The sequence below is a fragment of the Dermacentor variabilis genome, chromosome 7, assembly GCF_050947875.1.
Source record: "Dermacentor variabilis isolate Ectoservices chromosome 7, ASM5094787v1, whole genome shotgun sequence".
In the NCBI taxonomy this organism is placed as follows: domain Eukaryota; kingdom Metazoa; phylum Arthropoda; class Arachnida; order Ixodida; family Ixodidae; genus Dermacentor; species Dermacentor variabilis.
The window spans coordinates 62,189,590-62,317,412 of NC_134574.1; the positions used below are offsets into that span (position 1 = coordinate 62,189,590).

General features: G+C 45.8%; 1 protein-coding gene and 1 long non-coding RNA gene across 2 annotated transcripts; one reads left to right on the forward strand and one right to left on the reverse strand.

The window, feature by feature from the left end:
* Window positions 1-625: 625 nt before the first annotated feature.
* On the reverse strand, window positions 626-97,332 carry LOC142589082 (uncharacterized). Its single transcript, XM_075700866.1, has 11 exons — window positions 97,180-97,332; window positions 65,150-65,274; window positions 55,247-55,312; window positions 52,203-52,348; window positions 52,054-52,091; window positions 47,035-47,140; window positions 43,914-44,051; window positions 33,419-33,533; window positions 13,948-13,986; window positions 11,723-11,830; window positions 626-849 (listed from the first exon to the last, which is right to left on the reverse strand). Exons 1-11 carry the CDS (start codon window positions 97,250-97,252, stop codon window positions 814-816), a joined length of 990 nt encoding a protein of 329 aa, XP_075556981.1. The 5' UTR covers window positions 97,253-97,332; the 3' UTR covers window positions 626-813.
* On the forward strand, window positions 2,504-19,862 carry LOC142589083 (uncharacterized). The gene is made up of 3 exons (XR_012829817.1): window positions 2,504-2,682; window positions 17,298-17,425; window positions 19,359-19,862. It is a non-coding gene; the product is annotated as an uncharacterized LOC142589083 (long non-coding RNA).
* Window positions 97,333-127,823: the final 30,491 nt, after the last annotated feature.

The following is a 127,823-nucleotide window of genomic DNA, read 5'->3' on the forward strand; positions in this document are numbered from 1 at the left end:
TGTCCGTGCCGATCACGACGTTTGGCTCGCGTAGATTGTTTCTCCCTCCGGGACAACGAGTTCTTTGGTTCGTTCCACTTCCTCAGGCGCACGTTGCGTCTTTGTGTAACTCAAGAGCATGCCGAGCGAATGAGTGGGTGGTGCATACGGAGTGCGGTTACGCTATCGCGTTCCAATCTTGAAGGCAAAACTTAAGCGTCCTCCAAGTTTTTTTTTCGCCAAGGCATCTGCTGCTGCTCACGGTCGATACTTTGTGTTTACCACTGTTGAGGAGGCACATAAATTAAGGTAAATTGAAAGCAAAGACTAATAATTGGTTTGTGTAATTATTGCAGTTCTTTTTGTAAGGTCAACAAAATTGTTGATCTGCCAGTTAAAGGCTTGGAAAGAGAGCTCTACAAACACGTTTGTTTTCACTTTGCAAAGTTACGCAGTAATGCCGGAGTCCATGCAGGGTTCTCGACGGACCTATGCGCCGCACGCACGTTGGTACAATGTGTCCCGAATCGTCACATGCGACAAGTCGGACACGACACACGGTATGGCTGATTGGAAGCAAAAGCGTACCATGTGACTGGCGCTTTGGGCGGCAAAAAGTACGGACGTGCGACGTACTTGCACCAGGAACTTCTATGAAGTACCTTTAATGCATTTAAAAACAAAGGGTCCATGCAAAAATAACCGTAGACCTAAGGCAAATGTGCGAATAGGTCCTTGAAACCATGTTCATAGCCTTCGTTTATGGTTCATTTTGGATCTTTAGATTTCCGTTGACATGCAAGTCCGCTTGGTAGGCCTAGAGCAAGTTTAGGCTCAACGTATTTGCATGCATGCTCCGTTTACACATCTCTGAAACAAGAAAGAAATTATGAAGCGCATTAAAAACAGCCATAGCACGGTTTATCGTAGTTATGTTGGTAAACATAGTCTGTATTGAAATACCTTCGTTATTGTACGAAAAATAATGGCAATGTGAATAAGGAGATTGGTGCCGTCTTACAGACCTTATCTGTTATGTACAAGAGTAATCTTAGCCTAATCATTTACATCACAATGCAATTTCTTATTTTTGTTGTGCAATTTATTCACCTATAGTTATCTGTGTTAACGGTGCATGGGCATCTAGGCAGGAATGGTAGCACCGTCAAAATGATTTTCTTATTGGGAAGCTTGCCTTTACGGCAATGACTAACGAACGAACAATCTCAAATTCAACGCCGGGCTAGCTCATGCATCAGCAACTACAGTGATCTCAAAGGCTTACTCATTCAGTAGATCATCCGTCAGCTGCCGAACTTTTATGCTGAAAGCGTACGCCAGTAGTGAGTGTCATTATTTTAAAACCAGTACATTTTAGGAACTTTACAGCGACAAATTTTTCGTCCCCGCTTACAGCCAAGTTAAATGCACCATCCACATCCTGATTCTCAAACCTGACATTTGTCATGTCCTACCAACAGCAGATCATATATTATGTTTTCCTTGGCAACCTTTGGTTATATCTGGCCCTTGTGCCAATAAGATACACACATCATCATTAGTGGTCTTAAAGGTAGAAACAGACCTAAATGCGCTGTCAACTTGCAAACAGCGCGGAAACGGCCTTGAATTTTTTACGGTTAGGGTATCGACACGTGTACTATTTTATCTTTCTTTTGTGGCGGCTTTTCACTGTTCAATAATTGTTAAACGTTATCGCCCGGCGCAGGACGCGCCTGCACGTATCGGAAGCATCTCGAATGTTATTGATGGTTCTATCCCTTGGCTAGTGTCACTGAATCTGATTGTATGCGCGTCGCGAATTGGGTACTATCTTCTGCAAGGGATACGGGCACCAGCCATTATGCTGGAAGCTTCGGTGAGTCATAAATAAAAAGCCGGCGCGCTTGACCCACAAATGGGATTTTGTCGATCGCTCACTGTGCTCGCCGCTTTTGCTGTGTTCTGAGTGAAACCTTGGTGCAGCTGCAGCCACTGAACAGTTCGTTTACTGAATCATAGCTTTTGCAACTGTGTTTTTCAGCGTCAGCACAACGTCACATACTCGAAGTAACTTGTGTTTCGTAAAAGCTCGTCCTGAACGCGATAACCCTGAAAAAATGTTATCTACAACACGAATCGTTGTCCACCGCTTGAGACACGAACCACAAGAAAAGGAAAGAAAATCGGAACTGTGAATATTGCGGTTACCTTGCTAGTTCTGATAGGGTATTGACCGAACTTGCGTAGAATAGACGTTATTAGAGAAAAAGAACATGAATAGTTGCCCTAGGCGTACTTTAATGACCCCTCAGCAGCAATGAGTATGTGTACTTGGGTCGTAACAAATGAGAAGCCGTTAGGCCTTCCGTTTGGGGGAAACTTGAACAGATTGCCAAGTGTAGGTGGGGCAAGGCGGGATAAAAGGAGACAAGGGGGAAAACGCGACATTTTGATTTTGCTGCCATGTATACCTAAAAAAAGGAAGTACTTTCGTTTTATGTGATTATTTTTTGACAGATAGGTGGCCGTAGCTGTCCATGCCTTTTGATGAAAAAGTTCGCGGGTGTTGTGAGAGTTCATGCGAGAAAAAATGGATGGATGTTGCCAGTGAGCACGTGGCCTTTCAAAAAGAAGGGGAATTCTGCTCGCTGAAGTTTTCGGGGCTGTGCATGAAGGTACTTCCGCGTGAGTTCCCGCAACGTAAGTAGTTATAGTGTTGCTTTGTACCACTAGCTGCATTCTGCGAAGCATTTAGTTCTGTAAGTGTCGTGCGCTAGTCAGATTTTTTTTTAATTTGAGTATTTGAAAGGGGCCAAACGCGACAAAAAGGCGCTGAATGAGCCTAAAAAAATTTTTACTAACCGAATTTTTTATTTACGTGCATCAGATATGATATTTTTTGCTTAGGACAGTGTGGCCCCTCGAGAGAAAATCATCTGGATTTCGAAAGTGTTGTGTGTGGCCATTTTGCCGTGCTGCACCCCCAATTTTGACGAGCTGCCGTCCAACAGCGTAACAGGTGAGAATAGGGAAAAAGATGGACACTAACGCTGAAACCAGGGACAACGAGAAAATTATTCGGACGGGCGTTTCTTTCCTTGACATTTCTCCAGCGCCGAAATTAGGAAAGGCCAGGGAGAGGACTCTCAAGCTAGCGCAGTTCTAACGTCATCGCCTCACAAAGCCGCGTTGACCATGATGAAAGCCGTGAAACACCTGCGCAGCTCGGCATCTAGAGCACAAGAGGAGCAGATTAAGACTGGCGATGATAGATCTAGCCTTCATTCGTTGAATGAGTCAGTAAAGCGCAGACTTCCAAGAATGTCCAACAGCGCAAAGAAAGACTTGCGGTGGTTTATCTGCAAGCACATGTCCAGCCCCACAGCGGCATGCTCTGTTTGGATGCTCTACGTGGATTGTAAAGAGTGGGTTCATGAAGGCCGGGTGGGTGCTGACAGAGTGAACCTTAAGTGCGTCTCCTGCAAGATCTGAATTACTGAAATTTTAAGGACGCCCTCTTTTGCACCTACCCGCGTCTCATTTTGTCCCGCAGGTTGGGGCAAATTTGGACAATGGGGATATTTTTCTTTCCTAAACTTTTGAACAGCGTGATGATAAGCATGTTGGTGTACCACATACCTCATTCACAAAAAATGTTGATATTTTGTGCTTTTATAATATGCAATAAAATAAAAAAATTCACAATTTCCAAATTTCTGTGGCATTTTTACCCGCTTTACCTACTGTTAAGGCATCATTACACTGAAGTTAGCGGCACTGCGAACAATTTGTGTAGTGGTTAATTCTCTAGTCGCCGGAAGCTAATATTTGTATAGTGCCGCAGTTAGTTTTTACCGCTTTGTGTGAGTTATTATGCATTTTCTAATGAGATAATTTGTTGATCCCTAGTTAGTTTCCAACTCTTACAATGGTGCATTCTGCGGCCGACAAGACGTACTGACTAGAGATAGCCGCGTATAAAAGCAGTACGTAGGATATAGAAAAGAATAAGTGTGAAATAACGTACCAACGCACCGTAGGAGAGGGAAGGAATTTGGAGGAATAAAGGATGATCGACAATTGCCTGGCAACGATATATAACCCCCGCCATTATGCTTTGTAGCGGCACGAATTTCATAGTATTACGGATGGCTCTCAGCAAGAATAGTGCATTGATTCTTCTTTCAGTAGCATCTCTGTCATCCTTTCATTTTGTTATCAAGAGCCAAGTATACCAAAATGGCAATTTTCAACCGGACTGTTTCAATCAGCAGCGTATGTCTAAGTAAGCAGATATAAGTGTGGAACGAGTCACGCGTAATGTAATAATGTCGACCGGGGAAAAGTGCTCTTTAGCGTATGGCTTACATCCACAAGAAATGTGCTGTGGTTGTTTCTGCATGTAATGTGAATTACACTGCGATGAGCATTCCTAGAGAACATTACACATTCTTCGAAATGTCTGCCCCTGCCTACCTTATCTCTTTCACTCAACTGCAGACAATGCGTAGGCGAAAGTCTATTTGACGTTTGCAAGCGGCAGTTACTGTAGTTCTGTAAACTCCTTGTTCCCATACGAATCGTTGGCAATCACTTGATCTTCTTTCTTAAATGAAATATAGAAATAATCTGGGAGACTATGCCATATTGTCTCGTCGTAACGGTGCAGAACTGTTGACAGAGCATGGCTGCTCTGGTGAGAGAACCGGGTTGGAAAGAGACCTCATTCATTGCAACTTGCGTCACTGAGAAATATTTCATTATACTGGTTAGGTTTCGAAATAATTTTTCTTAAAAGCGCAGCTCTTAAGCGCGCTTTCCTGCGTTGAGCGTTCACGTGCCTCAGCGTCGCACCTCATGCCCGAATGAACGACCACAGCAAAAGATGAAAGCGAAAGCGAAGTGCAGCGGGACATCAAAGAAGAGAGCGGGAGGAGAAAATGGGAGAAGGGAACTTCAGGGAAAGCATCGAAATAATAATTGAGAAAGCATTAGGCGGAAAGTAGAGGAGAAGCGGGGAGAAGCGGCCTTTCTAGGCGCCGAGTTGCCTGTGGCTACGGCATCTGCAGCCGCGTTGGCGATCTCATCTGCGCTTTCGAGAGGGGGCCAGGGTAGCGTGTGGTGAGGAGAGCTATGTCAGCAGATCAGGTCTGTCCGCGGTAGCAGTGCGGGTGACGGTGATCACTGCTCCCGCGAGGAGCGGTGGCGAGCGGCCACGAGTAAGGCTCAAAGTGACGCTCGCTCAGGTGTTATCGCCGCTGACACTGTTGGCACGATTTTTCCGCGACCAACTCTTGTTGTTGCTGTAACGTAAGCGTGAGAAGACGGCAGTGCCATGCAAGAAGGGCTGTGCGGCGACGATGCCTACAACATGGCGCCAGAGTAGCGCGCATCATCTGCATGGAAACGAAGCCCTATACTCACAGCGTTTTCTGCCTAATACGTATAAACTGGGTATCTATATAATCATACTAGAAAATAATGACACGCGAAATGAAAACGCGTATAGCGCTGCGCCCAAATTTCTCATGAGGGAGTACCGTAATCGTAGATTATTTTTTTCTACTACGCTCGTGGTAGTCGATGGTAGTGATAGCGTCTTACGCACTCTTTCTGATAATTTCACGGAACAAATACACATGCTCGTGACGTCTATAAATTTGTTGGTCAGTTCGTGCGCATCCATTGTTCTGTATTCTATGCAGCGAGTGAGTTCATGTGTGAAATTATCATATTCAAGCGGAATATTTTCAAGGAATACAACGCTGCTATTCTGCTCGTCAACGTTCCTGCGTAGAAGCAGCATTACTTTCGCGACAATAGGCTTGAAAACATTATCAAGGAAACACAAGACATTTCTAGTGCGACCTCCACATGGCTAGTGCGTCGTCGAATTGCTAATGACAAGGGTCTTTTCGAAATAACAGGCGACTAAGCTTATCCACGGCTGAGCAGCTCGTGTCTAGTCAACTAATCTCGACTAGAGGGCGATTCTTTAAGTATTACAATCTCTCTCTCTCCCTCCCTGTATGTGTGTGTGCTTGTGTGCGTGCGGCTGAATGTGCGCGTGTGCACGCCCAAATGTAGGCTTTATTGCGCACCAAGTCCTATGCAGCAAACAAACGTGCTGTCGTCTTTTTATTTTCTTCAAATGTGACAACGTGTATTTTGCTCCACCGGCGGTGCCCCCTGTCACTTAGATGCCTTATGTGCATGCTCGTGGCTGGTGTGCCGGTATATGACTGCCACGTGGAGCTAGAGTAGCGCTGAATTCCTTCGTTTTCGCTCCCATAGTTATGCCGAGAAATCACTCCCCGCACGCGCGGGAACGTAACTCGCGTTGATGGAGCTGTCAGCAACGCAGTTTTCTTTAGTAATCGGGTAGCTTGACCACTGACTTTTGGCCTGATTTTACGCCTGCATGTATGAATAGTGAATATTCAGCGCACTCTGGGCACATATTCCGGCGCAAAGTGGCAGCGTCTGAGGCCCTAATAGATTTATCCGCTTGCGTCAGCTACAATACCAAGCTTTAGGGGAATAGCTGTACGCTGCGCTAGGTATGCACTTGACCATGGCTAGCGGCCTCTGCAAGGCGAGTATTCCAGATTTCAAGAACGAGAAACTTTATTACTGCAAATGTGTAGCGTTTAAGTATTAAAGATTGTTTCGATGTGGATCAGACTCAGAATCGGTTTTTATTGAGATGATTGGAAAGATTACAAGTTGTCAATATACAGAAGGAGGTCCCAAGGTCAAACACTGCAATGGGACCTCTTTAAAGAGTAAACGTAATAAAACAAAAATACAGCAGTTTCAATAAATCGTTAACATGGAAGAATTACATGTTTTAGTATGAATACCATGATTGAAGAATTACAAGTGCATAAATGTCATGAAAAAAAAGCACTGCCACATAATCTCGTTGACAACTAATAAAGTAACAGCGTAGGTGACGTGACGAACAACGTATAATTTGCTAACTCGTATGTATATGTAAGGCAGAAACAGAAACCTAATGGTATGGCAAGAAAATGAAATGAAGGCACCATGAAAGAATGGGTGTGAATATGAACTAGGTTTCAGTATTGAATAGAATGTAATCTTTTAGTTGTTTCTTGAATTCGTGAATATTAAGTGTTTCTATATCTAATTTTAGTGTGTTCCAGAATGCGATGGGGCTCTGCGTGCCATAATTAGCGTGTATTTTGGGTAAGATTAAGTTCCTGTTTATTGCCAACCTGGTAATATTACTACTTAATAGAGCAGATTGTGGTATCAAGCTATCGCATCGTGTGTAATTGGTTTGACGGTACAAAAAAGACACCTAAGTTATATTTACCGAGTTGTATGAATGAAACAATGTGATTAGTTGGTAAAAGATATGAGGCGTTGTTGTAATGGGGGGGGGGCTAAATTTAGTTATCCTAATAGCCTGATTCTGTAGGATTTCCAATATGTGTAAATGGGTTACGTAAGTGTTTCCCCGACATGTGATGCTGTAGCTAATGTGGGAATGAATAAATGAGAAGAATAATGATGGTAATATTTGATGGGTAAATATGTTTCATGCTTTTAGAAGTACACTTATCCCGTAGGTAATCTTCTGTTGTGCTTTAGCTAAGATTTCAATAAATTTAAGGTTTCTGTCTACTTCTATGCCAAGATAATTACATGTAAAACTTGCAGGGAAAGGACTTGCGCCCACAAAAAAGGAAGAATGGATTTAAGTGTTCGTTGGTGGGAAGTGAATACAACAAATATTGTTTTCGGCTGGTTTAACTGTAGCTGTTTAGTATGGTATGACTCCAGCAGGCTGCGTAAATGGCCATTAAGGTTAGATACTAATGATGTCACACATTTATCGGAGATAATTATAGTAGTATCATCTGCATAAAGTATACATTTCGAAGAAGACAGGCAGTTAGGTAGATCAATGGCATAAAATAAAAATAAAGGCGGACCCAATATGGAACATTGGGGCACGCCAGTATTAGTGAACATGGTTTTACAATAAACGCCTGAAATAGTTACTACCGGCATTCTGTCTGTTAAGTGATTTTGTAGTAACAAGAGTGCTGGGCCGGTAGTTCCTAATGATTCAGGATTACGAAATAGGATGTGATGCTTTATTTTCTCAAGCGCTTTTGCTTTAATTTACAAATACTGAAGCTGCACAATTTCCTTCGTCGGCAGCGAGTTTTAGTTGATCGGTTAGAGCAACAAGAGCAAGTTCGGTAGAGTAAACCGAGTGAAAGTCATACTGGAATTGTGGGAGAATGTTAAATTTGTAAGGTAAGTAGTTAAACTTTTTTCTGTAAGCTTTTCAATTACCTTACACATGGGGCTATAATTGGAAATTAAAGGCTTGTCACCTTTCTTAAAAATTGGGATGATCTTTCCTTGCTTTAGTTCCTGTGGGAAACTGCGTGATTTAAACATGATTTTGATTATGTCGGCAAGGACATCACGTATTAAGGGTGTAATTAAATTTATATGGAAAGGGTGTAATTTATCGTTGCCGGTGCCGGTCATGTTTATGTTGTTTATATTGCTTAGAACTTCCTGGGAAATAAAAAGAAAGACTATGGCAGGTGTTGGGGCAAGGGATTGTCATGCCCAGGTCTCTGTAGTTCGCTGCTAAAAAAGATTAGCAAACGCACCAGCTATTTGTTTGGCAATCTTGTATACTTTACCCGGATAAGGAATTTCTGTTATAGCTTCGTGATTATTTGCCCTATTTAAGAAGGAGTTAACAATTCCCATTAGGAAATACACAGGCTTATTCGTTGCGCTGCACCCTAATATGGTATAACGAACTTTATTTAGGTTCTGAGGGATCATTCTAGGGACTATGCGGGCCACTCCCACGTCGAGACAGAGAGGCCCAGCCCTTCTGGCGTCACACGGGCCCTCTGAGCAGCCCTGAGTTGGTCCGCCGGCACTTCACTGTACAGAATCCGCTGCCACCACTGTTCACCTCAAGAACCATCACCGGCCAATGCCAAGTATTCTAAATCGGACAAACCCCCAAACTTATTGCAATAGACTGAAACCCCGATGTCCAGATTAATTTTATTCATGAAGACCGGGTTAGGGTACGTTTGTTTCTGCAGAAGCCTTAATGTAAGCCCTCGTGGCCTATTTAATTTAGAATGTGGCAGGGGGAATGCCCTGCGCACTAAGTAATAGTGCTTTGTGATCTCGTTGTAGGTGAACAGCTGGTCCCTGAACTCGGGAGCGGGAGAACTAGCCCCTTCATGGAGCACACGGCACGCTAATCCTCGTGCCTACCTGTGCGCCACCTCGTTCAGGTTACGCGGGGCTCCCTCCACTGACCCCATGTGCACCGACAACCAAGAAACTGTATACGAAGTGATATCCCTGTCCTGCAGCAGTCTGTCAGCCGGTTCCGCTACAGGTCCCCTTGAGAAGGTTTTAATCGCAGATCGCGAGACACTAAACACCAAAACTGTTCTTGAATCAATTAGTGCTAGAGCAATGGCCACCTGCTCAGCGATCTTCTGATCTTTTGTTTAAATGCAAGCGGCATTGCGAATGCTCTCTTTGCCATGTACCACCACCACCACCGAATAAGCATTTTGCCCATTAATCCATGCCGCATCAACAAACGCAGATTCCTCCTCCTGATCCTTTGCCTCTCGCCACCTGCCTCCCTACACTGTGCACAAGATGCACATTCCGCAGAAACGGATGCACCATGATATTGTCCCTATGGTTCACGTTCAACTCGTCTAGCCATGCACCTTCGCGCGATACAGCCACCTATTCTCCAAATGACTCTAAAATATGTACTTAGCTGATGTACTTAGCAACTGCTCTCTCTATGCCCGTACGCTGAGCCTCGGAAATGTCATCTAAAGTATTATGCAAACCGACTCGTAATAATACATCGTTTCACGTACTCACAGGCAGGTGCTGCCCTAACGGAATGCCTGATTAAAGCTTCCGATTTATGTTTCTCCCCCCTATTCCAATTTAGCATAGCTGTCGCATACGACAAATGACACAGAATAAATCCGTGAAATAACTGCGTCCCACCTTCTTCTCCTAAGCCCTTTTGCCTATTAGAAATACTTCTGTTAAGTCTTATGGCCTCCTTCGTCTTCTTTGTAATACGCTGAATGGTTCTAATATTTGAACCATTCGCTTCAACTAATTCACCCTAATGTCGGCACTAATTATGAAAGACTCCGCCGTAGCTCTTTTGTTTGCAGCTGGTGTAGCCGCTATCCACGTTGAGGCCCTCATGATTCATTTTGCATAGATCGTAAATCATTTACATATATGCAAATGGCTGTGGAAGTAGTTACAAGGCATTCCCTTATTCAAGTTTGCATGCTCGCGTAACCAATCGTTAGCACAGCGGCCTGTTACAAACTTGTGCTTACTTTAATGTTACATGCTTTGCTAGTTTTTCTTTCTACATGAACGATTTTCCTTTCATGTTCTATTTGCGGTATCAGGTAGACACTTTTTAAGAGTAAGTAGTCAGGCGTGTACATAGTTAAACTTTTTCAGGAGATCGTTTTTAACCGGTTAAACCCTGTTCCGTAATTGTCACTCCGTGCATGACGCACCTACATGTATCTGAACTTTCTCGAATATTGTCGCTGATAATATTGCAAGAGCGTCTTGTCTAATCAGATGGTGTAGTTGGCGCAAATAGTAGTGCCCATTCTGTAATGTGCACGAGCGCCAGTGATTTCACTAGACTATATGCCCAATTGTCATGCATAAATAGTCTACGCGTTTGGCCGGTGGTTCAGACTTTTGTCAACAGATTAGTGTGCTTGCCGCTGTCGTTGTGCTTTGATCACTGCATTTTTTTTCTACGCCGAGGTATTCGATAAAACAGTTCAACTTGTGACCCATTGTTTTTACGCCGATTGGTTCTTCACCGTTACGACAACGTGACAATATGGCATAGTCTCCCAGATTATTTCTATATTTCGTTTGAGCTCGGCTGCATGCGCACAGTGCTTGTCTTACTTTGTGATTGCTTTTCGTTTTTGTGTAGGTGAGTGTTTTTATCATCGCCTCCTAGAGAAGTGCCTTTATTAAGTCTGCAAGCGGCAGTTACGGGAGCTGCGTAAATTTCTTGTTCTAATACGAATTGTTGACAGTGAGTTCATCTTCTGTCTTAAACTTTTAAATGAAGATCAAGACACATCAGAAATCTAATGATGTATTGCCCTTAATCAATCAGTGTACTTGATGAATCTGTTTGAAGGTCAGATATAGTTGTATCTTGTTATCACCCATATTTCCACAATTGATTGCCGAATTATATTTACCAACTGAACAAATAAGCACAAACACATAATGTATATCATGTGCCGTCGGAACGTATGAAAAGGTAAAGAGTTTGTCACACTGGAAAGGCACCTAACATATCTTGCACGAAAAACGAGCAGCCGAAAATCAGAGGGAAGGTAAAGAAAACGATTGAATGCACAAAAATAAAGCTTACTAGATTACAGTGCGAAAAGTGTTGGTCTACAAAAATGTAATACCTATCAAGGAATATCAGGCGCGAATGTAGCCACTGTGATTTTATTCAATATCTCCGAGCAATAGATTTAAAGTTTTACAATACGATTGAAGTGAGAGGAACTTTTTGAGGAACTTTTGTCCTGGGCGCTCCCTCCGAAAGACAGATTTCTGCGCCACGAAAATGGTAGTTCGACGTATTCAATTCCGAAGCTGCAACACTTACTTTATCGTAAGCCTTGAAAGAATTGTCCCCGCATTCAAGCCCATCAGGCGCAACATTTACATTCATTGATGTGAGGCCCTTGCAGCAGTAAACAAGGCATTCATACCTCTGCAGCAGACAGAAATGAATAGTTAGTGCATAATCAGAACAGTGTCAAAACCTTTATTCTTTGCGATCAAATATGTTCTTTTTTAAGTGGAAATAAAGATATTTCTACTGTTGTTTTTATGCAAAATTCGAGCTCCCACCTTTTTTACTTTGTAGGAAAGCATATCGCGCAGCAAGGTAAATATTATTGAACAATTTTAATATTTTTTCCAATAATTCAGATCCTGAAAAAATTTTGCCTTTATACGATGACTTAATTTGAAATATTTATGGTATTTCGACTTAATAAAATGCATTTAATAGGGTTCACACACGCAGCTACATCGCGAGCATTTTTCTTACATTGTAATATAATTTCTGGAAAGCTGTCACATGGTAGCAAAGGGAAGGCTTGGCCGAATTTATTAACGTTCTTGTATGAGTCCGCGAACACGGGACGAAAGGGACTAGATGAAGCACACAGGAAAGCTCCTATCCTGTGTACTTGTTGTAGTGTTCTTGATCTCATTGCTTCTTTTTCAAATATAAGTCCCATCGCGTGCCCTTTCCTACTAGATGTAAGAAAACTGTCAATAGAGCGTGATATGATACGTTACCAGATATATGTGTGCTGGGTTATCTTTTCTTGTTTCTAAAAATGACCAAATTCCGTTTAAGGAACATACTGTAGCGAAAGAAATGTTGCCCCAGGCATGAAAGTGCGCCGTCCGTGTGTTGGGACACGGAGCCGAACTGCCCAAACACCGAATGCGTGCGGGCCCACTTGCCCCCGTTACAGCCTCAAGTTCCTCTTGCTACAGAGTTGCCGCCCATGCTCTTTGGTGCTTCATTCCGGCGGTTTCACTACGCATGTTTCAACTCATTTCCGCAGGGCTTCTTTCAAGCTCTTTCACAAAAAGCGAAGTGGGGAGTTGCCAAGTTATGAATATGAAACAGTAGGGTGCTTCCAGATGAGCACGTAATAGCGGCGTATATATTTCTTTATTTAATGTTATTGTAGCTCAATAGGTGTGCCACGATTGCGGCATCTGCAGTGTTTCGAGAATAGCTCCTTATGTACAAGAATTATATGGCGAACCATGCTTTCCTTTAGGTGGTTGTGCTTTCAAAGCAAAGGAATATGCGCCTTCGTTATAAACGCATCGTGGAAGCACGATCGTAAAGCAAAAACGTTATTGTGATAGCAAATTTATGGACACTCCAGACGGATTTTTCGCGTGGCAGTTGCCGTCGCCATGGCGTTCCATATAAGGTCCCAGTACGATAAGATCGCGGCCACACGCCATCTACTGTAGGTTCGACCGAAAGGTTCTAAGGGTGAGCCGAGAAGCACACTAACTCGATACAGTGTTGTCATCTCGCTCTCCCAAGGGAGAGTTGGTGGGGAGAGTGCACACCGTCCTCCCACGCCCGAAAAGGCAGGCTGTTGCGAATTAGCTATTCTACTCCTGGTGCGTCAGCTTGGCGCGTCCTGTGATGGAGGCAATCTGCGTTGGGTACGAATGCTAACCGGGCGTACATAGCTGATGGCTTCCTGTGCGCCGTGCTCTTGTGCGTCTCGTTCGCGTTGAAGCGAGGCACCACGAAGGATAATTCGCTCGCCGCTGTTGCCGCTATTTGTTTCGTTAGCGTTCTAACAGGTAGCATCCGCAATAATCGAGTGAAATGTGCTTATGTTTGCTAGTGCGCGCGTGACAAGTGCTAGTTCATTTTTTAGTAAGCGAATTTTTAAAGCCATTCAAGCAACTGATAAAACGAGCAGCCTAACATCATACAGCTGGTTAATAATTTGCCATCGCAATAGATGTTGCTCCTGTCGGGCGAAACTGTCACTTTTTATTTAACCATCAAAGTGATTTCATGAGGCTGCAGTTGTAAGTCGTTCTCAGCCGTTGTGCGCATAAGGTGTAGTCTCATTCACTTGTAAAACTAGAGTACGAAGGTATATAATACTAAAAATTGTATATGCGACGTAAATACTAGAATTGTAATCATGTGTGTTACCCACTTCCATACTGTTTCTACCGGGCATGCTTTGTTTACCGCAGTATATCCTTAGCCCAAAAAGCCGCGCTAACAGAGCCCATTTAACTGTCGAGAGGTGGTGTTGCACTTACTTTGGGCTGCTTGTGAGCGAGGCTCCCGGCTCCCTCATCCTGCAAGTAAAAAATTGAGTCGTGCCATGCAAACGTAGCAATAAATACAAATGCTTCAGGTGAACGCGGATATACACGTTACGAAGGTTTGATTGTCCCGAACGATATGTTTGGACACCTCACAATCATTTGATGTGCGTTTCTCTCTGACTATTGTGGTGTTCAAAATACAGACGCATCCGCAATAAGACACACACACACACACACACACACACACACACACACACACACACACACACACACACACACACACACACACACACACACACACACACACACACACACACACACACACACACACACACACAAACACACACACACACACACACACACACACACACACACACACACACACACACACACACACACACACACACACACACACACACACACACACACACACACACACACACACACACGCACACACACACAAATCTTATTTACTTAATTTTGCTGTATGAACCAATTCTTTATACTACTTTAGCTGCAACTTCAGTAAGGTTGTAGCTTCCCATCTAAGTAAAATGATTTTATATTTATCTACGTATCGTCTCATATCCGACTTATGCGCTAGGTTGTCATGTGATAAAGTATAAATTTGGACTGAACTAAGAACCGACATGAGCGGCTGATCATTGTAGCTTAAATATTCAAGGTACTACTTTCAAGCACAATATTGCATATCAATAGGCAAGTTAATTTCTCAACAATCCATCAGAAACAAGAGTCGGTGCATTTCTGTTTTTCTGGTTTAGCCAGACAACCTTGAAAGTCAGGCAAAGATTTTGCGCGACCTCAACACAAAGATCTTCCGAAATACATATGGCGTTATCATGACTGAATATTCGTTGCGAACAGTAGCACAGGTGACCCACATTTTTATGTCCATGATAGTGAGTTCCCTGCAAGTTCGAGAGCCACGTTCTGCGTCTTCACGAAAATTTTATTGAACTTTTTCCTATTGCAAAACCCAGTACCCAGTGTCCAGTGCAGCGCCGGATTAAGGGCCCAGTGGCGCACACTGGATGCTGGAGCGCTGTAAAGGCGCGGCCTACTTGGAGGCGCTGGCTACTGGTGCGAAAAACAGCTCTAGCCCGTTAAATACGCGGTGCCTGGACACTGTATAGAATTTTTGAATACAGAAAGCAACAGATAGCGTTTTAGTGCAATAAGAAGAGGGAAAGAAACGTAAAAATAAAAATGATCCGACCAGGATTCGACTATCGGACGAACAGATCCCAAGCCCGGTACGTCGACGCTACGGCACACCAGCTTTTCCTTTTAGTTATTTTCAGCTTGGTTACAAGCCTTAAAAGAGCTTGTGATCATAGATCACACACGTTTCATATGGGTTAAAGTATCAAGCATTGACACTACAGTGATGGCCGAAGTATGGGGTGGCCACGAATTGTCGACTTTTGCACGTGCCACTATTTGTAATGTTTTTCCCGCTGCGAAAAATATGTGTCTTCTGCAGGCACTGTATTGTACACGTAAACGCATTCAAAAATTTCACCTAATCTTTGCCACGTTTATCTGGTGTTCTACTTGCGAGCGAACATCAAGGACAAATTTCGTCCGTCGAGTAAAGAAAGGTGGTCTGTCGGTGTGCCATTTGTTTCTTCAGCAAGTGGTATCACGTTTCATATTGATAAGGGAAGAAAGAGATGCGTTTCTGTGTTTTTTTTTTCAAACCATGTTAAAAGATTTCATGCCTGATTTTTTTGTTTCTTCAGGCATTGGCCCTCATTACACAATTTCAAGGTTCTTGCGTGAAGTTGTAACGTCCTATCATTTCCTTAGGGCAAAATGTTCCGCTTGCGTACCTCTCCAATGTAAAAAGAAAGCGTCTAATGAAGGATCGCATTGAGAGTGTGTTCCCTGTTCCATTGTATCGGTTTATGTTTCATGAAGGGCCTGGGCAAGACGTACTTAAAAGGGTTAAAAATATGTGGATACCGGCAAACGTTAAAACACTTTGCTTTAAGCTTCACACGGGAGCCTTGCCTGTTAAAACGAGGTTAGAGGAAAGAGGGATTTATATGCCGTGGGGACGCAGATGCTTTCTGTGCAACAAAGCTGAAACGATCGAACATGTTTTTATTGATTGTGATAATGTAATATTCTATTGGGATAGATTACAGAGGATTTTAAAGATATATCTACCCCTAAATCCACGTGGCATTTGTTTTTACCACATGAACGCGATTTTGAATAGATGGATGTTATCTTTTTACTTGGGCTTCACGCAATCTAGCATAGTCTGTTGGCATATAGACGTTGTGATGTTAAAGGCTACGCCAGCTACGTCATAAGAGCAGTGGCTTATGAAATAAGGCAAAAATGAAGAGTGCGCGAGGAGGAAAGCGAAGGAGGAGGGTACAGCGGAAGCATGAGGAGGAAAGCGGATGAAGCCAGCTTGAAGCACAACCATATGCCGCTCATGTCCTCCCAGCGCCTAGAGCGGCCATGCGGGGCAAAGAAAAACCACAAAGCTCACCTTACATACAGCGTTGGCCACGCCCGTTTTCCGTTAGAGACTACGGTTGCATTCACTGCGATTGCCAGGAAGTGATAACTGTGTGGCTAGTCTATATAAAGCGCCGCAGGTCGCGATTCTGCCAGTCGGTGCGGTGATGGGTGCCATACCTAAATGTGTCACTAAAAACCCGTATAAAGCTGCGCTCAAATTTCTCGTTAGGGGCTATCGTAATTATCGGCGACTTCTGAAATCACACTGTCAGCTCGACACGAGTTGCGTAATACTTACTGGAACGTACTTTTTGGAGCTCGGTTTAGCGTAGGCAAGTAATACACGTTTTGACCGATTGAGAACGGATAGAATACTGGCTTTATTCAAATGTAAATGCAAGGCTGTCCACTGGCCGTGGTGGCGCGCCAGTCAAACAGCTGCTTTGGTTCCAGTTTGGGGCAATGACGCTTACGACGAGGCAAACTGGATGACTGGAGCAAGGGGTAGTGATCCCCACGACAGGCACCAAGAATTGACGGATGGTCGTTACAAGGGCTTGCGCCCTAGAATGCCAAAGGCTTACGTGTGAATGCCTGAAGGAAAGACAAGGTAATGTTCAAGATAGGCTGGTTTGATGCGGTCACCCGACACAGTCTCTTCTTTGCCGCGAACGCGAAACATCAAGGTTTTCTTTAACACGAAACTACACGAAAGGGGCCGTCATAGAAAGCAGTCAATGGTGGGCTCATAGAGTTGTGCCGCAGAAAGACATGCATGGTTGTATCTATCGTCAGTAAACTAAACACATGGTGCCCGCGGGCGACACGTGGGGGTGCAGGTCGAAGCTGGTCAAGCCAGGAATGTAGCCGCTCTAAATGCTGCGCAGCTGTTGGCGGAGTGCCTTGCTGTATGCCGAAAAACTGGCCTGGAACGCGAATTGCTGACCCAAAGAGCATCTCAGCTGCGGTGAGTCCGATATCCTTCTTCATTGTTGTTCGCAGCCGCAGTAGCACTAGGGGTAGCCTTTACAGCCTGTGCATGCTCGTTGAGCACGGCTCTAAATGACGCCTTTAGTTGTCGGTGGAGGTACTAGACCATGCAATTGATCAGCGGGATGTAAGCCGGGGTGTTAAGATGGCGCGTGCCGAGCAGTCTCAGCAGGGCAAAAAAAAGGAGAGCTTTTGAATTGTGGGCGTCGGTCAGTAGCTATGCGCAAAGGGAAACCGTACCGCGACACCCAAGTAGCAAGTAATGTTTCCGCCACTGTGTTGGCAGGGATGTCTTGTAGAGGCGACACCGTAGGCATCCTTGGCGTCCGGTTAACACATGTAAGGAGGTACCTGAAATTTTGGCAGGGTGGAAGAGGCTCCACCAAGTCTAAATGCACGTGATCGAAACGGCTCTCTGGTGGTCGAAACTGCTGCACCGCTGAACGCGTGTGCCGGGTGACGTTCACGACTTGACAGGTTTTGCAGCTTCTTTTCCAGCTTCGAACATCTTTGTTGATCCCTGGCCAGACGAAGCGGTGTGTGATAAGCCTCCGTGTCGCTGCGGTGTCGGGATGGCTTAGCCTGTGTTGTAAATCGAATGCTGCCCGCCGAAACAGAGGGGCACGATTGGGCGAGCAGCTGCCTGCGATGTGTCTCACGTGACCTATGTTCTTCTTTAATAATGGGCGACGAGCCTTTTTCTCGCAATTTTCGAAGTCGAGGTTGTTTTTCTGGGTTGAGGTTAGGGCTTGCAAATCCACTGGGCCAGCAGAAAGAGCGCCGATTTCGGACAGTGCTGAGCTGCCTGATTTTTGGTCCGAGAGATAATGCGGATGTCAGTAGATAATTCAGAGATAGAGGAAACTTGCCGAAGCTCACGTTCTGAGTACCAGGAACTGTTATTCTTGAAAACTAAGGTTAAGGGATTGTGGTTGGCTAGAATGTAAAAGCTACAGCCTTTACGATAAAACTAAAATGCTTGACAGCGCAATAGGTTGCCAACATCTCCCTCCCGTAGCTGTTGTACCCAGCTTCTGTAGGTTACAGGAAGTTTGAGAAGAATCCCTGTGGCCTCGAGTAGGCTCCGCCCTGCTGCTGCAGTACTGGACGAAATGTCATGATTGATGCGTCAACCGTAAGGTGAGCTGGCGCGTTTGGCAACGGATAATTCAGCAACAGTGCAGAAGCCGATCGCGTTTTGGCTACCGGGAAGCAGTATTCCTGCTTCGAGGACCAGTGAAATGTCGGTATTTTCGGAGCCGCGAGACAGCCGGTCAGTAAGCGGCTGAAAAACTTGCTCACAAGATGGTTTGAAGTGCCTGTGAAAATTTAAGAGCCTCACAAATTCTAGCAACTTTCGGAAAAAATGTTGGAGAGAGGAAGTACTTCATTTCCCGCAACCATGATTCCAATGGCCTGGTGCCTTGGGGTGGCCAAGAAAATCTTGGGCTTCCACTCCCAAAATGCATTTTTGTGCCTTTAGGACCAGGTCGTGTTCATCCAGTTGATCAAGTCGAAGGCGAAGGTGCTCTTTGTGCTCTTCGTTTGTGCGACTTGAAACGAGAATGTCGTCAAGGTAGACGAGCATGAATCGGGAGGCTGCCCGTAAACTCCTTCGTGAACCTTTGAAAAGTTTGCGCCACGTTATTCAAACCGTAAGGCATACGGACAAGCTCAAGCAGGTATATTGAGTTGTGATTGCTTATTTCGGAATGTCGCTCAGTTCGACAAAAATTTGAATGTACCCGCTAATGAAATGGTCTTGCTGTATATTTTGGTTTCTGCGAGACAGGTGCCGAAGTCATACATGTGGGGAGGGGACATTGATCCGGAGTAGTGGAGCTATTAAAACCTCCGTAAACACCAGAAAGCCGCAACTCAGCACTGTCATTTTTTGTAACCTGATGCAGAGGTGAAGACCAATTGCTGGAGGAAGGACGAATGACGTCCAGCTGAAGGATGTGTTCGAACTCACAGCGGGAGAATTCCAACCTCCATCTTGCGAGCCTCTGTGGCAGCGCGGCGACAGGTGGGCCGGTGGTCGTGATATGATGCGTAACCTTGTGTTTCCCGGGCAGCTCATCGTTTCAAGGCTTCGCGAGTTGCAGGTACTCAGCAAGTGTCTTGTCGTACGCTGAGATGACAGAAACGTACGGATGCCAGATGAGGTGAGGTTGGACTGCAGACGAAGTACATCGACGGATGTGACGTTATCCTTTAGGCGCCGATCGAGAACACTCATATCTAGGTTAAAATGGCTGACGATGCCTGCTCCTTGTATGGCAAAGCTGAAGTCGGCGATCACAAACAGCCCTCTGTGCATGCGCTGGAGTTCGATGTCTAACGTTATTCACCGGAGTCCATACGATGCGATGACCGTGCTGTTCACTGCGTGGAGCGTAGTTGATTACATGCAGCATTAGCGATCTACGCCGCAGAAAAGTTACCATACCGAATTTCTGACTTTCTTAACAAACACCCCACCTTAATGTGATTTATTGAATAAAGTTCTTTCAGTCATACCTTTAAAAAAGTGCATGTCTACCTATTAAAATTCAAAGCTTAGATTATAGGCTTTTACGTGCCAAAAGCACTTTCTGATTATGAGGCACGGCATAGTGGAGGTCTCCGGGAAAATCGACCACCTGGGGTTCTTTAACGTGCACCTAAATATATGTACACGGGTGTTTTCGCATTTCGCCCCATCGAAATGTGGCCGCCGTGACCGGGATTCGATTACGCGACCTCGTGCTCAGCAGCCCAACACCATAGCCACTGTGGAACCACGGCGGGTTAGCATTCAAAGCTAACTTTGCGTTACGTTCAATGTTTTCCTTTATCCTATGTAATTTGCATATGCCACACTTGTCTTTTTTTCTTAGCAATAGCTGTGTATAAGTGTCTATTATTTCGTGTACAAATTGTCTCAATATACATGTCTAGTGCCTAATGGCATGCCTTCCTTAAAAATCACGATGTGTTTTCTTCTCCCACCTATGTTCATAATCATGTGTGACTCGTCATTCATACGTGTGTGAGCGGTTGATCGGCTCTCTGTTAGGCTCGCTGTGCCTTTACGTCGATCCCCTAGGCAACTATCTATACTGGTTGTGTGAAATAAAACGCGTCTCACAAAACGGGTTCCTTCCGCGAGGGCCGATGTCGCATGCCGCCGTTAGCGACTGGCCGGTGCTTTTGCCCTCCGCGAACGGGGCTGGGTCCAGCTACTTGCTTGATCGCGAAAGCGACAGTCGTACCAGCACAACTGCTACGCCGAGTATCTAGGTGCGCTGCAAGACTGTGAAGGCGAATGGTTGCGCCAGAGTTGGTCACCAATGCTGGCACCATTCGTCAACTTCTCCAGTGCACTTGTAAGGCGGTCGACTGCTTCCTCCAGTGCAAGAGTCGGTCTCTTGGCTTATGAGACTCTGGCAGTGACGATAGGTGACTGTGCGGCAGACGACCACTCACATATGCGGTCAGCGAGTGTAGCTAGCAGACCGAGACTCGTCACGTCGGAAGCCTTCAGCACCATGCGTGCGGGCTGTGGGAGGCGCTGCAAGAACAGCTCTCGCAAAATCAGAAGCTGAATTCCCTTTTAGGAGTGGTTACCGAGCAAGTGACGCAACCGGCGCAGGAATTTTGATGGTTGTTGGTAGCCGAGCTCCTCGAAGAGGAGCTGTTGCAGCCTACCCTGTTGCGTTACCCGCCGAGGTCGCTTAATGGCTACGGTGTTCGGCTGCTAAGGACGAGATTTAGGGACGAAATCGAGGCCCCAGCGGACGCATTTTGACGGGGGCGAAATGCGAAAACACCCGTGTACTTAGATTTAGGTGCATGTTAAAGACCTCCAGGTGGTCCAAATTGCCGGAGCCCTCCACTACGGCGTGCCTCATAACCAGATCGTGGTTGTGGTGCGTAAAACCTCATACTTTAATTTTAGTCTGTTGTGATGGCGCGATCCTCCGCAGGAGTTTCCGTTTCAAGTCGTTTTAGTCTGTGGGGGCATGCGTACCCGCTAGCAAGTTGTTTATGACATTGGCGATGTCGGAAGGAAGCGCGGCGACGACGTTCATGTACGTAAGTTGCTGTCTGTGAAGGGATCGCCGGAGTTGAAAATGGACCTATACTTGCATAAACTAAACTCGGGGATTCTTGGACCAAATCTGGCAAGCTGAAGGTCTGCAGTCATGGCAGGAGACGTAATCGAGACGTCGTCTCTGTTAGCAGTAGTAGGAGCACACATCGTCCCTGGCTAGTACTCAAAAAAAAAAAAAAAACTTAAATGTGCTGGGTTTCCATTTTTTGGGTGGTCGGTTTAGGGGAGGAAAGTAATACTCATTTTGATAGGTTGAGAACGGAAAGTCGACTGGCTTTATTGAAAAGTAAAAGCTGGTTGGGCCCAGTGGCGGTGGTGGCACCGGGGTCGGACAGCCGATTCGGATTGAGCAGAGGGCAATGTCCCCCACGGCGAGGACAACGAGATGTGATGGTCACTAAGGCGCGCGGGCACCACCGATTACGCTGGAACGCTTGAGGAGTCATGAATAAAGCCGACGCGCTCGAGCCGCAGAATGTATTTCGACAATAGCCCACTGTGCTCGCCGCAATCGTTGCGCTTAGAGCGTCACTTCCTTATGGGCACATACTCTCGCCTCATAAATATAGTTTGGCGATTCATAGGGTTGCTGCTGTGTTCTTCAACATCACTGCAACCTAACCATATCAAATTTGATGAGAATGAAACTGTCACCTATGCAATGCATAACGATTGCATGAAATCACGCGCTGTTTATGATTTGATAAATGGAACTGCGCGCTTCGCACATCGTTCTCTACTGTTTAATGAACAGCTCTACGTAGCTCCGCTTAAAACTGAGCCCGCTGTGCGCTATGAGTCTATTTAATGTATCGATATATATATATATATATATATATATATATATATATATATATATATATATGTTTGCATTTACAGATATGGATAGTGAATTGTGCAAAACTTCTTATTGCGAAATAACCAAGCCTCATCACGAAAAATGCAGTGTTACCTAGAATATAATTTTGCAGTTCCTGGGGATGAACTACCATTAGCGTAGTCGGTAGAATGCGCTCACCATATCACGTCGCCTACTTTTGCCAAATTACGTACAGGAGCGGTACTACATATTTTTGTGTTTGACTATTCCCTCACGCATGCGACATTTAGCCGTTCTTATGGCGATAGCAATTACATGGACACTTTATGCGTATTTCTCCCGTCTAAGGTCGATAACACCATCGCCGCGTGCCCTGCCATGTATGTGCGACTGAAATTGTGCAAGGGGAGCCGGAGAACGCGGCTTAATAGACTTTTAGCTCAGCGGGTTTACGTTACGCTCCGATCGCGGTCTCCACTGTTGCGCCAGCGGAACGGCTCGCGAAAAAAAAAAGAATTTTAGCCCGGCGGATCACTCACCCGCTCGAGCGGGGCGCTCTGCTTCCCCACCTAGTGGTCCGAATAGGAGTTACTGAGAAAGGAATTTGAATTACGCTTGCTTCGATAATGCAAGAAATGTTGAATAAGATATATTACATGTTCTCAGTACAATATTTGTTAATAATATACTGAGTACTAATTTACGGGTCAGCGCCGCAGTCGCTGTCGTCGATGCAGAACTGCCGGCGTTCATGTTCGCGGCTGCCATCTTGCATTTCCGATACACGCCCGCGCGCGCTTACGCACGCTCGCGCGCTGCGTATACCCTCCGCTGGGGAGTGCTTTCCAGCGGGCGTAAACGCTGCTCCGTAAAACCGCTGGCCGCCTCAGCGTTGTGCGCATGCGCAGTCGTGTCTCTGCTCGCCTGCTTCGCTGCGCTGGCCGTAAACCCGCTGGGCTAAACTCTCTAATCTCGCGCACGCGAAATGGAGAAGAGCGCGGAGGAAGCCCGCCGTCACGCGTGAGGCAGCCTACGTTGTGAGGCGCCGGGGGGAGGGGAATGAGGCGGGCTGCATTCTACTTCGGCTGCAACTGCGTATGCGTGCGCCACGCGCGGTAGCCGTGTCTAAAGCACCTTGAAAATGTGAAAGTACCGCACTCTTTGAACTCTACCGCCGCCGCGCGACTTCCTCGCCTCCTCCTCACCCACTGCGTGTCGCCAGCCCCCCCCCCCCCCCCCCCTCCACGCGAAGAGGCCTTGCGCCCGTTGTAATGCACGATGATTGGTCTCACTGCCGTCGCCTTTGGAAGCGCGCGGATCTTGAGTTTTACTTGCGTTTTTTTTCTTTGTCAGCGCCATTTTTCTTCTTAGCTCGGCTGGCACGGCGCTTTAGCTCAGCGTTGCGAAAGTTGTACGCCGTGGTTCCTTCTCTCTCTACTTGTGCTATGCCGTGCTGTTGCACATATAACTGCAGCAAGAAGCCTGAAGATGGTTATGCAGTTTTTGTACGACACGGAAAGCGTGACGGCTTGCCCAGGAAGCAGTGGCTCCATAACATTGGCCGAAAGAACTTTGTTCCGACGAAGAACAATGTTGTTTGTGAGGTGAGGCGTCTTTCTTATTCTTCGTGTCAAAGCGACTCCTATTTCAGCATATTTTAATTCTTCCGGCCTGCTCCGCAGCGTGTTCACTGCGGGAATTTATACGTTGCATAAAAATGGGGTCGTCCTCAGTATGCTTAATATTCTGCTGGGGCTTCTTTACCTCGCACGTCGTCAACTGTTGTTATTCGGTTGGAAATACAACACTGTAGATTCAGCTTTCCGCTCTGAACATTTGTGTGTGAAGATACAGCTTCTCGAGTGCCCTTCGCGCAATGGTGAGGAGCCATTGCTTCTTTTACTGAAAATTGGAATAGTGAGTTTTAATGGAGCCGTTATTTTCAGCTTACGTCGATGTATGCGAAAAAAAGAGAAATAGAAAGGCAAAGGAAAGACAGGGAGGTTAACCAGAGATTATCTCCGGTTGGCTACCCTGTAGTGGGGCAGGGGTAATGGGATGCGCTAGATGAGAGAGAGAGAAAAGGATAAAAAATAATAAATTAATGAAGAAATAGTGAAAATATCCCCCCCACACACAAACACGTAGACACGATACACACGAACTGTTTCTGTGGGCACTGTCACGCAGTCAAAGGCATTCCTAGTGTTACGCTGTGTCACCGTACAATCCTACGTAACACAGTGTACAGTCACATTTGTCAGAAAGTCCCGTGTCTTTTGAGCACCGCATCAGTGCCTTCATAGCGGATTGCGCTGATGTTCGCGTAGGCCAGTTTCCAAGGATGTTGTTTTCTGTCATTGACCGCTTGTCCAGTTTGTCTAAGGTGGCTGAGAGGACCGATCTTTGCGGATTAAAACGAGGGCACTCGCAAAGAAGGTGCGCGATTGTTTCATTGCACCTGCAGAAGTCACATAGTGGCCTGTTGGCCATTCCGATAAGAAGTAGTGCGCATTTGAAAATGCTACTCCAAGTCATAGACGGACTAGAAGCATGCAGTTACGTCATGGACGCTCGGGGCGGTATACGGAGCTGTAAATTAGGGTCCAGAGTATGAAGGCGTCCACCTGAGAACTCGGATGAATTCTATTGAGCTAATGTGAGATCACGCGCAAGTTCGCAAAGTTTTTTCGCTGCATCGGCTATCGAAAGAGGAATGGAAACGCAGCTGACGCCACCATGGGCAGATCGTGCAGCTGCGTCTGCTCAATCATTGCGGTGTATGCCACAGTGACTAGGCAACCACTGATATATGGTGTCCTTCGTCAACTATGTGATGGTGGACTTCTCTTATCTCTGCGAGGAGCTGCTCATGTGATCTAAGTCGCAGTGCTGAGAGTACACTCTGTACTCTTAGCTACAGTACTCTTAACCACAGAAAGCGTACCAATCATAGGGTGGTTCATCCTGAATGAAATGAAGAGCCGCATGCAGGGCTACCAGTTCAGGAGCTGTCGCTCATTATACATGTGACGTTTGTAGCTGTATTTTGACAGATCTTCTTGGTATCGGCACTTGCAGACTTCACTGAGCCATCGATGTAAACGTGTACGCGGCCACTGTGCACCTCATGTAACAGTCCTAATGTGGCCAGGTTCCGAGCAAACGACGGCATGTTAGCTTTGTTCATGATTCCTGGGGTGGTGAGGAATATTTCAGGCCTATGCAGGCACCTTCAAGTTGAGGATGGTCTTGCCGCAGACATGTAGTTCGATGGCAATGAGGTATGATTCGAAACAATTATACGGCTGAAAGTTGCGTATGGCCTTTCTGTGGGCATAGCGGCAAGATGGTGAGAAGGTAGCCGGGCAACGTGCCGAATAGGCGCCCTGAGAGCGTCCTTTGCCAAGAACTTTGATATTGTGTGATCTGGAGCTGACAATCGTTGCCGCTGTAGAAGCACACCTCGGAAGACCGAGACACGTCCTTAGGGCTTGAGCTTGTAGTCCCAGGAGTACACGCAAGCTTGTTTTCATCACCATCATCATCATCATCATAATCATCATTATTTTTTATTTTCACCACTCGATACAAGGTGAAAAAGGGAGAGCCGGAAAAAAAGCCGAAAATCAGCCGAAGGTGTTACCAAGCCCAGGCAGGCTGTATGTTCCGAAACTGAGGAACATGGCGTTATAAAGTTGCAGCATTGACCGCACCGATGTTCCACATGACTTTCCGCCGAGAAAGGTGATGAGATAAATTATTGTCCCTAACCTCTCCTTTAGGTATAAATGTGCGTGCTCCATGAGAGGTCGCGTTCGATAATTACCCCTAAAAAGCGGTGCTCCCGTGTGTTTGCAACCACTTGCCCATTGACACTTACAGAGTAACGCTTCGTTGCCTTCCGAGTGAATGTAACACGGCAGCATTTCTCTGAGGACAGCTCAAAGTTATGTTTTTGCAAGTGCAGTGATGTTAACTTAGCTGCCGTTTGTAGCCGTACTCGTACCTGCTGTCGTGTTACAGCAGACGCCCAAATGCACATATCGTCGGCAGAGATTGATATTTGAACTGTGCTGGGCAAGCATCTGACTAGGCCAACCAGCACTAGAATAGCGTCGGGCTCAACACTCCGCCTTGCTGTAAACCACGGAATGTTTAGTGTTGAGTCGTGGCGCCATCCTCGGTCATCAGGAAAAAATGCCTGTCGGTCAAATAACTGCACAGCCACTGAAAATGCGGCCACCGATTCAGGCTTCAATCAGAGCCTCTATAATGGCATAATGTACTATAATATCATTGGCGCCTTTTATGTCAAGAAATAATGCCGCAGTGAATCGTGTCAGACGTTTTTGATGTTGAACAAACGTGAGCAAATCGATGACATCTATGGACGAGCGCCCACGCCGGAAGCCAGCCACAGCATCGGGCTACATGTTATAATTTTCCAGGTACCATTCCAGGCGCGTCAAAATCGTTCTTTCCATTATTTTCCCTATCCAACTGGCAAAAGCGATGGACAAATCTACTAATGAATAAATGGTGAACTGGCAAAGCGACAAATCTAATGGTGATTTACCAGGTTTAAGTGAAACCAAGCGGCTGCATTTACATTCACGTGGAACCATACCGTTGCGCTAAGACTCGTTGTAATGATTTAGCAGCATGAGTCGTGCTTTCTGCCGAAAGTTGCCGAGCGCGGCATAGGTAACGCCATCCGGCCCAGGTCACGAAGAGCTCCTGCAAGTCGTCAGTGCCGCTTCAAGCTCCTCCAGCGCAAACATTTCATCCATGCGGGAACCCCGCGGCATGGGAGTGGTACATGGTGTAAGTGCGCATTGGAGCTGCGAGCTAGCAAGTCTTGAGCGAAATTATTCAGCAAAGCCAATTTGTTTGCGAACTTGGTGCAAAGCGAGGCATTCGAAAGGAATACGCTGTTGCGGTGATACGGGAAGTCCACGTACAGTTTTCCATATATGAGATAGTCACTGACATGGATCCAACGACTCACAGAAACGTTTCCATCTTTGAGATTGTAGTGCATCAATGCGGCGTTGAATCTTCTTTTGCGTCTGCCTTGCCTTTCTGAGATCATGGATTTATTTAATTCTCCTGTGTCTTCTTTCAGCCCGCCGGCGAATTGCTCGTAGTCGGTGCAGTTCGGCTTCAAATTCTGCATATTTCTGGAAACGCGGAAACCACGCGTTGCCTCTTGCATTGCTTTTTGAATTTCGTGTTCCAGACTTGAATATTACCCTTGCATACATACTTCCTCCATGTGCGACTGAAACACCGACAAGTCTATTCGGCGGACGGTCGTGGAGGAGCATTTATATAGTCCCATGATCTTCAGGTATGTGAGAATACGGTCGCGTTCATGTGATTCGATGTCTCGAAACCATTGCACGTTTTTTTCAAGACGCTGAGAAACCAGGGTCAGGTCTAGGCAGCTGCTGTATGCAAGCCCGCGTAAGTACGTCGGACTACCATCGTTGAGGCAGTAAAGGTCATGCTGTTTGGCAAAGGATGCTAGTCTCTTTCCCCTCGAGTCCATCTTCAAACTACTCCAAAGCGGATGGTGAGCATTAAAATCACCTGTGAGAAGTGTAAATCCGGGTGTCGCTGATAGCACGTGGTGCAGCCGTTTAGAGTCGAAGCCACTTGGAGCATCAGTGTAAACAGCGACCATTCTGAACGTAAGCTTCTTCGTCTTTACAATTAAACAAAAGTACTGGTTGTCATACTGAGGCGGAACTGGGAGCAGCACGTATTTTAGATCACATCTAATATATACAACGACCTTGCTCACATCACCACAAGTAGAGGACGTGAATGCCTCATAGCCAGAACTGCGTATGATATTCTGCACGTTCGGTTGGCAAATTACGAGGATGGGGCAACGATTTTCGAAGACACAGTGCCTAACATCTAAAATTCTTGATTCGAGACCGAGGGCATTACACTGCAATAGAGATGCTTTCTTGACTTCCTTGTAGAAGGGCAGCGAGGGGCGGGTCAAGGTGCTGTGCGATGCTTTCAAGTAGTGGAGTCAGCGCGTACAGTACTTGCAGTGCGCTGTTAGCAGCTGGAGTGTCCATGTGTGTCAGTAGTAAACGCATGCCATTCGTGAGCGACTTGAGCATAGGAATCACTTGTGAATCCTTGTCTCGCAATTGGTCAACTGAAGCGACATTTGGCTTTATGTGGCGAGTCATGTCCTGTGACTCTGGCACGTGGTATGTCTTCGGCAGTGCTGGCCACACCTCCCTTGATGAAGCATGAATAGCGTGGCCGCTTTTTGCGTTGACATTCGTGCTCTCACTTGAGACAGATGAAGCTGGAGGCGGCGTTGCTGGACGAGTCATGTCCTTTGTATCGGAAGAGGATTTCGTAGACTTTCATTTCCGGGAGCGATGCCGTCTTATCGCCACAGAAGCATCTCTGCATGATGATCCGTCTCTGGCCATTTTTCTCAAGATTTTCTGCTCTTTCTTTACGCGTGGACAGTCTTTTGAGGATGCAGCGTGTATCCTTGACAGTTTGGGCGCTTGAGCTCGTTTACTCGGCAAGTGTCAGTGTCGAGTTGTTCGGAACAACGTGGGCATATCGTTGTATTTCGGGACACAGCACTAATGCATCCAATTCTTTGACACCTTCTGCACTGAAATAGTTTGGGTACAAAAGATCGTACGACATGCCGGAAGTTGTCGGTATTTACATGTGATTGTAGGCAGTTACCTTTAAACGCGAGCCTTACACAGATCAACTTGACAAGGCGCTGAGCTTGCAGCAAGGCAACACCATTTGCCGCAGGTTTGATTAAAATTGGCACGTCGCTGTCGCTAATCGATGTGTCAATATTATAAACAACACCAGCCGTGGTTTCGTTGTCCTGCGAATAAGTTAGTTAGTCGTACTCTTTACTTTAGCTTTACTGCCATCAAAGCATTCATGGCGCTTCGGTTTCGCACATTAATAGCTAGGACGTTCTTTCGAGTATTAATTCTGATATCATTGATTTCTCCTGGCACAAGCCTCCAGAGAAACGGAAATTGCTTGTCGATTAAGGCGGTTCAGGTTGTCGGCAGGTGCGTCAGGTACGAAAAGAAATGTGTGCGCTGATGGCTTTCGCGGTGGCGTGATGGTAGACTTACTTGACGAAGACCGTCTGCTGATTTTACTTCTCTTGCCCTTTCTGCATACCACTTTTCCGAAGCCTTCGTCATCTGAGGTGTCATCGCTTGAACAGGACTCGGTGTTATTGCTTGACTACGAGGGCAATTTCTCTTCCTCGGGCCGGTTCCTGCCGAAGCAATAACGTCGCGTCGGCATTCTGCCGACTGCACTTCCATTGCAGTGGCAATGGGAGCGGCGTCTCGCAGTAATACGCGGGAAAAAGCTGAAAATTCTGCAGCGCGAAGCAACATTGGTCTCTACAAGAATCACTTGGTCTTCCTCCCTACATACAAGTTATACAATGAATGCAGGACCTGACAAAATTTGTGGCAAGTATACCCGTCGTATTGCAGGTGATGAGTGCTAGCTAGTCCATATTGAGTTTGATTTTTAGCTTTTAAAGCAAAAGCCTTGAGATTTCTGTTTCAAAGACGCGTTGTGCACGGAAAGTATAACGTGACCCAGCAGGGCCGGGGGTGGCCCAGGGCGTGCCCAGCCGTGTTTGAGGGAATAAGTAGAACCCAAATTAATGATTCTACAATGATAGGAATAAGGTGGATTGGGGAGGGTTAAGGTGGATAAGGGTGTAATATAAGGCCAGTGAAACCATTCGGACAAATTTTGTAGACTCGTAGGATACAGCTAAAGATAATCATTCGCATCACAATTTGTATGAAGCGTCTCATATTAAGGGAGCTAGGGACGATAACGTGTTACCCTCCTCCATCGCGATGCATTTTCTCCTCAACTTGTTCACCGAGTCATCGGGGCTAATCTCCGCCATCACTGGCTCTGCGTTATGATGGCAGGTCGTGTCGTCTACTTCGGGTTCTCTTGGAGCGAGCGCGCGAAGTGTCTCCAACCTCTCCGGCAGCTGCTTGGCAGTCGACCCCAAGCGAGAGCTATCGAAGCAGTGTGCCTCGAGAGCATTGTGTTGCAGCGCTGAATGTGTCTGGTATTTCTGTATCCACAGGCGAGCAGAGCGTTTCGACGGATGGGTGGAGGCGTAAATTCAAGCTGATGATGCAACTTTAGCGTAGACGTACGTGATAGTGCTGATCTGTGTACACGGGCCTATTGCTCTAACCAAGTGTAAATCATTTTAAACATTTAGGAAAACAGCATCTTAACGATTACGCTCCTGCGATATATTTACACCAGCAGCAAAAAATAATACACTTCGTTGCTGCTACTGAGTTTGGTTTTGGTCTGTGCCACCAGGCAGCTACACCATGTAGATCGTTCACGTTTGCGCTTCTGCTCATCCTGTGAAACGGCACCGTCACGTGGCCAGGCCCTGTCCCCTCGCTTGCGTTTACCCGAATACCGGACTCGCGAAACGTTGTAGTAGTAGTCATCCTCCGATGTAATGTGGCGGTCGCAAACGCGCAAATCCTGGCGTCGATCGGATACCGATAATCCGAAGCGCTGCAGCCATTCCGCTCGTCAGCTGCCTTGCAGAGAGGCGCAATATCGCAGCTTTGCATATTGCCAGTAGCTACATTTGTAGCCCACAATGCAACAAAGGCGGTTCATGGTGCTCACGAAAAGACCGACAGTCACTGACCGCGGAGCTCTCAAGACGGAGCACGTTGTAACACAAGCAGACGGCACTTGCTGTGTGCCGGAAGTGCTTAAGTGTAGTCAGAAACTGTTCTTGTGCATTCTCTCTAGGTTACTTTCTTTTGATAGAAACAAATTAACTAACATTCTAACTATTACGAACAACATTTGTTCACCGTAAATTGGAAAAATTACCGATGACGCGTCCTTGGAAGCCAATCGGATAGCTCGGCCTACTGATGTCATTAGGGCAGTTTATATCAAATGGGTAGAGATGGCTGAAAATTTATGCGAGCAGTGTGCTGCAATCGGCAGCGATATACATATTTAAAACCTCATCATTACTTACACTTTTTACGCGCAGTACTTAGATGTGTCAACTAATGACCAGACGGATCTACTCTAACGATTCGGTACGTTTATGCAAAATCGTCAAAATTGTTTCAGGAAGATTAAGGTGCATGAAGAAGGGTTAAGGTATAGTAAGGAAGCTTAAGGTGGAATGAAGTGGATGAATATATATTAAGTTGGATTAGAGTAGATTAAGGTCCATTAGGGTGGATTAAGCTGAATTAGGGTTAATGAATGAGTATAGCACCAATTAGATTGGGTTAAGGTGGATTACATTGTATAAAGAAATATTAAGGTGCATGAGCATTGATTAAGGCGTATTAAGGAGCATTAGGGTTGATTAAGCTGAATTGCAGTAGGTTTTACAAGTCTTTCACATTCGGGTCTCTTAGGCGATACCTAAGGACACCTTAGGTTTTTGGAATTTGCTTTGAATCACACTTGCACGCACGCACGAGTGGGCGACGATTATTATTTGGTTTTCTTACGGATACAACGGACACAGGCAATGTCCAGGAGTGTTCACATGATCGCGAGCGCTCGCTGTTGATATTGACATCTACTTGGAGGGCGGGAACCTTTGCTTTAATAGCGAATGTTTTAAAACCACCTTTGTGTGGTTTTGTTCTTCGGCAAAACTTTCCACTGATTTCGCACGAGCCGAAATCATTGCATCAATCCGCTTTGATTACGAAGGTTGAGCAATCAATCATAAGTGTGGTCGTGATGTAGTAATGCAGAAATACTCTGCAGGAAATATTGGTTACCACTGCAACGTATTTCGCACTAAACCAACTTCACCCTCCTTCATCGACCCCCCCCCCCTTAATCCTCCTTAGTCCACCGTAGCCTTCCTGCATCCACCTTGATCCACCCTAATACCCCTTAATGCACCTTAATACATCCTAGTCCACCTTCATCAACCTTAATCAACCTTAATATATAATAATCCTCCTAATACACCTTAATTAATCCTAATATAATCACTAATAAATCATTAAATAACTTTGCTAATCAGTAATTGTCTCTTATACATGGCTATACGTGCTTTGGTTCGCTTCCAGCCTTCCTTGGGTCACGTGATCTGTTCTTTAAATCGCAGCGCGACCGTGAAACAGAGATCTAAGGCGTTTGCTGAAGAAGCCATATGCAGAGGGATGTGACACAAGGAATACTAGATCAGACGCACAAATAAAGCATTTCATCATATGGCAGAAAAAATGTCTGGAGTATTGAACTTATCTCAAAGCTCTTTTTACATCAGTATACCCCGTGCATACGGCTTTATGAAAAACACCAACATCCTCATAAACGTTGCCTTCAGTCTTATCGATCTTGTCATCCGCATTAAAAAAAAAAAAATTCACGTCCACAGGAGCGCTTAACGTGCCCAAAATAACGCCCCTCCGCAGAATGCGGCGGCCTGTCCGCTGCAGCGCAGGAGAGAAAGCGTGCCGTGAGCAGCTCCTGCGGCCGGAAGGCGAAGAGAATCGAGGAGGAAAGCGCGTCGGAAATGAGATTGTCGCTACATTCAGAATATTAAGGCATTTTAGCGCGGTCGCATCTTCAGAGCCATCTGCGTTGTTGGCGTAGTCTAGGTGCCACGACGGCTCGTAGCTTTGCGCGTGCTTTGTGTTCTCACCGCTGACTTTCCGGTGAACCGATAGGCAGCAAAAGGTCACTTCGCTCGCCACTGCTGCTGCGATTTTTCCCAGCTGCGTTTCGACAGCGAATGTCCATGGATATTTAATGTGTTGTGTTCATGTTTGCTATGCACGCTGATACCATGCTCGTGGATTTACCTAGGAAGCGAATATTTACAAGTTGATACAGCCGATAAAAGTGCTTCTTACTTTGTATGGTTGTCTGCTAATTTGCTATCGTAGTCGATAATTTGCCTTGCTGGCGTGTGATTCCTTGTTGAGTGGCAAACGAACTGAACAGCCTTAAGTTTCACTTACGTCACAGTTAGTTGAAGCGAACGTGGAGCAATAGGCGGATCTTTTAATCTTTGCAGGCATCGGTATATCCTTTCCCACCTTGTGCATGATCCTGCTTTTAAGACAATTGAGGTTCCTGAAAGGTAAACATCATACATTCAACCAAAATTGTACCGCAATGCACACATTAGGGTGACATTTTCAGGCTGCTTAGGCGCAAGTGCAGACTGCAATTTCCAACAATGAAATTTGATCTCGAACTTAAGAAGAAATCGCCATACAATAAAGTGCAGCCCTTCTCGCTTCATTTGCCCTTTTCGATACAATGATATGTACGGAAGAAAGAAATTTCATTGAAGCAGAATATATAAATCTGTCTGGAACAGTGTAATGCTTTTAAATTATTAGTCGAGCAATAAGTGCGCCAATAATATTAACAGATTAAGGAATTTCGCCTGTTGGGCGCTGTACATCTTGCATAATTAAGTGTATGTTACCTGACCGAAGAAGTGCACGAAGAAGCTTACTAAACGAAGAAAATTACGGTAATGAAGAAAGAAAAGCTCTTGAATATCTACGTGGTTGAGATTCAGTAAAAACGGAGCCTATGAAGCAGTGTGGGTGCCTTATCTGTGAATCGGGCTGTTGGTGACCTTGATTAGGCATCAGAACTTCTGCTATTTGCCACCAACGAAATTATGTAATTGAACAGATTAGAAGTATTTTGAAGCTTTCTGTTCTGCGACGTCTGTAGAAATACAGTGACTATAAAATTTTACAAACTCCGCAGCCCTGGTTCAGTCATTGTGTTAAGAAGCTCAGTGTCAATCACCCCATGGTATGACTCTTCATATTGCTACGGGATAGTATTTCCAATGACGAAGAGCCGAGCAGTAAGAAGGCGACGACGACGATTGGAAGCTGGCGTGGGCTGTTGCCTCTTGGCCAACTATGGCGTATTGCCTTGTAAATATACTTGTATATAGCTTTTCGTCGGTGTCTTCCTACGTAACATATTTGGTGGAGGTGGACGTTCCCTGTACCTCGTCACGGAGCTTCGCAGTGGACGGTACGTCGAGCCTTCCTTCATGGCTCCCGGCGACAACAACTCGACTCCGCCGGCTCCGACACCTGCTGCTACTTCGACGACCTACATCACTCTCCCCGCTCCCCGTGATCCTGGCGTATTCTCGGCAAAAGATGGGGAAGACGTGGAGGACTGGATCAGCCTGTACGAACACGTGAGCCGCAGTAACCGGTGGGACCCTACTATCATGCTTGCCAACGTAGTCTTTTACCTCGGTGGCACACCTCGAGTTTGGTATCGGACGCACGAAGATGAGCTCACCAGTTGGGATTCGCTTAAGCAAAAGCTTCGTGACTTGTTCGGCAACCCCTGCGGACACCAACTTGCCGCGCAGAAGGCGCTTTCCGGTCGTGTGCAGACGTAAACGGAGCCCTACGTCACGTACATTCAGGATGTCTTGGCTCTGTGCCGCAAAGTTGACGCACACATGACTGAGTCCGACAAGGTCTCCCACATCCTCAAAGGCATTGCCGATGAAGCCTTCAACTTGCTCGTATTTAACAACGTGGCGACGGTCGATGCAGTTATAAGAGTGCCGCCACCTGGAACTCGCTAAACGCCGACGTATCGACCAACAGTTTGCCCGTCTGCCCAACACCCCAGCGAAATCTTCCTGTGCTGACGCTCCTCGTCTCAACAACACTGGTGATGTTACCAGGATTGCCCGGCGTGAGATCGAGGCCGCCTATCCGGCTGCCTTTGACTCCAGCCCCTCCAATGCACCTGCAGTCACTGTTTCTCTGATCCAGGCAGTTGTCCGCCAGGAGTTCGCCAACATGGGTGTTCACACCATCTGGTCGGCCCATCGCCCAGATACCCACCCGGCTTCTCCGATTCCACCCCGTCCCGCACCTTCCTACCCACCACGTTTCCGCAACCCCTCTGAATGGCGCACTGCGGACAAGTCAATTTGTTTTCACTGCCATCGAATTGGGCACATTTCTCGGCACTGTCTCAGTCGCTGGAGTTCCCTGAACTAGTCTACATATACTGCCTACTCTCGCCCCCCAGGTGGCCTTTCTCGTCCCTATGCTGCCCGCTCAGATAATGCCGCCACCGATTCTCCTGCGCCGAACCGCCCCTATTCTCGTTCGCCTCCGCCCCAACGACGACAATCTCGCTCCCCCCAGACCCGTCGCTCCTATTCGCCGACTCCCTTCGGACGCCTCTCCCAGCCGGAAAACTAGACGATGCAGCGCCTCGAGGTGACGCTGCATTGCTCCCTACGCCGCCAAATCATCTCCTGACGTTGCCCACTAATCTGAACCTTCTTGACGTGCAAGTCGACGGTGTTCCTGTATCTGCTCTCATAGACACTGGGACGCATTTCTGGGTAATGAGCGCTGACGTTCGTAACCGGCTGAGGAAAATAATCACGCCCGCCATGACGCCTGTTGTCCGTGTCGCCGATGGCGGAATAGCCCCCGTAATTGGTATGTGTGCCGCCCGCGTCTCCTTCGCCGATCGCTCCACTACCGTGCTATTCACAGTCATCGCTCACTGTCTCCACGACATCATCCTCGGCTTAGACTTCCTCTCCTCACATTCTGCTCCCATCGATTGCTCCGCCAGTGCTCTTCGCCTCGACCTGCCTGTTCTGGATCCCGCTGAACAACACCCTAGTCGCCTCAGTTCCGTCGACTTCGTTCGCTTGCCACCTTCGGCACTGACTTACGTTGACTTCGTGTCATCCCCACCAGTCCCCGACGGTCACTACATCGCGGCTCCTATGCAAGACGTCCTCCCTACACACGGGATCACAGTACCTCATATAGTTTTATCTATTACGGCGAATTGCGTCTGCCTGCCAGTGGTCAATTTTGGCTTGACGACACAAGTGCTGCCACACGGGATGTCTCTGGCCCAACTTTGCCCGTTCGAGGATCACTCTGTAGCATCGATTTCAGTAGACGACAATTCAGCCGATCTCCTCTACCATCGCAGTCGGCAACTTGTACCATCGCCAACTTACAGGAAATGATTGCACCCGACATGCCGTCCGAGCACGCTCATGCCCACTACCGCGTTCTGATTTCCTACCAAGATATTTTTGATTTAACGATCGTCCTTTGGCCCAAACAACAGCTGTTAAACATCGCATTAATACCGGCGATGCCCCTCCTATTCATCGCCGCCCGTATCGAGAATCACCGGCGGAGCGTCAAGTTATTCACACCGAAGTTCGCAAAATGCTTGCCAAGAACATTATTGAACAGTCATGTAGTCCATGGGCGTCACCTGTTGTGCTGGTAAAAAAGAAGGATGGCTCATGGCGCTTTTGCGTGGATTATCGGCACGTTAACAGGGTTACCAAAAAGGACGTGAATCCCTTACCTCGATTTGATGACGCCCTTGACTGCCTCCACGCTGCTCGCTATTTCTCCTCTATTGACCTTCGCTCCGCCTGTTGGCAGATTGCCGTGGACGATCTCGACCGCGAGAAGACTGCCTTTCTAACACCCGACGGTCTTTATCAATTCAAAGTGATGCCGTTCGGTCTATGTAACGTTCCTGCCACTTTTGAACGCATGATGGACTCCCTTCTTCGCGTTTTCAAATGGTCCACGTGCCTGTGCTACTTGGACGACGTTATAGTATTCTCCCTAACATTCGCTACGCACCTCGAGCGCCTCTCAGCAGTCTTGGACGTTTTTCGGTGAGGCGGTGTGAAACTCAACGCATCGAAGTGCCAATTCGGCCGTCGCCAGATTACCGTCCTTGGACATCTGGTTGACGCGAACGGAGTGCAACCGGACCCAGGCAAGATCCATGCTGTTACGCACTTCCCTGTTCGTAAGTGTGTCAAGGATGTGCGCAGCTTGATCGGCCTTTGCTCGTACTTCCGCCGTTTCGTGGTAAATTTCGCGGCCATAGCACGACCACTAACCGAGCTTTTGAAAAAAGACGCCCCTTTCCAGTGGGGTGATAACGAGGCCTCTGCATTCTCGCTTCTAATCGACCTTCTCACAACGCCTCCCGTTGTGGCCCATTTCGATCCTTCTGCGCCTACCGAAGTCCGTACTGATGCCAACGGTCATGGAATTGGCGCAGTGCTGGCACAACGCCAGCGTGGCCACGACCGTGTTATCGCTTACGCCAGCAGGCTCCTGAGTGTCTGGCCCTAGTTTGGGCGGTTGCAAATTTCCGCCCATACTTATATGGCCGGCCCTTTTCCGTTGTCACAGATGATCACGCGCTTTGTTGGTTATGCTCATTGAAAGACCCTACAGGAAGACTTGGTCGCTGGGCCTTACGCCTACAAGAATATTCGTTCTCTGTCACCTACAAATCTGGTCGACTACACAAGGACGCTGACTGCCTGTCTCGCAACCCGGTAGACGAGCCTGACGACGCCGACACTAGTACCGCCGATGGCATTTTCTCTGTCTGCCTTCGCTAACATCGCCGATGAGCAATACCGAGACCTATCGCTGCGAGTACTCATCGAGCGTCTGCGCTCTACACCTACCGACGCATCCGTTCCCCGATATGTCCTCCAGGGCGGCATTCTGTAGCTAACAAACTTCCTCCCTGATGGCCCTGATCTTATTGTGCCAAAACATCTACGACAGACTGTGCTCTGTGAGATGCATGACGCACCCACTGCAGACATCTTCGTGTAACCCACACGTACGACGGCGTCTGCCGCCGCTTCTATTGGCCTGGTCTCGCTCGCTCCGTCCGACGCTATGCTGCTGCCTGTGATCCCTGCCAGCGTCGGAAAATACCTCAGGTGCTACCTTCCGGTTATTTACAGCCGATCACCGTCCACCTGGAACTGTTCTTTCGTGTTGAATTAGACCTGCTCGGTCCCTTTCCCTCGTCATCTTCTGGGAACAAATGGGTAGCCGTCGCAACTGATTACGCCACCCGATACGCTATCACGCGAGCTCTCCCTACCAGTTGCGCCGCTGACGTCGCGGACTTTCTCTTGCGTGACATTATCTTAGTGCATGGCGCCCCACGACAACTCCTTACTGACCATCGTCGTAACTTCCTCTCGAAAGTTATCGCCGACATTGTGCGTTCCTGCTCTATTCAACACAAGCCGACTACCTCATACCATCCTCAAACCAATGGCCTTAGAGAGAGGTTAAACCGTACTCTTACCGACATGCCGTCCAAGTACGTTTCGAAGGACCACCACGACTGGGACGTTGCCCTTCCTTACGTCACATTTGCTTATAATTCTTCCCGGCACGATACCGCCGGATTTTCTCCATTTTATCTACTCTACGGTCGCGAACCGACCTTGCCCCTTGAGACGGTACTTCCGCCTGCTGCGACCTTGACATCCGAGTATGCGCGCGACGCCATCGCCCTCGCCGACCATGCACGCCAGCTTGACCGTGCTCGACTGACGGACTCGCAAACCACGCAGCAGCATTAGTACAACGCCTGCCACCGTGACGTACAGTTTTCGCCTGGTGCACTCGTGCTCCTGTGGTCGCCCTCTCGTCACGTCGGACTTTCAGAAAAGCTCCTTTCGCGATACATAGGGCCCTACCGCGTGCTGCGCCAAGTGACGCCTGTGACGTAAGCAATTGCTCCGGTGAGCTCAACCTCGTCATCTACTCTGGCATCTACTGATGTCGTGCACGTCAGTAGGTTCAAGACCTACTACACTGCTTCAGAGTCCGCCCTTTAGTCGCTCCGGGACGGCGCTTTTGCTGCCGGGGGTAGTGCTACGGGATAGTATTTCCAATGACAAAGAGCCTAGCAGTAAGAAGACGACGACGACGATTGGAAGCTAGCGCGGGCTGTTGCCTCTTGGCCAACTGCGGCGTATTGCCTTGTAAATATACTTGTAAATAGCTTTGCGTTGGTGTCTTCCTACGCAACAATATTGTTGAATAACCACGTTTACTAATTTTTAAATGCCCCTGAAAGCCTTGTACAGCACCTGTTTCTCAGTTCATTTCGCAACATGCGTGGGAATAACCCAATATTTGTGGTTAGGCCAGTAATTACTGATATAATATTGGGGCATCTTTGAAAATAAAATAGCAGCGCTTTGCGAAGTAATACTTCGCTTATAATATAGGCTCTGGTTGAACGCCCAACGGGAGATTGATAGCAGGAAGAATCCGTAATCAGGTTTCCCGTCTATACGTAGCGTTTATGAAAGATTAACCCACGTCAGGAGGGCAGATATTTCGAAAATATTGTTCAATGTAAGCAATCATAACGTTCAAGTTCCTTGTCACAATGACGTGATCGTTGGAGCACAATAAAATAGCGTACAACTCAAGCCTAACGTATTGCGAGAATTCAGGAGTTTGGTGACACACGCAGGCGGGCGACAGCTACATTGTTATACCTCTCGGCTCATATATCTATGTTTCCTTCTTTGTCAGTGGCACAAATGAAGCGATGAAAAGAAAGCGAGTATAAATAAAAACATTTGGCGTGGAACTTTCGCTCGTGTTGTAATATTCGCGCATTATCCTGCATATACCAATCTTTCTATGCAGTTGTTCCCTATGTCTCAGAGAAAACAAAAATATGGTAGTTTCAGGACATGATAGTGGATAACGTATTCTCTGCCTTAGATGATCTAGCAATAGTTTATAGGAAGGTCTGCTCACGAGAGATGAACCTTTGGCCACTTTACATTTTCTTATGAAAATAAAGGATCTTAAGGTCTTGCGCAGTCATTTCTCAAAACATGTTCTTCGATTAAAACTTTCTCGTCACATGAATGACGCGCGATAAAATTTTTAGCATGTCCGCGAAACATGATGCGGCGAAAAGTTGTTCTGAAACTGTATCAATGCATAGCTCGCACGATGTTTCCGTATATTATAGAAGGATTCGTTTTTTATGAGAAGTTGCGTCTACAGGTAAGTGCGGGAAGGAAAGGTTCTGCAAAAGCTTTGATGAAAGTTCTTTCGAAGTACAATTTAATTGTGCCGGACCACAACTGAACATTTTATTAGAGTTATTTAAGTCGACGACCCTCTCACTGAGTTTTACCTAAAGAATTATTCATGCGCGACACATCCTACTAGCTATAATAGCAATCGTAGTAATATTTATTTTGGTGGAACAAAAATGTAGAAAGTACACGAGTGCATGGATATATACATATGCATGGTACAGTCATGCATAAACCTACATCCCAGTCAAGGTAGGCTCGCCATAGGCGTTAATGGGACGCACTAGCCGGCCTCTTAACTATCAGATTAGAACATTATCTCAAAAGCGGTGCAAGCCTTGTGTTTGTAAACATTGCTGTAGTTTTTTCAATATTACGTACAAAATATAATAAAAGATACTTGGCACACATATGAAGGTAAATTACAAGCATATCTTTCGATAATACATGCCAACCATTACATATTGTGTGAATGTGACAGTAATACTGGTGCAAGAAATTGAACTTATAACAAAATGTTCGGCTGAAACATTTTATGTGTTTATATTCAAAGGCATACAACAATAAGACACATATATGTATACTACATTTATCGAATACCTGGGCTTTCTACGAGGTGAAACAAAAAGGCCGTACCGCCCTTTTTATTTGTCTGACTGAGCTGTTATAATCGGGAAGATATGCTCTCGCTCAGAGTGGGCTGAAGTCAGAGTTGCTCCTAGATCAGTAAGGCTCTGTACCATGCACGTTAAAACGAGTCTGGGCTCTAACAGTCACTGTGATAGTCGAAGAGTGAGACTTTGTTCGTTCAAGTTGTGATGAATTTGTTTTATCTGCCGTGTATATAAAAAAGTTTACGCATAAATATTTTTGTCCATCCGTTCTTTATCGTTTTCTGCCTGCAACTGATGAGGACAGCCGATCATCATGCGAGAAACTTCACGTTCCAACGCAGAAGCAAGGACAACAGACGAACGAAACTTCACTTACACTATACATGCCTGAAATCACCGTAAAATCCAACAGAAATCGCAAATGGTGCGATTGCCACCATTACAAGAAGTTTCTGAATTGAACAAGGGTGCCTAACGTCGGCATTGCTTTTCTTCATGTGGCTTTGGCATAAGCAGACATAGAGGCAACACGGCGGATTTCTAGCTGATAGTGGAAAGCACTGATAATAGTCTACTTGTTTAGTACCTTCAAGTTCATCCAGTGCCTACAAAGAAAGCGGCTTCGCACCTATTGCTACGTTGTAAAATGCTTTCCTACTACAACATTAAAAGCTGTGTGAAAGTAATATTTTGCCTTGGGATACCGTGGCTGGTGCGAAAACCCTAATTTATAGGCACATTTATAATTTATATTTATTATTATGCACTAATATATATATTATATATATTATAACATGACATAATTGATAACTTTATTATTTTTTATCACCGAGAACGTTCTCCTGCAAAATTTGCTTTGCGTACTTATCGCACGCCACCTCCCCGTCCCCAACACACACACACACACAAAACATACATTTTCTGTACAAATGTGGGAGCTATATGCGAATAAGTAAGCAAGATATTTGAAGTTAAGGAAAGCGGCGCAGGATGACGGTATCCATGGCAGCTCGCAGACGGATAGTCTAGGCTTGCAGGTGAGTGCTTAGATGGTAGTTTCGAACCAACTAATTCGAAGGGCCGCGGAACTCCGCTTTCAAAATCTACGCATACTGACGGAAAGAGAGTGTGATCGTAGACAGAGGCGCAAATACTAAGGTGAAACGAAGCGAACTTGCGCTGGTGCTGTGTAATGGAACAGCCATCTCCTTTGCCCAAAGGGACGCGCTTTACTAGGTCACTAAGTGACCAAGACAAGCTGTTCTGACAAACAGATTTTTGTCACAATCCTTCTTTCTGTATCTTTGACAGAATGAAAATAAAGTTGATTGATTGATTGGTCGACGATGGAACTATGCTATCATGTCATTAAATCTTGGGCGGTATGCTGCGCTTCGTACTTCCTTCACCCCGAGGAGGCGGGACATATCACGAAATCACGATGATTCGAATTGTCAAGGGAGGTACACCAAAGCAAGCAGTGTATATGTCATAATGTACCTGCTCCACAAATTGATGTGTGAGAAATCTTTGTTAACAGTCTCCCAACGCTTGAAGCAGTGCTTCAGGCCAGAGGTTAAAGCGTTCGATGCAAGCGAGAATATATCGCTGTTTCGAAGAAGGTGGTCGAAATAGACCAAACAAAACGCTGAACAAGGTAGGAGTGTGGTGAAGGGAAGTGGCCACAAGCGCTACAGCACAGCGTGCCGTTTATTATTCGAACGCTTACACTGGAGGCATGGCCTCAACCAGCCCACCCAGCCACATGCCCTCTACAATCCTCTAGTAAGAACATCTACAGCAAGCGTTAATACTTAGCCACAGCGACAGATACCTGACAAGACTTGCATCGAACGCATTCCTGATGGCTGTAAAAAGCGGTGAAAAGAACGGAAGACATACATGGCGCCTAACTTTCGTGGGCTAGACCGAGGCGCGCTAGACACTTGCTTCATTCAAGGCCATATGGCATCAACATTTCTGAAGCCGCAGGATATCTCCCTTCATGTTAAATTTAACTTTCTGGATTTATATACTAGCCATGCTTGAAATTTGTTTGGTAAAATGTATACTTATAGGAATGTCGGGGAATAACGGATCTCACATGCGTACACCACTGCTGCACAGACGAGAGTGCAGCTAGAAGCGGTTAGGAGTCAACATCTAACAAGATGAATTGTGGGTGAACATTGTTTCTGTTCAAGCGTAAAATAGTGTTTACGTGATTTCTAGCCGATATCACATTGCGTGTACTTATAGATAGTGTGGTCATTGTCTCAAATCGCCATATTTTTGGCATCTGAGGTTATCGTTAAGAAGGTTGTCGCGCTTCCCAATGTGCTTGTTCAATCTCGTCGTCTGCCTATAGCTATACGTGGCGACTATGCTAGACATCAACTGCCCTTATGAACGTCAACATTGAGCACCTCTATAAATACAGAATCGAATATGGAATGTAAAACAAAGTTGGATATTTCATTGCCTGCATTCTTCTGCTATAAGCTCAACACAATGCAAAAGCGGAACCACATTCTCACTTCAGACTCTGGTAATTGAACAGGAAAAACTAACTTGTTTTTTTTCTGAACGCTTATGCCGCTCGGTACGCTGCGAATCTTGTTTTTTTCTTTTGAAAGGGAGATAACAGCAGGAAGTGCATTTTTGCTCGAAGCCCGTGTAAATTGCCCGTAAGCTTTCCGTCTACAAGATGGTCTGAGACGCACTTACATCGAGGGTACAGCGTGTTGGTTTTGGCCTAACACTGATTACGCGGCCCACCACACATATAGCCGGATCACAGTCACGTTGACAGCGGACGTGGCGCGCACTAGTGCAGGTCAGCTCGAGAAAGCCTTCCTTCTTACAATAATAAAGTGGATAAAGCATACAGTTTTTTCCGAACGATCTAGACCCGAGCACGGTTCCCATATATCTCACCTTAAAGCTATGGGTAGAAGACGCTTGGTACATGGTGAGAAGCTCAAAGGAACCTTGAGTTTTCCTTTTCCCATGAGGTATCCATCATGGGCTGAACATGCGCTAGCAGCGCCAACGCCATCCACATCTACACCTAGTCTGTAAAAGGGGTTTAAAAAACACGGTATGGTTATATTGCGTTTACCAGACAGTATATCATGTTTACGAGACAATATTAACGCTGGTGCTTCATTTGATGCGGTAAAATGGGAGGAAAACGAGCATTCAGCTGTAATTTGCAAATATTTAAACTGTGCCAATAGCACTAGAAGTGCTTGGGATACTATAGTTACGGAGCCTTCAAATAAAACGTGTTACGAAGTGTAATTAACTAGAAAACTGCATATTGGCCGCACGACGCTCTCACGCAGTTACTAAACAAATGTTTACAGGCGTAGTACACCAGTCACACATCTTCAACTTCCAGTGCTCAAAGTCCGTATGCTTACCTCCACCATCTCAAATTTTGACATTTGTGGCAGTTACAATTTTCCCAGAGGAGTAGGCGACATGCTGCGTCCTTCGCTAAGTACAAACACAAGGTGCAATTGTGCTTGGATGCGTAATTTATTGGAAAAAGTCGTAACTGACCCCTCCTGTAAGAACCTCGTGTGCGCATTAACCATAACATTTTTATTGCGCTGTAATGGCACGTGTACATATTTCTTCTTTTCTCGTGCAGTGCATTTCACCCACTAAGACCCTAAATATATCGTGCAGCGCAAGACTAGCCTGCATAATTTGTAATGTACTCGAAAGCTATCGCTGAACGAAAATTTTTGTGGTTGTAACCGAACCTTGTACAATCTAGTTGTATGCGCGATGAATTGCGCAATATTTTCTGGAAGGCACGTGGTTATCAGTAGTAACGCTGGTGCCTTCGACGATCTATGCGTGAAAGGCGACGTCCTTGACACGGAGGTCACATTTTCGCCGACTGCGCTCGCCGCCATTCTTGTGCTTTGAGCGCAACCTGTTTTCTGGTCACAAGTTCGCCCAATAAAGAGTCCGTTTCAGTATTCAGAATTATTGCTGCTATGAACAAACAAGGTGCTTTTCTTATTTCACCTACGTCACCTAGGAAACATTCTTCGATCCTCGTATACAACGCATGAAAGTAAATACTCAATAGTTATTTTGAAAACGCACATTAAACGCGACACACTTCAAAACTTTTGGTGGACGCGAAGCAAATTATGTCTCCCATCTTCACCAAATATAAACCTAACAGACATAAAATTTTCTAAATGTGTCTGCTTCAACATATTGTTTCGACACCACGATTAACTGGCGCTCAGGAAGAAACTGATGGTCACAAAAAGACACTAACTGAAGCACAATCGCCTGTCAGCTCATTTTCTCTCCATTTACGTGCTTCTGGGGTGCAATCCGCCATTGCGTTTCCTAGCACATCTAGTCACCAATAAGGCGTTTGCTGCTAAAAATAAAAAATAACATCGTGACACAGCCTTGCCTCGCCCGGGAACGCATTAGAATTAGGTTAATACGAGATCGTCGGAGGGATGTATTCCTTAAAGCTGGTAATGACATTGTTTGACGCAGAGTTTAACCAGGGAGCACAGAAAAATGCTACTTCTGTGACCTACTCTAATCTAGCTGATTGTTGGCGTAAAATGTTGATAGCAATATGATACAAAAACTTCTCTAGGACAACGTTGCTAAAAGCGCGTTGAAAGCACTCACTACAATGTTTGCTAGTGCTTTCCATGGGTGCGGTAAAGAGGTAATCTGTAGACGGTATGAAATTTCGCAAGGTAAAGCTCAATAAATCAAGAGCTTTGCGGAGCAGCTAATAAGTGCGGGGTATAAGACCCGACAGGGTGTGCCGCATCTAATTGCGTTACGCTTCAAAATACTTTTCCTTGCATGCTTCTAGCGATGTGCAGTCGCTTAATAGTGCACACGCCAATAGTGTAACCTGGATAAATGTACACATGTACACATATCATGCACTGAAGAGTCTAATTTGTTGCCAGTTATTGCATCCATCTCTTTGAGAGATGGAGTTAGGGTCAGTGTCGTCCTGTTCTGACACAAAACTATAAAGCATCCTCAAAAATTCTTTTTTTTTGTTTTTTTCTGTTCATTAATGGAGACGCTCGCGTAAACATCACAGGCACTGCTTGCCTGCTGATGGCACATTTTTTTCAATCTTTTTCGCATTCTCCGCGTAGAACTGTCGGCAATGTATCAGGCTATCGGCTCTATGTATAACACATATGAATTAGCGATTTTCGCACGCCTCATCCCTTCTGCAGTTCGCTAAAATAGGCTCCGAAATACATCACGGGTTTCAAGGTAATTTAATTACCTTTGACCATTTCACATTACGATGTTTCCTTCAATTCCACGGCCATTGATTTATTGCAGACTGGATAGGGAGAGGGGGGTTACGCACGCAATTCGAGAAATTGCAACACTCCATTCACCTAAGCTTTAACCCCTTTGGGACAGACACCCCCTAGGTACCATTGACCAAGAACATCTGGCACGCCATGAATATCACTCGCATTTCATTGTTCATTTATTTCATTCTGAACAGGAGCGCCTACCATCGCTAGTCGTACACCGCCTTCTATATTCCCCGAAAATATAAGGTTCGGCCCTGCGCCTATTTCAATAAAGAGGGCCTAACCTTCAAAGTGTATATGCTTTTTTAGATTTATAGAGACAACCCTGTTCTCGCCGCTTCAATTACTGACATTGGGTAAAACAGCGCATAGCATAGGCTGCTAACTGTTGCCGTTCATCCTTCCATTATTCTCTTTCTGGCAAAACTAAATACCTACCATGCGAAATTTGCCCGCGGGTGGTATAGTTCTATTGTTACTAGCCCGCTGGACGAAAGCGCTCCCTTTATGGCTACCTGTACAGTTATTCCCGCTTTTCTGGGCATTTGTATTGGAGAGTATACATTAATAATAATCATGTGGACAGATGTGCAGACATCACAAAGCTAATAAAAAGAGTGTAGACTGGACCCCATCAAGGGTATGATAGCAACAATTATCGAAAATTGTAAGGAAATGGTGCTGCTGAGAAAAGAGAAAGGGAGGCTTACACATTCAGAATGACCTTGACAAGCTTGTTCGCAGCTGAGTACACTCCGTCGTCTCTCACTAAGACAACGTTGTTTTTAGTGCATATACTTCCTTTTGTCGCAAAGCCTGCAATACAAATACCACATTCAAATTGAAACTGCTGTACAAAATACAACTGCCAAATCCTGAGCAGAATCCCAATTTTCCAATGCACTCTTGGGGGAGTTACCTAAACATAGGTCACGAATCGTCATCACTCTCGAGCACCCCGCAGCTCTGGACAAGTTCAATACTAAAAAAATACTTCCAAATCTAGCGCCACGGGAGACTTTCCCGCCGCAGAAACAAAACAAAAATTGTTTTATGCATCATGAAAATAGCAGGTTGCAATTTGAAAGTGAAACGTTCGGCAGATCTTATTGACTGGGTTTACATGTGACAAAGCTACCCAAACTCTGAATCGTACCAGCTGAAAGTGGCAGATTTTTTTTCAATACTCATTCTTGAGAAGACTGTTCAAAAGCTGACATGCTGCTGGTGCTGTCATCAAAAATGATTTTGTTGATTCGCAGTGATCACAAGTGGTACCGTCTGTTTCTACATCGGCGAATAGAAAGGCATCAAAAATGTTCACCCTCACCGGAAAATGTGAGTTCGGAAATAGTTTGATTAAAAATTACAATATCGCGGAATAAAATTGCCTTTTATTATTAATCACTTCGCGTAAGTGCTCTAACAAAGAAGTTACGCATATTTCTAGCAGTATTTGGCAGGTAAAACTAGGTATCTCTTGAAGGTGATTCTTTGATTTGAATAAAACTCTACTGCAAAGCCATGAACGCAGCCCAAGCCATAAATAAAAGACTAACGAGCTTACAGATCAAAGAATTTTTCTTCGCCATCAAGGACTACACCAAGATTAAGGAACCCTGCCCTGCAACACAAAGAAAAGCATGGGCAAGTCAACGGTCGCAATCATGACTGCCCCAGTGCTTATATAATTCAACGCTCGGAATGAACAACAAAGGGAGCCACTGGCTTTCAGTGTAATTTTGTAGGAAAATGTTTAGAACTTGTTAGATACATTCCAAAGACTCCCCACCTTCATTTCAACAACTGAGAAGGCTTATTCTCGACTCGATTCGGCAATCGACAGTCCACCTCAACAACGTGGAAGTTGCTTTGCAGCACCTTCGTAAGGACTTTCGCGAGCGTCATCTGCAGAGAAAGTCCAAATGTTGTGCAGAAGCGAGTGTTGCCGCACAGTGACGAAGCCACGCAGTGAGACCATCGCAATCTACACTAACCGAAAATATATGGTTGTTTCGCATCACCGACCCTGACATATCAAGGGCAGCGAATGTGCGTTTGCTGATACAGGGCTTAAACCTAAAGCTTTACGTTGGAATAAATAGCTATACGCTCAATACTGGCATAGAACATTTAGCGTAGGCCTTGACAATCCAGAAGGCACTGGAAATGCGCATGATGCGATATTGCCATCTCATGAGGATGCGAAACTGCGAAGTACAAGCGCTCAGACCTAATGAAATGCGCGGCACCTTAAGAGCTGCTGTGCATGACTTGCACTAGATGATACCGGCCGAAAAGATACGTGTAGCCACGATTACAGACTTTATCAAAAGTAAAGCCCAGCGTTATATAGGAGTACTCTACGGATCCTCGAATTGTCGCAAACGCAGCAGTAAGCGAGCACCCATGCCGCGGCAATTCGTCGTCATCCACTGCGTGCGCAAGAAGGGTTCGTGTGCCTTTGACCACCAAATACTGGAAGAAAGTAGATTGAATACACATATCACTAATACAAACAAGTCCGAACACATAGCAAAGTAGCACTTTCACGTCTAGTGCATTCGCAGGAGAGGGTATTGTGCGCAATACTACCAAAGCAGCTGCAAAGGTGCTGCCACAGCAGAGGGGAGATTTCAGGTACCCGCTAAAATATCCGTTCTAGCATGTTTCAGCTGTTAGGCAATGGTGAAGCAACCGTATTAAAGAGAGTTGCAGTGGGCTCTTTTTGAAAATTTCAAAGGCTTCCTGTAGCAGATAGCCCAATCATAGTTGATGAAGTGGTGTACTCGAAGCTGTGGACAGTAACTGCAGAAAAAATGAAATGCAAAATCGTCTAAAAGACAAAAATCACTCAGTAACATTTTAACTATTTACCTTGCAACCCGTATTGCAATTTACAAATTGTAGCCCCGGAGTGTGCAAGGCGGATTCCCTCGGTACGAATTCTCAGGACGACACCAGTTTTGAGATATTAATTCCCGAACTTTGCCGAGAAATTCATTTGCATTCCAGTTACTTGCTTGCTTCAATGTATAAAACGACGCTTTGTGAACGAATTATTAGCGGTATCGCCGGTGGAGACCAGTCTAACCAAGGTCTGTACGCATGCTCTTTATAGTCACCTGTGCAAAGCAGTCTAAGCATGATCTGTACACATGCTCTTTCTAATCACCGGTGCAGACTAGTCTAACCATGATCGGTACACATGCTCTTTGTAATCGCCGGTGCAGACCAGTCAAACCATGATCTGTGCATATGCTCTTTATAATCGCCCGTGCAGACTAGTCTAACCATGATCTGCACACATGTTCTTTATAATCGCCGGTGCAGACCAGTCTAACCATGATCTGTACACCTGCTCTTTATAATCGCCGGTGCAGACTAGTCTAACCATGATCTGCACACACGTTCTTTATAATCGTTGGTGCAAACCAGTCTAACCATGATCTGTACACATGCTCTTTATAATCGCCGGTGCAGACGAGTCTAACCATGGTCTGCACACCTGCTCTTTATAATTGCCGGTGCAGACCAGTCTAAGCACGATCTGCACACATGCTCTTTCTAATCACCGGTGCGGACCAGTCTAGCCATTGTCTGTACACATGCTCTTTGTAATTGCCGATTCACACCAGTCTAACCATGATCTGTACACCTGCTTTTTGTAATCGCCGGTGCAGACCAGTCAAACCATGATCTGTGCATATGCTCTTTATAATCGCCGGTGCAGACTAGTCTAACCATGATCTGCACACCTGTTCTTTATAATCGCCGGTGCAGACCAGTCAAACCATGATCTGTACACATGCTCTTTATAATCACCGGTGCAGACTAGTCTAACCATGATCTGTACACCTGCTCTTTGTAATCGCCGGTGCAGACCAGTCAAACCATGATCTGTGCATATGCTCTTTATAATCGCCGGTGCAGACTAGTCTAACCATGATCTGCACACCTGTTCTTTATAATCGCCGGTGCAGACCAGTCAAACCATGATCTGTACACATGCTCTTTATAATCACCGGTGCAGACTAGTCTAACAATGATCTGCACACATGTTCTTTATAATCGCCGGTGCAGACCAGTCTAACCATGATCTGTACACATGCTCTTTATAATCGCCAGTGCAGACTAGTCTAACCATGATCTGCACACATGTTCTTTATAATCGCCGGTGCAGACCAGTCTAACCATGATCTGTACACATGCACTTTATAATCACCGGTGCAGACTAGTCTAACCATGATCTGCACACCTGTTCTTTATAATCGCCGGTGCAGACCAATCAAACCATGATCTTTACACATGCTCTTTATAATCGCCGGTGCAGACTAGTTTAACCATGATCTGCACACATGTTCTTTATAATCGCCGGTGCAGACCAGTCTAACCATGATCTGTACACATGCTCTTTATAATCGCCGGTGCAGACTAGTCTAACCATGATCTGCACACATGTTCTTTATAATCGCCGGTGCAGACCAGTCTAACCATGATCTGTACACATGCTCTTTATAATCGCCGGTGCACACCAGTCTAACCATGGTCTGCACACCTGCTCTTTATAATTGCCGGCGCAGACCAGTTTAAGCACGATCTGCACACAGGCTCTTTCTAATCACCGGTGCGGACCAGTCTAGCCATGGTCTGTACACATGCTCTTTGTAATTGCCGATTCACACCAGTCTAACCATGATCTGTACGCCTGCTCTTTGTAATCGCCGGTGCAGACCACTCTAACCATGATCTGTACACATGTTATTTATAATCGCCGGTGCAGACCAGTCTAACCATGATCTGTACACATGCTCTTTATAATCGCCGGTGCAGACCAGTCTAACAATGATCTGCACACATGTTCTTTATAATCGCCGGTGCAGACCAGTCTAACCATGGTCTGCACACGTGTTCTTTATAATCGCCGGTGCAGACCAGTCTAACCATGATCTGTACGCATGCTCTTTATAATCGCCGGTGCAGACTAGTCTAACCATGATCTGCACACACGTTCTTTATAATCGCCGGTGCAGACCAGTCTAACCATGATCTGTGCATATGCTCTTTATAATCGCCGGTGCAGACTAGTCTAACCATCATCTGTACACATGCTCTTTATATTCGCCGGTGCAGACCAGTCTAACCATGATCTGTACACATGCTCTTTATAATCGCCGGTGCAGGCCAGTCTAGCCATGACCTGTACACATGCTCTTTGTATTCGCTGGTGCTGACCAATCTAACCATGATATGTATACATGTTGTTTATGATTGCCGGTGCAGATCAGGCTAACTACGATCGGTACACATGCTCTTTATATCTGTTCCACGGTTCTCCGTCCCCTCAATGCCTTCCCTCCACAAACAAAGGTTTGATATATTTGGTCCTACTGTGGTGATCGAATAAGAATCAGTGGTATGCAGCCTTCCGAAGAATTTTTTTTGGAATCAACAAAATTGTGTAAGCTGTGAGTGCGATTGGGATGACTGATAGGTTTGTCCTATTTAAACATATTGGCCACTCCATTGAGCGTTAACAACGAGGCGGACGGCTTCATAGTTGTTACGCAGGCTCTTTCACTGCTTTTAATTGTATTACCTTCATGTTAACGCGTCAGACAGTTTGTACTTGTGGCGCAGGTTTCGCTAAAACTGAACTTTTTTTGTTGTATACTACCCTGGGTTGTACTTTATTGTCGCTTTATACAAGTGATTCATGTAATACTTGCCAGACGCTTCATTTCCGTAGGTATCCCTAAGGGGACGTCTGTGAAATAAATTGAACAATGCATTAAAAATGTATCCCATCAAAGCTGAAACTTCTAAATAATTTCATATGTAGTATACCTAACAACTAATGATTACATCAATGACTTACCTTGTTAGTATTATATTCACATCTTTGCCATGGGTGCGCCCTGAAAGCTGGCTTTCAATAACTGACTTCCAGTTTCTAAACACATCATTGATGGTGGACTGCTTCTGGGTACTTGAAAATAGTGCTTTGCTTTGAGGGGATGATAGCTTTAGAAAGAAGGGAAAATGCAGTTCAGGAATCAACACTACAGGTGGTGAAAAATTTTGCAGTAGTTATTTGCACGAGAAGTATACCACGACATATGCCAAGGAAGCTGTTTTTTTAGACTGAGCTGACATGAGTGTTCTCAATTTTTAATGACACATGCACATTAAAAAAGCCGCTGTTTTCGGCAGGTAATATTGTGGCCGCTTGTTGCAAGGGCAGGACTCCAGACTTCAGTGGCCATCGTCGAGTTTGTGCCAGTGACTTTTATTCTGGCCCGAGGTGCCTCAGCCTTGCAGGGACGACATAATCGAGCTGATAACGATTTGGCAGCAGTAGCACCATGATAACAAAGCCAGCATAACGCATAACACATTCGGCTGACGGACATCGAAGGCAGGCACGAGCCATCCTTGCGTTCAGCATGCTAAGAACGCCTGACCTGTAACACGCACCAGCTATGCTGTTCGAGTGTAATAATTAGTTGCTTCGGAAATCTATTTACCCAAGTGATCAATTGAACAGGTGATAGAAAAGTCGCATTCATTCCTCGAAGTGAAACCATATTTCACGTGAGTTTAATTTCTCTCATTCCTGCAGTCATTCTTGATCTAGCCTCTAACCCTACAGCTAGAATGGAACTGGCAGAAATATTGAAGTTAATCAACAAGCGTAAGACAGCTGACATAAGGAAGTATAATATGGATAAAATTGAAAATGCTCTCAGGAACGCAGGAAGCCTAAAAGCAGTGAAGAAGAAACTAGGAATGGGCAAGAATCAGATGCATGCGTTAGGAGACAAAGCCGGCAATATCATTACTAATATGGATGAGATAGTTCAAGTGGCTGAGAAGTTCTATAGAGATTTATACAGTACCAGTGGCACCAACGACGATAATGAAAGAGAGAATAGTCTAGCGGAATTTGAAATTCCACAAGTACCGCCGGAAGAAGTAAAGAAAGCCTTGGGAGCTACAGAAAGGGTGAAGGCAGCTGGAGAGAGATCAGGTAACAGCAGATTTGTTAAAGGATGGTGGGCAGGTTGCTCTAGAAAAACTGGCCATCCTGTACACGCAGTGCCTCATGACCTCGAGGGTGCCGGAATCTTGGAAGAATGCTAACATAATCCTATTCCACAAGAAAGGGGACGTCAAAGACTTGAAAAATTATAGAGCGATCAGCTTACTGTCCGTTTCTAAAGCCGTATCTAAATATACTGAAAGATATATATAGTGGCTCCACAGCCACTGTAGTCCTCCATAAAGAAAGCAACAAAATCTCATAAAAGAAAGGCGTACGATCACAATATCTCCAATGCTATTCACAGCGTGTGTATAGGAGGTATTCAGAGACCTGAATTGGGAAGGATTGGGGATAAGTGTTAATGGAGAATATCTTAGTAACTTGACATTTGCTGATAATAATACCTTGCTTAATAACTCAGGGGACCAACTGCAATGCATGCTGACTGATCTGGAGAGGCAAAAGAGAAGGGCGGGTCTAAAAATTAATCTTCAAAAAAATTGGTAGCTTGCTAGCTATGCTAGCAAGCTACCAATAGCTTGCTATGCAAAGCTATTTCCTTGGCGATATGTCAAATAGTGTATTTATTCGCTAAATGCTGACGGCTAGTGCCAAAAAGAAACTTTCTTGACAAAATGAAACAGTGGTGCCACAAGTGGGAGAGAACGCTCATTGATTCTTTATATAAAAGCAAAATGTTCATGGCTTTGGGCTGTTTTCCACAGACGAAGCAACGAATACCCAGCGTGCGTTTCGTAGTAATTGTTTGTATCTGTATGCTTGGCAGTAGCGCAATATGTGCTTTTGAGGATCCACGGTGGTGCACTTGCCTCAACATGTAGTTGTAGTCTGGCCATTTCGAAAAAGAACATTTTTTGTGTAAGCAATGTTTAGTCGAAGCCGTTCAGTGAGTGTCTCCAGATGCCGTGCTATACACATTCGGGTAGCCTAGATTCAAGTTCCGGGTCAGTGTTTTATGAAAAATTGCAATTCCATTAGGGTAAAGATATGATTCCGCAAGGAAGAGTGCTTCACAATAACCTTACTCATGGCGATAATTATTTTAAGAAATTTTATGTGACCGTGGCGCTTGCGGGCTGTCTCATCTGCCTTTTCATTACCTGATAACGCAGTGTCCGCGAAGCGACTCAAATGCTACCAAATATCTAGCGTTTGATGTCATCTGGTACAAGCACGCTATGTTATGGATTAAAATTTTACAGCTTGATATTTTGATTTCCGGACGACGGCTTTACAGTGTTATTCTTCAGCCTGTGCAAATGCTCTATAGTTCTAAAAGCAGTTTACAACTGCACAGGGATGGTCTTTATCCGGACGCGCAGATTCTCATAATTTGCCATTGTGTACCACCAGAAGGGAAGGGGGAGGACGAAATCACAAAATAATTGTATTTTTTCATTTCGTCATCACCTAGTAAGATTTGCATTGCTGATCTTTAGGGACACTGAAAGTGACGTATTGAAAGAGCGCAGTCGAAGAAGTGAGAGCCGTTTACTCCGACACATGGCGTTCTTTGTGTTCGCATATATCATCAGAGTACTGTTGCTGTAATAGTGATCGGCTCGGCTAGGATACTGTCGGTAAACAAGATTAGTTTCAAGTGGTGTTTTATTACCAAAATATTAGCCTCATTTCTTTGCACCAGCTAGATAGGCGAAGGTTGAGTCGTAAGTAGCATGTACACATTTAGCGATGTTTTAGGCTATCAGCGCGGAACTTGTGATTTCATTCGGCTACGGCTGAACATCAAGGCGCGACCCTTCCAACACAGTTAGTATACATCGTTTATTCTGTGGCTAGAATAAGAGTGCCATAGATCAGGTGTATAAGGGTCGCCTGTAAATGGCGAAACTTACCGTGAAATAGCCGTGTCTGATAAAGTGGAATCGTCCATACCCAAGCAGCAGCAATCGTCTTGACAGCTAGGTAGACAGTAGCACAACTACAGTTAAAATGTGCTGAAAGCGAAGTTTTGACAAGAATACAAGTAACATTACAAACGGCTACGAGAGCGAAAATGCGGTGGACTTTTTTTTTTCAAAGTGTGCTTACGCATTGCATTACGCATTGAGCCCCTCTGTTTCCCTTTGCCTGGTTCGTTCATAGTAAAGGTCTGTAATCTCGCCGCCTTGATGTCGCCAAGTAGGATAGGAGGGTTTATTAGCAATATGCGTGGCCTCCTAAGTTTACGGGTTAGGTGACACCAGCGGGGAAAAATGGGTCTTCCACATTCACCCTCAATAGCTTGGAATGATGCTGGCTAACTTCCCCAGTGTTATGCATATTACGCATAAATACCCAAGTTAGTGCATGGATTGATCGCCGTCACTGTAGCACGGTTGATGGTGCATCACGGGCGTAATGCGAAGGTGTTGGCTTCGGTCTTTACCGGCGACAAGTTATCTTTTCGTCCGATGTTCTTCATTTGTTGTACATTGCAGTTTCAACGACAGATAAGGGCCTTCGTTGCCTGGTGGCTATATATATATATATATATATATATATATATATATATATATATATATATATATATATATATGTAGCTTAGGGCGTCATTGCATCACAGGATGCTGCACAGAAGTAGTTCCAACATAGAAGCAAGTCATCAATAAAGTCCTAGGCCTACGCGGTTCAAGCAGCACAGTCACAGCGTACTCTGGGTGAGCAGCTCCATAGGAGCTCCTTTTCGCGCACCACGAACTACAGGGCCTTCGCGGCGAAGTCTCTTCGTGTCGTTTTCGTGATGGCGATCCGAAGTGTCCTCCCGGCGCCATCGGCAAGCTGCTGAGGCGGCTTGTGCTGCTCTCTGCGCAGCGGTCTGCTGAGCCCTATGTTGCCTAGTTGGCGCCGCGCGCGTAGCTCCTGGATTGACATCTTCAGCAGCGGTTCGTAGGTTGCAAGGAGGTGCCATAACGTGTACCGAAGAGTAAGCACAAGTATCCAGACTACTTGGCGCACATACCACATATGTATATTTATCAAAATGAACAATGCGTTTCTAAATTAAATTAAATTAAATTATGGGGTTTTACGAGCCAAAACCACTTTGTAATTATGAGGCACGCCGTAGTGGGGGAATCCTGAAATTTCGATTTCCTGGGGTTCTTTAACGTGCACGTAAACCTAAGCACACGGGTGTTTTCGCATTTCGAACAATAAATTTCTCTAGACAACGTTATGTGTTCCTAATGTGGCATCAGACATTCACAAGAAATGCATCGTCTAATGTTTTTTTTTTGGTATCACACGTACATGAGAGACACAAATCACGATGCACCTATGGTTTCTGATGAGAAGAGCATACAGCTTTTTTTTTGTTATTGATAATGTCAAAGTACATCATATATGAATGTGTACGATGCCAAGTCATGAAAAATACTTTGTAATGCAATAGCAATAAATGGCTCATGAGGCAGAAAATCCGGCATTGTCGGCTTGAGCGCATGATGTACAAAGAGGTGACAAACTCTCAACCTTTCATGGCAGTCGAACCCACTACCTATGGTGGTAATTAAGGCTACGAACACACAAATTTTGGTGTTCATTAAGGCACCGTTAATTAAGAGAGTAATTTAAGATGTAGGTAATTACTGCACTCGTATACGACCCTTACTGGAAGTCGAACCCTTGACCTTTGGTGTTAATGAAGGAGATGTTAATTAAGGTGCAGTTAATTATTATATAGTTCATTAGGGCGCTCGAACCCGCAACCTTTGATGCTATTGAAGGTGATTTTAATTGAGAGAGTGTTAATTAAGACATAGTCAATTAAGACACCCAGACCCACAACATTTGTTGTTAAATGTTATGTTACTTAAGGTACATTTAATTAATATATAGTTAATTAAACACTCGAACCCATGATCCTGTGTGGGAGTCGTGGCCACGAACCTTGGTGTTAATGAAGGCGATGTAATTATTGTACAGCTAATTAAGGTATAGTTATTTAAAGCACTCGGGACCAAGGCTATTGATGGGAGTGGAACCCATGACCATCGGTCTTAATGAAGACGATGGTAATTAATGTACCGTTAATTAGGATATATTTATTTAAGACACTCGAACCCTTGCCCTTTGGTTGGAGTGGTTCAGATTCATCGTTGGGGGCAGTCTAAGAGACAAAAATGAAGAACACGATATAACAGAGTGTGAGCGCCGAGTACTCTGCAAACGATTCCGATTTATCAGGGCTATAGGCACAAAACAACGACGCCATTTTCTTTTCTTCTTAAAGCGCACTGTGAGTTCGGGATACCGCGTTATCATAGTTGGTAAACAGTGCAAACCTATAGTGTATGCGTTGTTCTGCGCTGTTTGATTTCTCGGCTGTGTTACTTGTCGTTACGTGGCAACCAACAATTGTGCAGATTGACTTGATCATGACAAGAAAAACTGCGTGTAAGCGGCAGTGTCTATTTGCTGGAACGCACTGTAGTACTTGGTTGCAAGCAAATCGTACGCCAGCGCACATTTCTGGCATATACCACATAGGACAAATGCATGCTGCCGAGACATGTGGGTTTTTCGTGGAATGTTCGCTGGGCGCACGATCAACACAGAAGGCGCGGACGACAGCAGTGCAACCCGCGCACATTAAACACACTAACACGAAAGCAAGACACGGACGACATGGGTGCAAACTGTGCCACATGGGCAGATCTCATGCTTTGCGTATGGCAATGTTGAAACGGGAACTGAAACATCGCATACTCCACATTTGTGCCTCGGAGATCACGTCAACATTGTTTGAGGCTATACAGTTGATGTTAACGAAATCAGGAAGTTATTTAAAACGAAGTGACGGCGCTGGTAGCACGGGGAGGAGCGAAATGCGTAATTCACGGTCTTTAAGGGAGGTAACGAAAGTGAAAATCGTTCGAATAACGCCACAGCGACGACTTTCTATAGGGATAACATTTTCAGATCTCGAAGGCCATGCTTTTTTTGGCTGCAGATAGCAGAAGCGATTGAAATTGAAAATGCGTTATAGACTTTCTTTCTATGCCAATCTATAGCTTATAATATAGACTTTACTGTGGTTCTGTTTCTGTTGCAACAGCTATGCGAAGTTAGGCAGCCGCACAAGTCCTCAGATCACGCTGGCGGAGGCATTGGCTGGACCCATGCGACCTGTTGTTGGCGCGTCTCACCGCCGCATTTCAAGACGGACGCTCATAGCATCCATCCAATTAGTCTGCCGCTCTGTTTACAACGAGTCGGTTGGTGTGTGAGCTGCAAGAATATGCTTCTTTGATCGTGTGTTTTTGTGTTTGCTGTAACGAGATGTGACTTAGTTCGCGTCCGCATAATTGTCAAAGACAGCTTGTGTCTCGCTACAAACTCGCCTTTATGCGTGGCGCGCCAGCCAAATGTGGACCAACGATGTTCATGCCGTGTAGTGCGTTCCGTTTGCCTCTGGCTGCCGTGGAAAGTTGGTTGGACGTAGCAAAGAAATAATGTGTATTGTTAGCGTGCCACTGCTTGTCGACTATGGAACGGCATGTATGCTGGGAGTAACATCGCAGCACCGGCAACTGGGAGGGTGGTTTTCGACCGCATCGTACCATTCAAAAGGTGAGTAACCGTGCTTGCTAACTACACACATGTTGTGTGTGCTTCTTGTGTGGGCAAAGGGTGCCTTGCGAACGTAAGAAACTCCCACGACAACAGTGAAACCCATGCCGATACTTTCTTGGTGCCAGAGTTTAGTTGTGCAAATTTATTACCATAGTGCGGAATTGGAAATCTTGATAAGCGTTTTCTTTCGATCAGAATGATTACGTTCGGAAATAATCGTGTTCATCACGCGCGCCGCTGTTCTGCTGAAGTCGCATGACAACGACTCATCTGCCTCAAGCCCGATTCTTACGATTTCTCGCTTATAAATGATTCGACGTTGTAAATAATCTGTGCTTACAAGGTTTTCGGTTTACGAGAAATATTAGGGGGAAAATGTGAGAAATCACAGCGTGCTACTGGTACAGGTTTGTTTTCAAGTGGTGTGGTCATAACTTTGACGTAACTAAACATTACAGGGGATAGTTGCTTAAAGTCATGAAAAAACTCTAGAATTGCTATGTAAACAAACAATAATGTATTGCGCTGCTGCTGCTGCGTGTGAAATTTTGCTTTGTTGAAAAGGTCGTGACACTCATCAGTGACATCAACTTTGTGCTCTGTGCCACCCTGCACCCATGCAGTCATTGTTTTCGGGACTGTTTTTACATGCTACTTGCATGTGTTCACGATGTGACAGTCTTATTGTGCCACAGCTATAAGTTAACACGGAATTCTGTTTGAAGTGGTGAAGCCGTGATCCACAAGTGTCCACATGGCCAGAGGCGATGGCTGCAGCAGCACGGCGTGTAATCTATATGGACATGTCAGGTATGCATTAGGTGTACGTGTTTACAAAAGTATGATCTCGGTATCATTAGTGGATAAGTTTATCGACATATTACTCAATGCAGCTTGCCAAATATGCCTAATATTTATGCAACTTTATTCCACTTGCCGCTCATTTGTGTTTGTAGACATTATGCATACATTATCTTGTTCTGTTAAAACTACACCTCACATGTCCTGACGCTGATGTTCTCGTATCAATCGCTTGGCTGCAAGTTCAATTTATTTTTTTTTCTATTACACCGTACATTTCTTTTTTATTTTGGCTTTATTTGTTTGGAACTCTTTCCTATGCTGTAGCATATATTTCCATATTTTCCGTTCTGCTTATGCTACACACGCGCACTTTTTGTCCATCTAAGAATTCGAAGTGTAGTGCGCCATATATGTCACAGGCCTAAGCACACAGTTTGCACACCATTGTTTAACATTGATATTTGCAATTATTTCCTTTATGTTCTCAGAATAACTGGCACTGGCAAATGCATATTTGATGAACTCGAATTTCTTGAAATGGAATATGAAGGCCAGTATTCATTGTGCTTCAGTTACTTAAGTAGTGAGAGGTGTTTTCTGAAAAGCTTCCAGTATTTTCTCTCACTTTCTTCATATTCTTTGCAAGCTGTCCCCATTCAGGCGGGTAGGCATTGTAGCACTTGTTAGTATGTATACTGCAGCAATGTCGCAGCTAGTTTGCACACACTACAGGATGCCGACAGATGCACATCACTGTTTTGTGCATTTCTGAGAACCAGCCGCGTCTACTCGGCGAAACTTGCAGTGTCGATTTGAATTTGCCGGTCAGTTCATGTAACTTTTCATGACAAAATTTACGCAGCGAGGGAAAGGGGGCCATACAACATGACCTTGGCCAACAACTGACTGTTAAAGTTGATGGCAGGATTAACAGAAATAGCACTGGGTGTGCGCTTGTGTTGTGCACAATTTGAAAGGGAAGGCAGAAGTTGTAATACAAAGGCATAAAATCACAATAAACGGTGTTTGCATAAGAAGAAAGTAAGTGAATAGGCACAGACTAATTTCTATCCCTTGTAATCTACAAAGGATGCCTTTCTTCGTGCGTTGATAATGGGGGCTGGCTCACATTTATTTTTATTTATGTGGTGTGCCTCACTGATTTCTCTTGCCAATTTTCAGCCATGGGTGAAAACAGATAAACAATCCTAATCCGGCCTGAAGCCCCATCGCGGATATGTGTGGCCAATTCAGACGAGTATACTGGTCTTTTGAGTGAAATATAGTGATCTTATAGGTACATATTTAGGCAACAGCCAGTCTGTCCTATGTACATTTTACCACATGTGAAAGGAATACAGTACACTGCCTCTGACGCGTACTGGACTAATTTGGTGCTATCTTTAACCAAGCAAGCCTCACCTGCCTCCTTGCCTTTCTCAATTCAGTTGTGAATTGTTGTGCATATGCTTCTGAATTTATTTTTGCTGGAAATATATGTGCATAGCAGTCCACAAGTGAACTGACAAAGGAGCCCAGGCATTGGAGGCTTGCTTACTTAAAGATACCCAAAATTTGTCTAGTATCTATCAGGGGTAGTGCAGTCTATTCTTTTGATGACGTGTACATTTGGTCCAAAGTACATCGGGCATGCAGACTAGCCGGTGCCTCAGCATGCGCCTAGGAAAGCACCAAACTTCACTCAAAGGACCAGCTTGCTCGTCTCATTTGACCACGCATTGTCACAAGCTGTGCACTGGATTAAGATTGTTCATCTGTTTTGTTCGCCTATGGCAACCGATTGATACAACAAAATTTGTAAGGAATACCACATCCAAAAATGGGACGTGTCAGTCAACGCTCATTATGATTGCATGACAAAGATGAATACTCTCTAATGACGTGGGATAGCAATCACCATGCTTATTTCTTAAATTCTTTTTATGCAAGTTTGTTTATCATGCTTCTATGCATTTGTTTTTCAACTTGTGCCCTCCCTCTGAAAGCTTCGCCCGAGTGTAAACGATAAAAACACCAGACATGGTGTGGTGTATTTCTTCATTGGGATATATGCTATCACACCGGAGGCCAACAGAGACATGACATAGTAGGCTTGGAATGTATGAGAACTGTGCCGGTAGCTGAGGCAAATATTCTATAACGACTGACATTTGGATGTCTCGGAGATGCATTGGGTTGCCCATGCACGAACACTCCTATGCTCATTTCCTTGCCAAGTAATTAGTGAGATTTTCTAATTCACGCTAGCAATCCACAGGCACTGCCGTCCTTTGTCGAGTGGAAACCGATATTGCTGAAGTAGTTCACAACATGCACACACGCCAAAGCTGATCCACGTTGCATGTTTGTACAGCAATTTCTACTTACTATAGTTACTGCTGCACCCAAAGGCCACACAATGGTTCCTCAACAACTTTGTGTGAACCGACATCACAAATATTTTGCAGAACTACATATAACATCTCCAGATCGCTCTGCAGCAAGTGATACAGCGTGTATTTCTGTGGTTTATTGCGAAGTTTTGTGAATTTTCTGTCCTTTCTACCATGCAGAGTACAAATGCACTCGCTTCAAGACGTCGACCCTCCACCTCAAAAGCAGCCTCTCCTCAATGATAAGTAGCGAGATTAAATGAAAGGAAAAAACCAGACTGATACTGTGGTTTCGTTTCATTTAACCTCCTTCTGCATTTCAGGAAGCATTGATACGTCCAATAAATGTTTTTGTTTAATTTAATTCGTTGAGTAATGTCTAACATGCAGCATATGCACATTTGTCAGAAGTGCTGCATCTTCGCTGGACATACATGCATACAAGCTGCATATATCAAGCACCAAAGACAGTCGTGCACAGGAAACATGTTTAAATAAGGTCTGACTGCCATTGGAACACATGAGAAAATTTTGCCACGCATGGTTGCCAATTTTGTTATAGGAGTGCCATGAGCACGAGCAGTCTAATGTATAAGCTCATTAGAGATTCAGTAGGAAGACATCAGAAAGTCACAAGAAACTTCTTTGGAGCGTACATTAGGAAGACATTTCATGCTCACAAGAAAAAGACTCATCAAGAATTCAACAGAAAGACGGTGGTCAATATGTTTTAGAATGATATTACGAATAGATAAGGAAATTCCAAAGAAACTGCTCAGAAAATCTGATGACTGGGATGTCAAAACTCGCGAGACTCATGTGAAACTCGTCTCATATTTTCTTAAGGGTTGCACGCGGGCATGGTATGTTGCTGTTGATGACGATGATAATGATGGTTTATCGACAGGCCTTTCGGAATGGTGTGGTGACAAATAGCCACCTAGCCTGCTTGAGGTGCAGGTCCACCTATGCGCAGCATGTAACTGCTATATGCAACTACCACATGTCGGGACACCTGGTGGAATATAACAGAACTGCAATGGAAAGTTTACACTTATTGACGGTACGCGGTGCGCATGTCACATTTCGTATCAAATGTCATGATACGATGCTAAGGCTGATGATGATGTAATGGGATCCCCTTTGGAACGGGACGGAAAAAAGTGTAGTCTGCTTGCTTGAATTATTCAGCTATGTCATACACATGTTTTTCACTAGATCAACATACATACATCTCCAGAATATTTACCTTCCTTTAGAATTTTTCAATCTACCTTTCCAATGTACCGCTGCCTGTGCAAGTTCTACATGAGGTGTCTCCTGCTGTAGTAATATGCAAGTGCAATGCTGAGGGCGCATGTATAGACGCTACGCGGCGTGCATCTCACATCGCAAGGCAAGTGGCACCATACAATGATAATGATGATAATGTTTTATTGGGATCCCGCATGAAACGCTGTGGTGACATGGTCACCTAATCAGCTTGAGGTAATCAGGTGCATAATTTTTTTCTATCATTCTTGAAAAATCTCCTTAAAATTACTTTTCTTTCTGAAGTCCAAGTCAACTGCCTTGCACCGCTGCCTGTGCATCTGCTACATGGCATTTTACCCACTGTAATAATATGCAGCTGCCCTGCGAAATGTCCACCCATCGACGCTAACCGGCACGCATGCATCGTCACGTGTCTCGTCGCGAGCTAGGACGCGTTTATGGAACATTTTTCGTGGAATGCTCGCAAGCGCTGCTTCTATCTAATACAGAAAAAGAAGGTGACGTGGATCAGTGGTGGATTAGCTGACTCCCACGCAGCCGACCCGGGTTCGCTCCCGGCGGGAACTGGGTGTTCTTTGTTCTATTTCCCGGTGATAGCTGCTACGAACATCGGCTGCGGCGGCGGCGGACAGCATCACCAACCAAAATGGCTATTGCAATGAGCCTATTACAGCTTGCTCTGCCAAATAACAGGACTTCACTGACGTTAGCATGACTTTACCTGTTATTTGACAGAGCAAACTGTAATGGGCTGATCTATATATAAAGGGATATATATATATATATATATATATATATATATATATATATATATATATATATATATATATATATTCAATAAATTGAGAGGCAGATTGCTTGAATCTGGATTTCGTTCGAATTATGATAGAGAAGCCCGCGAATCCTTCCTTATCTGTAAGTTTGATACCGTCGCATGTGGTTTGAATGAATGTGTAGGCAAATTGAGTTGCCTGTCTTTGTAGCCCGTCACTTGTCCCTTCTTCTACTAGTACGTCCCTATTTCCCTTTTTCTGTGTGTGTGATTGCTTGGTGACATAGCACATATTGGGTGACGTGTTGTTGTCACGTGGCGATTGGTTCTTGCAATTCGTTTCTTTGCGTTTTTATGCTTTGTATTTTAGATGATATGTTTGCAATCGCCGTATATATATATATATATATATATATATATATATATATATATATATATATATATATACTGGCACAACATTCGCATGTAGTCCTGCAACTCTTTGTCTCAAGGCATCACACATAGGCGTAGGCAACTCAATGTATTATCTATACATGAGTAAACTTACCGTTTCCGTATACTGCGTCAAACACGGTACGGGATCAATTGTATCTTGCTTTCTTCTGTAGCAACTGTGACGATTTTATCGATGTTTCATTTTCCCATAAAAATCTCTCTCCACCGTGCGGGTTTTCGCCGAACTATTACGCCAGACTATTGTCTTTGCGTCGAATTATTAAGAAATTCGACTTCGTCCTGTAATCTGCTAGCCGCCTGGTTATCTCAGATGGTAAAGCGGCTGCCCCGAAAAGGCGGTTGTCGGAGGTTCGTATCGCGGACGAGGACGAATTTTTATTCGACTGCCAGGCTTTTCTTTCGAGGAAACCGTTTGGGTTTGCTTTGCAGCAATCGCTGCAGTTGGGTGGATGTCTCGTTTTCCCTTAATTATTGCATCTTACCGCATTGAAAATTTCGGAGAAGTAAGCTTCTTTGGCTCTTGAGGAAGTTGCGGGATGTTGGTGTTCTCCGTCCTCAAAAAGGGATACTTCAAGGTGCCATTGCTGATGTTGGCATGACACGAAACCTAGAAATAAGATCAAGCTAATTCAGCTTTCCCGCATTCGCAGATTTATAGAATACTTTTCATGCTTTCTCTTATTGATAACATTCGTTAGGCGTATTTTACTTTTAGAATTACGAGTCGTTATATTGAACGCAGCCTTATTCAAGGGTGTCAGCGCGACCTGGGGAAGGTATTTTTTAAGGATTGACGCACGTGCTACATTACACAAGCTGCTGAAAGGCAATAAATGGGCAAGCTACTGCTGTTCGAATTAGTAATTTGCGGAACTAAACAAAGACCTAGTTTGAAAGGTATGCAAAAACAGAATCTGCCACAGGTACCACATCCAAGTCCAAATCGGTAAATTGAAGAACTGCAACATGCTATAGACCGCAACCATACGCAACAATGGCGCTATTGTGACTACAAGTGCGGGGCATAAAAAGACGCAATCACACGTAAGTGCTACTGCGTCAGACATCAATGCCTGCGCCAACCACAAATACATTTTCTATGTCTGCGTAGGATAAAATCCGTATACTCAGAAACCGCTTAGACAGAATTGCCGCTTTAAAGGAATAACAGTTTCGAAATTGTTGATTTTGTATGTGGGCAAGGGAAAAAATTATGTTTTCTTTATATGGAAACAAAATATTCGCGTACTCTCTGTAAAGAAAACGACGGAAGCAAGCTCTGAGAGCATCTTTGTTTCTGAAATATTAACCTATCCGACATATTTTTCTGACATCGCTATTCTGGGCACAAAGATATCCTTAATAAGCGGGGTAGACTGAAGCAGGCAAGTATTTGATATACATTTATTGCATCGCCTGTGGAGACCTGGACAACTACGCGAAAACTTCATGGACCACATAGAGAACCAAAATGAGGATCACCAAAATCACAAGTCTTACAGCACGCCGTTCGATAATTTTGGCGGCCCCATGCAGCCCCACGTGTATTGGGCCACCGAACTATGTTTTTATTTTTAAACGTTGCTATGGACTTTCCGATGCCGAAAGTAGTAGAGCCTAGTCAATCCAGTAGACATTGACCCCGCCCAAACCACGAAACAATCAATCTGCAAAATTACCGCTTATGCTAACACTTCTAACAGTGTTAAGACTTTTAAGATTCTTAAGCAATGGTTCTGCATCTCTGCACATCTCAGCAAACGCAACCCCGTGAAATCCATTTGGTCCAGTGCAGGTTGGAAAATACGGCAGTGTATTCATTTGTAGATAACTAGGAAAGCAGCATAATATTTTCTTTAGCATGCCGTATGATTAAAAATGATCTCGCCAAAAAGACCACACTGTACGTTTGCCTCAGCTGTTTATTTTATTTGTTTGACGAATCGTCATATTTCTAGAAGCCCCGAACACAGAAATTGCTGCTGCGCGCTCAGCTGATTTATTTTTAGCAGAATGCGTTGTTGGGCAAGTTGATTTATTGTATTTGGAAAGATTGGATTTGCTTTGTAGATGATCAAAAGGAAGAACATAGGACAGGCGCAAACTAACAAAGAGGTTTATTCGAGGGAAACACTTAAATATCAGTTCATGCCAGGGCAGGCGCATCAGGGTATCAGCAGCAGATAAGAGGAGAAAAAACAAAATAAGAAAACACCAATCGCGTGGCTCAGCTAATCCTATATTCTAGGAAGCATGCCTCCCTATTGTAAAGTATGATCGATCTGTCACTGATGCGTGCTTGTCCCTTCTTTTTTATATATTATGCCTCTAGAAGTTCCCGTGCTTTTTTGTTACTGCACTTGCGCAGGATATTAACCTGGTTGAGCAGAGGCCATGCATTGCCTAGATCATAAATGCATGGCCTCTGCTCAACGACATTAAGATCCTCCGCAAGTGCAGTAACAAAAAAGCACGGGAAACTCTAGAGGCATATTATATAAAAAAAGGCACAAGCACGCATCAGTGACACGTCGATCATACTTTACAATACGGGCGCACGCTTCCTAGAAAATATCATTAGCTGAGCCACGACATTGGTATTTTCTTATTTTGGTTTTCTCCTCTTATCTGCAGCTGATACCCTGATGCGCCTGCGCTTGCATGAAATAATATTTGAGTGTTTCCCTCAAATAAACCTCAGTTGTTAGTTTGCGCCTGTCCCGTGTTCTTCCTTGCGATCGTCTACAAAGCGAATCCAATCTTTCCAAATACAATGATTTATTTTTTTTATCACGTTTAGGCATTTTCGAAGCTGAGTTATGCCTGAAATTTTTACGGAAGGATGCCCTAAATGACTAATACATTACATTTTCTATACACCATGTTCATAGCTTCTCGAGAAAATAAGTGCAGGTGTGCTTCATAAATAATGCTGGGCCTATGTGTATGCTTGAAGGGTTTGCTTGCTTTCAAAACATACATGGTAGTTTTGAAGCGAAAAGCTTCACTACGCTAGTCAACACCGCGCTTCGTGCGAGGCGGCGTATGCCAGAATTGGCTCCGTAAGCGTGAACCGAGTCGGCGCAGGTGGCCACTGCCGCACGCTATGCGTCATCGCTTGACGTTCGCCGCAAGCGCGTGTTTATCGCGGAGGCCGACTATATAACCGCTTGCCAGAGAATAGGCGCGCGCATTCAAGATGGAAGGAAAAGAGAGTGATACTGCCGATAGAGAGGGCTGTGTTTATGGCTGTACAGAAATCGCAAGACGATGTGCCCAATAATGATGAATAAAGAAGTTTAATAATCCTCCATAACTTATGGTATATATCATTGATAAGCAATTTGCATAACTACAGAAGGCACACGTATAGCATAACCGTAAGCTAACCAAAGCATATCCATAAGTGAAACCGTAAGCATAACCATCGGCTAAATCATAAAGCATAACCATAAGCTAAACCGTAAGCATATCCATAACTTAAACCATAAGCATATCCATAAGTTAAACCGTAAGCATATCCATAGGCTAAATCATAAAGCATAACCATAAGCTAAATCGTAAGCATAACCATAGGCCAAATCATAAAGCATAACCATAAGCTAAACAATAAGCATTACCGAACCTTTTAGCTTGGAGATATCCAGGCTTAACCTTAGCTCAGCCCCAGCCAATTTTTTTACCCGTATTTTGATAGAGCACAGTTTACAGGCTACAAATGGTCAAGGAATGGCTGCAGGTACATAAATGGTAGAGCGATTGCACCAACATTTGTTTATGGGTGGAAACATAACAGAGCTCGTAAACAAGTAACGAAAACGGAAAACGAAATCATACGCTCGGGTCACGATTTTTTTTCTTCCTTCTTTCAGTAAGCGCTGGGCTTTGTTTTACAACTTTCAACCGCATCCTACTAGCGCAATTCGCACTCCTAAATCTACAGTGGAAATTTGCGGAAAAAAAGTTTCATGCACTATGAAGAGTTTTTATTGTAGAGATCGTTTATACACGATTGTATCGCTAACGGTAAAGCAAGTGGGAGAATGTGGAAAGCGACAACAAAGATGTCATTGGTTGACCGACCACAAGTCATATTACAAGTATAAAAAACAAACACTGAACCAAATGCTGAATGGTTTGCCCTTGTACACCTACATCCATTGTAACATATCAAGCCTTCATCACTATCAAATGATATATTAGCCACGCTTCTGTCGCTGGAAAGGCAATAAGAACACCCTTCCGATTTACCTGCCTGAATAATACGCCACATGCTTGAATGATAAAAAAGAACCCCCCAAACGAGGAATACTTGCAAATAAACTTATCACTCGACATTTCATGCAGTTTAAGTGCTTTAACGAAGTACCAAAAATTAAGAGAAAAAGGAAAGCGACAAGAAAGGTAGGAGGCGTTGGAACCAGTCTCCTACCTGACCTTTCATCTTTATTCTCTTAGTTTTTCCTCTTTCTTTAAAGCACTGAAAATTAATGATATGTTCATATATTCCAACTAGCCCAGGTATCTGGTTCAACTAGTTCACTTAAGATAAAATCGTAGTTTTACTATTGTATTGCTACACGGCCTGCATAAAGTGTCATTTGACCAATTGATCTGAGAAATTATACTTTAACCAGTTACAAAAGCACCATACTTTTGAGGACCTTAAACGGTTATTGCCCGCATTCTGGCCCATGGGACTTTAACAGTGCACCAGCGTAGCGTTACAAATATTATAGCTCAATTGTGAAATCTTTAACAATGCAGTCACAATATGAAAAGAGGGTGAGTGCCACAAATATTTAAACTAGCCAAAAGATTTTTGAAGGGCCTTAATGGGTTCTCATCGGAATAAATTTACTCTGTCCAATAATGTTATGTCAACCGAGAGTCAATGTACATATTAGCGGCTTAAGAAAATAAGTTCGCAAATCAATAACATACAATACAATCAAAAATACACAATATTTAAGGTATTTCTGGAGAATTTCTTCGATCACGTAGGTAAATTATCACAACAATCGCGTTAGTGACTAGAAAAATACCTATTCAGAGTATTGTACATTCTAAACAAACTTCCTAACGAAGAAAGGCAGGGTACTTTACAGCCACAATGAGAGGAATTCATAAGCGCCATCAGACACGCAAGGCGCTGACACCCTTAATAAGTACAGCTTAATAAACCTGGGCAAGCGACTCCCAGAAAACCGAAATTTATGGTTGCAGTGCCCATCTATGACGTCCTTGGGCATCATGCCTAGGATGACATACGGGACTGCTTATTCATCACAGTTAGGCGAGCCTGAATCGTACGTGGAAAAAATGCACCTCTCTCTCTTCAACCTTTTCTGCACCTCTTTAGATTTATTTATTTGCCGCGCCCTAGCCCTGTGCGGTGGCTCAGTGGGATAAAGTGTGGCGCTGTTGAGCTCGAGGTTGCGGTTTCGATTCCCGGTAACGGCAGCCACATTTTTGTAATCGCAGCATGCACGTGTACTTGAGCACTGCTTAAAAAAAAAGCCCTGATGGTCAAAAGTTTCGCAGAGCTTTCCACTATGGCGGCATAAGCTGACTTTCCAATTTGGGGACGCTGAGGTGCAAGCATTACTCTTTATCGGTGCAATACCTGCATAAGCGCACCAGCTATTTCAGTTTTTCAGCCAACAAGTTAGCATTTGCTGGCTGCTGTTTGAAAGGTCAGGGGAGTTACCGCTGCCGGGGCATTCCGCTACCAAAGCGAAACAGCAAGCAACATGAAGTCTGCGTGTGCTAAATGCCTTACATTTTACACACAGGTGATCTATTGTCGAAAACATATACAGTAAGGGCCGTTTTTCTTTTTTGTTTCAGAATAGCCACTTCAGATATAGTACGTAAAGATAACATGTTAAAATATATTGCCAAGCTTCAAATAATTGATTTTATGTGGTGCCACACTAAGGAAAAGATGTGCTTTCAATATCGGCTACTTTGCCTGCAAAATTAATTGCATAAGAAAGTGTACACTAGCGATGCTCGAATCGTCATGTTTTAGAATCGAATCTAATAAAGGTGTCCCAAGAAAACGGCGTCCAAAAAATCGAATGCAAAAGGAAATATCTTTAATTTTTGGCACTAGTCACAATGACACTATTTACCGGTGGCAGAAGTTTTAAGCTTTCGCGATCTGGCCACCTGAAGAATTAAGAAAATTGTGGATTGAAAAATACAGGTAATATCGATCAAACATTCCAAATGCACATTCTCAAAAATTTCTGACGGATAAACGGCATTAGTCACGAAGTTCATAGTTTGAGTAACTGAGATATGTTAGGGAGATGACATAGAAAAAAAAGAGCGCCAACTAAGACAATAGCCTGCGCAAGAACGACACAGGACAAGCGCGAACTTAATCTATCTTTATTCACTTAAAAAGAGGAAATATAAGGAAAATCACAGATGTGCGCACAAGGACCACAATGCATCATCTGCCAGACCGTTCCTCATATGACAGTTGGCTTTTAAAGAGGGTAGCAGAAGCATTACTCACACGGTGCCTTTGTATCTCTGCTTCTGTCAAGACTCTTTACCTCTCGGAAACGTAGTTAACACTTCTTGCTGTAGAGGCATTGTTTCCGTGGTGAACGTTCTGGCGCCCAGGCACACAGTGCAAGTTGCGCAATGTTGCGAAAGATGCGCACCTCCCTGTTCTTTCGGTGACCGCACATGTTCAGCTGCGCGGTCATTTACGCATCTACCCGTTTGGCGCACATATGTTTTACCGCAGGTCTATGGTATTTAATATACCAAACCGGCGCAGCACTTTACAAACTGCTTGCCATGCATTTGCTGCAGCTGCTCCTCGAACCCTCGCTGGCCACGCGGGCGCAGAGCCGTGCTTGATTCCGAGGAGCCGAAAGTACGACTGGGACGCCGAGTCTGTTCGCCTCCTTTTTCGCATTGTGGGCGATCCTATGTACATACGGAACTACTTCCAGCTTCGCAGCTTGTTTTTCGTGTGCGCATGGTTTCTTGACCATGGCAGGCCGCTTTGATTTTCTGGCAGAGTGCTTTTCTGTCTGATTTTCTTTCTCCTGGTCGTGATTGTCTTAGTTGGCGCTGTTCTCTTCCTAGTTCAAGTATGCACCGTCTAGCCCAACTGAATGTTGTTCTGAACCATGTTAGGGACATTGAAGGTAAATTGCAAAGTGTGCGTATGATTTAGAGGGCTAAATGAAAATACCTTGACTCTCGTTCTTAGCCAGTTTAGAGGAATTATATGAAATTCTTACAAAGTATTTCTCTTCCCTGGTAGGAATAAAACACAAAAATAAATATATTTAGAGCAAATGCAGGCACTCTGTAGGTGATGTATACTGAAAATAATCTAATTGCGTAAGTTGAAAATACGACATAATACTTGTTATTTTTGAAATTTTCGTGCTAGGCATGTTATTTAGGTTTTAAATATGAAAGAATGCTGTGTGGGATGAAGGCTAAATGATAAATCAGGCGAGGGTAATTGCAGTCTTTCTATAAAATTACTAATTAAAGCGCTTCAGAGCGTCATATTGCCGTTACCCGCAATGCTTTACAGAGGCGTAAAACAGCAACCTTCGAAATCAGTGTAAATGAAGGAAATTATACGTCTGAAGGGGCAAAGCTTTCTCGCTCGTGGCCTAAAAATAGGTCTTGTAAACAATTCGAAAACTCCATTTTTTGTGTATATTTTCATGCGTTACCCAAGGTTCCTATTTTATCTCCCGTGTCTCCTCGGGGAAATACACCTGGTTTATATTTGTCTTAAATAAAGGTCATGTTACTGATAACATCTAGGAAAAGTTCAGCGTAGTGGGGTCATAGTACCATTTGTAATAAATTTTGGGTTAATGTGCTTGGGAACTCCATAAGTGAGCTTAAGGAGCTGTGCAACACTTAGCCTGCTGCACTGACATAACTACCAATTCCATGTAAATCCAGTTTAGGTAATGCTGGAGGGGGGAGGGGGCAGGAATTGCTAGGAAGCTCGGAGTAATGTTAAATGCTTGTGGAAAAATTGCAGCCACACCAACAAAAAATCCTTCAGCAAGTGCTCAAAATCAAGAAAGGGGCTCACAGATGGAATAGCACACTGTGGTATAAAGTTTGTAAACAGGAATAAGGTGCCTGAGAAAGGCTGACCAGCGTTTCAATAGGAGGACCTATCTTCGTCAAAGGCGACCTCGTCATCCTCGGTGTCGCGTGGTTAGCGTCGCGGTGCACGCGCACGCAGGGACGGACCGACACGTACGGCCACTTCCTCAAACGAAAAGAGAATGCCCCTCCTTTATTGTGCCCGAATATATATAGACACACACATGTCGCAGGGGGCGCCCCACTCTGGTGGCAGCCTAACAAACAGGGCTGAATTTTGGCGACCTCTACATCTCCCCCCTTGAAGCATTGAAGGTTAGACGGGAGGGACTCAGGAAGCCAGACGCGTCAAAAGTTTCACAAGTTCAAACGGAGCGGTGGAACAACAGGCCGGCCGTAACGTGTGCGCGTCACACCGTCACTGCGGTCCCTGATTGCAGGGGACTGCTGCACAGACTGTCCGATGGGGACCGTTGATTCCACGATCTTGGCAGGCTGAGGTTCCTGACAGCGAACTTGCTGCAGCGGTGGTGATTCCTCTCCGGAGGCAGTAGGCCCAAAAGGCACTAGGTGACGCCGGTTGCTCTGTAGGGTGCCACGTCACTCCATTTCGACCACGTAGTTTCTTGGTCTTTGCCCCCGGAGTGAGGACCGTAGCCTGCACTTGATCAGGTCGCACCCAGACACGCTGACCTGTTTGGAGTGGCGGTAAGGCTCGAGCTCCATAGTGCCTTTTGTAGTTGTCGGCCTGCTTCTGCTTGTAAGCCATATCCTTGGCGACGAAGTCTTTCGTTGGCGGCCAGTTGGGACGGAGCTGGGAGCCTTGCTTTGGGACTCTGGTTCTGAGTTGACGCCCCATCAACAGCTGGGCTGGACTAAAGCCGTCTACTCCTGGAGTATCCCGATAGCTGAGCAGAGTCAGAAGAGGATCCTTTGACTTGCGAAACAGGTCCTTAATTGTACGCACCATCCTCTCTGCCTCTCCGTTCAATAGAGCGTAGTGTGGACTGCTTGTCCCGTGGTTAAAGCCGTATGATGCTGCGAACGCCGCGAACTCTTGCGATGAGAACGGTGGACCGTTGCCTGACCTGACTTCTTGCGGGATTCCATGGCGGGCAAAGATGGATTTGAGAGCGTCAATGACTGCCTGAGCTGTCGTACTCCTCAGCGTCACCACCTCAGGGAACCTTGAGTAATAGTCCACCACCAGGATGAACGTCAGGCCGTTGAGGTGGAACAATTCCATTCCATAGAATTCCCAGGGATGTCCAGGTAGGGCCGTCGAGAGCAGGGGCTCGGCAAAGTTCACACGGGTGGAAGCACACTGTTCACAGTTGGCAACGAGAGAGGCGATGTCTGTCGAGATACCGGGCCAGCAAATTGACTCCCGAGCTATGGCTTTGGCGCTGTTGATTCTCTGATAACCTTCGTGCAACAGCGTCAATACCGCTGGCCGAAGGGACGATAGGATGACTATCCGGGCGCCTTTCAGCAGAACACCGCCGCAGACAGAGAGCTCGTCTGCCACAGAGGCGTACTTTGAGAGGTGCAGTGGGATCTCGGTCTTTTGTGGCCAACCATGCCGGCAGTAGGAAGCGAGGGCCTTGCACTCACCATAGGACCCTTGGGCCTGTCGCACGTCTTTAGGGCTGAGTGGCAAGACTTCCGACGTGCAGCAGACTACCTGTGCTGCAATAAGTTCGATAGTGTCTAGAGGGGTGGGTGGCTTGTAGGCGATGCATGACAACGTATCGGCTGTGTCTAGCAGCTTTCCTGGCACATGCAGCATACGGAACTTGTATCGCATGGTCTTCAGCCGTAGTCTCTGAATACGAGGCAGCAACATGTCCAGTACCATCTTGCACAGAAGTGAAACGAGTGGCAGGTGGTCAGTCTCGACGTCGAAGAGGATGCCACGGACGAACTCGTCGAACCTTTGAATAGCCCACGTCATTGCCAATGCTTCTTTTTCAGTCTGGCTGTAACACTACTCGGTCTCGGTCATTGACCTCGAAGCAAAAGCGACTGTGCGGCGCTCTCCTGAGGGTTGCGTCTGTAGCAAAACTGCGCCGAGTCCGACTGAGCTTGCGTCTGCTGACACCGTAGTGGCGTACGACGGGTGGTACTTGGCCATGCACCAAGAGTTCTTTGATTTTCTTGAATGCTGCCTTTTGCTCGTGCTGCCACACCCAACTCGCAGACTTATTCAGTAAGGCTCTGATGGGCGCTGTGACATCCGAGATGTGTGGCAAGAATCTGGCAAGATGATTCACCATTCCGAGCAGTCTTCTAACGCCAGCGACGTCGGTTGGAGCTTCCATGGCTTTGACTGCTTCGACTTTGCCCGGATCTGGCCTGATGCCCTGTGCTGAGACGACGACTCCGAAGAAGGAGACCTCGGGCACCCCAAAACGACACTTGTCCTGGTTTAATGTGATACCTGCTTTTGCAAGGCGAGATAGCACCTGGCTCAGTCTGGCGTTATGTTCCTGGCAGGTGCATCCAAAAACCAAAATATCGTCCAGCATATTGGTGACTCCTTCTTGGCCCTTTAGGATTCTTGCCGTCTGCTTTTGGATGTACTCTGGTGCGGAGGTGATGCCAAAGTGGAGCCGGCAGAAGCAGTATCGACCATATCGGGTGATGAATGTCGTAAGCTCTTGGGGATCTTTAGAGAGCTTCACCTGGTGGCAGCTCGCGGTCGCGTCCCGCTTCGAAATAACGGTTGCATCGCCGAGGAGGCCAAGGACTTGCTCGACAGTTGGTAGAATATGTCGTTCCCGGAGGATGACCTTGTTCAGTTGTGTCAAGTCGAAGCGATGGCGGTAGGAACCATCACCTTTCCGGACGACGACGAGACCCGAGCACCATGCTGTTGGCTTGTCCTTTCTACGGATCACGCCTGCACTTTCCAATTTGTCCAGCACGCGGCGGACAATCTCGAGCAGCGGGATGGGGATCGTGCGAGGTACGCTTAGTGAGAAAGGTACGGCATCATGTTTCAACCGAATGTTGTATTCGGCCTTGAAAGTGCCCAATCCATTGAAGAGCTCGACGTGCAGCGTCGCTTTTGACGTCTTGAGTTGATCAAGAAATCGAACTACTTGGAGGGCTTGGAGCGCAGGCAGTCCCAGAAGAGGCACAGTGAGAGACTGGGTCACGTAGAGGCGCTGACAGCTTGTCTTCCCTTGCCGCTGAAGTCGTGCCAGATACGAGCCAAGCACGCGCAGTGGCTGTCCTCCCGGGCCAGTAAGCAGAATGTCGACTTCGTCGAGTTTGTCGGGCAACGTAGGAAAGTCGCTGGGAGCGGCAGATACTTCGGCTCCGGAGTCAACCTTGAACTGCGCTGTGTAGTCGTCAACGGTGACTTCGACGAACTTTGCCGCGGCGGGCGTCGCGACGGCGTGCAGGTGAACGCAGCTGAGCTTGTACTGCTTGAACTTCCGCGAGCGGCATACTTCGGCAAAGTGGCAGAAGTTGGCTTTTGGCAGAAGTTGCAGGTGGAGCGACGAGCCGGGTAGTCTGAACGTTGATGAGGCGCGCGGGCACAGAATTCAGATGTGGACGGCTCGCGTGAGCGCTCTGTTTGCGGCTGCGGCGAACGAGGCTTAGCGCCGGAGCGACGACGAGAGGGGAACTTGTTAGCGTTTGTGGCGTCGAGGTTGAGCTCGCGGGAGGGCTCGGTGTCGTTCTGGGGCAACGCCTTTTCCCTGTCGGCGTCTTCGGAGTGACGCGTGCTTGTGTCCAAGCGTCCTGGAGTGTCAACTTCGTGTTCCGGCACAGATGGTCCGAGAGACGGGAGTTGCAGAGGCCGACGACGAACTGGTCGCGGACGAGCCTTTTCTCGACAGCAGCTGACTGATTGTCACAGCGCTTAACCCTCCTGCGCAGTTCAGCGTAGTACGTGTCGACGCTTTCGTCGGGTAGCTGAACACGTCTGTGGAACGCATCTGCGGACGACTCGTAAAGATCGCTTGCCGGGAGCAAGAAGTGCTCAGTGAAGCGGGTGGCAACGGCTTGGTATGAAGCGAGCGACTGGGCGTCTAGCGCAAAGGTCTCTAGAAGCGGGCGCGCCTTCGGGCCGATGCAGTACAGTAGCGAGCGTACCTGCATGAACTTCCGACGCTTGCGTTAGTCCTGAAACCGCTGCGTAGTTTTCCTAGCGGCATAGCCATGTCGCCCACGTTAGCGGGTTCGCATTGTCGAACGGTGACGGCGGCTGGAAGTTGACGCCGTACAGTATCGGCGGCTCGCCGGTCTCGAGGGACATCTTGGTGCCTTCCTATGAGGTGGGCGCTAAGGCAAGGGGGCGCTATCCGGCCACTTCTGACACCATGTCGCGTGGTTAGTTCCGCGGGGAACGGGTACGCAGGGACGGACCGACAGGTACGGCTACTTGCTCAGACGAAAAGGCAATGCCCCTCCTTTATTGGGCCCAAACATATATAGACACACAAAGTTCGCTGGGGGTGCCCCACTCTGGTAGCAGCCTAACAAACAGGGCTGAACTGTGGCGACCTCTACACTCGGCATGTTAGTTTTAAAGGGTGAGTGCAGTGACGTTACGTACTGGTGTTGTCGCTGGCGGCTGGTTTTAAAGGGGGACCCTTCAGAGGTAATGATCGCTGTCGTCCGACGTCTGTGAGCTTCGTTCCCAAGACGAGGGGACAAGAGCGGGAAAGTGAGAACGCGGGGAGAAAATAAAATAAAGAAAAACATAAAAAAACCAGGGCGACATCAAGACGAAAAGAGAACGAGAGAAAGAACAAGAAAGAAAAATATTGAAGAAAGACGGGGGCATGGGAGGGCGTTGGGGAGGCGAGAGGCAAAGGAGCATTCAGGGGTGTCGTTGGCGGCATGTTTTTGGGGCATTAGAAGAGCTGGTCAGGCGGTCAGTGCGACAATAGCACAAAAGAAAAAAAACGTGATTTGAAAGAGTGACTTGAGTAGCATAGCAGCAATACGTCGAGTAATTTTGAAGTAGCTAAGATCGCGACGACGAGTCTGCGGTGCATTGTATGGGGTGACTGAAAGGCAGCGGCATGGTCTTTCAAAGGGCATTGCCCCAGTCGCTCCACGTAGGCGTCGTTACGGCGGCATCCAGAAATGGCGATACCCTGGGTTGAGGCGCCGAAAAAGGCATAATTACTTCGGAATGTGTTGGTGAGGGTGTTTCAAGAGATGTATAAAAAGAAGGAAAAGAGAGGGAGGGGAACCGATACCGGAATAACAAATAGGAGGGTGACGTGTGCAGAAGCGGGTACATGGGAGAAGGGGGTCGTAAGAACCTGAAAGAGTATATTAAATTGAGTAGCAGGCAGGAAAATTTTTTTTGTTTTCGAATAGAGAGAGTAGGTGAGGTTAAGAATTAAGGTTAGCTCGTGGTATAATGTGTTTTGTGCCTTGGTTGATGATATGATAATTTCAGGTTTAGGTTACCGCTTTTAGAGATTCCAACTTGCCACGTGCCAAATTAATTCCCGTCGTGTGCAGGCAATTAAACTTGTGTCTGAGCTATGATTCCATATATTTCCTTTCGCGAGGGCAACTCAATTTTGTTTGTTGAATATAGATCCTTGCTTTGTCAAATATATCACCATGTTCATTAAAGCGGCCGGCTACTGCTTTAGGTAAATTGTGTTTTGTGTGCGCGCGGTGACCATTGAGTCTTGTGTGAATTTGTTGTCCAGTCTCACCTATGTATTGCTTCCTACAAGCGGCGCATTCTAGATAGTAGACTACGCTGCTTGATGTGTAGGTGAAAGCCGAAGTTACCTTTGTGCGTAATTCGGCGCTGTACTTTTTACTGTAGTTGGGATTGAATATGTTTGCATGTAGAGCACCTGAGGCGGTCACAGGGACTGGCTCGCAACGTTGTCTTTAGCTTGGCGTGCACAAGAACATCTTTAAAATTAGTGTTGAGTCTGCAGGATACTCTGGGAGGGTCGGGAAAAAAACTTATTAAGTTTCTGGTTTCTGGTGAGAATTGGGTAGTATTACATGAGGATCTTATTCACGTTTGGCATTGCGTTTGCGAATTTAGTAGTAAGAAGAGGCGTTGTTGTACTTGTGATCCTCGAGCGGAGCTTGATGACCTTGGCTCGATCAAGTTTGGTTGCAGTGGTGTAGGCTGTTTGAAGGTCACTGTTTGGATGGCTCCTGTTTCATAGGATTTCTTTAAGGTGATCGAGTCTATCTATCTAGTCTTGGTTTTCAACGCAAGTGCGACGTAGTCGTGTGGCTTGGTCTTTAAAGAGGCCTTGTTTGTAATGTCTGGGATGGTGGCTGGTGTATTCTAGGTACTGTTGTTTGTCGAAAGGCTTCGTATAGAGCGTTGTCTTTACCTCGTAACTTTCACGCGGTCATTATGAGCTAGGTTTCTTATTGGCCACGAAAGCACTTTCTGTACGCAGAGTTTATGTGTGTTAGAAAAAGTATGAATCATCTTTGAAATAGTTCGCACGTTTTAATCCTTTCTGGCTGTTTAATTATGTGTATTACAAGTCGTGATTTAATCCTCACCCACGCGGTATTTTTATTCGTTGGGCGAGGTTTGCCGAATGTGCTTGGTGAAATACACTAGGTGCCTTTTTAATGTTTCGTCGAAGTAAAGGTCATGGTATGAGTGTTATGCAAAGTTTGAAGTGTGTAAGTAAATCATGGTCTTTGCAATAACTGACATGCAAACACTCCATAGCGTTAGGCTGAATGGGCAGAATTTGTCCCGCTTCTCTCTCGAAACTAGAATAGCCACGCGGATCAAATTATGCGAAAATATATGAGTGCACAATTGATACACTCTCTAGAAGAACGTTTATCGCCATGCGTTTGAAATTGTAACACGTCAGTTATGAGGTATTCTTCCCAGTGCACCCAGATAGGCTTAGGCTACAGCAAGTTTGTATTTGGCGAACAGGGGGTCCTGTTATATGCAGTCTGTGAGAAAACTATATACTTATTCCCCTAATTAGAAGCATAGACATAACTTATTGATAATTATAAAACTCTAATACGACCCAAACATCAGCATGCTGCGTCAGACTGGCATCCAGGACAAATAAACGTAACGCCCTCACTGGAAATGGCTCAGAATAATTCAATTAGTTTCATTCTAACTATAAGAGAATCGCGTGTATTAGTGCCATGAAATTTACCCTTAACTTACCATCCTTCTCATCACGTTGCAAAATGATCCGTCTGTGCTTTTTTCATTAGGTGCTTTATCACCCACGTTTACGCAAGAAGCTTATTTCCCCGCCTCCGTATGTATCGCCCAGACTAGAACACATTCATAAGGTTGGCTTTCCCCTATGCAAATCCAATGCTTTCTTCCATTAATTTGTACCACGCACTTCCAATGAGTGGAATCGCTTTCTCGCTTCGACGTCCGCGATCGCATATCACTAATTATTCAAGAATTTCGTCGCTAACATTTTATATCTAGGTGCCATTTGCTGTTTGTTTTTGTATATATATATATATATATATATATATATATATATATATATTGTAAGAACTATTAACGTATTTCGTCATTTTCATTTGTACATGGCCCTCATCATCTTCCCTGTTCTACTTCTTTGCGCGTGAGCTGGGTCGTTGCCTTTTTTGGAATAAACAGCGCTGGACAACTTGATCGGTCTCGGTATTTTAAAGTTGGGGAGGTACGTCAAGACCCCGACGTTTTCTCGCGTTCCCGTCCTCCCTGGACCTCCGTTCCGGTCGCCGCCTGCCCCCAGCTACCCCTGCAACAACGGACACTTCCGAAGAAGAAGAAGTCCCTCCGAGCGGCCGCTGATTCTTCGGTGAGGTATTGTTTTCTGTTTCCTTCAAGAATCAGTGCTGTGTGGATACTTCGCTGTTGTCCAGAGGGAACGGACATCCCGTGGGATACCTGTGTGCTGGAGATCGCGCACTGTATCGCGTGGTTTTGCTGCGCTCCGCAGCGCATCTGCGCCGGCCACGGCGGTGGGCAGCAAAGAACACCGGCACGAGCCATATGTCCGACAGCGCGTTACTGGGCGCATGAGTGCCGCAGAATCGGCGCCGCAATCGGAAGTGCCACAACACACGCCTAATTTCATCAAGCTGGCGACGCTAATTTTCAACTCTGTCCTACGTTCCAGCGCACCTACAGTGAATATGGCTGAGACAAGCGAAAGTGAAGCCATGAAACCACGGGTTGACAACGACAAGACATCTACCTATGAGCTAAGTGAAGATGAAGACATAGACTGCGATGAAACGCCGTTCTCCTTGGTAACGTATAAAAAGAAGCGGCCTGAGGGAATTCCAGTTGTTTTTGGAACCTCACAGGAAGGACGCAACTTCTGGCAAGTGAATCTAAACCGCGCTGCGTCGGAAATTCTCCACGGCAAAGGAAAAGGTACAGTCATTCCGCGTGAATAGAGATAGAAGTTTCCCTGTCAACGTTACTTCAGTCTCATCTGCAAGACATCTACTGTCGAAGAGAGAAGTGGCTGGTTCGGGAGTCAAACCATTCATTCCGGCATCTTATACCAAGAAGGTTGGCAAGATACGCTATGTGCCAGTGGAGAATACAGAAGAACAACTGGTTCACTTCCTGAAGGACTTTGGCGTGACATGTGCCTCTCGTCAGGCATGCTAGAATCGCGAAGAAGACGGAGCGGTAGAATCACGCTTTCTGAGAACTGTCATTTTTCATTTCAGAGAACACAAACCAATGCCGCAACGAGTGCGTTTAGGTTTCACGAGCCATCCCGTAGATGAATATCACGGCCCTGCTCTGAGAGTTATTTATTTATTTATTTATCATACCCTCAAGGTACGGTTGTACATTGCAGAGGGGAGGGGCAAAGTAAGTAAATACAGAGGCAATCACAAAATAAGGAGGGAAGGCAAACAACATGGCAAAAAACATTGTATACAAAACAAGAATGGTAAATAGAAACTTGTGAGCGTGGCAAAAATACATGGCGGAACAAAATAAAGAAAGGAAAGAACATACGATATAAAAATACAAGCAATAATGTAAAACAATGGCATAAAAGCAGTTATTATACAGAACAAGCAAACGCAACAATTATTTATAACATGAAGCTTTGAAGTGTGCTTTTGAAGTTATTAGTGTCAATAATGCTTGTAAGTAATGCGGGTAAGTTATTCCAATCTTTGCTCGTTTGGGGAAGAAATGAGTATGAAAAGCCGACGGTGTTGCAGTGCGGAATGTTTACCTTTTGGCGGTGGTCTATGCGAGATGAAATGTATGGTGGTGGTTGGACAAAGATAGAGCGTAAATATGTGTTATGGTAGTAGATTTTATGGAAAAGACATATGCGAGATAGTTTTCTACGGGTTGATAACAGCGGGAGGTGAAGGAGAGCTTTCATGTTAGTGACACTCGCAGTTCTTTGGTAGTTGGTGAGAATGAAACGGGCTGATCGATTCTGTATTGCCTCTAGAGAGTGTATGAGGGTGTCATGACCGGGGTCCCATACTGATGACGCGTACTCTAGTTGTGGGCGAATGTAAGTTGTGTACAATAAGAGTTTTAGTGATGATGGTGCTTGAGAAAATTTTCGACGAAAGTATCCCAGCGTGCGAGTGGCCTTAGATGTTATGTGATCAATGTGAGTTTTCCAGGATAGATTGCTGGCAATGTGAACCCCCAAGTATCGATATGACGTTACACATTCTAGTGGGATGTTATTTAGCGTATAGGTCGGGCAGATGACGTTAGTACGAGAAATCCTCATAGTTTTACACTTTCTAATGTTTAATTCCATGCGCCATGTACGACACCACTCATTTATGTTATTGAGATCCTCGTGAATTAGTAGAATATCTGAAGAATTAGTTATTTTACGATACAAGACGCAGTAATCCGCAAAAAGACAAATGTTCGAGGAAACGTGAGTGGGCAAGTCATTAATATAAATTAGGAATAATAAAGGACCGAGCACAGACCCTTGCGGGACGCCGGAGTCAACTGGGGCTAAAGGTGAGTTAGCGTCATTAGTGGTTACATATTGAACACGTGATGTCAGAAACGCGCGAATCCAATTAATTACGGAGGGGTCGATGTTTAGAACGCCTAATTTATGAAGAAGCAATGCATGGTTCACTTTGTCAAATGCTTTAGAGAAGTCGAGAAATATACAATCTGTTAAAAAACCAGAATCTAAATTGGCATGTAGGGCATTAGTGAAGAGGATAAGCTGAGTATCACAAGAGAAGTTTTTACGGAATCCATGCTGCATAACTGTGAAGAAGTTGTTATTTTCAAGAAAATTAACCAGATGTGTGTATATTATATGCTCCATAACTTTGCATGGTACAGATGTAAGTGAAATAGGTCTGTAGTTGTGTGGATCATGGGTTGGTCCGGTTTTGTGAATGGGGATTACTTTGCCAATTTTCCAATCATACGGTAAGGTGCCAGAGTTGTAAGATTGTGAGTAAATGCATTCTAGTAGGGTTGAACAGTATTCCGCTGTGTCTTGTAAGAATACAGTGTTAATTTCATCTACCCCACATGATGCTTTAGGTTTTAAGTTTTGTACTATGGCTTTCATACCAGTTGCGTCGAAAACGATGGGATCCATGAAATGGTAGTTAATTGATTTTATCTCGGGCATCGGATCAGGGGTCTGAGGTGATGAGAATGACTGAGTGAAGGTATTGTTAAGCACGGTAGAACACAATAGGTCAGGTACTGGGTCCCCAGAAGTTGTTAGCAATGATATTCCAGTTTTATGGTTGTTTCCTCGTATGGCTTCCCAGAAGCGTTTTGGATTAGTCTTCAATAAATTTGGAAGTGTACAATTAAGGAATGAAAATTTGGCTGACCTTAGGGCTTTAATATATGAAATTGCTGCGTGTTTATATGCTAGCCAATGTGTCTGTTTTGAGGAATGTTTCGCTGTACGGAATAAACGTTTTTTCCTGTTCGATAACCGATTAAGATATGTGCTGTACCATGGTGCTTTATTGTTAGCATAGACGGATCGAAGGGGTACGTGTTTGGTGATAAGCTCACTTATTTTATTTTTGAAGATAGACCAGTTAGTTTCTATGGAGCGTTGCAGATAAAGTGGTAGGAAAGTGTCTAGAAATATGCATAGTTCTCTGTTGATGGCTTGATAGTTAGCTTTTTTATAATCTCGGAACTTTTTCCGCTGTCGGTATGTTTTTTGTTGTGTTGTTGTAAGTGTAAAATGCAAGATGTCATGATCGCTCAGTCCGGGCATGTGTGTCACCGCAGAAAAGTTATAAGGCGATGACGTTAGAATGAGGTCCAGGAGTGATGATGTGTTATGTGCTGCACGTGTTGGAAGTCTGACGATCTGCGATAAGCCGAAGTCAGAGCAAATGGAAATGAACCGATTGGCCTCGGCCGACGAAGGATTAGAAAAGGGATTGACATGTGACCAGACAATGTTAGGAAAATTAAAATCGCCTAAGAGTATAATTTCAGTTCCGGGGAAACGCATGGTAATCTTATTTAAACAATCATATAAGTCATCGCAAAAGGATGAGTCGCTTGATGGGGATCGGTAGCACACACCTAGTATTATTTTTTTAAAACTAATAGTTATACAGCACCAAATTAGCTCTAAATTGGTATCAATGGTCACAAAAAACAATTAATACATTCTTTAACGGCGAGCAGAACGCCACCACCAATTATACCAGTTCGGTCACTTCGGTAAACAACGTATTGGTTCTCGCACTGAAACAGTTCGGGGTTGGTTATTTTACTATTTAACCATGTTTCTGTGAGTACAATGATGTCAGCATTACAGTCGTTAATAACAGCACATAATTCGTCTTTCTTAGGAAAAAAACTACGAATGTTAGTAAAAAGAACTGAACACCCGCAATCTTTTAAGGCACCTCCCCTCGGATGGCCCTAACTTGGCTGTAACTTACGGCCAGAACGAAGAGTTGTACCAGGTGTATGCGTTCTGCGCATTTCATAAATACTTTCACTGGCTTCGTCATATGCGTAGCATTTCCCATCCAACATTAGTTTTTTATATCTTAGTTTGAAAAGCGTGTTTTTCGATTTGCCATATTCTATTAATTTTTTCCTTATGTTACGAGTGGCTTGGCAGAAGCCTTCACTCATTGCTGTGTCAGTGTTTTTTAACAAACCCCGCTTTGAAGAGACTAGCTCCCTGGTTTTATAGGTTTCAAATTTAGTCATTAATGGTCGAGTTTTCGCTGAATCAAAACGACCAATTCTGTGCGCCCGGCATATGTCAGAACCGGTTATGTTAACCTTCAATGTATTAGTCAGCAGGTTTAGTATCTTATTTTCCGATTCTGATGAAGTTTCGTCTGCGGTGTCCGGGATACCATAAAAGATCAGATTATTTCTGCGAGATCGATCTTCTGCGTCATCAAGACGTGAGTGAAACGCACTCGTGTCTTTTTTGAGGCGCTCTACCGTGGCATGCAATTCTTTCACATCTTTTTGGCACTGCTCGAAAACAGAAGTTTGAGTTTCGACTTTCGCTAGTCTGTCCTTTATTTCGGACATCGCTTCTGAAACAGACTACTGCTGTTGCTTTACTTCAGCTACTGTTTCCAATATTGTTTTTTGCGCTGATTCAATTCTCTTTGTGCGCTTATTCAAGTCTTTCATCGTTTTCAGGACTTCTGCAAGATTATCGGGGCCAGGGTTGCTTTCAACATCCCCACAAAGAAGAAGCAGCAAGGAGCAAAAAGGCAATAGGACGGCTTCAGGGCACGGAAGCACGATAGCGAATGGATCATCTGATCTGAAGCTACGACAAGGTAATTTAGAAAGGCAACTAACCTGCAGGACGAAAAAAGAGGTGCGTAAGCCTTTGGTTCTTCCACTCATCGTGCCTCCGTGCCCACTGGAGAGATACTGTTCGATGCTTGGTCTTATCCTTTCCAGACGTGATGACGTTGACGTCGCAGCTGCGCACTGGTGGAATTGCAGGTGGCGCCCGATGCGCACTGTCAGGTCCACGTGAGCTGTTACCAGCAGGTGTGGGTCCGGAGCAGAGGCGGCATCACAAATTCCGTCCAAGGGTGGAAGGTTATCCCGAAGGCCAACCACCGATGCGCCGGCCGTGAAGACAACGACGAACTGCAGGACGAAAAAAGAGGTGCGTAAGCCTTTGGTTCTTCCACTCATCGTGCCTCCGTGCCCACTGGAGAGATACTGTTCGATGCTTGGTCTTATCCTTTCCAGACGTGATGACGTTGACGTCGCAGCTGCGCACTGGTGGAATTGCAGGTGGCGCCCGATGCGCACTGTCAGGTCCACGTGAGCTGTTACCAGCAGGTGTGGGTCCGGAGCAGAGGCGGCATCACAAATTCCGTCCAAGGGTGGAAGGTTATCCCGAAGGCCAACCACCGATGCGCCGGCCGTGAAGACAACGACGAACTGCAGGACGAAAAAAGAGGTGCGTAAGCCTTTGGTTCTTCCACTCATCGTGCCTCCGTGCCCACTGGAGAGATACTGTTCGATGCTTGGTCTTATCCTTTCCAGACGTGATGACGTTGACGTCGCAGCTGCGCACTGGTGGAATTGCAGGTGGCACCCGATGCGCACTGTCAGGTCCACGTGAGCTGTTGCCAGCAGGTGTGGGTCCGGAGCAGAGGCGGCATCACAAATTCCGTCCAAGGGTGGAAGGTTATCCCGAAGGCCAACCACCGATGCGCCGGCCGTGAAGACAACGACGAACTGCAGGACGAAAAAAGAGGTGCGTAAGCCTTTGGTTCTTCCACTCATCGTGCCTCCGTGCCCACTCAACTGCTACAAATGCTGCAACTGCCAGAGATTTGGACATTTATCGAAGAACTGCTGCAGTCCACGTCGCTGCAAGACATGCTCAGAAGACCACGACCATTCAGAGTGCGTCTGTGTGTCAGCCAAAGTGTGCCAACGGTGGCGGAAACCATACAGCTTCCTTCTCCGGGTGCCCTCAGAGCAGAGCTGCCTCAAGGTTACGCCGATATGAGTTGAAATACGGAAGGCTACCTCATCGCAATGCACCCTCACCCAACCTTGATGCTGTAAGATGCGCGCCTTCCACTGCCAACAAAGAAAAAGAACAAGTGGTCAACATTAACTATTCTGCAGCTTTAAAGCACTAAGGTCGACAACGCTCTGACAGTGAGCGACACGATCCACCTCCAGAGAACACTACTCAGCTTTCCTAGGCTTCGAGTGAACTTCGCCGACCTTCTAAACAACGCCCTCTGCCAGTGACACAGCGACCTCACCTAACATCTGAATGGCTACCTCAACATTCGCCTCAACCACACCAGTCATCCCAGCGACCATCTCAGTCAGCTCTTCAGCGAGCTGCATCGAGCACGCATGGAGCTTCAGCGTCGTTTGGTGATTTCGCGTCTTTACCCGTGGCACAGATGATCATGCCTATGCTATTCACAGCTCTGCGTGCAATTCTCAGTGCCATTCCACACGCAAACAACCTTCCAGAGGTAAAAGCACTGCTTTCTATGGAATCGTTGGTGCTTCCACAACCACCAACAGCTCCACTGCAGGCTTACAGTGAATAATCACTATAACAATGTTTTCATATTTCAGTGGAATGCTAATAGCCTTCGAAATAAGTCAGCTGATTTCCGCAAACTACTAGCTCAACATAACTTTCCTGTTTTATGTATACAGGAGGCAGGCGTACGAGGTGACTCTTGTCTTTCGAACTATGTTATATATAAATCATTGCGCATTACTGGAAGTAGCAGAGCGATGCTATGCGTGAGGAAAGACCTGCCGTCCTATTTTATACAGTCGAGCGATTTAAATATACCGGAGTTCGTAGCATGCAAAATATCTTTTAGAAATACAAGCGTCATAGTAATCAGTCTTTATCTACAATGTTCGAGCAAAATATCAGTAGACAGCTTGGTGAGTGTGTTTGGTATCGCAAACTCCCATATGCTGGTTTGTTGGGACTTCAACGCACATAACGTCATCTGGGGCAGTGAATATAATGATTCCCGTGGAAGCATTATGGAGACTGCCGCAGAAAAAAGTAATCTGGTGGTGTTAAATGACAGCTCTCCAACGTTCTTGTGGGGGTTTCGTTACTCAAGCTGTATAGATGTCACGCTCTGCTCACAAAACCTTCTTGATGGCGTTGAATGGTCAAAAAGCATAGAAACACACGGTAGTGATCATTTTCCGAAGGTGGTAAAACATAGCCTCATACGGAGTGAGGGGACCCGGCGCTAATCAAAATATACTAATTGGCAAAGTTTTCGGCACCATTTAAGTAACTCTTCGGGCGAAAATCCGAACTTCCGAAGTTTTGCAAATATATTGTGTGAGTCTTTCAAGATCTGCACAAAGCAAATCATTGTTCCGAATGAATACGCTGCAGTCGACGGCGTATATGAATGCCTAAGGGCAATTCGAAGACGCGCAGAACGGGCTTACCGCCGCAGTGGAAAGCTGGAGGACTACAAGATGGCATGGAAAGCTCTGTCAACTTCGCGCAGACCCTAAGAAAAATTAGGTACGAGACGATGGCGAGAATACTGTGCGTCGTTGTCTCCGTTTCCTCCAGTTCCCAGAATATGGTCCGTTGTCCGATCTTTTAGCGGTCCAGTTACCCAGAGCCATCCCTTCCGAGCCCTTGCCGTAGCTCGAAGCACTCCGAAAACATCTGTTGCTGACGAATTCTGTCAACTTATAACCAGACCAGGAATTCCGTTCACTTGCCTACAATTTACAAGTTCGACAACACTAGCAGAACCTAAAGTTCGTGCGTGCTTTATGTCACGACATCCTCAACTTGACGGTGAGTTTAGTCTAAATGAATTGAAATGTGCTTTTTCGTCGTGCCGTACAAAGAAAACCGCAGGCCCAGATGGTGTTACGTATGTGATGTTAAAGAACCTAGGTCCAGTAGGAAGAATGACTCTTTTGGAGATAATTATAGATATCTGGATAAGAGAGACCCTTCCGGATTCATGGAAATTAGCTCGCGTAATTCCTGTGCTAAAACGAGGAAAGACTCCATTTTGTCATGACTCCTACCGACTGGTTAGTCTCACAAGATGTTTTTCCAAACTAATGGAGAAGACGATAGACAGTCGACTGCAATGGTGATGTGAACACACAATTGTGTTTTCCGACCACATGACCGGTTTTCGACAAAATCGGTGTACAATGGATGCAGTATTAGACATTGCCACATGCGTCGAACATGAACAAATTTGAGGAAATGTGACAGTAGCAGTATTCTTAGACATTCAAAGAGCATTTGGCACTGTAAGTCACATACACGTCCTTGCTGGTATGTTAGAGCTTGGCCTACACGGTCGAACGCTGCGATGGGTATCAAATTTCTTGAAAGATAGAAAAATATTCATGGAAACAATTGAAGGAGAAAGTAATTATCATAGCATCACGCAGGGCGTTCCGCAGGGCAGTGTTCTCAGTCCGTTTTTATTCAACTGTGTCATGGCAGCCTTGCCACAAAAACTCCCGTCTGCTCTACAGTATTCTCTGTGCGCATATGACATCTGCATATGGGCCTCTGGATCTCATATACAAGACATTGCAACAACGCTGCAAGAGGGTCTTGATAGTATCGACACCTGTTTAAAAGAAAGACCCATGAGTCTTTCATAAGCAAAGACAGCCGTACTTCCTTTCACTGGACGACAGCTGAACAATTTCCAACTTACGCTAAATGGGCAAAGTTTGATGTTTGTGAAAGAGCATAAATTTCTTGCAGTTTTTCTTGACCACCAGCTAACATGGGCATCATACATCCGCGCAATTGAAAAGCAGACCAATGCAGTAATAAACGTACTTCGGCGAGTCCCTGGCACAACGTCCTTGCTACTCCGAGTTCATTACGCACTCATAAAAAAAATTGCTTACTCGGCCCCTATTCTCCATAGTTTCTCGCAAACTTCTGAGGAACGTCTTCAACGTTTACTAGCAAGGGGGCTACGAGTGTGTCTTGGCGTTCCGCAGGCTACCTCGAGTTCTTTAGTAATTGTTGAAGCTCGTCACCGACCATTTCCTGTCATAAGAATGGTTGAAACACGCCTACATGTTTATCGTATCTCCACCCAACACGAGAAGCATCCATTAAATTTCGCGCTCACGGAAAGAAACAAAAGCAAACTTCACGATGTTGTTCGAGAACATAAAGCATTATTACCAAGATTCGAATTATGCAAAGTGGATGTTAGTTACCCTCCCTGTATGTTAACAAGCCCTAAAGTAGAATTATCGGTTGATGGGATTATATCAGAGAGAGACATGTTCATTGTAGCCGTATAGCAACTGGTATTTTTCCAAATTTACTCATTATGTCCCCAGTACATGCATGTTTATACAGATGGTTCGTTTCATGAAAATCCCTCGACTTCAGCATTCGTCATTACACATTTAGCGCTAGAGCAAACATTTAAATTATCCCAGGAGACATCTTCCACCATGGCAGAACTATTTGCAATCCTGTGTGCTTTGCGTTTCATAACATCAGAAAAAACATTCGCAAAAATGGGTTATCTTTAGTGATTCGCAAGCCGCTCTCGGATTACTACCGAGCAATAAGAAAAATTCTTTGAACACTTCGCTATTGTATGAGATGCTCAAAGAACTTACTAAAGCAAGCGCAATGAACCACGTAATTGCATTTCAGTGGATATCTGGGCACTGCAATATTCCTGGTAATACTGCAGTGGATGCAGCTGCGAATCGAGCGCACAATAACGCAGAGTCAACCAATCTTCCCCTATTGCGTAGTGAAGTCCGTCTGATCCTGAGACAGATTTCTTGTCGCCTCAGCAAAACTACCTGGTTTAACCAGTAAACTAAAAACTCGGAGTTATACCCTATAGACCCATGTATAAACTTATCAATGCTGGAAACTCTAAGAGACAACAGAAAATTTGAAACATTGGTATACCGGCTGCGTCTTGGTGCTGTTTTATCCTGTGCACTTCATGCACAGGATAAAACGTGTCTCTATTCCGGAGTGTTCTTGTGGCCATCCAGACGAAGATGTGCATCACCTTCTTCTCGAATGCATGAAATACGATTCAGAAACAACGGTACTGCAAGCGAATTTCTTGTTATTATACAGAAGACCATTCACTCTTTAAAAGATACTTGGCCCATGGCCAACTGCGGGCCTTCATTAAAGAGCACTTATCACCCTGAAAAAGTTTTTTGAGGACACCAACATTTTGGGGAAATATTAGGTATCAGATGATCCAAACACGCTAAATGAGTTACATAAATGTTGTTCGTCGTTCATAATTGGTTTATGTGGTGATCGCAACTTTTACGCAATATGTATAATTTTGTTCTGCACTTGCAGCGTATTACATGTGTTGTGCGTTTTGGCTGCCCAAAGCATCTGACTTTATATACGCATACGTGGACTGAACTAATGCACAGAACTTTGCGACTCATGTACTGTTGGACTGTATATTTTTTATTGATCCGGTGTTCTACTGAGTGTTATATTATGTGTCGCTATTCTTCCTTTTTTGGCTGTTCAAAACATCTGACTTTATATGTGCGTACGTGGACTGAACTAATGCTCAGAACTTTGCGACTCATGTACTGTTGGACTGTATATTATTTATTGATCCGGTGTTCTACTGAGTGTTATATTTTTTGTCGCCATTCTTCCTTGTTTCGTTTGCCAAGTGACGAAGAGTGCCAAGTGCATTTGTTTTGTTTGCCAAGTGACGAGGAGTAACCGGTGCCACCATAATGGCGCCAACCTCTCCTAACATTCACTTCAATAAAAATGTGGACACTTCCAACCCCGGCCTTTCCGGCACCTCTAACCCTACCACAAAGAGGACCCCGCTTGCGGTGCCATCTTGGACTGTAACGAGCCCTCAGCGCGATCCCCCTGTCTTTGCGGGACTCCGCGGTGATGACGTCGACGATTGGATCGACCACTAAGACCGCGTGAGTTCTTGCAATAAGTGGAGCGACACCCAGAAATTGAGGCGAGTCGCCTTCTACTTGACCGGTGTTGCAAAGACGTGGTATTTCAACCACGAATCCGACATAGCGCATTGGTCCACGTTTACCTCCAAACTGCGGCAAATCTTCGCTTCCTCGTCTGGCTGTGCAGAAGTCGACTAACAGAAGCTGTGAACGCGCCGCCAACTTCCACAAGAGTCTTACACCTCATACATAGAGGATGTCTTGGCTCTGTGCCACCGTGCGAATTCTAGCATGACGGAAGCCGAACGTGTTCGCCACATCTTAAAATGCATTGGGTCTGTCGCGTTCAACGCCTTAATCGTGCAAAATCCGGCTTCTGTCCAAGACATCACTTCAACGTGTCAACGCCTAGACGAGCTGCAGTCTATTCGTCTTCCACATGACAGCAGCGATCCTCAGGTTCTCCATTCTCCTAATCTGCGTGCTCTTATGCGCACCATCATCCGCAACGAGCTTCAACTACAAGACCTAAGCCGTCCACCTTCTGCCTGCGCCCCAACCCCCACCTTCGACTTGCGCGAGGTCGTAAAGCAGGACTTGACAACGATGACTACACCCACGACGCATCTTGCTCCAGTAGCGCGCCCCACACCTACCTACGTGGATGTTTATTCGCTACCCACCCCTCCCGTGACCTCCGTGCCTACTGGCGTTTCCTATGACCATTTGGCTTCGATGGGAACCAGAGCACTTGCTGCACCATCGTACCCTCAGTGGCGTCCACCTCGTCAGGTTTGTTTTTTACTGTGGTATACGCGGCCATATATCTCGCTTCTGCCGCCGCCGCCAGCGGGATGAAAGACGAGGCTATGCTGAGCACGAGAGAGACCGCACTCGCCGATCAGACGCCTACTATCCCGGATCGTACTCGTTCCCTCAACAGCGTTCTCTGTCTCCTCCAGCTGCTCCCAATCTGCCGCATAGTTCCCGTTCGGCCAGAGGTCGTTCTCCATCGCCTTACCGGCGCTTCATATCACCGCTTCGCCCCACTTCCCATCTTGCCGACCAGCACTCGGAAAATGCTGTTGCAGTTTTTTTGGGGGGGAAACTGCTTCTCATCAGTCTTCAAAAATTCCTCCTGTTCGCCGGGCCAACATGCTTTCTGTGACTGTCGAAGGTGTTCCGGCGTCAGCTCTCATCGATACCAGTGCCACCGTTTCTGTTCTTCGGAGTGATCTGTGTTCGCGGCTCCGTAAAGTAAAAGCGCCTTATCTTGGACCTATTTTGCGTGGTGCTAATAATGCATTCATTCACCCCGACGGACAGTGTACTGCTCGTGTTCTCATCGACGGCATACGCCAACACATTGAGTTTATCATCCTTCCAACGTGTATCCATGAATTTATACTGGGTTGGAACTTCCTACATTCTATTTCAGCCGTCATTTCATGTAGAAAGGAAGTTGTTCACATCACGGATACAGAGCTTGCACCTGTTACGGACTCTTCACTTTCATGCGTGAAGTTGGCCATCGCTGCAGACTACGTCCTGCGTCCTGGTCACGAAGACGCTGTAGCCGCAACGTCCAGTCAGATCGCCGACGGAGACGCCCTAGTCGCCCCTTCTTCCCGCTGTATTTCTCGCGGAGTTCTCACTTTCGCTTGTCTCGCCCGGTTTTCACGTGGCCGCGTCCTTCTGCCTGCTTGCAACATGACCCCAGATCCTGTGATGCTGCCCAAAGGGATGACTGTGGCAACCCTCGCCGACACTCAACATAACTCTATAGTCACGCTTTCCCCTTCTTCATCCTTAACACGAAGCTCAGGTTTGGATGATTCTTCCCCCCTCCAGGCGTTCTTGGTTCTGACCTAACAGCCGCGCAGTCCGAAGTCTTAATGGTGGTCTTGGCAAAGCACAAAGCCTGCTTCGATAGCTGTTCCCCTGTGTTGAGCCAAACTCCTGCGGCTACACACCGCACCGAAACCGATGGCTCCGCTATAATACAACGCCCCTATGGTGTATCGCCGTCCGAACGAAAGGTCATTGAACAACAGGTTGCTGACATGCTTGCGCGGAATACGACCTTCATCTAACCCATGGGTTTCTCCCGTGGTCCTGGTAAAGAAAAAAAGATGGCTCCGTTCGCTTCTGCGTCGATTATCGAGCACTCAATAAGATCACACGCAAGGACGTATATCCAATACCTCGAATTGACGACGCTTTGTACACACTACAAGGAGCGGAATATTTCTCCAGCCTTGATCTTCGATCAGGATATTGGCAAATTCCGATGAACGAGACTGACAAAGAAAAGACCGCATTCACTACACCAGATGGACTTTATGAATTTAACGTGATGCCTTTTGGCCTTTGTAATGCTCCTGTCACATTTGAGCGCATGATAACGTACTTCGTGGTCTTAAATGCTTCCATTTTTGACTTCAGCCAACAGCTTCATCGATTATAGGAAGTTCTCAAGTGTCTTGCAAATGCTGGTCTCCAGATCAATACAAAAAAATTCAAATTTGCAAGCAAGACGATAAAAGTATTGGGTCATGTCGTCTCAAAAGATGGCATCCATCCAGACCCCGAAAAGATTAGTGCCGCTCTCCAGTTTCCTCGCCCCCAGCAACAGAAACATCTCCGTAGTTTCCTCGGCTTGGCGTCATATTTTCGTCGATTAATACGCAACTTCGCAGCAATAGCAGCTCCTCTACACAAGCTACTGGTTACCGGTGCCTCTTTCACGTGTACTAGCGACTGCGAGTCGCCTTTTCAAGCTTCCGGACCAGTGTATCTCACTTCCGGACCTCACTTCCGGACCAGTGCTTCGCCACTTCGATAATCGAGCCCCCACCATACTCCATACTGACGCAAGCGCACAAGGTATTTGCACAGTACTTCTGCAACGTAATACAGCCTCTAAAGAGCAAGTCATAGCATATGCCTGCAGAACACTTTCTCCCATCTGAGCGGAACTACACCATTACATAGCAATAATGCCTGGCTACTATTTGGTTGATTCAGAAATTTCGTCCATATCTTTAAGGCACCCCTTCACCATCATCACCGACCATCATGCTCTGTGTTGGCTGTCATCAATGAAAAACATGTCAGGACGCTTAGGACGCTGGATGCTCCGCTTGTAGGAATATGACTTTACTATAACGTACAAGTCTGGAAAAAGTCATCATGATGCAGACGCATTGTCCTGCTGCCCACTCTCGCTCTCTCCCGGTAAAGCGCCGTCGTCTTCCCCACCAAGTCATTCCGATGCTACGCCTGCCTCACACCAGCTCTTGATAACGCCCCTGGACCATGTTACGCTCTCATCACGCTCTGATTTCGTCTCGCTTCAGCGGGCCGACTCCTACAGTCGAGCTCTCATGGATCGCCTTAGTGGGTTCGCCGAACCACCCAACAGCCGCGTGCGACGCCAACTTCGACAATTCCGCCTTCAAGGTGGCGTGCTACACCGCTACGTTTGCCACCCAATAGGTCACCGGTGGGTCCCAGTTCTGCCTCGCTGCCTTCACTTGCGGGTATTAGAGGCACTTCACGACGACGTATCGGCTGGCCACTTAGCCTTCCACAAGACTTACGACCGCATAAAGACCCGCTGCTGCTGGCCTGGCCTATCCACAACGGTGGCCAAATATATTGCCTCTTGTGCGTCATGTCAGCACCGCAAAAGCTCGACATCCCCTCCTGCCGGTTTACTACAACCTCTCCCTTGCTTGGACGCACCTTACCCTTCGGTCGACCATTTAACAAGATATGCCGAGACTACCCCTCTAGGATCCGGCAGCGCTTCTGAGGTCGCCGACGTTTTCTTTCGCTCCATCGTCTTGCGCCACGGGGCTCCTGGCGTTCTTCTCAGAGACCGTGGCAAGGCGTTAATTTCACAAGTTCTCGAGGAAGTTCTTCGGGCCACTAATACCGTCCACAAAGCTACTTTTACCTATCATCCGCAAACCAATGGCCTTACTGAGCGCTTCCACTGTACGCTATCTGACATGATTTCCATGTACATCCGTCCTGACCACACTGACTGGGATCAAATTCTTCCTTTTGTGACATTCGCATGTAATACTGCTATTCAACGGAATACCGGCTACAGCCCTTTCTTCCTTGTGCATGGACGATCTCCTTCCACCATATTCGACAGAGAACTCTTTTTAGCACCTTCTTCGCCTAACGCGTCGCTTCCAGAAGATTTTGCTGCCCGAATTGCACATTGCCGTCAAATCGCCCGGCAAAGCGCAGAAGCTACCCAAGCTGAGCGCAAGCGTCACTGCGACAACAAACGCCGTGACCTACGTTTTCCCCCTGGAGACCAAGTCCGGCTTCGAACTCCAGTCCGCACCCCAGGCCTCTGTGAGAAGTTCCTTCTACGCTACATTGGTCCATACACTGTTGTGCAGCAAACATCTGCAGTGAACTATCTCGTCCACCCAGTACACTCCGTACTGACCGGCGCCGCGGGAATGCCGAAATTGTTCACGTCTCGCGGATGAAGGCCTTCACTCCCCGTTTAGATAATCTCCAATGTGCGGCCAGGCTGGCCGCTTCCATGACGGGGGGAAGGTAGCGTAAGCACTATAAACGTACTTCGTCGTTTGCATTTGTACATAGCCATCATCATCTTCCCTGTAGTACTTCTTCGCGCGTGAGCTGGGGCGTTGCCTTTTTCGGAATAAACAGCGCTGGACAACTTCATCGGCCTCGGTATTATATATATATATATATATATATATATATATATATATATATATATATATATATATATATATATATATATATATAGCTTTATTTCCACCAGTTTGTTGAATTTGCCCGTTTTGCTGGTTACAACTCCCCTCTATAATGCCGTAAAAGCGCTGCAGGTATGCTCAATAAAGAAATGCGAAAATTACAGACCCGCCATTTTTCACCTTTATGAGTTACACGAGGTTCTTAGGTTTCGTTGACATCCGTCGGTGAGCGAAAGATGGCATATATCGCACATTTTTTTAAAAATTAGGGGCAGGTTAGGGTAATACGTATGTGAAATTCAAAGTGCGCCGCACAATTAAGTCGTCACCCTCAATATAACGCATGCATGCAATTTGGAATATTTTTGTGTTTTTCAAAGCAAAGAGAATATATTGCGCTGCCCTGGGGAAATAATGAACGCCACCCAGATTAGTATTAACGATAAGGGGGGAATTATTGTCAACATTATTGTGCTTTAAGGTATGTGCGAAAATGTTACTGCTTTTGTAAAAATAATTCTTACCAAGTATTCGAAAGCGTTAAGCGAGGTCCCTATTTCAAGCGGGTTAGCCATATTTGGGCAACGTTCTAAAGCATGCCGTTGAAATACAGGCAACTGAAACCCTTAGTTCGACTGCGGGAAAGAAAGCGTTTCGCTAGAAATTGGATTAGGATTTTGAAACTTTGCACAAGTCAGCTGTAGCTTTTTATCGTACTTACCTATATACCATGAGAACATGCAGATAGTCAGAAAGGTAGGTAACTTGGACATGGTAGAAATCCTTGAAATCATGGCAAGTACGGAGTGACACAGGATATGATTGTTTAGCGTTCACGCGCAAGCAATTGTCTGGTGTAGTCCTTTGGGAAACACTGAAAATCCGTGCTCGATCATCGCGAATAGCATTTAATTCTCTAGTCCACCTGCTGGGTTTTTACAATATCTTTATTTTTACGGTGCGAGGGTGATGTCAGCCTCCCATAGACCCCATTGTCAAGAAATGCATTGTCGCTACACCTGTACATAGAGTCTGGATTTTCTTGCGCTGCATATTGACTGTATCCGGTAAGACTATAGTCAGAAAAAAGTATTTTATTAGTGGTAGCTATCGCTTCATCAAGTCAGAGTAATTTCTATTGCCGCTGTACCACGAATTAATACGGGATACCAACGTCAGGGTAGGAGATGATGAAGCGTTATGACTTGCATGTGTAAGTGTTAGTGCCACAATTTAGTGGTTTGTTTTTACGCAAATCGCGAGTCTCAATTCATAATATGCACAGATAGGCAAGTGTATATATGGCCTTCGGTCGCTAAGCATAAGTTCAACCACGTTTTCCCAATGAATGAGGCAATGTCCTGTAACTTGTTTACTTCGATATCAGAGCTCGTTAAATGGCCAAGCGTAGAATGTACTAACTAGACCTCAAATAAGGGTTGGTGATACCTATTGCGAACTAATAAAGCAGTGTTATATTCCTATGTTCTTTGGTGCGTTTAGCATTTTTGGTGTATTCACGCAGTTTCATTGGGCTATCTATGAGCCTTTCTTTGCATCTATCGATGTTTGTGTCTTACCGTTTTTTCTCTACCTATAGGTCGGTGGGTTCCCCGTGGGCGAATGCGTAGCCCATTAAACTGTTGGGCAGAAGTAACAAGGTGTATTACGTTGTTCGACTGACAACTTCTCTGACAGCTGAAGACCTCATTGACAGCCACGCTCCACAAACAACACTGGGTAGAAACGCTGCCCCTAGTACTGAGGCTGCGAACCACTGGGGCTGGGAACAACAATCAAGGATAACCTCGAAGTCACCGCTGCCAAGACGCTCTATGGGTCAGCAATTCGCGTTCCAGGCCAGTTTTCGGCACCCACCAGGGCACTCCAGCAGCGCCCGTGTAGTATTAATAGAGGCTACATTCCTGGCTCGACCAAGTTGGACCTACATCCTCACTTATCGCCCACGGGCAGCCTGCGTTTAGTTTCCCTACAATCAACACAGCCACGCATGTATTTCTGCGGCGCGACTCTATCAAGCCACCATTGAGGCCTTCCTATAAAGGCTCCTTTCGTGTGGTTTTGCGTTCAGAGAAAATCTTGAAAATTGGCGTTTGCAGCAAAAACGAGACAGTGTTGCGCGAGCGCGTGACTCCAGCCTATCGTGAGTATTAAATTTACTCTGCATTGCTTCCGCCGTTCATACCTAAGCCTCGGAAATTTTTTTTGGGGGGGGCGGGGGGGGGTGAGGGCTATCGTAGCGACTATTCGTCACTTTGTTGCCCCTGCCGAGAGTGACATTGCCCCTTGTTCCTGAACTCCAGTTTTCCTCGCCATGCGGGGTGTTGCTCGCTGCTCTTTATTGGAAGCGAAGCGACTACCTGACTGGGGCGCCACCATTGCCACTCGTCAAACCTGCTTCTACTTTTGAATAAAGTCAGTCCACGCTCCGTTCTCAAGCTGTCAAAACGTGTGCTCTTTGCCACTGTCAAATCAGTAGCCATCGCTTTCAGAAATGTTCGATTTCGGGCTTCCTGTGCACCTATATATTCAATAACTCACTCTAGCCCCCGTGGTTTTCAAGAACGCCTTATGGTTTAGATACCGAACGACAGCCTAACAAAAAAAAAATTAAGTTGATTTAGAGCGTTCGCCTCAGTGGGATTCGAATATAATAAGGGCAAATCCCTTGTATTTACCAAAGTTTCCGCTCTAGCTAGAAAAGTTACAAGCTCATGTAATTCCAAACACTATTTGCGCAATATTCTTTTGAAAGTGCTGCTTTGCAATTTTAATTACCCTCTCCGAAAAGCCACCCCGCCAGAAACCATTTCTGCTAGAATCGAAGTGTTTTGGCGTCTTGTTTTCCTAAGTATGGTGGCGTTATTGTCGTACACCACCGGAGTTGTCTGTGCTTCATGAAATCTTTGGAAAGCCGTTATGAAAGCATCCGCCCCAACTGCCAGCACATACTGAACGTGAACGGCCATCAGAACTGCCCAAGTAAAAAGTACAATGTGCCTTTTTAGAGCCCCTCAGTCTTTCACATGCATTGGCCTATTAAAATGCACTCCTGCAGCTTCGAACGACCGGGCGTTGTTCACACGATCTCTCGGAAGCGGGCCGTTAGTGCACTCGGTGACTCCGGTTTGCTACTGTACATACGTCACAAACGGTCTGAGCATACACTACATTGCTTGTCGAGCTCTCGCCACTTATGCTCGACTTATGCGGCGCGAACACCACCGTGCAGCATCACTTGGTTAGTGCGCATAACGATGAGTTGTGTTACCGGATGATTGTTCGGCAGCGGCACCGATGTTTTCTTGCTGCAGCTAAATCCGATTTCTCCAGGTGAGTTCGTATTCTCAGGATATCTTTCTCATCGATGACTTTCTCATGATGACTAGGCGAATTCATCTCTAGCCAGTACCCTGCTGTGAGTTGAAATATCTCCTTTCCGTAAATGTCTATTCCGTTTGCCTGAACTAGATATCTCGGGCGTCTTTAAGTTCTGAGGTGGACAGTGCTGCTTGTCGCCGGTAGTTGGGGACCTTTGTTGGAGCTGCTACCGCAGTTTAGGAGAGTTGGTAAAATGTGTCAGTGAAGTTCGTAGTAATTTCTCGCCCATTTCCGAAGGTTCTTTCCCAGATTGTCTTTGCAGTATTGTTAGATCACTTCGCCATCTGCTCAAATGCGTCCCTCTAAACCGCGGAATCGTCACACAGCAACCGCTTGGTGGTGAGCAAGACTTGCGCTGAGGGGCTTCTAAAGTAGTACCACTTCTGACCACCAGTTCTCATACTTGATTCCTTTGGCGATTGGCTCAGTCACCTCCTTCTCCTAGTAATTGTTTGTGAGTAGAACAAAGACGCCAATGCTCTCAAGATTGTAGTGTCATTACAACGTACTAGACACGTAAGCGTCAAGGTGACCAATGCGAGGCTCACAGGTGTCAATACCAGCATGTATAAAAATGCAGTCAGCAGATGGCGGTCTTCCTTGAAACTTCCATTCAAGCTTCGTGTTGATGGCAACAAGGGTTAGAGTCTCCTCCTAAGCGGAAACTTCCTTTTGCAAAAAGTCCTGCAATCGGTCTGTTTCTGTCCACTTCCCTTTCAATACAGGAATCGCGACTATGTTGCCAGTGAACGTGTCCTCATGGAGAAAGAAAGATATTTTATATATAGGAACCACAGAGAGGTCGATCATAGCTAGTGTGCTATAGTATGCTACTCTCCACTGTGATAGAGGAAAGGGGAGTGAAAGCACTGCGATTAATGGTGGCATTAAGAGAAGTGGTGAAGGCTTATGTACATCAGACAGTGGCCCTGCTTGAGCCGCTCGTCTAGTTTCGTGCCATGCAGATATTTCAACAGTGCTCTAGCTGTCCGCATTAAAGTTGCAGTGTCAGGTCATGGGCCGAGAATAGCGTTGTTCATCAGCGGCTGCCTCTGAACCTTGGCTAGGGAATGATGCAACGTCCTTCGCTCAAGTATATGCTGGGTAATCGCAGAATACGTGTTCTAGCGTTTCAGGCCTCTGGTGATTTGCAATCTGTGCTGTTGGACTGGCCCATGAGGTGTGCATAGCAGCGAGTAAAACAGCCCAGCCGAGTCATATGTAGCAATTCCGTCCACAAACGTGAGATTACATAGAAGCTCAGTCAGCTGCTCGCAAATCAAGAGGAAGTTCCATATCTTCAATATAATGCTTGGATTGGTCAGATTGACGGATCAGTGCGACCTCATTGATGTTCCCTATGTTTTCAGTGGGCCACACGAACCTCCAAATGCTTTTGCGTCCATTTCCATAATGGGCAACGTTGGCCGCCTGTTTCTTAGAGGCAGATGTCTTCTCCATTTGTTCGTTATATGGCTGCAGTTCTCAAATACACCTGTAAGAAAACATGAATGATAGCGAGTTAACGCCTCGGCACGGAATGTTTGGAGTACAACCTTGTTTTCTAAGTATCTTGATTAGCACTCCTTGGCAGTATGTAAGCTGGGGCTTTATGCTTCGTTAGGCCGCTGCTTCAAAACGTAGTCTGGGTGGCAAACAACAGTTGAATGTTTGTCTTAAGAATCCGAAGAACTCACATTTCTACAGCAGTCCTTAGAGTGGTCTCCTTTAGTTGTACACTTGTAACATCTTGCAGTTTGGCCAGTCAGCTCTTGCGGTCATGTAAACTAATCTCGGATAGTCGTGCTTCCACTTGGTGTGCCTCCTATAAAGACAAAAAGCACGTACGTTTTTGTTGTGTTGTTTCGCTGCGAATTGCCAAGGCGGAAGGTAGTGTGGTAAAATTTAATTATGCGCTTTTACGTGCCAAAACCACTTTCTGATTATGAGGCACGCCATAGAGGAGGACCCCGGAAATTTCGACTACCTGGGGATCTTTAACGTACACCTAAATCTAAGTACACGGGTGTTTTCGCATTTCGCCCCCATCGAAATGCGGCCGCCGTGGCCGGGATTCGATCCCGCGACCTTGTGCCCAGCAGCCCAACACCATAGCCACTGAGCGACCACGGCGGGTAAGGTAGTGTGTTCGGCCGCACACATCGTCTATGTTCATGGCTACTGCGACCGTAGGCGTCCAAAGAGAACTCCTTTCGAAAGCCTTCACTTTCACGTTCAAGCACTCCAAAAGTTCCCTTTCTCACGATGCGGCTTCCACTGTGGTCATCATCTTGCTCGGTTTGTAAAATTCCAGAATCATGTCCCCTGAGATCACATTGGTTAGACGCTCTACGAGGATGACCGTGTAAAAACGCTCCGAACGTCCAAGTGCCTTTAGGCCTCTTACGTTGATGTAGATGGGCTTTCTCTGAAATGAAGTATTTCGAGCTTTAGAAGGTGAGAGCCGCCGAGACCATGTCTTAGGGAATTCCCGAGGGAACTGCTTCCTGCAGCTAAACTTGCATCCACGACGTCTGTAGCGAAAGCATTTTTGCGCACTGTCATTTACGGCTGATTTACGTGGTTGGGCGCCACAAGAATTTGGAATAAATGAAACTGCACCGTGAAAGTGGAGCCAAAGACTCACTGTATTCTTCAAACCGCTGATTTCTCACGTCCATATTGAAGAGCATTCGAGATGCCATCACAGCACAAGCCTCCTCTCGCGCAGCGCCTCCTTCGTTGTCTGTCACCCGCGGATACCCTAACAGGGACTTCTCGGCAGCGCCATTTGAACGCGCAGCGTGTCTGAAAACAATTGTGCGGCTTCACGCGTTCGTAAGCGTTCGCACGCCCGGCGCACCATGCATTTTAGGCGCCAAGTGGATGCTTTGTGGCGGCGATGCTAGCTGGTGCCGAGCGTTCATATCAAAGTGCGAAAGAGGAGTCCCGCTCCATTCACGCTTCATGCATAACTCGTTCTGATGGTGGTCATACACAGTGTCGCTATATTGGCTCAGTGCTAAACACGTTACCTTTGGCAGTCATGGTGAGATGGGCGTTGTCGTATTTAAAAAACAGAAAATGCATTATTTTTCTTTTCAATGATTTGATTTCGTTGTTTGAAATTGCAATAAAAGTTTGTTACACAGCGGCCAGAGTCAAATAGTGCTACGGTGTGGTCGTCCACGAACGCTACACTCATAACCCCGCTGGCGGTGTTTTTCACTGTGCCCCTGTAGTGACCTGTTTGGTGTAAGCCGCAACGTTGTTTCTGCTGGGTATCAGCAGTTGTTTCGCGTTCTGCGTCGTGCCATGCAATCTCCACGCATTCTTAGAAAAGTGTGAAAACTTGTGACGCTAAATCTCGATATAGCTTACAGGGTCTCGGGTTAGCGTGAAACCAAAGCGTGTTATTTATTGTCCTAATGCTTGCTCACAATAAGTAGCTTGTGAATGTGGCTGGGTCCAGTGCAAGAAATTTATTGACAAAAAGAACACGTGATTGACAGCACACGGTAACAAAATTTTGTTGCAAAGTAATTATGCAAACATAAGAAAACCATGAAATTGGGATTTTACTTGCCTAATCTTTTTTCAATCGAGTTAACAACACCTCTGCGACAGGCGCATACCTCTGCGCAGGTTTGCTTCCATGCAACAGCGCCGCATCTGCACTGGAGCTCCGCAAAGCGCTGCTACACGTTCGCGTACCTAGCAATATCTTGTGGACCAATGCACGTGTCATGTTCATAAAAACATAATCATGATCACTATCAGGAATTTTACAAACAAAAGAGCAAGAAGACGACCACAGTGGAAGCCGAACCGTGAGAAACGGAACTAAGTGAGCTTTTAGAGTCGCGACGCAACAGGCCAGTAAGTGGGTCTAAAACTTGCGCACATGATGGTATGAAGCGCCTGTTAAAGTTTCTTCGCCCCAGAAACTGGTGAGACTTTCAGAAGGAGGTGGGAGAGAAGTCATCGATTGCACGCCCCCGTGATTAGAATGCCTTGATGCCTTGGGGTAAAATGCGATGCCCGAGAAAATCCAAAGCTTCAACTCCAAAAATTCACTTCTGGGGTTTTAGGACCAGGCCGTTTTCATCCATAAGCTCAAATAGAAGGTGAAGGTGCTCTTTGTGCTCTTCGTCTTCGCGACATGCCTTGCTCTCGGACCTTCCCTTGCTCTCGGCGTCGCGAAGTGCGAGAGGGATTGCTGCTGCTTCTGCTGCTGCGCTGCATGTGGCGCGGATGGAGGCTGAGGTTACCAGGTTCCCCTGATTGACAACGGCGAGTGTGTATTTGGGACCGCAACGTGGCGACGAGGGATACGGGCTAGCGTCCGTGTAGTACGTATCCGGGTTTCTGAAACAGCGTTTGCGCAACATGCGGGCACGCGCTGCTGTTCTCTCTTGATTGTGGGTGGGGTGCATGTTCTTGGGGATACGGTCTACGACAATGTTCTCTCTAATGTGGTTAGGCAAGAGTTGTGTTTCTTCTTTGCAGTACTGAGGTGTCAGCGGGTACCCTAGCCGTTGAAGAAGGTGTCTTCCCTGTTGAGTCTTGTTGAGGCGCTCCCTCTGCGCTATGAGCGTGGCGCTTGCTAGCTCCTCAAAGGTGTTGTATGCGCCTAGCGCTAGTAATTTCTTTGTGCTTTTGCTTGACGGTAGCTGTAAGGCTGTTTTGTACGCCGTTCCTATAAAAGTGTCCATGCGCTCTCTCTCGCTTTTGCGCTTGACTTGATACGGTAGTGCTTACGTGACACGGCTGATGACGAGGGCTTGTACCAGTCTTAAGGTTTCGTCCTCTGTGAAACCATCTTTGCTGAGCGCTACTCTGGCGATGAGTGATGCGGTGCTTCTTATAACGTGATTTAATTTCTCTGAGGCTAGCTTTATGCCGTTGTTCTCCTGGACGTGCATACCTAGTATGCGTGCGGTCGGGACGCGCTTTATAGGTTGCCCGGCAATCTCGAGATGTATTGGCGGAGCTCGATGCTCTTTACTTTGCTTAGGCCGGACTTGAAGGTACTCCGACTTGTGTGGGGCACACCTCATTCCTGCTGTGGTTAGGTATGACTCGATGTATCCGATAGCAGTGAGTAATGTGTTTTCTCTGTCGCCGTATGAACCCTTCGTTGCCAATAGAGTGATATCGTCGGCATAGAAGGCACATCCGAGTTTTGGGATGTTTTCCAGTTGTAAAGCAAGTTTTCTAAGTCCGATGTTGAAGAGGAAAGGAGATATTATTGATCTCTGAGGAGTACCATTCTGCGATAGATCATATATGCCCGATTGTAGTCCTGCTATGCCGATGCGAGCTTTGCGGTGGCTGAGAAAAGCCACGACTTAATGGTATACTCGCTCTCCGCACCTTATGGCGGCGAGGCCATCTAGAATGGCTTCGTGTGCTATATTATCAAATGCTTTTTCTACGCCGAGGGCTAGGAGTATGTTGTTGTTGCTGCCCGGTTGTGGGTTGAGGACCTCTTCCTTCAGGAGGAGGAAGACATCCTGTGCTGACATGCCTTTCCGAAATCCGTACATGCAATTGGGGTATAGTCCATGTTCTTCCATGTGTTGTTCTATTCGAGTGAGTACAATTCGTTCAAGAAGCTTGCCTAGGCAAGACGTGAGCGAGATCGGTCGTAATTGATCGAGCCTGCGCGGTTTTCCTGGTTTTGGTATAAGGACTATGTGAGCTGTAGTCCATTCCTCGGGTAATGTTCCGCTCGGTGCCCATATTTCTTCGTTCAGCTGCTTTGTAAAGGCTCGCAGGGTTTCATCGCTTAGGTTTCTCAAGATGGCGTTGGTGATCCCGTCGGGACCCGGTGTCATGTTTTTCTTGAAGCTCTGTGCTGCCGCGTATACCTCGGCATACGTGATGAGTGCACCAAGTATCTCGTTCGGAGCTCCCGGATATTGGGGGTATGGTTTCGGATGCCCGGTGCGGATTCCCGTGTACGTTTGCTGGAGTTCCTGTATGAGTTCATCCTGGGTTCCCGGATATTCGCCAACGAGTTTTTGTAGGGTTGTGTTTGTTTCTGTTTTGGTATATGAAGGATCGATGATTCTGCGGAGTATGTTCCACGTCTTTTTGGTGTTTAGCGTGCCTTTAAGCGAATCGCAGAACGTGTGCCAATTGTCCCTGTGAACCTTCAGGGCATAATCGCTGGCCTGTTTAGTGACGTTTGAAATCCTAAGTCTAAGTTTGCGATTTAGCTTCTGCTTGCGCCATCTTCTTGTGAGGCCTCTGCATGCTTCCCATAAGTGTATGAGACGGTTATCGATTGCCAGCGTGTCGGTATTGGTTTGGCACACTTTAGTGTTGGCGTCATATAGTTCTTTGATGCGTTTGGCCCACTCCTCGATCGTGGTTAAGCGGCCTTGATGTTCCGGGAAGGGCAGACTTGTATCTAAATCGAGCTGTTGCCTCTCCCTAAACTTAGGCCAATTTGTAATTTTGGCCTTCCCTAGGGGTCGGCGTAGTGTGGCCGAGGCGCTGGTGATTTCGATAATGTAGTGATCACTATCCAGCGAGTCGTCTAGGACCTTCCAGCTTGTTCCCACCGTATTGTTGGTGATGGTGAGATCAGGAGTCATGTCCCTGCTGGCACTGTTTCCTATTCGAGTAGGCGTACCTGGTACAGTAATTAGTGTGTATTCGTGGCGCTCTATGGCTTCTAGGCGCCTGCCGCCCTTGGGGTCTGCTTTCGAGCAGCCCCACGTGTTGTGGTTTGCATTGAAATCTCCGGTTATAATTAGGCGATCGCGGTGCTCCAGCATTTCCCGTAGGTGCCTGAACAATGACGCGAAGTCAGCCTTTCTGTCGCGGGGGGGACTGTATACGTTGCATACGACTTGTTTAGGTCTCCCCTTCTTGACAGGCCATATTGTGGTGATGAGATGTGGGATTTCCTCACCGGGGAGCACTGTCACGGTTGTTGCCAAATCTTTGCGGATGAGCGTGGCCACCCTACGGTAGTTGGGATCGTAATGTAATTTATACCCCATAATTGGCTTCGGTTGCTCTCCCGCCTCTTGCAGGCAGATAATATCCGGGGGTACTAGCGCCGCCTGCACATATAGCGAGAGGGATGCATGCTTGCTTTTAATGTACCTACAGTTCCAAGACCAGATCGTGATGCTTCCGTTTTCCATTTGAGGTTTCCGGGCCATGATGGGACTTAGAAGGTATTGTGCTGTCTGTGTCGGAAGTTAGCATGCTACCGTCATCTGTCTGAGAGCGCATATTACTACTTTTACGGTTACACTTGGGTTCCTTGGTTAGGGATTCGTTTACGTATTTCTTTATTTCTTGGAATTCCGCAAAAAACTGTTGAAATTGCTGCTGTATTTCTTGTATTATTTGTTGTTGTGATTGTTGCAGTGCTTGTTGCTATTGGTCCTGGGTTACTAGGTTGCTCTCAGACGGTGAGTGCGCCTGAGGCTGTTCCGGCTCTGTTGTTTTGGGGGAGGGGGGCAGTTGTGATTCTAGTGGCGGATGTCCCGTGAGAGCGCTTAGCTGTGGTAATTGAGATTGTGGCGATCGCTCACAGGTCGCAGAATGCGTCGATTCAAGCATGGCCACTCGTTTCATTAAAGTTTAGATTTTGTGATCGTAGTCGGTTAGACGCTGTTTTTGCTGTCTATTTTCCTCAATGACTCTCTGGTATTCTGGATTTTGTGTGATCGGTGTGGATGTGCTTCGTGGCTTGGGAGAGACGACTTCCGCCCAGCTTACCTCGCGTGAAGGCTTCTTCATCCTTGCCGGAGGCGACGGGTTCCTTTTGGGTGTCGGTGGTGCCCGATGCTCGCGGCTCGCTGATCGGGAGCGGGAGCGTTCCTCGATATTGACCGGCCGGCCGCGAGTGTCCGCCCTGTAGGTCTCTTCTTCGTCTTCCGAGGCGAACGATCGTGGGGCTTTCGACTTCATCGGGGCTGGCGTTGATGTGGGTCGGGGTCGAACCGGTTTGAGTCGCTGTTTGCACGAGTGGTCACCGGTTGGGTGGGCCTCCCCGCACGAGGCGCAGTTTATCTCGCCTTTGTGACCGTCGGTTGGATTAGGCAGTCCACACAATCTACCAATGGGTCTATCTGGGTTCGGGCACTCGTCGGTACGGTGGCCCTTTACCCTGCAGATCTTGCAGACTTGGAGCGTCGGTCTAAATGGATAGCAACGGAGTTCACCTCCGTAGTAGTACACAAATCGTGGTAGATGGGTACCAATAAAGGTCAACGCTGCACTTTGAGTGGCACTGACCATCCTGGCTGTAAGGATTCCCGCGCCTTGTGTTCTCACTCTGAGGTGGGCCATGAGGGTTTCAGTAGTTGTGTGCAACGGTATTCCATGTACCACTTCTCTGAGGGTGCCTTCTCCTTGGGCGGTATATGCGCGCACTGCGTGACTTCTGCCGCTAAGTGTTAAGGTGCTTTTTCGGCGACCTCTTCATACTGAGTCGATAGGATGGCTATGTTGGATACCGGGTTGATTCTCAGAATAAATTTGTCATCCGTGAACTCGTTGCGGCACGCGTCGATGATCGCTCGTGCAGGTGTATGAGTGAGCACGTTTCTTAATGGTAGTCCTTGATTTGGACGAATGATTATTTTGTAGTCATTTTTCGGAAGCGGTGGAGGTCTAACGACTCTCCGCGTTGTTGATGTCTTAGCGGTAGTTGCGGGGTCTTGGGGCTTTGCACTACCGCTTCGCCTCTCCCAGACTTCTTGCTTGTGTTGCTTATGTGTTCGTACTGATTGCCAGTTGAGATCTTCTCTCACGGGGTTATGGTACAGAGTTTCTTGGCTCACCGGTTCGGTAGTCTGGTCCATGCGTACTTCTGCGAATCCATCGGAAGTTGTATGGAGGGGGTCAACGATCGTAGTAGCTTTGTTCACCATGGTTAGGCCAAGTGCCGTCGCGGGAATCCCCGTCGGCGAAGCGAGCGGCTGCCGCCACTGGTTAGGGTTAGCGGCTCACCCGTAGTGACGAAACTTTCAGGAATCCTCCTGGGGCGCTCGGTGGTCGGATTTCCACGGGGTTGGTGTCGATGTGGTCCTTATAACGTTAGGAAGCTGGTGAAAGCGTTTCGGGGCGTTTTCTATTGAAAACACCATCAAAAATTCACGAAACTACGGAGCCCGACGCGATCCGATGTTGACACTGTGGTCTTCTTCTTCTCCCTCCTGCTGTCTTCGGAGTGTGGCTGGGCTTGATAGGAATTTGCCGGCACGCCCTCATCGAATCGATCTTACTTTATATTTTTGATCCTGTGATACGTGCGTGGTAGCCATGTATGAGGGGAAGGAGATATTGATCCGAAGTAGTGACACCATTCAGAGCTCGGTAATCACCACAAGGCCGCCAGTTGCCACTATCCTGCTTTGTAACCATATGGATAGGTGAAGACCGATTGCTCGGGGAAGGACGACTAACGCCGAGCTTAAGCATGGGTTCGATGTAATGGGGGCGACTTACAACCTCCGTCCAGTGAGCCTTCGCGACCGGGTGGCGATAGGTGGCCCGATGTTGGATATGATGGGTAGCGTTTTGGGTAATGAGGAGGGCATAGTTTTGGGGCTTTGAGAACTGCGGGTTCTCGGCATGTATCTTATGGTACGTTGAGACCGGCCGAAACTTACGGATGCCAGTTGAAGTGAGGCGGGACTGCAGTCCAGGTACATCGAGACAAGACATTACATTTTGGGCGAGGATTGTGAACACTAACATCTTGGTTGAAATGCCTGAGGATGTATGCTCCCAGTATAGCAAAACTGACATCGGTGATCACAAACGCCCATCTGTGCAAGCGCTGGTCCCCGATGTCTAGTGTGTTATTGACCACAGCGCATACGACGCCACGGCAGTGCTATTCACTGCTTTGAACGTGGGTGTGGACTTGCCGCGTTGGCGATGTGGGGCCATGGCGGCAACGATAGATGGCTCGGCTCCGTTGTCAACAAGGAGACAGTCGCCGGTGATGAGGTCGACTACGAAGAATTGGCGGCTTGCGAGAGGACCAATGTCGCATCGAGCTTTCGCGACTTGCTGGTGCGTTACCCATGCACGAACAGGTATGGTTTCAGTGACTGCCTTGTTCGTGACAGCGGCGGTGGTACCAGCACAACTGCTGCGGCGAGTCCCTAGGTGGGCTGCGAGACTCTTAAGGGGTATGGTTGCGTCACGGTTAGTCGCAAGCGTTGTTACTCATCGTCAGATTCTCCAGTGCTCTGTTAAGCTGGTTGTTTCATCTAGGTGCGAGAGTTTGTATCCAGGCTGTAAGGCTTTCGGAATGGCGACAGGTAGCCATGACGCATACCAGAAGTTGCATATGCGGTCAGAGAGTGCAAATAGCGGCCTGAGACGCGTCTCATCGAAACCCGCCAGAGCCATGCGTGCGGACTGTGACACGTTGCAAGAACAACTCGCGCAACATTAGAAGCTCGCTCTCTTTCGCGGAGTGCTCGCCCAGTAAGTAACGCAACCGGTACAGGAGTTGCGACGGTCGTTGGTTGCCGAGTTGGTAAGAGAGGAGCTCTTGGAGCCTGCTTTGTTGCGATGACTCGAGGTGCTGTGGAACCGTGCATTTCAGATCGTCGTCTGCTGTGGCCAAAGACGTACCCGCTAGCGACTTTTTTATGCTATGGCGATGTCAGACGGTAACGGGAACACGACGAGCAGGTACTTTGCTGTCGATTAAATGCGGCGCCTGTGTTGAAAACCAAACTTTGGGATTCTTCGGATAAAACCTAGGAAGCTCAAGCTCTGCGGCAGATGACAGGATATGTAAGCGTGGCGCCGTCTCTGTCAGCAGGAGTAAGATCAGCGTCGCCCATGGAAAGTGTTCGAAGAAAGAACATAAATGTCCTGGGTCCCCATTTGATGGGAGCTCGGTATGGCGGAAGCAAGGAATACACGTTTTCACAGCTTGAGAACGGAGAATCGAGGGACTTTATTCGAAAGTAAAAGCGGGCCTCACAAGTTGGCCTGGCGGCGCTCCAGTCGGGCAGGCGCCCGCGTTCCAAGATAGAGCAGGGGCAATGACCCTCGATGTCTGATATCCGAGCGTGATGTCCTGAAGCGGCCGCCGCAATAACAACGTGGCGGACAAGTCTAGCGCGTCGGGGTTAACTTCCTGCGCAAACTCTGCTTCTCTCTCACGGTGCTGAGGCACGCTCTGGTTGGACTACTCAGTGGTGACCCCCGGGCGCCCTCTCCACAAAATCTCAGTCGCTTAGTGCTCAATCGCCGCGGGAGATCTTCCCAGGACCGCACCTAGGTGGTTACATGAGACATTCGCTCCCGCAACTTGTCCTTCTTAAGCTTGGTGGAGCGTTACCTGGCTAGCCGTAGCGCAGCGTGCGCACATATCCGCTTAAGTGGCGCCCAACGTGCTGCTCCGGTTTTGTGGAAATGGGTTTGGCCAAGGCTCACTACACAAGCGACTGAAAGGGCTCCTCCACTCCACTCCTCCGCTCCTCCACTTCGCAACGCACAGAGGTGTTGCGGCAGTGCTTCTTGATTCTGCGGCACGCTGTTGAGAAGGCTCTAGCCTTAGATCCCTAGCAAACGCAGGTCTATAACTCAAGGAGCACCACAGTGCGAAAGTCACGACGCTTATGGACAAAGGCTCCCCACAAGACCGATCAACTAAGCGTGCTTGTTGCGCTTGGGCTGACCCAGTAGCGGTCGACCAAGCGTGAAAAGAAGTAACGGAAGCCAAGGTCCCACGTTACCTAATATTTGCTGGCCTGTGAGCATCTAGAACGGAGATGAAGCCCTCGGTAGAAGAAAACTCGGATGGAGAGGGCACGCGGTGATCATCGCTTGGGAGGACGATCAGGACGCGTCTCGATGGCAACTTCTGACACATTTGTCTCGACGGGTGCGCGTGACAAGCAGTCGGCATCGCTGCGTTTCCTCCCGGAACGGTATACGACAGTAATGTCATACTCTTGATGCCTAAGGCTCGATCTTGCTAGTCGTCCGGCTGGATCCTTGAGATTCGCCAGCCAGCAAAGCGAATGGTGATCACTGACTGCTCTGAATGGTCTGCCATAGAGGTAGGGCCGAAATTTACATATTGCCTAAGTGACTGTAAGGCACTCTTTCTCGGTTGCGGAGTAGTTTGCCTCTGCTTTCAAGAGCTTACGGCTGGCATAAGCAATTACTTTCTCCTGGCCGTTATTCCACTGCACTAGTATGGCACCGAGGCCGACGTTACTCGCATTGGTATGAACTTCAGTGTCAGCTGTCTCATCAAAATGTGCATGGATTGGAGAAGCTTGCGGGCGTTTCCTTAACTCGTCAAAGGCGTCTTGTTGTTCGCTTTTCCACATGAAAGGTTGATCTTCTGTTGGCAGTATTGTAAGGGGCTCAGCAATCTTCCAAAAGTTCGAAACTTCGAAATCTTCTGTAGTATGCGCATAAACCCAAGAAACGTCGCACTGACTCTTGGTCTGTGGGTGTCGGGAACCTCGCCACAGCTGCTGTTTTTTTCGGGATCTGGCCGAACGCCTTCAGCACTGATGACGTGTCCGAGAAACCGAAGTTCATCGAAGCCGAATTGACATTTTCCCGGCCTAATTGTCAAGTCTGCTGCGCGAATAGCTTCTAATACTAGTCGCAGGCGCTCTAGATGTTCGTGAAATGTGGTGGAAAATACGACCACATCATCCAAATACACTAAGCATGACTGCCATTTCAATCCTGCGAACACAGAGTCTATCATTCGCTGGAACGTTGCAGGCGCGGAACAGAGGCCGAATGGAAGTGCTTTAAATTCGTAGAGGCCATCAGGCGTTACGAATGCTGTCTTTTCACGGTCCCGTTCATGCACCTCTATTTGCCAATATCCACTCTTAAGATCCAGGGAGGAAAAAAACTTTGCACATCGGAGCCGATCTAAGGTATCGTCGATACGCGGAAGGGGGTGCACATCCCGCGTGGCTACCCTCTTGAATTTACGGGAGTCGGCGTAGAATCGAAGTGTGTTATCTTTTTTCTTAACGAGCACTACCGGAGACGCCCATGGACTGCTGGAAGGCTGAATAACGTTATCAGAAAGCATCTCCTCTACTTGCTTCTTAATGATCTCCCTTTCTTTTGGTGAAAGTCGATACGGTTGCTGGCATACCGGTCTAGCGGCGTCCTCTTTTATCATTCTGTGCTTTGCAACAGACGTGCGCCGTACCTTCGAGGAAGTGGAGAAGCAGTCGGAACAATGCTTGATGAGGGCATATATCTGTTTCTTTTGGGCTTCCGGGACTCTCGGGTTGAAGGTAATTTATCTGTCGACACTGCAGGTCCCTAGCAGGAAAGTTGACGTTGTCGTTAGGCTGCATAATTCGGTCGCTACGCAGAACTCGTGGAAATAGGCAATAGCTGTTCCTTTCGCAATGTGCGGGAATTCATTTGCAAAATTCGTAAGTGCGACAATTGCACGGCCATTGCTTAAGAGAACAAGCCCCCGAGCCACGCAAATACATTTGTTGAAGAGGAGCTCTATGTTTCCATCCGCTATGCCTTCGCGGTCGTAAAATGTTTCATCCTCCACAAGAACCGTTACACTGCAGCGTGGCGGCACAGTTACATCATCATCAACGACGCGCAGTGCAGCCAGACGTCGCTCCTCGGATGCTTCCAAAGGTATAGCTTGTTCTGTCGAGAAAGACACACTGGACCTACGTAGGTTAATTATGGTGCCGTTAGTTTGTAGAAAATTCATTCCCAATATAAATTCCCGTGAACATTCTGGCAGTACAATGAAGTCAGAAATGTAAGTGAAGCCTTTTATCGTAAGTCTTGCGGTGCATTGGCCAAGGGGCGTAATAAGATGACCGCTTGCCGTGCGTATTTGCGCTCCAGTCCGCTGTGTCACTACTTTTTTCATGTGTTTCGCCATCTTGAAGCTTATTACCGAATAATCAGCGCCGGTGTCGACTAAGGCATTCAGCTTGCATCCATCTATTATCAACCGCAAGTCTGGCGTAATCGTTTTGTTCCTGCACCTATTCACTGGATTTATATTGTCATCGCACTGGAACCGCGTTGGAGGATTTTCGTAACTCTGGTTATCAGCGGCCTGACCTCCGCAGGTCACTTGCTTCAGTTTTCCTGGCGGGGGCTTGGTGAACGACGCCTAGGCAATCTTGAAGTCGCGCGTGGGCTAGGCGATCGGTAGCGCATGGGCGACGGTGACCATGGTTGATGTTGGCGAGGAGCAGTGGGGCTTTGGCACGTGGACAAGTATTCTTCGTTATCTGCTGGCCGTTCGCCGTTTCGGGGGCATGGTGCACTTAAGGGAAAACCTCTCAATCCAGCTTGACGGTACGGGCAGAACCTATACAGGTGGCCCGTTTCTCCGCAATGAAAACACAGAGGCCTGCGCTCGTGGTCACGCCAGACGTCACTTTTCCGGGGCTTTGTTCCACAAAACGAGATACACTACGTGCTGAAGGCTGATAGGCAGCCGGTGGTTCCGGTAGACGAGGTAGACTGCGTACTGTCGGCGGGTAGGGAACGGTGGTCGCAATTACACCATTACTGTGTACCGCGGTTTGCCTGAGTACGTCGGCGTAGGTTGCGGTGCGCCGCGTCAGCTGTGGCTCACGCTCTGGTCACTTATGACGTTCCTGAGTTCGTCCCGGACAATGTCGACGATAGATAGTGCAGTTGGAGCCTGAGGTATCAGCAACTTTTGAGCTCTTCCCTGATCACTGACGGGACGAGCTCCCGCGGGGCTTCCAGGTCGTTTGGCAGGCCTCCAGGGAAGACATCAATACGTGCGCAGCTTGCCTCACGGTTCTATTGCTGAGCCCGCTGTTCCAGCGTCTTTTCGATGGTCGGTGCTTCGCATCTGAACTCGGCGACCGTGCTCGGTGGGTTTCGGACGAGAACTGCGAAGAGTTCCTGCTTTATCCACGCATGAGATGGCGCAGCTTCTTACCTTTACTCTTGTGGGATCAGCACGCTTATACAGGCGGGACATGTCCTCGATGTACATCGCCACATTCTCGTTTGTGAGCTGGTTCCTGGCTTGAAGTGCGATTTCCGTCTTTTTCTTTACGATGCGTGCTGGCGTACCTTGCTAGCAGTCGTCGTCGAAATTCTTCCCAAGAGGACAAAGAGGGTTCGTGTTTTTCATACCACGTTTTTGCGAAGCCCTCCAAAGCGAAATATACGTTATGGAGCTTCTGTCTCGCATTCCATTCATAAAGCTCGCCACTCTCTCGAGCAGTTCCATCCAATCTTCCACCTCTTCGAACGAGTCACCATTGAATGTTGGCGGCTTGCGAGGTTGGCTTACGACTAGCTGTGCCGGTGTTACCTGGGTACTCATTGTGGCGGCGTCCGTTGTGGGAGTTTCTCTTGGCATGAAGAGAAGAGGGCCGAATTCGGGCGAGTCATCTTGAAGACGGCGGCTGGTGTGCAGGTGCCAGTTCCACGGGATGAACTCGCTGGTTGTCGGCGCTACGCTGACTTTCGTTCGTGGGGCTTCGACTCATACCTCGCACCTCCACCAGAAATGTAACGATGTTAATAAAACAACGATACTTATTAAGGGCGAACTTGTGCCCACATGTGAAAGTCACTGCGGTCGTGAAGAAATCCCTGGCAGTCGCGTTTCCAAAACTGGCCTCACACCGTCTTCCTCTTTCTCCTCGCGTGACGCCTCGTGCGCGTGGCGCATGCGAGCCGGGTCCAACTGGTTGCCTGTGCCACGAAGATCGCTGCCTGTTGTTGTTAACAACGCCACTGCACGGCGGGCACAGTGCCCAATACAAAGGGCGCGCAACTTGAATGTCACTAAGCTTGTCGTGGCAATATGATCATGCGGTGACTCTATGACGGGAGGGAGAAGAGGGCTTTGTGAGGGAAATTAGCTTGGGCGCGCTAGCCGTGTGTGCGATGTTATTGGGGCAGCTGTTCCAGGCGATCAAGCTAAGCACAACGTGCGAGCTTGGAATGAGGCGTGGGAAGGCATCTCGATACCAGTACTCCTTAATCTCACCATGCAGATATGACTGCTAGAATCTCCAGAGAACCAGATGCAGTTTCGCAATCTATGAAAATCATATTGAAATATTAGTTGCGCCACAGATTTTCACGTTACATGATTGTTGACAACAAAGCGATTCATTGTACAAAACACCTTTCTGAAAGCAGCCAGTTTTGTTGGCTGATTAAGGAGTTGCCCTAATTCTATTGAAAGTTACGTTGATGTATATTGTGCAAAGTACTAAAAGCAAGTTGATGCCCATACAATTTCAAATTTCTTTAATGTCTCCCGTCTTGTCGCTTAGTATATTGGTGACGACAATTTTGCAAATCTTTGGATTACCCTAAGCCTTGAGGCGTTGTGTCTAATGAGTTTCAAGATTTTCGCGTATATTTACAGCTCTATCATCGTATATATCAACTTTTATGCCATCTTCTCCTGCCGCTTTTCCACGGAAAATTTCTTAAAAAGCTCCTGTGACCTGACTGTTACTTACAAACGGTTCTTCGGTAGCCTTTTCATCACTACTTTGGACCGAGGCTATATGGTTTAGTAACAATGCCCTGTATGGAAGTGTTCTGCTGCGTTTATACATGATAGAAACTGCTGGTGATGTTAGCCTCGTCATGTTTTATTGTGTGCATATTTCTGCATCCTATGTCAATTTTCCTTCTCACTGAACTTTTGCTGCTACGTGTTTTTGATGATTAATGTTGATGTAGTTTTATAGGTTTAATTTTACTCAGCTCACAATCTACTACATGTGTCAGTATTCAGTCAGTTGCGCTGACGGATAAACAAATTAGTTATTGCCTTGGGCGTTAACATTTTTAGATATTTTGCAGATGAATATGTACGACCTTTGTATCTGCCTTCCGAATACACATGTGTGTGACTCCGCTTCCTGGAAAAGTTTTCATTGAACTCCAGTTAGAAGTGAGCGTGTGTCCTTTCGATTTCGTTTCTTCCCGCCGGTATTTACGCTGAACGAGACTACGTCCTTCTTATGCTACATCAGTCTGTCCCAAGTTGGAATTTAGAATACCATTTAATTTATCCTTCTTTATCACCTTTGGCAGTTCCACGAATGCTACCTCATCTGATGAGTTAAACATTTTTACGCTTTGGCATTTAGTGGCTTTGTGTTTCGTAGGCACTTTATTTTAGGGAGAGCTAGCCTTTATGCTTTTTTGCGCTATATTCAGTGTATATAATCAGTGTATTTACTAGTTCATTTATTACCTCTATCTTATCTTCATCTTTATGTCCTGAAGCTACACGTTTCTTTTCGAGCACCAACATGAATTCAAATTTTTTAGCCTGACTGCATCTATGTTGGCTCGTTTCCTTTTGAATAATGTTGTTCTTTCTCTGTTAAAATAGACAGCAATACCAGAGCTCGGCAACATATGCTTACTACAATTTACCATATGTAGCACTTCCATAACATGCGTTTCAGAGGGGTCTATCTATCAAATCTATTTCGTTTTTTGTTTCCCCGTCAGAGCTTATCCACGCGTACTTCCAGTTATGGCGCTTGCGGCAAACGGGCCTCATTATCCGGAGTCAATTTGTTTCTGCGATTGCCAGCAACATCTTTCCTCTGCTATTGCTAGATGCAGTGCCATTACGATGAATTTGTATTCAAAGAATATAATTAAATCAAGAATTGGCAATGGAAATATAAATATCGCTAAATGAGGGCCTTGCCTTGTACTATTAAACGAAGTGCAACCGCCACCTTTTCTGTAGGGCCCTTATTGGCAAAAGATCATAAAGGCATTTACCCCTCGATTGCAAAAAATTATTATTACCTAAGTAACAGCTGCTTAGGTATAAACGCTATGCGCTTTAACCAAAAAAAGCGTGAAAGCATAAATATTTCTTTGAACCTATCGAGAGTCATTCGTGAATAGCGCGATGACTAAGAAAATAGTTAAGGGTAACACAGTGCCTTATTGGTACAGTCTTCGTTTTCTTTAGGAATTATCCTGTGTACTTAACGTAATTTCTTCTAAACAGTTGAATGTCGACGTTGCTGCAACAGAACTTGGTTCTTCTAGTCACCGTATTCTTGGCTAAATGATTGAAACTGAGTGTTCAAAAGCATGTTCACTGACATTTGCGTACACCTATTGAGGTTACAGAAGGCAGATGCCATTGTGAGATTTTTATTCTGATATTTCGCTTCATTTCTTCTGCGGCAAAACGTCACACAAGAGATCAAAAATTTAGTTATATTAACTTTACTGAATTTAGCTCCCTACCCTTGTGGAGGCCATTATTGTATAGTGACCCCACCGCGTGTTCAGTGTGCAAGCTTTCTCCTGTTATTCAAGACAGTAGCAAAATTACTGACCACGTAGCGGACTAGTTGGTTTGTGGACACTCGTACATGTTGTCTATAAACATTCCTGAAAAATTGATGTGCTATTGTCCCATTGCAATCACAGCTTGTAAAGGTGACTGGTCATCCCAGCCCTGCAAAAGTCACACATCCAGCGAAACTGTTGCAAAACCATCACCGCAACTGCCGAACGGGATATGCATTGCTTTATTGGTGGTACGGATGTTTCTTTTGAGCTTGTTTTTATTGAAGGGAGTAATGCTCTCTGTGTTCTATGGGTCGTTTCATTGAATGTATGCACAGTTCACTTCACTTTGCTGAGCATTTGTAGCCTCTGCTACAAGCGCTCAACAACTCATGAAGCAGTTTACTGAATTGAAAAAAAATATATATATGGTGCATGACGTCATTGCGGCGCAAAAGTATTCCGAAGAACGATGTGCTCCTGTTAACAACGACACAGTGGAAAAAAAAACGTTGCACTCATTGGCACCGCATTGGGAACTTTCAAACCAAAAACATGTCAACCTCGAAAGCCACAGATGACGGTCATATATGATTAGTCACGGGATTCCCGAAAGCCCTGATGGAACTGATGGAACCCTGAAAGAAAAAAAGTAGTGAAAGGATTATCTATAGAAACGCTTGGCGTGAAATGTGAGTCCATTGGACGCATTCAGCGACTCGGGAAACAGTCCGATAAAAGGCCCGCCATCATACACATTCAAAATTTTAATGAAATGAAAGTAATGTGACGAAATGCCAGAAAGCTGAAGGGATCAAAAGTGTCTATTTAAAATGATTATTCACCGTTGAAGCTAAAGAAACAGAAGTTGCTGAGGGATACCGCTAAGAAGGAAACGCAGCAAGGAAGAAAAGTAATCTTAATGACAGGCTTTACTTGGTAAAGAAAAATTTTATTGGGATGAATCGTAAAACAGACGAGTAAAGTCAGGAAAGCGTTGTTGGACGAAGCCGCACACATGACCAACCCAAGTGCCTTGTAGCAAGCCAATAAGGCTGCTAAAATATTATTACCCGAAGCATTGTGAATAAAACTGAATCTTTCGAAATAGTTCTGTTGCAACATGATTTACACATCACTGTTGTTACCGAGACTTGGTTGCACGATCAACTACCCGATGATGATGTCTTTCCCCCATCCTACACTGTCTTTTGTAAAGGCAGGCGCACTAAGGGAGGATGTATAATTGTATTAGGGCTGTAAAGGACACCAGGTGTCCCCCCAGAATGCATTAGCACTCTGAAATAATACATGGCCAAATCTGAAAATAAGATCTTACTAATTGGTTACTTAAGCTTACCTGGAGTACACTGGGAGCGCCTTGATGCTGGCATTAAGACCTCAAAACGTGTTAACACAGTTTTTGACATTATGCTTATGCATGACCTTTTACAAGTAGTTCACGTACCGACGTGAGTAGAGGATGATTCCACCTCAATATTGGCTAATGTGTTTATTAACCGCAATTTCTTTGAACACACTCTGCAAGTAGGACAAGGTCTCTCTAATCACAACTTCGTATGCGTTACCTTTGCTCTTGTTCCCGTATACAGCCATAAAAATTCATTACTTCGTCACTTTAAAAACTACTCTAGGGCTAACGATGTACGCATAATTGACCATATGGAATCATGTACCAATTTTGATGATGCAGATGTCAGCGTACTCAGGATACCGTTTAAAGAAATGTGTCGTTTTTGCTTAGATAACTTTGTCCCATCATCACCATCATCATCATCTCCTTCTTCTTCGTCATCAGCCTCTTTTATGTCCACTGCAGGATGAAGGTCTCTCCCTGCGATATCCAATTACCCTTGCCCTGCGCGAACTGATTCCAAATAGCGCCCACAAATTTCATAATTTCGTCCCCCCGCCCTATTCTCCTGTCGTCCTCGACTGCGTTGTCTTCTTCTTGGTACCCATTCTATAACGCTAACAGTCCAACGGATATCTAACCTGTGTATTACATGACCTGCCCAGCTGCATTTTCTTCATCTTGTTGTCAATTGTACTATCGTCTTTATACCCGTATGATCTCTGATCCAAACGACTCTCTGTATCTTAACGTATTGCCTAGCAATCTTCGATCCATCGCTCTTTCCGTGGTCCTTAACTTCTATTAAAGCTTCTTTGTCAGTCTCCAAGTCAGCACTGGTAAAATGCACTGATTGTACAGCTTCCTTTTCAATGATGATGGTAAGCTTCCAGTGAGAAGCTGGCAATGTCTGCCGTATGCAATCCAACCTATTTTTATTCTTCTGTGAATTTCGTGTTCATGATCAAGGTTCCCTGTGTTGAATTGACCTAGGTAAACGTACTACTTCACAAACTCTAGAGGCCGACTGGCCATCCTGGACTCTTGTTCCTTAGCCCGGCTATTTATCATTATCTTTGCCTTCTGCATATTAATCTTCAACCCCAATCTTACACTCTCTCTGTTAAGGTCCTCAATCATTTTCTGTAACTAATTTGCATTGTTGCTGAATAGAACAATGTCATAGGCCAACCGAAAGTTGCTGAAATATTCGCCATGGATCTTTACTCCTAAACCTTCCCAGTTTAACAGCTTGAATACTTCTTCTAAGCACGCAGTGAATAGCATTGAAGAGATTGGGTCTTTCTGCCTGACCCCTTTATGGGTATCTTCCTGCTTTTCTTGTATAGAATTTAAGTAGCTGTAGAGCCTCTGTAGATATTTTCCAAGGTATTTACGTAAGCGTGCAGTACTCCTCGATTACGCAGTCTCTATAACTGCTGGTATCTCTACTGAATCTAATGTCCTGAAATCAATGAAATCCATAGAGAGAGGTTTATTATACTCTGCGGAGTTCTCGATAACCTGATTAATCACATGGATGTGATCCATTGTAGGGTATCCCTTCCTCAAGCCCGCCTGTTCCCTTGGCTGATTAAAGTCCAGTGTTGCCCTTATTCTATTGGATGTTATTTTTGTAAATATTTTATATATTACTGGGAGTAAGCTAATGGGCCTATAATTTTTCAATTCTTTAAAGTCTCCCTCTTTGCGGATTAGTATAATGTTTGCGTTCTTACAGTTTTCTGGGACCGTGGCGGTCGATAGGCAATTCGTATAAAGAGCCGCCAGTTTTTCAAGCATTATGTCTCCTCCATATTTAATTAAATCGACTCTTATTCCATGTTCTCTTGCCGCTTCGTCGTTTCACTTTTCCACAACCAAGTCCAAAAATATTAACAAGCAAACACCTTGGATAACTGGCACCATTATTCAGACAAAACACGTCAAGATAAACATGTTAAAACAAGTTAAGCGATTAAAAATACTCCAGGCAATGGCGGATTTGATATGTGATGTGAAGAACAATCTCGCTCAAGCTGTGCGCAGGTCGAGAGAGTATTACTTCAGCACTTCCTTGCATAACATTATCAAAAGTGACCCCAGTAAATTCTCGAATATCGTCGAAAAGAAAAAAAAAACCGGAATCACATATGTCAGCTGGCGGGATCAACGTAACGGATTAGAGTGCCATTGCCGAGAATTTTAATGAATAGTTCCAGAGTGTGTTTAACACTTCCATTTCAAACTGTGCATGCAACACGACAGTCTTTTCACGTGTGAATGCACCTTTAATTTCTTATCATGGAATGGTTTTTATGTTAGGAAATTTGAAATCCAAGACATTGTGCAGTCCTGACAATATCCCAAACGCATTCCTACAACGATACGCTTTACCTGTTGCTAAATTTTCTGCTAATATTTTTGGCACTTCTTTGCTGACCTCAGTGATCAGAGGACAGCCGGAATCGTACCCATCGTTAAAAAGGAAGACCGCTAGACATTACGAAATTACGTCCTATTTTACTAACTTCATAATGCTGTAAAATTATTGAACATATTTTAGCAACTAGTATAAGAAACTTCCTCGAGGAACGCTGCACATTGACCAAATATCAGCATGGATTTTGGAAAGAAAAATCAACCATAACTAAACTCGTCACATTATTGCATTCACTGGCATTGACCCTCGTTGACACGGTAGGATAGATATGGTTTCCTTCGATTTTTGCGAAGCTTTTGATTAAGTTCTTCATAGCAAACATGTTTTCAAACACGAAACACTAGGCATTCCAGAAATACTTGTTTGGATTTCAGCCTGCTTGAGTAATCGGAAACAATACGTTGATATAGCGGGCCAACATTCGGGCCGTCTTCCAGTCACATCCGGTGTACCTCAGGGCAGTGTGTTAGGCCCTATGCTCTTGATATTGTATAATAATGATATTGTTGATGTTGTTCGCCCTGGTGTAATAATCAGATTGCTTGCTGAATATTGTGTTTTGTTTAAAGAAATTAATTCCGCTAACAATTACAATGATCTTTACAATACAACACAATACTAGTCTGGGCAATATACGTCAATGGTGTGTAAAATGGAGAATGACCCTTAACACGAGCAAATGCGTCTCCCTTCCAGTGACTCACCAAAAAGATCCGCTGTCATGTATCTACACATTGGGGTATTTCACCATTACAAGAAGTAAGTTGCTATAAATATCTCGGTGTAACAGTCACTCCAAACCTGTCTTGGAAACTTCGTATTGATAATGTTTGTTCATCCGCTTTCCGCAAGCGTTGTGTCTCCTTATACATAAACACAAAACTGCTCCGACTATTGTTAAGCTGCTCTGCTATACTGCTTTTGGGAGGCCAAGACTGGAATATGCATGCATTATGTGGGATCCTCGTGCTAAGCGCAAAATTGTTTGTCTTGAACGTATTCAGAGAAAGGCCGTAAGATTTATTTTTAGTATTTATTTTAGTTATCTTTAGAAGTTTTCAGCATTAGACTCCCCTTCTGATTTAATTGAAGCAAATGGCACTCCCCTATTACAGGCACGAAGGCAAAATTTTAGATTAGAATTTCTTTTTCAACTCTTGGAAAACGAAATAGCGCTAGATGCATCAACATATTTGTCACCCTTAACCAGCAGGTCCACCCGACACCACAGTAAAGGCGCCCTAGCCCCATAATTTGTTCGCACAGACCTATTTACGTTTTCTTATTTCCCGAGGACCGTTAGTGAATGGAACTGCTTTACCAAGGCAAGTTATAAAACTGTGAAGTAACTTTTCTGAGCCTGTGTTATTGTTGCTTTGATTTCGTTGCTGTTTCTTTTGTATTTATTTTGTATTTGTATCGACCACCCTGCTTGCTCTATAGTCCGCAGTATTGTATCAGTAAATAAATAAATAAATAAATAAATGGGTATGGACCATTATTAATGACAACAAATGCTTGCTTTGAGCTTGTTCGTTATTTAAAGCCCGCCGTTCTATACGTTGTATGCGTGATTCCCATTAATGTATGCACAGTTTTCTTCACTTTCGTGAGTCCTTGTTGTAGCTTATGCATTACGAGCGGGAGGAGCCATTGAATTTTCGCTTGCTTAAGGGGGGATGGGCGATTGCTGGTGAGGGTAATTTTTCTTCATGGATGGTTGTAAACATGCCGATTACCGAGAGCCTAACAGCTTTGCTCTAATATATTCAGTTAGTTTGGCATGCGTCCCTGACAAGCTTTGAAATGGACAGAGAAAACATAACTAGATGCAAACATTATCCAGCCCGATACAACTGGAGAAAACAATTGGAAAAAGGAAGCGCACATGAAATGAAGTAGTGAATAAAGTAAGCTCTCGTAAGGTGAATACATAAACCACTGCAGGGCACGTTGAACCGAACATTCTAAAAGAACCGATAGAATGAAACGCTAGAGATGGTAGGCGCAATACTAGAGGCGTGCACACATCGGCGCTTTTGGACAGAGTCACTTATTCACTGATCGCGAGCGGCTGGCACAGGAACGCCGAACACCTGCTTTGTTCAAGGCCTATGAAGCAAAGTAGTCCCGTATTGTATGTAGTGAACAGTAAGTTTATTCAGTGGATTGTGCATTTAGTATAGCATAATGCGTGTTGGTTATCTTTATTGCTAATAGTTACTCATATTACTAGCAGGTCGAAATAAGGAAAGGGGAGCGTTGTGATATTATTTTCAGATTTTCTTTGGTGTTTTCCGCGAGAGGTGGCATTTCCGTATTGTATAAAGTTTTGTATAAATACATGTTCAGTTGAAATTAATACGGTTGCGTTTCAGTCGGGGCTGACCACTCTGTACCCTTACGCGCTATATAACAGAGGTGTTAGCGAACGTATTCTGCTTTCGAATGTGGAAAGAAAATATAGAAACTTTGCGAAGCAAAAGGACAGTAAACATTATCTGTAGCATCGCAGTGACTGAAACAATTGGCGCATTTAGTTACCACTTCGTGTAGAGACGACTGAATATTTCACTCTTACCAAAATGTGCGCACTCGAACCTGTGAAAGGTACCTAATGGCACACTGCGCTTCTATTGTGGCAACACCACTCTTTTATCGAAGTGCTGCTTATTCTCTCAACAATACGCCGAGGTCTCTTTGGCTTCAGATACACTGGCGTTCGGCAATGACGTAGAAGAAGAAAGACGCGCTGCAACGTCCGCAAATTTTTTAAAGATAAAGTGCACTTTCCCCGTAGCAACAGCGAAACCCTTTTCAAAATGTCACACGTTCTCGTGACAATACACAGAGCTCTTTCGCACCAGTCATCGGCCACACACCAATGCACCGGTCGCACATAAAAAGTGCGTTTGAAGTGCATGAAGCAAAAATCTTGCAATATCTTTTTCTTATAAAATATATGTAAAAGAATTTGTGACAATGCTCTGCCCTTCCACCAACGCAGTTCGGATGATTGCCTACGCTGCCTTATATGGCTATTTGTGTGAGACTGGCGCTTACACAGGGCGATCCAAGCCAGGCAGTCTACCTGGCTAACAAGTCCCATTTCTGGTTTATGTAGGCTCGTCACTCGATTTATACTCGCGAGATAATACTTCTATTTGTTCTCAAGCGCAATGGTTCCATGCACTCAAAATGTTTTTACGGGGCGCCCAGAAGGTGAACCCTGAGCGATACTTTGTAGCGGCGAATAGCGCCAGGCGAAAAGTTAAATAACGCTGCTGACATACACGTAGTCAATAAAACAACATTGAGTACACCAACCATGACATCACACAGAGTGGCCAAGGTTCTTGCAGTGCACATACAGTATACAATTATTGTAATGCTAATTATTATTTTAAATATGCACAATCAAGAATGTCGCCCAACTTTCCGAAAAGCTCATATATAAACACTAAGATAAAGTATAAACAAAGTTCAGCAGGATGGTTCACTCCTCGAACACGTGAAGGTGAAAGCCTGCAGTGCACTTGGAAATGCATGAGTTATACGACTGGAGGGGTCAGACTTCTTCCAAGACATAACGAGCCGCATTGTGAAGTGAATGTGTGGCAAACCATGGTATGCGAGGTTGGGCCTCCCCGCTATGCTGCTATCTCGCATCATGGCGTTGCTGCTCTGCCGCTCGTTCTTTCTTGAAACGTACGCTACTCTGTATTTCGTATGGGTGATTTAAATCGATGTATGAACGGTTCACTTCACTTTCCTCAGCGCTTGCAGCTTCTGCCTTAAGGGACACGAGCCATTCCTTTTTTTTGCTTGCTTATGGAGGAATAAGCCATTACTGATGATGATATTTTACGGAAGGATAAAAAGAGGAGAAAGGAAGAAGATCGCGCGACGCTGGCTGCTGCATGTTGTTGCTGCTCAGCTACCTTCACCACATTGGCTATGCCTGTATATGTATTGTGAACACAGTCGGTCTGTACTCGCAACATCCCCGTAACATATTGGTGGGAGGAGCGGGGTACCACGGTTGGAAACGGAGCTCCGAAGTGGACGTTACCTCACCGTACTCTCCATGACTGACAGCTAGCGCACGGGATCAACGTCGTTAGCGCCTCCAAAGTCACCGTCGCCAGCTACGTCGCTGGCATCTTCAGTTGTGGTTGTGCAGTCCAAGGATCCCGGAACTTTCTGTGTGACCGATGACGCCGACGTTGGAGTGGGTGGCTATGTACGAACGGGTGAATGGAATTAACATTTGGGACCCTTGGCTTATGCTAGCTAACCTGTTGTTCTTCCTAAGAGGCGCGGCAAAGGTGTGGTACGAAAACCAGGAAGAGGAGCTAACCAACTGGGACCAATGCAAAGAGAAATTGACAGAGTTGCTTGGCAAACTAGCCGGCCGTAAGATTCCCGCAAAGCAGGAACTTCCGTTTTAGGCCCACTACTATTCCTAATCTATATAAATGATCTTACAGATAACATTAGCTCTAGTATAAAGCTATTTGCAGATGACTGCGTTACCTATCGCGAAATGAATAACCCTAATGATGCACTTGTCCTTAAATCTGACCTATATAAAGTATAAGAATGGTGCAATAAAGGGTAATGAACCTTAGCATCAGTAAATGCAAGTACATGACATTTTCCCGAAGCACTAATACCTCAATGTATTCAGAATACATAATTGATTGCATCGAACTGGAGCGCGTGTCTGCATAAATGTATCTCGGTGTCTCTATATCTGATGAGTTTTCATGGCATACACACATTCACTACAACACAGATAATACAATCGCACTCTCGGTTATTTCGGACGCAATTTTTTTCCAAGCTCTTCAGCGCATAAAATTATTGCTTTACAAAACTTTCGTTCGTCGAAATTCAAATATGCGTGTGCAATTTGGGATCCGGCTCACCGCGCTCTCTTTCAATCCATAGAATTCCTTCAAAATCGATCAGCTCGTTTTATTATTTCGAAATATTCACGTACAGCCAGAGTCTCGCAGATGAAATCGTCAATTAACCTTCCTAACCTTCAAAGTCGGCGCAACATCTCGCGCCTTTTCGTTCCACAAAGTGTTACATAAACGTTCATTCTGTCAGCAACTCATTTCGCAGCCAGTGTGCTTATCCTCCCGTACCGATCACAGCAGTAAGGTAGGTGTTCCTCTTTGTCGCACTGACGTGTTCCTGCGTTCTTTTATGCCAAAAACGTGTTCTGAGTGGAACTGCCTGCCCTCTTCTGTCGCCACCTTAGCCGATGCATCATCATTTAAGACCGCTGTATGAGACCACCTTTTAAAATGACTCAAATTTTGCTGTTTTCTTTTTCTTTTCATTTTGCTGCTATTACTTTCTGTTTATCTTATCCTTGTCCTTATAGGCTTGAGTGTTTTTTTTGTAACCCATGTACGCACCCCCACTGCAATGACCATTGGGACCTGAGGGTATGTTAATAAATAAGTAAATGAAGAAATGAATGAATAAATAAATAAATAGATAGATAAATACACTAGCCTCCCGTGCCCAATCTTCCATGGAGTCCTATGTCTCGTACATCCAGGACGTGTTGGCGCTTTCTCGTAAAGCCTGTCGCGACATGACAGAAGCTGCGGTCAGGCACGTGTTCAAGGGACTTGCTCACGACGCCTTTCATCCGCACATGTGCAAGAGCTGCTCAACCGTTGATGCTATCATCAAATAGTGCCGAAAATTCGCGCAGACCAAAAGCCGATGCGTCCTGTAACCATTCGCCAGACTTCCCAGTACTGCCGCAACGTCGACGTGTCAAGATCAGCCCGCACATCAGCATATG

What these genes read in the sequence shown, in the direction of transcription:
- LOC142589082 (XM_075700866.1), bottom strand. Translation starts at nt 97,252, where the DNA reads ATGATTTCAAGGATTTCTACCATGTCCAAGTTACCTACCTTTCTGACT. An exon ending in TCAGACACGGCTATTTCACG is followed by an intron (nt 52,349 to 55,246) that starts GTAAGTTTCGCC and finishes TTCTTTCTAAAG; the next exon opens with CTATCATCCCCTCAAAGCAA. An exon ending in CTTCTACCCATAGCTTTAAG is followed by an intron (nt 33,534 to 43,913) that starts GTGAGATATATG and finishes TTTACCTTTCAG; the next exon opens with GAACCTCAATTGTCTTAAAA.